Below are 144,179 nucleotides of genomic sequence, written 5' to 3'. Positions count from 1 at the left end.
CAGGGCAATTTACACACACACACACACACACACACACACACTCAAAAGCACACACACATACACACTAGGAGCAATGAGAGCTAAAATGAATACATAAATAACAGTTTAAGTCAAAGCTGCACCTATACTTCTAGAGAGAAAAATATCCATATATTTCAAATATATACAAAATAAATAGAAATGCTCCAAATAAGACACTATATCTCATAAGGGAATTGTGAGGAATAAATCTGATATTCTACTCAAGGGATTTTGGCATAGTACTCAACAGAGAAAGTTTTAAAAAATGTTAGTTATATAAATAATTTGTTGTAAGACATAGTTCTTGTGCTTGAGAGAAAGACGAAAAGAAGAAAAAATTTGATAGTAAAGAGGTGTTATTTTTGAAGGATTTTCAAGGTTCCCCAGTTTTATGTGACATCCTAAAGGACGCCAACAGGTTGAGTCAATCTTTTTTGATACAAGCATTTTGTTACTGTGTTTCCCGGAAAATAAGACCTAGCCAGACAATCAGCTCTAAGGCATCTTTTAGAGCAAAATTTAATATAAGACTTGGTCTTATATTATAGTAAAATAAGATCAGGTTATATTATAGTAAAATAAGACCGGGTCTTATATTAATTTTTGCTCCAAAAGACGCATTAGAGTTGATTGTCCCTATAGGTCTTATTTTTGGGGAAACATGGTATTAGTAAATCGAGTCTGCTCCTACCCTTAATCATTCTCATTTCTATAATGTGCTCCACAATTAAGGCAAGGCTCAGAGAGGAGAGAATCAGGACATAATTCTGAAACTGTTTTGCTCCTTCTTCTTTACTTTGTTCTCACATTTCCCTTAAGAACTGAAGAAGAAAATAATTTCCTCATTCATCCTTCTATCTGGATTTCTGTACATAATACCATTTTATCTGGACCACTTTAATTTTGAAAAATTAAAGGTGAAAAGAATTTAAACAATCCTTTCTTAAAGATATGAAACCAAACAAAACAAAAAGACTGGACTAGACCCATACCTTTTATTGCACTCAAATTAATCTCATATATTAGGTCTTAAACTTAATATAAGACCAAAAATAAAATTGCACCTAATATAAGAACTGAAACTATAAAACTCTTGAAAAAAACAAAAATAATTTCTTATGACCCTGATTTAGGCAAAGATTTTTTTTCAGATATGATATCAAAAGCACAAGTGATAAAAGAAAATATTGATAAGTTAGACTTCATCAACATTTAAAACTTTTCTGTTGCAGAAAACACCCTTAGGAAAAAAATTTAAAAAGCCGCAGCTGAGGGAAAATATTTGCAAACAATATCTGATAAAGGACTTTTATCCAAGATGCATAAAGAACTCATTCAACTCAATAATAAGGAGAAAAATAACCCAATTTAAATCTGGGCAAAAGACTTGAATAGATATTTCACTGAAGACGATATATAAATGTTCAATAAACACATGAAAAAAATGCTAACATCATCAGACATTATAGAAATGCAAAGTAAAACCACATTGTAAATCACTTTACACACAAAGAATAGCTACCATCAAAAAGGCAGACAATTATAAGTATTGATGAATTACAAGCTAATGAAACTGAAACTCTCATATATTTTTAGTGGGAATGTAAAATGGTGCAGCCATTTTGCAAAATAGTTTGGCAGTTTCTTAAAAAGTTAAGAAAAATTTACCATATACTGAGCAATTCTCCTAGGTAACTATCCACAGGAAAGAAAAATATAAAGCCACATAAAGACTTGTGCCAAATATTCGCAGCAGTGTTATTCAAAGTACATCCATAAAATAGAATACTACTCAGTAATAAAGAGGAACAAAGTACTGATATGTCTACAAGATGAATGAACATGCAACACATCATGATAAATGAAAAAAGCCAGACACAAAAGATCGCATATTGTATGATTCCATTTATATGAAATATTCAGAAAAGACAAAACCATAGGAAGAGAAAATAGGTTAGTGATTTCCTAGAGCAGTAGACAGTAATGGGGAATGACTGCAAGTAGGCAGGAATGATCATGCAGGGGTGAAAAAAATTTTCTAAAATTGGATTATTGTGATCAGCTAATGGTACATTTAAAATAATTGAATTTTATGGTACATAAATTATCTCAGTAAAACTGCTCAAAATAGCTTTACAGCTATAGTTCTATGGCAAAATGTTTTTTGATTACTAAAATAAAAAAATTACCTTTTATTTCTCTCTGCATACCTTTCACAAAAATTCCAGTCCTACCATAAGCAATCACCCCAACCAGGCATATCCATGCTTTATCAGGACAGGAGCAAGAACCCCTAAGAAAGGGTCTTTGCTAAGAAAAACAAATATGAAATACACCTAAGCTTTTAAAATATCATTACTACTATATACATAAGTAAAAAGAAGTAATTTTTAACATGCATTTTACTGTGCCAAGATAATTGCTTGTAGGAAGAAAATCACATCAGATAAGATTAAGCTCATTGAAACCAATTTAAGTTATGAAGAGATTCTGATTTGTTTTTTAAAGTTTCTATAGTAAATTTAAAGACCAACTGTGCATTAAAAGATAAGTGTATTGAATATAAAATTCTCATTCTTGTCTAGAGCTTATAAGACTTCATGTTTGAGTATTGTTGGTAGAATTGATTTAGGTGGTAAAAGGAGAATGTTGTTCTTGATATCTAGTCAGCTGACAAAATGATATGAAGAAAGATCCTTACCCTGGGGTCCACAGATCCCACTATGAATGTAGAAAACAATCCACATTAAGTATTAACAGTGCCAGGGACTTTGTCACAATTGAAATGACTCAAATTTTCAAATCATACTTTATTCATTGTAGATATCACAAAACATTGTTAATTCTCATCAATATTTTAAAAGTATAATAATTATACCCATTTTGGTAACTTATTAATAATTTATCATAAAACATATATTGCTATATCATAAAGGTATTCTTTAAAATTTTAACAAGTGGATTTTAATACAATTTGTTTCTTTTGTAATTCATGTCATCTATGTATTTAAAAACTTTTTTATGAGGACTTCATTTCTGGTTCCATATGTAAAGGCACTTGGGTGTCACCACTCTGTCTTAACAACAAGTAAAAGAGGAACAGACTGAAAAAAACTCTTCTTGAATCCATGAGAGAGAGGATGAAACAGGGTAAACTTCTGTATCCACAGTTGGGGAGACAACAGGTGACTACAGGAAGTCACTGTTTACCAGAGCAGAGATTCACAAGCAGAAATGCCATGAGAACCAGTGCCAGGCTAGGAAAATTGAACTGTGATTGACAAATTGGTGCAGGCTCAGTTGGGGACAATTCTTAACAATTAAAAACTCCAGGGGCCCCATAAGAGGCTTCCACATTATTGTGAGATTTACCTCCAGGAACTTGACCAGGTTCTTGACCAGAACATGGGAAAAGCCCCTTCTGCTTCCGTAGGAGGAGGTGAAAAGGAACCATTTGGAAATACACCAGAGCATTCTGTTTTTCTTAACAGGGTCTGCCCTCAGGGGAAACTAGTTAACCAGAGCCTAACCTCTTGGGGTATTATCAGAGCCGAACAGACCTGGGGAAGAGAAATAGCAACTTCAGCCCACTCTAGCCCTACTGCCCCACTTATGAGGGAGAAAAAAAGTGAGAAGCACTTGTGAAATTCACAGTCTTGGGGCATAGGCTCACTAAATGACTAAGACCTCACCATAGCAATATAGAAAGCTTCACCTCCCCAAAGGCTCACCATCACATTACTAAAGGCCTATTTACAGCAGTTTCTTTACCCAGTATATTATGGCAGGCTATCAAAAAAAAAAAATTACAAGGCATACCAAAAGGCAAAAAATACTGTTTAAAGGGAGAGCAAGCATAAGAACCAGACATTCTAGGAATGTTGAAAATATGAGGTCGATAATTTAAAACAACTATGACTAATGTGTTAAGGGCTCTAATAGACAAATAGAAAACAAGCAATAACAGATGGGCAACGTACGTAGAGAGATGAAAATCTGAAAAACTACAAAAAAAAATGCTAGAGATTAAAAAACACTGTAATAGAAATAAAGAATGCCTTTGATGGGTTTGTTAGTAGACTGGACACAACTGAGGATAGAATCTCTGATCTAAAGGATATATCAATCTAATCCTAAAAAGCTGAAAAGCAAATAGAACAAACACTGAAAGAAAGAAAAAAGAATACAATAACCAAGGACTACAATACAATAACCAAGGACTAGAATACAATAACCAAGGACTACTTTTGTAAAAACTACAAAAGATGTAATGGGAATAATAGAAGGAGAAGTAAAAGAGAAAGGAACAGAAGAATTATTTGAAACAATAATGATTGAAAAATTCCCCAAAATATTGTCAAACAACAAATCACAGATCCAGAAAGTTAAATATTGAATGAAAAAAACAAAACAAAACAAAACACCAACCTAAAATTCTGTATCCTGCAAAATTATCCTTTAAAAGTGAAGGACACACTTCTCAGACAAACAAAAATTGTCAGTAGACCTGCCTTGCAAGAAATATTAAAAGAAGTTCTTTAGAGAAGAAATAATATGGGTGAGAAACTGGGATCTACATAAAGAAAGGAAGAGCAATGAAAAAGAATTAAGTAAAGGTAAAATAAAAACTTTTGTATTTATTATTCTTAGTGATCTAAAAGATAACAGTTTTTTTCAAAATAATAACACCAACAATGTATTCAATTTGTATGCATATACTGGGGGTACCAAAAAAATGTATACAAGTGGACACTTTGGTCAACGTTGCTCAAGCAGTAGTTCATCATAATCAGAAGTGTCTGGAAGCTGATGGTAACCACTTTGAGCACCACTTGTAATTACAGAAGTCAAACATGACTTGTATTAATCTTTTATTATTGGTATATATCATTATAATTTTAATACAGTTTGCCTTTCTTAAAATGTATATACATTTTTGGCACCCTCTGTATATGTATTCTTATGTGTATTTACATATGTAAATTAAATGAATAACAGTAAGAATAAAAGGTGTGAGAATGAGGAATTAGGACCATATTGTTACTCAAACTACTTGCCAAATGGTATAGTGTTTTTTGAAAGTGAACATGAATTAGTTGTAAATGTATATTGGAAACTCAAAAGCAATCACAAAAAAAAGGTTAAAAAAATAAAATGGAACCAATATGCTAAGCAAGGAAATAAAAATGGGATCATATAACATACTTAATTAAAACCACAAAATGAAGATAAGAAGGGGAAGACAGAAACAGGACCAAAGAACAAGGGCAATATATAGAACACAAGGACAAATATGGTAGATATTCATTGAACTATATCAATAACCACTTTGAACATCAATGACAGAAGTTCAATTAAAATACAGAGTGTATCACAGTGAATAACAAATTAGACCCAACTATTTTTTGTCTACAAGAAAACCATTTTAAATATAAGGACAAATGTAGATCTCAAGTAGATGGATAGAGGAAAACATACCATGTTAACATTAATCAAAAGAAAGCAGGTAAAGCTATTTTCATTTCAGACAGAGCAGACTTTAAAGCAAGCAAAGATATTAGGGATAAAGAAGGGCATTACTAATGATAAAAGGGTCAATTCTGTAAGAAGACAGTGTCAAACTACGTGAGGCAAAATAATAAAAACACAAAGCGAAATAGATATATTCACTTTCATAGTTGGAGATTTTAACACTTCTCTCTCTGAAATGGACAGGTCCAACAGGCAGAAAATCAGTAAAGACATAGTTGAACTCAATAAAATCATCAATTGAATAGAATAGAAATCAATAGACACTTCATCCAACAACAGAATACATATAGACAATATCAAGAGAATTAGAAGACAAGCCACAGACTGTAAGAAAATATTTGCAAAAGTCACATCTGATAAAAGACAGTTATCTAAATGCACAAAGAAGATCAAAACTCAACATTAATAAACAACCCAATTAAAATATGGGCCAAAACATTAATAGACACCTCACCAAGGAAGACATACAAATGGCAAATAAGCATATGAAAAGATGCTACCTATGATATGTCATGAGAGAAATACAAATCAAAACGAGATACCACCACATAGGTATTAGAATGATGAAATCCAGAACATAAGACAACACAAAATGCTGGTGAAGATATGGAGCAATAAAAACTCTCATCCATTGCTAGTTGAATTGCAAAACAGTACATCCATCTTGGAAAACAGTTTGGCTATTGATTACAAAACTAAACATACTCCTATAATATGCTCCAGTAGAGTGTTCCTTGGAATTTACCAAAAGGAGTTGAAAACTTATGACCACACAGAAACCTGCATATGGATTTTTATAGCAGCTTTATTTACAATTGATAAAACTTGGAAACAACCAAGAAATCCTTTAGTAGGTGAATAGATAAACTGTGGTCCATCCAGACAATGGAGTATTGGTCAATGTTAAAAAGAAATGAGCTATCAAGTCATGAAAAGACATGGATGAAACTTAAATGTATATTGATAAGTGAAAGAAATCAATATGACAAGGTTACAAACCATATGATTCCAACTATATGATATTCTGAAAAAGGAAAAACAATGCAGACGTGAAAAAGTTCAGTGGTAAATGGGGGTGATGGGGAAGAATAAACAGGCAGAGCACAGAGGATTTTTAGGGCAGTGAAACTCCTCTGTATGATACCATAATGATGGATATATATTATTATACATGTGTCCAAACCCACCGAATGTACAACACCAAAGTGAATCCTAGTTATTTTGGGTAATTGTGATGTGTCACTGTAGGTTCATCGATTGTAACAAATGTACTACTCTGATAAGGGATGTTGATAATTAGGTTGGCTATAAAAGTGTGGGTGTAGGGAGTATATGGAAAATCTCTGTAACTTTCCCTCAATTTTGCTTAACCTAAAGAACCTAAAACTGTTCTTTAAAAAAATAGTCTTAAAATAAAAAAAAAAAGTATTCTCAGGAAGGATATAGGCTTCCCAGACTACCAAAGGGATCATAGCACAAGAAAAGATTTAAAATACCTGATATAGATTATGTAAGTGTGACAAAAAGATACTTTTCTTGGTAAGAAATAAACATTTTCTTTCATAAGCAATAATGTGAAGACTAATGAAAATATAAAGTAAAATATAAAGTATTACCAAGGAGGTAGAAACCTAAAGAGAAGAGGCAAATCTGATTTGCAAGAACCCCAAGGAGACAGTGCAGAGTATTTTGTAAGACAGTAACAAGGATAAGAGATCATTTTAATAGTGGCAGGTTAGATGGGACTGGGAGATGAAGTAATCTCAGGGTGGTTTGTAAAAAACAGGATTAGACACACATTGCAGGAAAAGAAAAGTCTATTTCGGTTTATTTTTCAGTTTGGACATCAACTATGTTCCTTCATAAAACTTTGTTTATGTGATGGTGTTATTTATTTTTGAAGAGTTATCATAAAACTTTTCCCTGCTGTCAAAGAAATTTGAAATTGAAATGTTATGATTCTCAAAAGCCCAATAACTTGTTCAAAAGATCTGAGATGAAGAAAAAAATTTTCTAACCATATGTTCCCTAGGCATTCAGTATTTCAGCCTCTCCGATTCATGCTTTTATTAGTCCAAATTCTTGCTGTGGAAATAACAATAAAACTAGTCTAATTATTGACAGAGCACATGCAGCCAAGTGGCTAACTACTTTACTAACGATGTTTGAATAGTACCTGTCTTATTGGTCACTGAAAGAGAGTTCTTATGGTGTCACTGATTAAATTTCTAAATTAAGTACATTTGTATTTGCTATATTTCTAGAGTAAAAGAAATCTCAAAGAAAGTTATTGTTTCGGAAATATAAGTTCAACGATGCATTTAATAAACAACAAGGAGTGGGGATGGAGTTCATTTTCTTTAAGCTATGATATCTTTGACCTCAGAATTTGAATGATTCAGTCAACTTCTATGGGTAAATGTCCTTCCAAAGTAATTGAGTCCCAAATGCCAAACCAAAATGTTTTTTGCCATAGCCTCAATGAAAATGTTCTGTTCTGAGGGATGTTCTGACTGATAGCAAATTTAATAAAGTTTAGAAATGTCAAGTTGAGTTTTAATTTCAAGTTTGTATTTACTAGAGTGTAATGTGTTACAAATTCAATATGTTGAGACTACCATTCTTCAGTTTTTTTAGATTTTAGCAATAAGAACTTCAGAGAGCAAAAATAATCAAGGCTCCATTCTGCTTATGTTCTTCAGAAATTCAGATAATTAACCTGAATTACAAATCTGTAGGAAACTATTTTAAAATAAAAATAACAATAGTTATGTTCATAGTCTCCAAATCAGGCTGTTTTTATGATATCTTATAATTAGACTTAATTTTTACCTTCTAAGCCAGACTAACCATAGGACAAAAATAATTTTCTTAAATGGTAACACTGCAATATATCAATTATATATCTATAAAAGATACTATTTTTCAGTAATATTTATCTTGCTTAAGAACAAAATAATTATGTATGTGGTAATTACAAGTGAATTAATAAATTGATATTTAAATATCTTAGCTACCTAAAACAATTATTATATCCACAAATACAATGAGTCATAGCTTCATATAGACAACTGGTCTGCTTAATTAATTTAAAAAAATTTTAAAAATTCATCAGCAGCAGACTCACACTGCCAGAAATGTTAAAAGGAGTCCTACAGGCAGAAATAAAATAATACCCTGTGGAAATCTGGATTTACACAATGGATAAAGAATATTGGGGATAGTAACAAAATGAGTACACAGAAAAATATTGACCATTTAAATCCAAATAGTAGCAAACTATTGTGATGTTTATAGTTTATAAGGATGTAAAATGTATGACAACAACACAAAGATCTTAAGTAAAGTGATAGAAATACAATGTTTTACTTTTCTTATAATAAATCTAAAGTAGTATAATATCACTTGACAATTAATATGATAAATTAAAGATATGTAGCATAAACTCTAAACCACTAAGCTATAAAAATTTTTACTGAATCTATAACCACTAAAATAACCACAAAAGAAGTATAGCTAATAATATAAAACATATGGGAAAAACAGAAAACAAATAGCAAGATGATAGATTTATAACTACATCAACAATCACTTTAAGAGCTAATTAATCTAAACACTACAAATAACAGATTGTCAGAGTGAATAAAAAACATAATCAAATGATACACTGCTTAAATATATTCTTTTATAGATAAAAGAGAAAACAAATGAAATAGGGAATAGAAAACAATAAAGAAAATCAATAAATCCAAAAGTTAGTTATATGAAAAGATTGACAAAATTGACAATCGTTTAGCCGGACTGACTAGGAAGAGAGAAGACTGAAATTACTAAAATGAAAAATGAAAGAGTGGATATCACTACTGCTTTACAGAAATAGAAAAGATTGTAAGGGAAGACTGTGAGCAACTATATACTAATAAAGTCAGATAACGTAGATAAAATGAGCAACTTACTAAAAAAAATAAACTACTGAAACTGACTAAAAAAGAACTAAAAAATCTGAATAGAACTACACAAATAAAGAAATTGAGTTACTAATTTAAAAATCATCACATAAACTTGAGTCCAAACCCAAATGATGGCGAATTCTACCAAATATCTAATTAAGAATTAATGTCAATTAGTGACAAACTCTTCCAGAAAATACAAGAATAAGATCCACTTAACCAACACATTTGATGTGTTGCCGAAACTAGACAAGAATATAACAAGAAAACTGCAGAACAATATCTCTTATGAATATGGACACAAAATGTTGAAAAAATACCAGCAGACAAAATCCAGCAACATATTAAAAGTATTATAAAACATAACCAGTGAGATTTTTCCCAGAAATAAGGTTGGTTTGACTTTTGACCTCCAGAACTATACCATGATTAAATGTGTATTGCTTTAAGCCACACTGAAGGGGTTTATTACAGCAACAACAGGAAACTAATACAGGTTCTCATTGTAACATAGTTTTTGATTAATTCTTGGCTTACACAAATACAATCATGATCGCTCTAGTGCCTGGGCAGTTGAATCACTAATTATTTTAATTTTAATAATAAATATGAACGTTTCCCTTGTTTTAAAGTATTTGTTAAGATAATTTTACTTAATGGTTTCATATTAATATTTTGTATGTTTAACAGTGTACTTCAGAGTGTTACTATTATACATACTGTTATAACAAACATTTTCACATGTTATTTTATGGAATTTCTGAGTCCCCTTAGGATAGACTAAAAACTGTCATTGTTAAATAAAAAAAATGCATCATTTAAAGTTTTTCATATGATGCCTACATTAACACTACCACAATCAGAACAAGAGTGCCAATATTCACACACTCTTTACGACAATAACTATTTTTCTTCCCCCCCCCCCCCGCAATTGTGTAAGTAGTAAATAATTGGTCATCACTGTTTTACTCTACATTTGTCAGATTATTAGTGATAGAATTTTAAAATACATGGAACATAGTGATTTGTTTATTAAAAATTTGCTTTCTCTTCGACACACCATATAGTCAATCTCACATATTTGTAGAGCTCTTGTTACATTCACAATATATTTGTGTTCAAGTTGAAAAAAACTAATAACAAGTTCCTATCTTCACAGGGTTTATAATTTCACTGTGAATCACAATCTAGCTATCATTTAATGACCAACCACTTATAGGTACTATAATGAAGTCTTTTATGTGTATGTTCTCATTCAAACCTTATACCAATTTTATCATTACCTGTTTTATAAAGGACAAAAATCAAGATCCAGAGATTTTACAAGACTTATACCATTTGCCTAATATGTGCAGTACTCTGTTAGGGACTAAAAACACTTTAGTAGGGTAAAATATAAATAATTAAATTTCAGTGTAATATAAACTTACATAGTACTGGGTGGTAGTCTGGGGAATGCAGCAGATTTGTAAGCTTAGATTCCAAACTCTAATATTTGATCCTTTCTGAACTCTATGTCATTAGTTCATCCTTTCCGAATTCTATGCCATTATCAAAGTCAATTTTTCTCCTAAGTCTCTTTTTTTTCCTTAAAAAAGGGGGAACAATACCTATATTAGTTTGGCCTTGATTATTAGGTTGGTGCAAAAGTAATGCGGTTTTCACAATTATTTTCAACCTTTTAAACCGCAATTACTTTTGCACCAACCTAATATATATTATGCATGTAACATTCTAAAACAGAGCTAATCCCCTATTCGTTCCACTGAACAATAAGCTATGAGAGCAAGGATCATATCTTACTGCTAAAGATTTTATCCACTCCGCCTAGGGTACTACCTCCCAAATAGTAGACACTCTGAATGTTTGTTCCAGTTTTTCTTGTTTTAGTTATTACCTAGAATTAGAATATTCTTATAACTATCCATTAAAATCTATTTATGCATGTGCTTTTTATTTCAGCCTTCATATAATTCAGTGTACTCTTGATAGATAGAAATATCTCCCAGTTTCAAAGATGAATCATAACTGAGAGAAGAATAAATTGTGGAAATTGTATATTAATCTGTGATTCATGATGGGATTCAACATGTAATCCATGTTGCTTCTTCATTATAAAAAGTTTGTATTTATCTGTGATCCTTTGAAAAATGTCATAAAGCTCTCTGTAAGTAGTCATTTGACCTATTAAGAATATGGGTACATTTAAAATAATGAAAATAAATGTCATTTGTGATAATAAATCATAAGTCAATGAACCGCTCATTTTTTTTTTTTAGATTAGGTCCCCTCAGATTTTTTTGGCTGGAAACGTACAGGGGTTGATCCAAAACACATTATGAAACCCCTCAAACCTCTTCATCTTTGCCTGTCTCTACCATAAAGCTAACAAAGCTAAAACTCATTTTTCAGTCTTCTTTCAAACTTACGATTGTCTACGTGATGTAGTTTTACACACGGGAAGATTCTAATAAGAAGGTAATAACTTTCTTGAGAAAAGTATGCAGATGCCACTGGAAGTCTCCTTGTTTTTTGGTGTTTTTTTTAATGGTGGCATTTTTTTGTTTGTTCGTTTGTTTTTGCCTTGAATGAGAACAAGAAGTCTATAGCTGTAGCAACCCCCATGGTACTGAATAGAAATCTTCATACAAGAATAGCAGAACATAAAGGTGGAGATAATCTGTGTATTCTTAAGGAGTATCAAGCAGAGAGATCAACATTAGCAAATTCCCACCTTTAAATTTTTTCATGTGGGAAAAATATAACAGGAAGTACTATTTGGGGATTTCTGTTAGTTGAAGCCATACTCCTAACTGATACAAGTTGACTTTCCTGACAAGCAAATAGTACAACACTTATTGTTTATTTTTAGGATTAAGATAGTATTTAGAATTTTTAGACTCCTAGGTATTATTTTTATTATGGGAAAGGAAGAGAAAAATAGTTAATATTCAGATAGAACCTGTCCAAATAGAGAAAAGTTTCAACAATCAAAATTAAAGTGATGTGTGTGTGTGTGTGTGTGTGTGTAATATATATGAAAAACATTTCAATAGGCATAAAGCCTAGTCCTTTTCTTCAAACTCTCCTAGTAATATCGCCTTATATTCTTCAGGTCCATAAAGTGCTTTCATACACCATTTCACTTAACCATTAAAAGTCCTGTTACAGTGAATATTTTTACTCCATTTTTTTTAACAGATGAAGAAATATAAAAGGCTTTCTAATTCAAGCTAGCCAACGAAAAGAGAAAGTTTTTTCTTTGCCTTTGTAAATCCAGAAATATAAAATTACAGAAATGCAAGTTCCTAAACTTCCTAAAAATGCTAAGATCAAATAACATTCCAAAAAACAAAACCATAAAGTTTTATTTAAAAACATTATAGAAGTCACAAATAAATGTAGGGCTTTCTCGTGTTTCTCTATGGACAAATTTGATATTTTAAAAATACAATTTCCTTTAAAACAGTCTACTATGAACTCAAAGCAATTCTAAACAAAACCTCAAAGGATACCTCATGGAACTTCAAAATTAATCTAAAGCTTGTTTAGGGAGAAAAAAATGTTCAAGAACAGGTAATTTAAAAAATTAGAAATAACAGGGCAGTGAAAGAACTACCAGGTTATCAAAAACATATATATGTGGTTTGGGTATATAAATACAAACAGGATCAATAACTCAAAATGATAAACAGAGACACTAATTTTTGTTCATGTGAGAATTTAATATAAGATAAACAGGGCATTTGTTTTTATGAGGGTAAGAAATGACACTATTTACAAATGGTTGTGGGACAAATGGTTGTCCACTTGGGAAAACAATATTAGATTTTTTATGTCAAGAAATTTATCACATTCTAGACAGACTACAAATGCACAATAAATGCAAACATACATACACACACACAAACACTCAAGAAAAATGCCTTAAGGCAGGAAATTTCTTCCTTGGACAAAATTCAACACCATCAAAGAAAAGATTGCCAATCTGACTACCAAAACCTTAAAACAATCTTTATAACAAAGATAGCACAAAGTTAATGGACAGATAAGCACTTTGGAAAATATTTGCAACATAAATTAATCCTCAAAATCTGTAAAAATCCCCATAAAAAATTAAAAGATCAATACCTTGATAAATAAATGCATTAACATCAATAGATAAGTTCTTAAAGGTTATGAGACAGGTAATTAATAGTAGAAGAAATTTAAGAGACTATTAAAAGATAAGACACAAAAAAATAGGAAGGTACTCTATGTTCATGGATTGGAAGAATCAACATAGTTAAAATGGCCATATTACCTAAAGCAATACACAAATTTAAGGCAATCTTCATCAAAATCCCAATGACATTTTTTTAAAAAAACTAGAACAACAACAACAAAAAATCAGATCTGTATGGAACCACAAAAAAAATCCAGAATAGCCAAAGCAATCCTGATAAAAAAGAACAAAGCCAGAGTTATCACACTGACTTTAAATTATACTACAAAGTAACAATAATCAAAACAGGATGGTATTGCCAGAAAAACAGACACACAAACCAGTGGAACAGAATTGAGAGCTCAGGAATAAACCCATATATATATGGACAAATAATTTTTGACAAAAGAGCCAAACACATACAACGGAGAAAAGAAAGACTCTTCAATAAATGGTGCTGGGAAAACTGGAACACCACATGCAAAAGAGTGAAACTAGACTACCATCTGTCACCACATACAGACATTAACTCAAAATGGAGCAAAGACCTAAGTATAACACCTGACACAATAAAATACATAGAAGAAAACATAAGTACTAAACTTGTGGACCTTGGTCTTAGAAGGGATTTTATGAATTTGACCTCAAAGACAAGGGAAGTAAAAGTAAAAATAAATGAATGGGACTATATCAAATGTCTCTGCACAGCCAAATGGAAGAAGATATTTGCAAACAACACCTCTGATAAAAGGTTAACATCCAAAATATATAAATAACTCATACAACTCAACAACATACAAACAAACAATCCAGTTAAAAAATGGACAGAGGACCTGAACAGACACTTCTCCCAATAAGACATACAAATGGACAACAGATATATGAAAAGATGCTCAGCTTCACTAGCTATTAGGGAAATGCAAATGAAAACCATAATGAGATACTACCTCACACCAATTAGAAAGGCTGTTATCAAGAAGACAAATAATAACAAGGGTTGGAGAGGCTGTGGAGAAAAAAAAAACTCTCATACACTGCTGGTAGAATGTAAATTGGTACAGCCACTATGGAAAACAGTATGGAGTTTCCTCAAAAAACTAAGAATAGAGCTACCATATGACCTAACAATCCGTCTTCTGGGTATTTACCCCAAACATTTGAAAACATTTTCATCAAGATGTATGGACTCCTATGTTCATTGTAGTATTATTCACAGTGGTCAAGACATGGAAACAACCAAAGTGATCTTCGGTAGTTGATTACACAAAGAAAATATGGTGCATATATAAAATGGAATATTATTCAGCCATAATAAAAGATGAAATACTGCCCTTTGGAACAACATGGCTGGATCTTGAGAATATCATGTTAAGTGAAATAAGTCAGATGGAAAAAGTAAGAAACCATATGAGTTCACTTACATGCAGGATATAAAACTGAAAGCAGTAAACAAACAGATAAGACAAACAAACAAAGAAAAACTCATAGATACAGACAACAGCATAAGTATGGTGGTTACCAGAGGGAAAAGGGGATGAGAGGGAGGTATAAAAGGTTAAAGGGTGCAAATATATGGTGATGGACAGAGATTTGACTTGGGTGGTGAATACACAATGCAATATACAGATGATGTATTATAGAATTTTACATTTGAAACCTATATATATAATTATTAACCAATGTTATCCCAATAAATTTAATAATTTTTTTTTAATTTCCATAAAAAAGAAGTTCAACTTTACTACTTATCAAAAAGATACAAATTAAAAACAAGGAAATAATATTCACACATCAGACAGGTGAAAAAAATAATAGTTTAATACTATCCAATGTTTGATCACAAATATTGCTACTCTAATGCACTATTGTTGAGAGTATAAAATAGCCTTTCTAGACAGAGATGTGACTTTACATACTCCTAAAAATCATGTATTCCATCTGACCCAGAAAATCATGGCAGATATATACATACATACATACATACATACATACATATATATATATACACATATATATATGCATGTATATATCTTCCCAAGAATATTATTAACACAGGTCTATCTAGTTCAACATACAATGATACTTATATTAGTATTATTCGTCATTGAGAAAAAGTAAAAACAATTTAAGCATTCAGCCAAAAAAAGCAGTTAAATTAATTGCACCTTCATCTTTGATAGAATCTGACTACACAAGTTGTATTCATTTGTAATAATTGTAAGATCAGAATATTTTAGAGTTTACATGAATCACAGAAATATTCTAAGGGGAGGAAATTAAGGCCTTTAAGAGACCTTTTTTCCTCAAATCTCGGAGCAAGTTTGTGTCTGAGCTGAGATGAAAACTGGCCACTTTGCTCAATCCAGGAAGCTAGCTTATTTTCCACTACAAAACTACAAAGCCACATTTAAACAAAACTACAATTACTGCTTATGCCATCACACTGTTTAGTGATATGTTAATTTGTCATTAAACATTTTCCACATTTTATTTATTTTTTCAATTTATTTATTAGACATCATTGCCAAGATTTTCACCTGGTGGTAGCGTAAAAATAATAAATTGACAGTTCTATTTCCTAAATATTAATTCTTAAATGAACTATTCTAAATACGAATGCCAGCTTAATACAGTATACATTAGAAGCATTGTAATTTTGATTTCCCCAATCACATTTACACTGATTCCAAATTTATTAGGTATGGGGGGAGTTAAGAGTGTTGATATGCAAATTACATGAATCTGCACTGCTTTCTACCATGTCCCTGACATATTGGCATAGAGCTGATAAAATATATTTGATAATTTATGTAACCTACTAACAGTCTCTTAGAGATACAACAGTGAGTTGCATTTAATGAATTCTACAGTTGAGAATGAAGTGAAACAAACATTTTCACATAGAGGCTGGTAGATACATAAATTCATGTAAATTTTCTGAAAGCAATTTAATAATATACATCAAGATTCTTAGAGGTGCTCAGAACTTTGACGAGAATTCTGTGAAAAATAATTAAAACTAAGGTAAAAACAAAAAAATTAAGATTTATGTATAAATATGTTCATCTTAATATTATCTGTAATAGGTGAAAATAAGTATTAATTAGTTACAAAACAATTATTCAATTTTAGCTACATAAATAATGAAGGAAAATAAAACAAGGCAAGGGGACAAAGCTAGGTCCTTACCTAGCACAAAAACATAAGTGTAAATGCGTGAAGATCTGTAAGAAAACATTACTGTAATTTGTAATGTTAACAAATTCTTAAAATAGAACTACCAAAGTAAATATTCAGTGGAGAACTGCTTCAGAACAAAGATTCTGGGGACTTTTCAAAAACAAAACTTGACATTATAATACATTATAAATGTATCATAGCTATACATTTTATATTAATGTATTATAATTTGTTTTGCGTCTAGTAAAACTACTGATGTCTTTGTTTCCCTGCCCTTGTTCATCATAGAGGCAATAAGGTTTTAAAATTTTCCTTTTGTGTCAACAACTTAGCTAGAGTAGTGATTTCATCATGATGATGAAAAAATTAGGAAGTTAGAATGACTAAGATTTCATGGTTCAGTGCTTGAAAATTGCTGGTGTTTAACTTATGTGATGATAAAAAAAGTTATGTAGCATAATTATTATTAAATATATTGATGTTTTTGTTTTAATGATTTTTAATATTATGAACTTTAAAATGTTTTTTTAATTAAAATTTATTTGGGTGACAATTGTTAATAAAGTTACATAGCTTTCAGGTGTATAATTCTGCAATACATTATATATATATATATATATATATATCACATTGTATATTCACCAAAAATGTTTTATTAAAGCTCTGTTATTTAATTTAACTTGAAATATGAAAAGTCTCTTAAATATTAAGCAAAATTTTCTATTTTCTAAACTGTCTGAAGGCAGGGTCGGAAGGGAGGTCCCAGATATTTCATGAAGTATACAAAAATGTTAAAGTAATAGTGGAAAGGAAATGCCAAAAGGGAATTATGCCAGAATAATACAGAGAGCTTTTACATCTATTTTGTCTTGCTGACATTATTTTTAAATATATATGAAATCTGACAACTTCTCAGCATCTCCACCTCCATCACCATAGTCCAAGCCACCAATTCTTGCTTAGACTGCGGTTAACAGTTAGGGTCTCCTTATTTTCACTGGGACTCCTGTAAACCTGATAAACTGCAAATCACATTAGGTTCTAATCATATCACTTCCTGAAAACTATCCAATAACTTAAAATTGCCTTAGAAGAAAAGAGAAAGATCTACACAGTCTTTGTTTTCTGGCATCTGACTATATCTCTAATATCAATTTCCACTTTTATCGTATGTTTCACTCCACTTCAGCCAGACTGACCACCTTGAGATGCTTTAAAAACGCCCATTTTCCTGCCTCTGGGCCTTTGCCAGTTCCTTTAACAAAAATGCCCTTCATCCAAATATTTTCATGATTCACTGACTCTTTTCCTTTGTTTTTTGCCAAATATCATCTTCTCAGAAAGATAATCCTCTATCACCTTACTCTGCATCCTTTTTCTTTACTGAGTATCTTATAACCTGACTTTAATTTAATATTTATTTAATTAAAGATGTTTTCCCACTTGGGCAGAGAGAGACTTGCCCATTTATGTTTGTTTTAAACCACTGTATCTAAAGTATATAGAACGATGCCTAAAACAATAACAGTTGTATTAGTTAAATCAATAATTGACTTTTACCCCTACTAGAGAATCATTATACTAACTTTATAGATAAGTGCACTGAGCCTAGAGAAGATTTTCCTTGGTGAAGTGGAAAAACCCTGTCTCAGAACCCAGAGCTATGTCACTTCAAAGGGTGTGCTCTTTAGCAAAACACCGGGTCGAAATCATTCCTCTTTATAGACCTGAATCATCTGTGGGTCTTAATAAGAATATTCATACCTGAGTTTGATTTAGTAGCTCTGGATTGGGGCTCCATAGATGAATCTGGTATTCAACCAAGGTTATAGTTATACTAAAATAATAGAACTATGGTACAGACAAATCATGTTTACTTTGTTTTTCTTATCAAAAAAATTTTACTATTACTGTAATGTACCTAATCTGTTGAGATAATCGGTGCATATATCAAAGCGACATGCTTTCAGAGAGAAAATTGCTCTGTGTCAATATAGCAACTACAAATATATATATATAACTATATATATATACACATGCATATTTATATATACATGTGTATACTATATATATAGTATATGTATATAACTATATATATACACATGCATATATACACATGCATATACACTATTACATATTTTGGTTTTTGTATCAATAATATATATAATATTACATGTATTTATATAAGTAATATATGTTATAAACACACTATTACATATATGTGTCAACATAGCAACTATAATTATATATATATATGATATTGTGTATATATACAAATACACATATGTAATAATATATATACAATATATACACATATAAGTGTGTATATATACACTATCATATATAATATATAATTAGATATATAATATGTCACTATGTTGACATTCATATTTAATAGTGTAAATATATGTTACATATATATATACATGTAGTAGTGTTACATATAAGTTAATACTAAATATTACATTAATTATATTATGTATACAATATCACATATGATATTATGTATATTAATTTACTTAATAGTCACAACAATTTCAATTATATATGTTTGTTGTATTCTATTTAAAAGTATGTTTTTACCTGGAAAGAAAGTGGGACATATAAATTTTCAAATAAAGAGAGCTCATCTTGAAAATGTTTTTAAAAACCAACAGCTGGATATAACAGAAAATGAACATGGAGTTTTAAAGGGAATTTCAGAAAAAGTTGTATATACTGAAGAACAAAGTTAATAGGATTAATACCTTGATTTCAAGACCAAGTGACAAATCATATTAGAAGTAAACATAAATCCACTACTGTAGGGAGGCCAGATGTATAGTGGTGGAGACCATGCTGACTACTGGTTCTGAGACTTGCTACTTCTGTGACCTTGGGTAAATTACTCCATGCCTCTGATATCTAAATTTTGCCTAACTCAGCATTGTTCTGAATATTAAATAATTAATACATGCAAAGTGTTGAGAAAATATTTGATGCACAGTGAGTGCTTCAATGTTTGCTATTTTAATTTTTACAAGCTGCATTGCTTGAGAAGTTATATCCCCAGAATAAGTAAAATAAATGAATGAATGAATATTCTTCCTCAGGGAGTATTAATTTGTGTACATCTGATTTTTTATATATATATCAACTAAGACCTGTTAAAAATACTAGAAGTGTTAGAAACTAAAATGATTATTAAAATTGAGGAAAATATAATAATGGTAATCATAAATACTTTTGTCTTTTCTAACTTTAATATGATGTGAATTTTTCACATTAAACATAATGGTGGCATTTTATGTACTAAAGGAATAATAAGAGAATTTATCAAAAAAATACATGGGCAATCAAATGCCTTTTGATATATGTAAACATGGTTCTGTAAGAGTGTATGATTTTTCTATATAGGTGTATTTATATTATGAATTATGGAACTTCCTTTCCACTTCTGGAATAAATCCCACTTGAATGAGTTATATTACACTGGATTACATTGCTAAAACATATTCTTAGAATTTTTGTATTATTATTCATATACAGTCGGATCTATTATTTTTTTAAACTTTCTTTGTCAGTCTTTTGTATGAACATTATGCTTCCCAATGAAAATAATGTGGAAGATTTTCTTCTTTTTCTATGCTTTATTATTTCATTCACATTGCAGTTATCATTTTTTTTAATGGGTCCGTTTTTTTTGTGTTTTTTTTAAATTAGTTTCAGGTGCACAAGACAAAATAATACTTAGACGTTCATCATTTATATCCCTCAAATTGTGGACTCCCCTCCCCCATCCACTATCCCTCCAACCTCATACTGAGCCATCACATTATACATATAAAATTATAGTTGGCATTCATTATTGTTTAGCTTCCGGTGTACAGTGCCATGATCAGGCATCTACAGCATCCCTGAGGTGGTCTCCCAAATGGGACACGTGTCCATCTGATACCCTACAAAATCTTTACAACATTATTGATTACGTTCCCCAAATTAATTTTCAAAAACCCTGAGGCCATCTTGTGGTTACCGACTGTTTTCTAATCCCCTCACCTTTCCCCTTATCCCCACCCCCCCACCCATCTAATAATCCTCAGCTTTTCCTCTTTGTCCCCAAAACTGTTTCTGATTAGTTCATTCATGTATTCTTTTCTTGATATTCCACATATAAGTGAGATCAGATGGTATTTGTCTTTGACTTATTTCACTTAACATAATGTTCTCTAGATCCATCCATGTTGTTGCAAAAGGTAAGATTTCTTTCTTCTTTATGGCTGCGTAATACTCCATTGTATAAATGTACCACAGCTTCTTAATCCAGTCATCTACCGATGGGCATTTCAGTTGTTTCCATGTCTTGGCTATTGTGTAAAGTGCTGCAATAAACATAGGAGTGCATACATATTTTTGAATTGGAGTTTTGGATTTCTCTGGATAGATGCCTAGGAGTGGAATTACTGGATCATAGGGTAGTTCCATTTTCAGATTTCTGAGATACCTCCATGCTGTTTTCCATAGTGGCTGCACCAATCTGCAATCCCACCAACAGTGCACTAGCGTTCCCTTTTCTCCACATCCGCGCCAGCATTTGTTGTTTGTTGATTTATTGATGATAGCCATTTTGACTGGGGTGAGGTGGTATCTCATTGTGGTTTTTATTTGCAGTTATCATTTTTTAACAGTTCAATCGAATTCCCCTGTAAAGGTTTCTGGGCATACTTATTTTGGGAGGAGAAGAGACATCTGGATATTTACTTGACAATTTACATTTTAAAATTTCTAAAGTCATTGGTAATTGATCCATTTGTTTAGTTTATTTTCTGGAATAAGATTTAGTCATTTAAAATCCTCTGATATTTCGTCTATTGAATTCAGTTCTTAACTGTATTTTGACAGAAATAATTTTATTCTCTACAGTCTCTTTTTGTCATACCATTCTCACACTGCTTAGCTCCCATAAGCTTTTTACACACCGCATTATACACATCATTCAGAAGCTTGAAATCTCCAGAGATGTGCAGCACGATCTCCATTACTAACTTTTTTTTCTTGGAAGAGCAAACCTGTGGAATCGTATTTTTTATCTAGTACAAATAAATATTAATATGAAATGCTAGAGTGTACAATATTTGACAGTTTCTCAAAAGATTTCAGGACCTCCAAAAAATTAGGAGCTAAGGGACTCAATCTAGTTCTTTAAGGCTTCCCAAATGAGTCGTTACACAAGTCTATTAAGCAAGGCCTTATGTCCAGCTCATTCTTCACTAATTATCCTCTATTCAGCCACTGGAGTTTCATCATTACACTCCATTTCTTAAAAGCCCTCAATGTTTCTCTATTACTCTGAACTCCTTAGTGTAACACACAGACAGATGGTGATCTGATTTATTCCTACATTTTTCTACCTCTGACGGTTCACATGCAACCTTTTCTCTAAGAGAAACCAGCCCATTTCATGGATCCACGATTTCATATACAGTATTGTCTCTCCTTAGATACTTTCCTGTTAGGTCTCTGAATGTTACAGACCTTAAGTTAAAGTTAGATCTCTTGAATGTTAGGTCTCAGAGACGTTGACTTACAGACAGAGCTTTATCTGCAAGAAAACAACAAAATGTTTGTTGGCCTATATCTGCAGACAGAGCCAAATTGTGGTAATAGAAAATGCAACAAAACAGCTACTGGTTTGCCGGCAGTCAACATTTTCTGATTAAACAATGCTACCCTGTCAACACAGTCCCTATAAAACTCTCCTCACCCCCTCCTTCAGAGCTGCAAGTCTCTTTTAGACATGCAGCCCGGGCTGTAGTCATCTTTTGCTCAGCTGGATAAACTTTTGTCTCTTACAATAAAAACTTTCTTAACTTTCCTGACCACGTGCGTTCCGTTATCAGCCGACCTATCACTTCCCCACTAATACATTCCCAAGTTAGTATTACTCATCACATTGTCAGATTCTTTGGGAATGATTTCCTCTTCCAAGCCTGAATAAAATTCCCTTCTTTAATGTTTTCAAAGAATCCTCTCCATATCGCAAACACAGCATCTGTCACACAACAAACTAATGTCAATTTGCTGTTCATTCTGTGCATTATACTCTGAGCTCTTCAAGGAATACCATTATATGTATATATATATAATCAGGAATACCATTAAATGTGTATGTATATATATATATATATATATATATATATATATATATATATATATATATATATATAATCAGGGAATACCATTATATGTATATATATAATCAGGGAATACCATATATATATATATATATATATATACATACATATATATATATATATATGTATATATATATATATATATATATATATATATATATGTCAAAATTTCTTTCAGGTACATAAAATGGCTTCAAAAGTTTGGTTAAATAAATGAGTAAATTTATTATAAATTATATATCTAATAGGAATTGTGAAGGTGAAGAGAACTCTGTTATCTGAGGTGACCTGTGAAGATTTCAAGAGATTAGAAAACACACTGTAGCAATTTTCAATCGTATTTAAGGGCCTGGCTGAATATATTCCCATTCAGAGGCAATCTGGACCAGTGCTTTAACAATGATAATACTGCTTTCTCCAGAGGCTAACACCTGGCTATAATGCAACAGATAGGAAATGCAGAAACCAGAAAAAACTGAGAATATGTCCCTTTTTTATATATTAAAGAATATTGATGACATATTCTTATCCTTAGTGCCAATATTCCAAGTAGGAGTTAATTCCAAAATTACCTTACCTGGTGGGACTATATTCATCAAAACAGATGTTATTTTCCTATTGCAAGAAACATTAGCATGACCCTATGTAAATCAGGTTGAATATTTTGTATAATTATTTTTCTCTGATACAATTTTTACCTATATCAATATTATACTTTGGCTATGAATTGATAATCTATTCATAGAGAAACATTATTATCTCATAATATATAGAAAACATAAGTCTATTATTTAATGTTTAATGCAAATTAATGCAGCTTATTTTTTTTTAATTTTCAACTAAAATTTGCAGATGTTAATGAGGCCCTTAAGACTATAGACAGAATTTATGATGCCTCATGGTTCATTTAATAACTACTCATATAAGTAAACTGTTGAAATAATGGCACAGAAGCAATACTAATGTTAACATACTTGAAGCCTTTTGCAATTTTGGGGGGAAAATCAAGGAAATAATCATAATTTGCCCACCATTTATCATATTATAGACTTAAAAGATACCACAAGCATATCATGAATTGTAGAGACATCATACACTGAAATTAGATATTTTAATACTTGCCTCTTCATTGCAAGGATACTTGAGGAAGGAAAACATACAAAATCTTCAGTTGATAAAACCAGAAATTCAGATGATAAGCCATCTGTCTTTATCAATTTTAAATAATTCAAGAGCTTTATTGTAAGTGTTCCGTAACATTTATATGGATTATAAAAATACTCTTTTTCTTACTTTTCTTTCTGTGATATCTATGTGTTGTCATTGTTTGTTCATTAGGATTTGTAGAATCCAAATTAGCTTATAATTTTATTTGTATGTGTTAACTAAATGATTTAAAGAAAATATCCTAACTAATCTTTCTCCCTTTAACTTCCTTGTAGCACTTCCTACAACCCAGTTTACCTCTACTGCAATTATCAGCTTTCTAAAACTATTAAAAAATACACATTTAATAGTATCATTCCAGCTCTTAAGCCCCTCCCCAATGGGAATTTAAAATTTAATGATATCTTTGCTTTGGCATTTTAGTTTCATCTATCAGAAATTTAATCAGGGCTCACTGCATTATTGCAGTGGATGACTATATACTTGATATAGTTATCACCTGCCTCTAAGTAACTTATTTCATTTCTCTTTCTGTGTCTCAATTCCCTCAACTTTATGCTTTGCATATATAATAAATATTCTCTTTAGGATGAGGTTAGGTTGACATTAAACATTTTTTGCTAGGTCAGTCAAAGGTACTAATACCAGTGAAGTGAAACATCAGCTCACACACCACAAGATATAATCAGCTAAAGGATCAAAAAACTGGACTTAACAAATTGGTTTTACGTTCAGTCTAGTCTAGATAAACTCCTTTATATGGTAAAACTCTATTTATGCTTTGTACTAAAAATTGTAAATCTGAGCTTTTAGTAATAAAAGTACTTCATATGCAAATTGGTAGTTACAAAAGAGTCACAGGGATGTAAAGTACAGTATGGGGAATGTAGTCGATAATATTGTAAGAACTATGTATGGTGTCAGATGGGTACTAGACTTACCAGGGGGTCACTTCATAAATTATATATATGTGTCTAATCGCTACACTGTGCACCTGAAACTACTGTGAAATAATATTGAATGTCAACTATAATTTTAAAAATAATCACAGGGTTATATAGTCCTGCATAGGGAATATAGTCAATAATACTCTAATATTTATGTTCAGTGTCTGATGGGTAATAGACTTATATTGATTATTACTTTGTGAGGTATATAAATGTCTAATCACTATGGCATTTTGTACACCTAAAACTAATAAAAAATAATAAGAAACCAAAAATACTTCATAAATGAAAATATGTTCTTACTCCCAGATTTAGTCTTCCAGTAAAATAAGATTTTAGTCTCCATGAATGTGCTTGGAGATGTAAAAAAAAGAAAAAAAGAAAAAAAATCAGATTTTCCAAAGCAATATACTTCCAGGTTAAACAAAATGCAGGTTGAGGAAATAATTTCTTCTGGTCAAATAGCCTGGGTTTATTCTGATGATGATGCTCACTAGCTATGTGACCTATAACAAACTATTGTTCCTTAATTTTCTCATGTCCAAAACAGAAATATGCCATCTAAAATATAATATCTGATAGCTATCATATCTGATAGCACTGTTAAAGGAAAGAACACATGCAAAGGGTTTAGAAAGAAGCTGGCACATAGAAAGTTCTCAATAAATGCTAGATATTTTTGTCATTTTTATTATTATTACCATTTTTTTTTTCAAATAATGTACTTGAAAGGTTAATGGATCGTCTCTGTCTACTCTTGGAAATTAGAATTAGTAAGTAGTTTTTGACTAATACTCCTTAGACTCTGGCATATATACTCCTTCCATCAAGAAAAGGAGCGCCTCAAAAGCGTCGAAAACACAGAATAATGAATAACAAAAGAAAACAAAGCACAATCTAGTCTTGTTGTATTTGAGCATTAAATCCTAATTTTAGGAATAATGTAGAAATGGGCTAGCGTATTGGACTAAACAAGGGATTTAAGAAACTTCTCTCCCTTTTAGGCCTTGACCTGAATATTTTTTTGAAACTTACCAGAGTCTTGTTAGTAACTTTGAAGAAGAGATAGAGGTAAGTAAAGTGGCTAGGTATTATCGTATGTGGAAGCAGCCTTGGCCCTTACCACAAAAGACAGCGTCCATAACTACCTTTGTGCATAACCGTCTAAGTCAGCAACTCCACCAATTTATAATCATGGCCCAATAAGGGATTTCATATCTGGACAATCTGTAATAACTCCTCTTTGGTTGGTGGAAGGGCTTGTGAGATGTGTGAAGCAAATTTCCTCCCTCATCATAGTGCTACAGAAGACATAGAAATAAAAGCATTGTGATACATTCACCCTTCCCACCAAAGCTGATTATGTAATTTAAACTTGCTCAAAATAGTATTGCTTCATAAGAAAATTCCTGAAAATTTAGATATTTAAAACAATTACTTTTTATTCTCATGGATTCTGTAGATGAGGAGTTTGAACAGGACACAGCAATTATGACTTGCTTCTGCTGGGAAGACTAGGTAACTGACAGCCTGGGACTGGAATCAACTGAAGGTTTATTTACTCTTGGTTTATTTACTCTTATGTCTAACAATTGATTACTTTATTTAGACCCATCAGAGAATTGATGTCATAGGATAAATGCCACTCCAAAATCTGGAGAGGTGCATTTGGAGAGATACAGCAATCAAGATTTGTTTACCTGAAGCAGAAACATATAGAACCATAAAGTTGAAGAAATATATGATAATTTAAATGAATTTTTGAAAATTGAGGATGGACAAGCATGAGAGTAGGGATATAGCCTTAGAGGAACTCACACTTTCATGGATTTCTCTCCAAGAATCCTACCTGGTATTCTTGTGAGGATCAAGGAAAGAACCCCTCCAGCCCTGTCAGGGTGAGAGAAAGTCTGAAACACTCCCAGACCCTTTTCCAGACAAAAGCTTACTCTCCAGGGGAAATAATTTTGCCTGAGCAAATTTCCTTTCAGGTGGGTGAAAGGAATTCCTGCCCACTCCAGCCCTTCTACTTTCCTGTCTCACTTGCAGGAGGAAACTGCAGGGGAAAGGACTTTAAGGCTATATATTTGGAACTTTGCAGACAAGGAAAGGAGTAGAGAACAAGGTAAAAAAGAAAGGAAGGAAGGGAGAGAGAGAGAGAGAGAGAGAGAGAGAGAGAGAGAGAGAGAGAGAGAGAGAGAGAGAAAGAAAGAAAGAAAGAAAGAAAGAAAGAAAGAAAGAAAGAAAGAAAGAAAGAAAGAAAGAAAGAAAGAAAGAAAAAGAAAGAAAGAAAGAAAGCTATAAAATGAAGGAAGATCATGAAGACTTGTGAAAGTCACAGCCTGAAGCAAAGTCCCACTGAAAGACTGAGATTTAATCAAAAGATTATAGAAGGTTTTCCCTTCCCAACCATGGCAAAAGGGCTCCAGTATAATAAAATGATTACGACCAAAAGAGCAGCAAAGCACAGGCTGTCTGTGAGGAACAATATGTAGAGAAGCCTCTAGGATAAGAAAGAAGACATAAACAAGGACAGTAAGGGAATTTGTATCCTCTAGTATCTATTACTACAAAAAAACAAATGATACAGTCCAAGTCGAAGATAGGTGAACATGACTCCTCACATTAAAGCCGATTTACCTTATTTCCAACACAACATGTACAGCTCTCAACAAATAACAGGTATGTAAAAAGTCAAAAACAAACAGTTGGGAAAGATAACACAATCATCTAAACCAGATTCAAATATGACATACATATTGGAGTTATCAGAAAAGAAATACCAAATAATCATGACTAATATGTTAAGAGCTTGTCATGGTGTCCCCATGACCACCCTCAGGCTCACTGATTCCCTAGAAGGACTCGTAGGCCTCAGAAAATGCTGTTATACTCATGATTAAGGTTTATTACACTGAAAGGATACAGATTAAAATCAGCAAATGAAAAGGTACATGGGGCAACGTCCAGGAGAAAATAGAAATATGTTTCCAGGGGTCCTCCCCCAGTAAGTCACAAAGCAATGCACTTAATTCTCCCAGAAATGATATGTGAGAACAAATGAGAAGGGTTGCCAACCAGGAAATCTAACCTTAGACTTCCTATCTGGGATTTTTATTGGAGATTAGTCACACAGGCGTGCAGTACGCACATGACTTAACTACTCAAATTCCAGACACCCCTCCCCAAAATGAACCACGACATATGTATTAGAATAGCTGCAATACAAAAAGCTAACAATACAAATTGCTAACAAGGATGCAGAGCAACAAAAACTTTCATTTATTGCTGGGAGGAATGTAAAATGGTGCAGTCATTTTGAAAGAGTTGGCAATTTTGTACAAAGCTAAACATAGCACTACCATAATCCATCAGTGGTACTCCTAGGTACTTACACAACTGATTGAAAACTCATGTCTACATCAAAACCAGCACAGAAAATATTTATAGCATCTCTATTCAGAATCACCAAATGCTGGAAGCAATCAAGCTGTCCTTTCATAGGAAAATGGATAAACAAATTGTAAGATATCCACACAATGAAATCATATTCAATGATAAAAAGGAATAAGCTATAGGAGAGATCCAAGATGGTGGAGGAGATAAACACTGTGCCTGCATCCTTCTGTGAGCTCATTAAAATTACAACCAAACTATAGAACAATCAACCTGGAGAACCATCTGAAGTCTAGCCAAACAGAAGTCCTATAACTAAAAATATAAAAAAAGCCATGTGAAGACTGGCAGTATGGGCAGAGACACTGAATAGTCCCCAAACCTCCTAGTGGTGGTTGAGAACCAGGAGGGATATCTCAACCATGGAGGTTCCCCCCAGAGGAGTGAGAAACTCCAGCTCCCAAGACCAGGCTCCCCAGTCCAGTGTACTGGTTCCAGGAAGAAGAGCCCCCATAACATCTGGCTGTGAAAAACAGTGCGGATTCCAACTGTTTGAGTGGAACAGAAGGCTGTAGAAAACCCAGACATCCTCTTAAAGGGCCTGTGCACAGACTCATTCACTCGCAGACATTCACCTTGGGTTCCAGAGGAGGGATGGTAACTCACCGGGGCCTCGGAGACATTCAGGGGGCAAACTGAGGAGTGTGGTTTCAGGGGAAGAATTGGAGGACAGTCGGCATTTTCCCAATGAGGGGGCCTTCTTCTGTGTAGCTGGCAGGCAGGCGCCATTTTATCTGTGTTGAGCCCGCCCCCACAGGCCAAATCTGAATCTGATTGGCCCGGTGAACAATGCTGCTCCACCTTGTTGACTCAGCTGTGACCCCACCCCATTCAACTTATGCAAGTCTGGAAGCACTTTCTCCTCAAGCAGCCAGCCCCTCTTGCATCGCACTCTCCCTTGGAAAACTATCAGAGTCCACAGGCCCAAGATGGGAGGCCACTGGCTTCGGTACGCTCTCAGACTTTTGCTGAGTCACTCCAAGCTCAGCACTGGCACCAGACCAGAGTCTACATTAACCTAGTGACCACAGCGTAGTGACCCCATCGACCTCTTCCCACTCTAATGACTCCCTGCCTCACCCAACTAGCATTTATCAATGGCAGAACCTTAAGGGAGCCAGCAGACAGCAACAGGCATCCAGGTGTCCTGACTTTTGGTGGAGCTCCCCCAGACCTGGTACTGATGGCAGCCATCCTTGGTTCACAGAGTGTCCTTTCCCACATGCCTCCAGGGTTTGCACAGGCAGCAAACAACTGCAGATTGTTTTATAGCTCCAACCCCATAGGAGCCAGTCACAGGCAGTGGCTGATTTGGGCCTGCACTGGAGCCCCTCCCAAGAGACCCCAGAACCAACATACTTGAAGGTTGGCTTCAGACCACAGCAGAGCACCACCCCATTAGCCCCACAAACAACACACACAATGAACAGTCTCAACAGGCACCAGAGCCAACTAGGGAGAATCCCATCAGTGTGGTAAACCTCCCACACAGCAGCCCATAAGCTGTAGATATGATCAAACCCCACAGCCAATCAACATGAGGGTCAATCCTACCAATTAACGTGTCAATAGCAGTCAAGGGTTAAATATAAAGGACAGCACAACAACCCACACAAGGGACACTCCTGGAGCACCTGGCTCAGGTGACCAGGGAAATTGTGCCAGGGCCCCACAGCCAAGACTGTGAGACACAGCAGATCTACCTAATACATAGAAACAAACACATAGATGGCAGCCAAAAGGAGGAAACAAAGAAACATGCCTCAAATGAAACAGGAGAAAAGTCCAGAAAAATATCCATGAGTCTATACTGATATAAATAATTTTTCTGACTAATGTCATTCCTTATATTATGTGTTGTATTTTTTTGTAAAGTCTTCTGTCCCCCACCATTTTTGTTAGTATTAAAGTGGACTCATGATTTCTTTGTATTAAATACATCATGCATTAGTGTCATTATTATTTTTGCTGCTGACTTGGCCCAATTTGATCCCTTCAAGCTGGCTGACTCTCTGACATTTTGTTATGATTCTATCAATGTTTGAAAAATTTCTTTCTTTCACCATAATAAGAAAACAATTTCACCTGTACTTTCCTTGTCCCAGTTCTGAAAGCTGTTAATTCTTTAAAAACATCTGGTTTCTTTTAATGGAGAATGGTATTTAGAAACCAAGATTTGACCTCTAGTTGTACGTATTAACAGTAGGATATCATTTTTTCTAGGCTCCTTCAATGAGCAGAGTTAGGAAATTAAGTCATGAGTTCATACTGATACCACCAATTCTAATCCAACATTCTGAGTCCTCCCTAACTCTATCATTTAATATTTGCACTTCCCATCTCCCAGTATGAGAACCCTACTTCAAAGTATATTTAACATTTATGTTTTCTCCATTTTACTGTTCTCTTAAAATATAGTTTTATAATTACACAACAATTACCACTACTAAGAGAAAATCTATGATGTAAAATTCAAAATTCTTTGCAGTTCTTTCAGTCTTTATAGTTTATCCCACTAAGGGTTTATAGTCAGAATCCAATATTTTGAATCTTGATATTGATTCAAAGTTATTAGAATAATGCAAAGGAAAAATTGATGGAGTTTGTTTATTATTGCAGCAATATCTGGAACATCTAGAGCAGCTCTGATGTTCATTTGAGTTTCTTTCTCAAGCTTTTTTATAAATGTTGCGAACAACCTGATAGCCTTCCAAAACAAACAAACATACAAAGCAAAACAAAACAAAAACACCTTGCTTAAGTTAGCAAGAGTTCGTTTTGTTGCAACCGAAGAATCAAAGTCGAGTTGATGCAAACCAAGTACACGTGGCAGGACCAGTCAACACTCTCTAGTTACTCACGTGCTTTTTTGTTGTTGTTGTCCAACTCACACTTGCTGTCCTCTCCATCGTAGTTTTCTTTCTCTCAATATCCAGAATTAAACATAAGATTCGTAGAGCCAGATCCTTCTTTATCAACTTATATAGCCATGAGTTACGTCACTTAACCTCTTTTGTCCTGAATTTATTTCTCATCTACAAAACAATAATAAAAGTACCTAACTCATAAGGTTGTTATAATGATAATAAGTTAATAAATGTAAAGCCTTAGAATAGCACCTGACAAATACTAAATACTTCTTGAGTGCCACACATTGTACAGTAAGCAACGAAAATGCATGTGACTTTCCATTTCCCTGATTCCTATTGATACCTCCCTTGGCATATAATACATTTGGCCTTTTAATATTACATTTCCTAACATAGTGACTGACTGCCACATAGTGTAGATGCTCCAAAAGTATATATTGTAAAAGTGAATTAATTGTGCATTTGTTGATATAGTATTTAATTTTATTTTCTTTTAGGACAGATTCTGTGCAATATGCACAATCACTTTCCATAGTATTTGTTTAACTTAATCTAATTTATAAATAGAGACACAAAAATGCTGTATATTGCTCTGTTGTTAGCCATTAAAATTTTTATCATTTGTAAACAAAAAAGTGTCTCATTTTTACCAAAATCTGGGAGTAAGTTACTCACATCATTCTAGGCCTGAAATTTTTGACTCTAATAACCACATAAGTTTCATCCAATTCAACATCTGAAAGACTCCTTTAATGGAGAATATTAAAAATAACAAAATTTGTTGAAAATTACTGAACCAAATTATAGTATTTGAGTTCTATATAGTTTCTTATGTGTGCATATAAAATTAATTATGAGTGGGGTTTCTTTTATCCTTTTTGTAGTATCAGATAATAACCATTACTTACATGTTTCTATGTGTAATCAATATAAAATTATCAATGAGATATTTTACCTACTTTTTCTTAGCAAGTGTTGAGGTCTAGTGTGTATTGTACATTTAACGCACATCTCAGTTTTGACTGACTATATTTCCAGAGCTCACTAGCCATGTGCAACTAGTGGCTACTCGGTTGGACAGTGCAGACTTGGGGTCTTAATATTTGCTGAGGTTCTTGCTCAAAATAAAGGCATTAAATAACTGTATGTTGTTTGTTTGCTTGCTCTGCCTATTGATATCTACTGAAGTTTTGCTTTAAACTAAGAAACTCTCCACTTCAAGATGTTAATTGCTTAGCAGTTAATGAAATCATTTTTTGTTTTCCTGAAGCTCTCTGCCTTTCTATATATGAGAATTCCATCTTATATCTGTACTCTCCAGTGGATTTGTAGTGCCTGTAATTTGTTTTTTACCTACATGTTTTGCAAAGAAATGACAAATAATTTTTAGTGGAAAAAATAATGTCCCAATCCTATAATGACCCTATGAGGCACTTGTAAATAATGCTATTAAATATCTTCCTAGAAGAAAGAGTTCACTGGCATCATCTTGTAATAACTTCCCAGGAAGAATAAATTTGATCCAATTTGAGTTCATCTAGCTCTCCAAAATGCAAATTAATAAGTTAGCTTTCTAGTATATTCAGAGCAATTAATGTGTATTTTGTTCCATGGGTCTTGTTACTTACTCAATCAGGACATTCTCTTACTGAAACCGGTCATCATAACCTCTTTCATTTGAGACTACCATGCCCTCCAGAGTAGTTGTTTTTAAACTTTCTAATGATGGATTTTTTTTTTCTTTAAATCAAGTCTCTAAATATAAAATCTGATTTTACTGAAGAGAGAAAACAAAACCTCAATTCACTTTTTCCTACTTTTTGCCTCTTAGGCTTCAGAGAAATTCTCTATGGCATCCCTATGGTCATTGGAACACACAGTGAGAAAATAAATAGTTTAGAGCAATTAAGAATATAATTAAGCAATTAAGAATGTAATATAACTCAATTGTGAGTTAGGTTTCTCTCTCACTTCATTAGAAATTCATGTACCCAAAGAGAGAATGTCTATCTTACCCCCAAGCCCCCAATAGCAGTCGTAACTACATATGGAGGCCAATATTAGATCCTAGCCAATTAAATATAAATATAATCTGCAGACCTATACTTATTTACCATGGAATGTATCCACAAAAATTCACACGGAAAATCCTGAGTTTGCAGAAATAGAGGAAGTTCACACGGCATTACCACAAGTTCCTTTCCTTTTGCTATCTTACTTATGTGGTATAGTTCTTTTTATATTGCTTTTCTATGGTGTACTTCTGAAAACTAATAAGAAAAACTTCTCCACTAAAGTGAGCTATATTCAGAGTCTTTGGAGGGTACTGACTACACTAAAAGCCGTCACATACAAATAGTTTTTAAAATACTATACAAAGTGGGGAGATATAGTTGGCTATAACGAACGCCAAAGGTAGCCTGCCTTCTGAGATCATAAACTCTAGCTTCAAAAACATTTATTACTATTTCTTTTCTTCACAATTTGACAGATGACTCCCTTTAGTAGAGCTATTGCAGTAAGTTAGTGGAAATATGATTTTGTTCAAAATGTTGTTTAGTTCCAATTCCACGGAGCAAAAATATCTGTACAGAAATATCAGATTTTTAAAAAATCAAATTAGTAAAAAATTCAGCTCATTTTCCTAAGAAAATGTTGAAGACTATTTCTTTTTATTCACATTATGGTATGAATTTAAACACAAAATACACTTAAAATACATTTGTTCGTGTAGTTTTCTGTTGTGCTTTGAAGCAAAAAAATCAGAATACAAATACTCAATGTATAGTTGTTTATATATACACATTTCTTTGAAATTGTTAACCTCTACTGTGAAAGTAGACTTGAAGATGGAGGAAGCTTAAGAGAAAATAGTGGTGAGAAATAAATTTAGAAATGTATCTCAAGATTCAAAATATTGGATTCTAGGAAGTTATAGAAGCGCTGGCTGGCTGTCAGCTTGCTCCAATTGTTTGACAAGATAGTTTAGAAATTTTATTTTAATATCCCATGAGGTATAGCTCTCTGTTTCAAGAAAAGCAAAAATAAAGGAATATGAAAAATAATTTACATGAGGTAGCAGAGGCCTAATAAACCATTTTTTAAATGATAAAATAGAATGATGTTTATGTGTGCTGTTTTCAAATACTGGCCTTTTCAATCAATTGAATATTTATTTAGCTCTTACACTGTGAACTGTGTATCTCCTACATTCCTTGCTAAAGAGATTTAAAAATAGTATAAAGGAGCTAGCCCGTTGGAGGGCTCAGGCGGTTGGAGCTTCATGCTCCATGCTAACTATGAGCTCCGTGCTCCTAACTCCGAAGGCTGCTGGTTCAAATTCCACATGGGCCAGTGGGCTCTCAACCACAAGGTTGCCAGTTCAATTCCTCGAGTCCCTCAAAGGATGGTGGGCAGCGCCCCCTGCAACTAAGATTGAACACGGCACCTTGAGCTGAGCTGCCACTGAGCTCCTGGATGGCTCAGTTGGATGGAGCACGTCCTCTCAACCACAAGGTTACCAGTTCGACTCCCACCGGGGATGGTGGGCTGTGCCCCCTGCAACTAGCAACAGCAACTGGACCCGGAGCTGAGCTGTGCCCTGCACAACTAAGGCTGAAAGGACAACAACTTGAAGCTGAACGGCACCCTCCACAACTAAGATTGAAAGGACAACAACTTGACTTGGAAAAAAGTCCTGGAAGTACACACTGTTCCCTAATAAAGTCCTGTTCCCTTTCCCCAATAAATAAATAAAATAAAATAAAAATAGTATAAAATTCATTCTCCACCCTCAGAAACATAGCATATTCTGTGTAGCATGACTGTGGAATTTTCTGTATCTACTAAATAGAGTAACTGATTATGTTTGTGTATGAAGCTAGAAGAAATGGTCCCATACATGTTAAGTGAAAAAAACAGCAAATTGCAGTGAAGTATATACCGTATTTTGCCATGTATGATGTGCATTTTTTGCCCAAATTTGGAGGCAAAAATGAGGATGCACATTATTCATGGGTAGTACTAATTCTGTATCTATATAAATGTTTATTCTTTTATTTATGCTTATGAGTTAAAAGTGTAACTCTAGAAATCGATAACAATATCCGGATGCAAAACAATACCCTGGAATTCAATAATCGGTTTTGTTGAACTTATGACAAACTTGGAACAACGAAGAGTTCTTGGCCTTCTATGATGTGTAAATATCATAAATTTGTTACCGGTACATAAAATTTCTTGTACCTTGTATCTGTTCTTATGTTTTGTAATTATTTATTACATAAAATTTCTTGAACCATAATATGTTTAAAAATGAATGCAAAATTACTTTATAATAGAAAAAATGAGTACCAAAAGGTAAACAAATAAAAAATTGAATTAATAAATTAAAACGACTTTTTCGCTGAAAGTTTGGGCCCAAAATGTGGGTGCACTTTATACATGGCAAAAATACGGTAAATGACATTTTTTTATAAAACTTAAAATGTGTGGGGAAGCCACACATTTTAAAAGTGGGTATATTCCTGTGATTGGTTGCAGAAAGCTGCAGTATTATCTCACTAATGTGAGACTGGAAAAATGGGGACAAGAATTTATGGATATAATTTCCTTTGATAAATTTGATAGAGTAAAATGACAAACAAAATACATAAAATAATAATATAAGTTAACTGGCACCAAGTTTACTAAAATGTTTATTTTCTGGTTATTTTTTTTTTCTGGAGGGTAAGAATAGTTCAATGAAGTAATTATATGTGTATGTCTAAATATATGTCTAGTTGAACCAATAGGACATAAAATTATAGTAATTGTCTAATTATCTGGCAAATCAGAAAGTCAAAGAAATATAGTAATATAGTCACTAAAATACAAATAAAGAATTCGTTTTAGCAATAATAAAGACAAACACCAGATTATCTTACATATCACTTTAAAAACTATCCTATCATAGCTGAAAAAAAAATTGCTCTATCTGACTATTTTTTCAGTTAGCTATTTACTGATCTATTTTAAACAACTATTAGTTAAGTGAGGAAAGGATGGTTTTATATTTAATCAGACCAGAGGCAGTAAATGCATAAATATTCTGCTCTACAATATGAACACTTGTATTAAAATAGTTTCTCCTTTTATGTGCTTTTGCTTTCCATGGTTTCGGTTTCCTGTGGTTACACACAGTCCAAAAATATTAAACAAAAAATTTCAGAAATAAACAATTTATAAGTATACACTAATTTCTCATTCCCTTAAATGATAACAAATAAATATGTAACACACAAATTAAATACCAATCATGAAATCCTATAATTGTACTGATTATCTTGATTTAATTAACAGATAGGAGCTCTCCAAGGAGCTCTTATTTTGAGGACTAAAAAGAAACTGAACCATCCAACTATTGCCCCCACCTCCAATTCAGCAGTTCTTAAATTTAGAATAATGTATGATAATTGCATAGATTATTATGTCAGCTTGTGTCTCTTAATTATGTCAGCTGCATCTTTTAAATCAACAAGGGAAATCCCAGTGTTTGCAGCTAATCAACAGATGTCTGACCTACCACCCCATACTTACTTGAATAAAACACTTTCTCCTCTTATACAAAAAATAAGTAATCAAACTCCAATGTTACTAAAATTATTTTTAATGAATTTGTATAAATGTTTTTTTTTGTTTCTTTAGAAAATTGTCTCCATATTACTTGAGGGTAAAAACACAGGTGACAAAATGATCATTACTATATAATTCTATGAAATTACATCATACATGAATTTAATTTTCTAAAATATCAATAAATATACTTGCTAAATAAAGAAGGAAAGAAATAGAATGAGAGGTAGGGAGAAAAGGGAGAAAGGAAGGAAATAAATAATTTATGTTGTTCGGATAATACACTTCCCATTTTTTTTTTTAATTTTTTATTGGGGAATATTGGGGAAGAGTGTGATTCTCCAGAGCCATCAGCTCCAAGTCATTGTCCTTCAATCTAGCTGTGGAAGGTGCTGCTCAGCTCCAAGTCATTCACTTTTTTCAGTCTTTAGTTGCAGGGGGCGCAACCCACCATTCCATGCAGGAATTGAACCGGCAACCTTGTTGTTGAGAGCTCGTGCTCTAACCAACTGAGCCATCTGGCTGCCCCACTTCCCATTTTCTTGTTTTAACATAGCCCCAGGAATCAGGGGAGATGAGAGACATGAATCTTCAATTCAGTCATTCTCAGCTCTCACCATGAAAAAAAATTGCACAAATAAGTATAATTCTAGTGTTTAAAATGCACATTTTATGCCATCTGGACTCTGAATACAGTTTAATACTTTATCTTGTGCTAAACTGAAGAAGCAGCAATGCATTCCAGTTTAAAGACTAGCTATTTAGTGCTTAGAAAATACAGTGTGTGTGCATTTTATACTTTATAGGTGATATAGACAGTTCTCAAAGGCAACTTTGATAATATAGTCTCTTGCATATAGACTGCAGAATCTGATCTCTATGTAATCTGTGACGGTATTGGCATGCTATGTTTAGAAACACTGGTAGTGAGGCTATCAATCACCTCTGTGTCATCAGTGTGGCTCACATCCACTTGTAGTCCCAGTCTTTAAACTATAGCTACTCCAGTCTGCCTTTGTTGGCTGGGTTTTAATTACAAAGAGATTATCTGTTTGTTCGTTTGCTTGATTGCTTGCTTGCTTGCTTGCTTCTTGGTTGGTTTGTTAAAGAATTGTTTGTCTTCTACAAAACATTCATCAGTGCTACATACCTGAGTCCCTGCATGTTTGAAAGTATCTTTCTGTTACCTTTATATTTGAAAATAAATTTAATCAATGAAATAAATTTATTGAAACACACTTTTCTTCATTCCCTAAGAATTTTTAATAATTTCTCAACTCTCTTCCAGCAGGTAATGTTGTCGTATAAAATTTAGAGACCAAACTGATTTATTAATCTTAAGGTGATTTGATGTTTTTTGCCTGGTACATGTAATATTATTTCTGTATCCAGAAGTCCAGTGGTCTAGTAACTTCACTTGAATGTTTCTTGAATTGATTCTTTTATGTAAACTTTGGTTGTGACATGATGAATCTTTCTGAACTCCTTTCTTTTAGGAATGGTTTCCTGTTTGACATAAAATTTTATGTCAAAATTTTTGGTAAAATTCATATAGAAAAATTCTATAGACTGGTGCACGAAATCCTTTATAATTAATCCCTAAACATAGAACAGCACCTAGCATATAATAGGTGCTCAATAAATATTTTCTGACTGAGAAAATGTGAGTAGCTTTTCCTCATACCACTGGAAGTCTCCAGTCTTTCAAAAACCCAGAAAAAAAAAAAAAAAGAAAAACCCAATAACCTTATTTTTTAACTAAAGCCTATAAAAAAAAAGATTGTTCATAAATGTCCAAACTTTTGAGAATTTTTTATGTCTTTCTTTTTTACAAAATAAAAAAAAGAAAGAAAAATTACACCAAAGGAATAGGAGTTGTGTATTCAAAATACTTCCCCATTTTTCAAAGATCTCACTGTTCTTTTTACCTAACCTGTATGGTCACTGTTTCCCATACAGAAGTAGTGGGGAAAGCATTAACTATATAATGACAGCTCATTCCATATGACATGAACCGAATTACAAGACAAAATAAGAACTGAATTACAAGAAAAAATGAACAAAACAAGAAAGATTAATTTCTGGTTATTGTTTTAGGAAATTAGTACATTTTAAGGAAAGATAATTGTAATATAAAGTTAACATATTTCTCTGTAGTATGTATAAGAAACTTCTGAAGAACTTATTATAGTCTCCCTTCCACAAGTGATTCATTTGGAGATTCTGGGGAACCAACTATAATTCCAAATGATTTAATTTTTTACATTCCCAGTCAGTACAGTGGGATTTATATCTTTTCTTTAATGAGATTTTGCAAAACCTTCCCAGTTAACTGAATACTGAAAGCTTTTTCAAAGTTACTGGTTGAAATGTAAACTATAAATATTGGAATTGCATTTATTTGCCTGAAATTTGTTAGAGAAAATATACACAAGAATAGGTAATGTTACTAGTAAAACTGGTAAATAAACCAATAATTTCGGGCACATTATTTTTTCCATTGATAAGAGTGTGTGAGAGAAATAGTTCTAGTGAAGTTACCCAGTAATGGAAAGAAATTGCCATTCCCAATTACATATTTTATATAAAAGAGGAACTAAAATTAAAGTTCTGTCGGTATTTATTATGGCATTTTGTTACAGGAATGAATGTGGTATTCAAATACTCTGTCTGTATGTGTGTGTAAATCTAATGAATATACAAAAGTCTATCATTCTATTAAGTACCTAAGAATATGTAAGGATCTTGAAGTAATTATAAACCTACTATCAAAATAAAATCTAATATGACCTTCTGTGAATCTAGTGATAACAGTAGATAGTATTAACCTCAAGGTCTCTTGGGTAAAGGAAAAACAACTAGTGTATTATTTCTTACATAAAAACATACCAGTATATTTTCTTACATAAACCATAAAAACTCTTTCTGACATGATTTAAAACACAAATTAACTTCTAAAATCACCATTTGCAATACAACATAAATTTCACCTACAAATAACAAACCCAATAAAGTAAACTTTATTTCTGAAAGGTCACACTTTATAAATCACAAAAATGTGTTCTTAAATGATGCAGTGTCCAATTTAAAGTTGTTTATACTATTATAAATAGAAAGAAGATCTGGTCTGACATGCATTTAGTAATTCCACAAACATGTATTTGTTATAGGCTGTATGCTAACCAGCTGAATAAAGCTCATATGAGGCTCTTAAATGTCTTCCAGTTTAGTGGAGGAGACATAGAGGTAAATCAATAATTACAGAATGGTATGAAATGAACCAAGCTAATGATATAAACAGAGTACTATGATGGCTTGCTCCATCATAGAAAGCTTCTACAAAAAAAAGAAGAAGAAGAAAAGAAAAGGAAGGAAGGAAGGAAGGAAGGAAGGAAGGAAGGAAGGAAGGAAGGAAGGAAGGAAGGAAGGAAGGAAGGAAGGAAGGAAGGAAAGAAAGAAAGAAAGAAAGAAAGAAAGAAAGAAAGAAAGAAAGAAAGAAAGAAAGAAAGAAAGAAAGAAAGAAAGAAAGAAAGAAAGAAAGAAAAAGAAAAACGGAATAAGTAAGATGAAATAAAGAACAGATGAGAAATACAAAGAACTCGGTAGGGAAAGGGTATTCCAGGAAGAGGAAATAGAACTGTGAAGACATGGCATATGAAAGAGTAGAATATATTGGAAGAATTGCCAGTTGTTTCAGATAGTTAAAGAAAAGCGCAGTGCTAAGGAGATATGAAAGATAAAGAGGCAAGCAGGGAGCAGTACTGAAGGATCTTTTTGCTTTCCACTGAAAGATTTTTGGAGGGGAATGATTGATCTAATTTATATTTAGAAAGATCTCTCTGAACCATTGTAAAGCATAGTTGGCTACAGTGATGACTAAAATCAGCAGTGATCTATTTATCATGTGGTCCATTAGAGCCTGTCACAGAATCCAAGGGGGAAGTCATAGGGATTTGCACTAGGGAAGTATCAGTGGGAATAGAAACAAGAAAATTGACATAAGAGCTCCTAAGAATACTGAATCTATTCTAGTGGAGTTGTTAAGTGATTGGATTGGTAGAGTAAGGAGAGAGGGGAATGCAAAGAAATCTAGAATAATTCCCAAGTTTCTTGTTTGGGTAATTAAGCCAGCTTTATTTTCTTACCAGCATGGGAAAAAGAGAAAGAACGAGTTTAAGACCTTGAAGAAGAGTTCAAATTGGATCTTGTAAAGTCTGAAGTGACTGTAGGGTATCTGAAGGGAAATTGTTTAGTAGGTAGTTGAGAATATGAACATGGAGATTTGTTTGACATCATGACTTAAATTTGCATGAAGTAGATATCTCTGGGAGTGTATATAGAGTAATAAAAGCAAAGGTCAAGACAGGAATCTCTGGAAACACCAAATAGAAATGGTAGTCAGAAGAAGAGAAGCCTCAAAATACATTGTTTGGATGTAGGGAGAAATTAGGAAGCAGAGTAGTTCTACAGCCTCACAGAGGGAAAGAAAGTTAGGGATGAAGAAATAAATAATAATGTTGTAGGTTAAACTGTGGGGAAATAGGGTGCTGCTATAACAAATAATTAAAAATGTGGAATTGGCTTTGGATTTGGGTAATTGATAGAGGCTGGAAGAATTTTGAGGCACGTGATAAGACAAAAACCTAGATTGCCTTGCAGAGACTTAGAAATATGGTTGTTAGAGGAGATTCAGGTGAGATATCAGAACAAAGTAAGGAATAGGTTATGGGAAGCTGGAAAAAAGATGATCCTTGTTAGAAACTTGTCTGGATTTTATTTTGATTTTGGGTGGAAAGTAAAACTTGTAACTAATGAACTTGAATATTAGGCTGAGGAAGTTTCTAGCAAAGTTTGGAGAGGCCGGGTTTCTCCTTGCTGCTTGTAGTAAAATGCAAGAGGAAAGAGATAACTTGAGGAAGGAATCATTAAGCAAAAAGAAGCAGAAAATTCGGAAAGGTTTGTAAAATTGTCAGCCTGCCTATATTTCAAGGATGAGAATGCTGTGTTCTGGAGAGAATGCCAAGAGTGTGGCTGAACAAACTATTCTTTGAGAGATTTAGGCATGTGATACATTGATCCAATCAACCATTTCAGCAGAAACACTGCCATCTGGGCTGAAGGGAACAGAGGTCGGATGAAATGAAGAAACACTGTTGGACTTCTGGATTTCTGTAGGCAGGAAAAAGAAAATGGCTACTAGAGATACTAGGACGTAAGTCTGTTTTGTTTTTTTTTCCTTTGTTTGTTTGTGTTTTTCAAGAAAAGGGAAGAACAACCCCAAGGATGGCTAAGAGGTCAGCAGGATGCCATGTGCTTGGTTCTAGAGGATGGGACTACCACTTCCTTGGGCCGGAAGGGTGGGACCAACTTGGGCTAAGATGGAGGGACCACCACAAAGGGCCAGAGGCATGGATAAGTGGGCTCTCCACAGAACCAGAGGACAGAACATCAAGTCACAGAGGATAATTCTCAGGCAATTAAAGCTAATGAATTTTATTCTGCTGGGTTGTGAACTTGCTTTAAACCAGTGACTCCTTTACTCCTTCCATCATCTCCCTGTTTGAATGAGAATGTCTATCTTATGCCTGTCCTACCATTATATTTTGGAAATGGATACTTTCTTTACTACTTTCAAAGTTACATGGATAGAGAGGAATTCTGAGGCAGGATGGACTATACCTAGAGACTCACACATACCTGATTTACATGAGTTAGACTATGAGATATGGGGCTTTTTGAGTTGATATTTAAATTGATTTTGAACTTAGAGTTAATGCTGGAACGGGTTAAGACTTTGCGGCATGTTGTGATGAAGTGAATATATTTTGCATGTAGGAAGGACATGAATTTTGGGGTACCAGAGGGCATACTGTTGTTATTTGAATTGTGTCCCCCCATCCAAAAAAATATGCTCAAGTCTTAATCCCCAGTATCTGTGAATATGACCTTATTTGGAAACAGTCTTTGCAAATGTAGCAAGTAAAGGAGAGATATACTGGTTAGGGGCTGGCCCTAATCCAAAGATTTATGTCTTCATAAGAGGGTAATTTGCACACAGAGAAACACACAGAGGAGGTGATGTGAAGACACACAGGGAAAACATCATGTGATGACAGAAGCAGAGATCGGAGTGATGCATCTACTAGTCAATGAATACCAAAGATTGCCAGCAACCAACAGAAACTGTAAGACAAGCATGAAACAGATTCTCCTTTACAGCATCCAGAAGGATTAAACCTTGCCCACACCCTGATTTCAGATTTTTAGCCTCCCAAACTATGAGAGAGTTAGTTTCTGTTGTTTTAAGCCACTCAGTTTATGGTAATGTGTTATGACAGCCTTAGGAAACTAATACAAATGTCAAATGCTAATGCTACAGAGAGGTCATGGAAGTTAAAAATGGAAAGTAACTATGTGGTTTAACATGCAGGTAATTGATAGGACAGAAGTATTAAGTGTTTAATACTAAGTGATAATATTATGAAGGAGGAAATGAAAATATTGAATTTAGATATTTTATTAAAGAAGCTCATCTAGGAATAGGAAAAGAGAGATAAGAGTGGTAACTAAAAGGGAATGTGGTCAGGAAAGGGCTATGTTAATGTGGATTCTTAGATACATTTCAGTCCTAAAGATGAAAGAATGAGCTATTGAAGAGAGAAAAAGAGAGAAAAGAAAGTAATGGATGAAAGAATCAGTAGCCTAGATGAAAGAATGACTTTTAGGAAAAGACAAATCACTTTCACAGAGACAATAACAAACGACTAAAAGATGGATCAAATGCAGAGAAATGTGAAATTCTTGGTTGATGGTCTCAATTTTGTCAGATAAATTGGAGACAAAACAATTTGCTAAGCATGAGAAGGAAGATGGAGAAGGAATAAAGCTGAGGAACAGTTGAAATTTTGGGAAATGGTAACTGATCACAGACCCACATGGATAGGGTAAATGGTAGAGAGCAAGAATTTTTAAGGAGCCCCTGTCTACATAATTAAGTATTGGTTGTTGATTGACTGCCAGTTATACTCAGCAGCCTGATTGTAGAAGCCCAAAACTCTGATGGTAGAACAGATGCAATGTAATTGCAAAGCAAGTGTGATGAAATAACAAATAACAACGCATGTATAATGAAATAACAAGTAGAATGAAATAATTTAAAAAGTAGGAAGTAAGAGTAACAGCGCAGACTATCAAGGTCTGAAATTAATAAGAAAGAAACAAACTCAGCATAGTGGGAAACAATGAACATACTAAAACTAAAAGTTTCAGTGGGGAAACTGTCAAATAGAAGGTTGTTGTCAGAGACAGAAATCTGGAATTTTGACAAGCTCTTCTTTCCAAAAATAACTCCTCCACTAGCCAATAACACTACCTAAAATTCTGCCCTGTGCTGCATACGTTGGGGAGGCCTGTGAAAATAAAAATACAAGTATAAAATATGCCATACTGTTTCCCTGAGTTGTCAAAGAGGAAAAACATAACTAAGACAGGACCAGTATCTATTTTATTACTCTAAGTTGTGAGTAAATTACTGGGGCACATTACTAACATGTATTCTAAGCAAAAATACAGACAGCGAATAAAATTTGGAAGAAAGGTAATCTATTAGGTAAAATAAAATAAGTAAAAATTTCTTGGTCATTAGGAATAAATAGCCAGCATTCACATAAATGATTATAATTTGTACTACACTTGTACAGTCAAATCAAGATTTAGTCACTAAAATCTAAATCCTATTAACATCTCCTTGGGTACCCTGCTTGGTTTTCATCTCAGCATCCTTAGACAATTGCGTAGCTACAAGCATACACACACTCCCAGGTTTTTTCCCCTCTCTTTGCCCTCCTACTACAAATATGTTTTGTTGTTGATAATGGTGTTTTCTTTATTGTTGCCATTACAACAACATCAATAAGCTTATATTCTTGGCAATAAACCTACATTATCTGTTAAATATTATCACCAGACGTTTGTGGACAACCCTCTTCCCTCTCTTTGTGTCCATCATATTACCTATACCTCAATATGTAGTTTCTTGTACTGATAATCTTAGGTTAAATTACTACAGCTTAAATAAAAGTTAATCATGAAAAGGCAAAAATTCTCTCTGAATGACCTTATAATGAAAGAATGGTCCTTGGTTTAAATAGTAAAAATGTGCCAAAAGGACAATCAGAGTATTAGTCTGCAATCAAAAAAATAAAATAATAGCTTCAGTTTTTAATCGTAAGATGATAGGATCCTTCTTTAAGAGTCACCTGGCCTGTTACTATTTTCTCTGCCCCTTCGCAGACCACAGCTAAGGCTTCTGGATTCTTATGGTAAGAGAAAGAGAATGAGGAAGAATGAGGAATCCAGGAGAGTAGGCTCAGATAAGAATAGAATTCAGATTCTGGATCTACAATGTCCAGATTATTCCCCAAATTCTCTTAGTCAAGAATCCTCCTTCTTAGCCTTCCCATATCTCCAAAACCTTCCCATTTTTTAAAGCATAAGCTTCTGGTAATCCTATCTGTGTTTTTTTTTTTTTTTCTGGAACTACATTTCATTCTCACAAAGAAATTTCTGAGAGAAGTGGACAGAATCCAGTGAGCACAACATCCTTCTGTACTCAAACTCTCCTTTTTTTTCCCTGTAACTTCCTGTTCTACTACTCATAATACTCACTTTAATGTCAAAAATACTGTTAGACTGCAGGCCCCAGGAGGACAGGGTGTATATCTGGCTGTTTCGTTGCCACATCCCTCGTACTTGGCACAGCTCCTAGAAAGTAGTATACTCAATCCGTATCTAAGGAATGACTGGAGCAATGAATGAACAATGGCTACTCAACACTACTATTCTGGGATACAGGGATATTCTCTCTAAGTAAGGCAGATTTGAAAAGAAAGCCATGACTTGAATTCTTCTCTTCCTCTGGGGGGAAAAAAAAAAAAGACCTCTTGTAGCCCTTGCACTGTAACGGCTAATTTTATCATTATCATTTATTTTTTGCCATATCACCTTCATTCATGTATAAGTCCATTGAAAACAGAACCACAGACTTATGATACTCTGTATGGGTAAGTAATGCAACAGTGTAAACTGGATAGATTTCTACACAACTAAGTAATTTTACAACTTAAAATATATGATCAAAATATGCATAATTACCAAACCACCACAATGACCCACTTCATAATCTTGATAAATGGTGTTATCATACAAAGGACTTTTTAAAAAAATTCTTCCTTGATTTTGTTAGGGAAGAAAGAGGCTTTCATTTATAACTACCATAATTTCTAGATGGTAAATGGACATAAAGAAGAAATTTTCTTTCAAAAGAAAATGGTACAATTTAGAATTAGTAAGCAGGAAATGGAATCCATATAAACTTTACTTATCATTTGTCATATATTTTCACAGGCCTCTTTGGGAAGAAATAGGAAATAATAACCTTTGATATATCACTTTCAGCATGCATTTATTCTGAAGCACAGTTGTGTTGAGGTAATTATCAGGATGCCCCAAACTTATTTTTATATATTACTGCTTTCATCATAAACACTATATACAAAGAAAAACACTATTCATTACCAGTCACCCTATGTCCATGTGTGCATTAATCATTGCAGGGTATTTGAAAAATACGTTCTAAACTGGGAAACTGAAGAATACAGTATATTCATAAATTATAAGCTACCATCTCTTGAAGCAGATGAAACTTTCTGTGATTTATTTTACCTGAAAACATAGATGAAATACAGACCAATAACAAGGGGGAAGTAGTGAATGTTTATTGAGGTCTCCCTCTTGCCTGGTGTTGTTGAAGGAATTCTGTTGAAACTATTAGATTCAAAAGTTTTTTTGTTTTGTTTTGTTTTTCATTTTCAAATGAGGAAACTGAGAGTCAAAGACCTCAAATGTGTTCAGGAGATTGCTAAATTATGGTTAACACTAAAACCCTGCACACCTGCCCCCAAGAGACTAGTAAAAGAGGACATCATGATAAACTTTGGTTTGATCTACCGCAGCACAGACTTTCTCCAGCTTGTACTCCACAAAGCACGCCAGGTCACCTGCTCCAGAAAAAGCTCAGAAGTCAGCGCTGCACGTGCCTGGGAAACTAAGGATATTGCTGCTCATCCTCATTAGTTTGTCCTCATGGTCAAACCCCCAAAATCGAAGTGCCAAATGTCTAAAACTGTATAACCAAGTTAGTATTTAAATTGCTTGCAGGGTATGTTTATCCCAGAGAAATAAAGAAATCCAAGCAAGTCTCACCGTATTTTAAGAAAACCTACATCTCGCGGTTTCTCATTTACCCTCTGTGCTGTTTGGCATTCCAACCTGAGCCATCTCCTCTAGGGAAAACCATAGTCTCTCAAGGTGATAGAGAGTAGAGGAAGAGGGGAAACAACGGGCTTTGGAAGTGAGAGTGAGAGACAAGGGGATCTGAGAAGTGATAACATAAACACACAAGCAGAAAGTTGAGTGAAAATCCAAAAGCCAGTGACATCTGACAGTGTGTGTGGCTCGCTGTACGCACAGCCCGCAGCAGGCTACACCCACACACACTCAGGAAAATCTGCCTTCAATTTATGGGTGAATGGTTTAATTGGTTTAGAAAAGAGCAGCGCACAGTAAATGTCTGAGAGCAAGGACCTCCGCAAAATACCTTGAAGTTAAAAGGGGGGAAACAATCTTGGAAAGATTTTAATTACATCTGGGAAGTGCAACCCTTCCCTTGGGCATGTCCACCCGCCAAGCTCCAGCAGCTTGGCGACCAATCGAGAATGAATGAAATCTGAAGGGTGGGTGGAGGAAAGGAGCGCAATAACAGCCTGCGAAGGGGTTGGTCAGCTCCACGGCCCTCACCACGTCACCAACGCTGGGGACGATAAGGGACTATAAAGCGTGCCGCAGCACCCGAGCCTCACCCAGTGCTCCAGCCGGTGTTCCCACCGGGGCGAACCCCGACATCCCTGTTGGTGGTGACAGCCCCTAACTTCTCTTCCGGACCACCTCATCCCGCTGGCCTGCCAGAGGCGCAAACACCTCGGAGAAAGTGGCGCATTCGCTCCCCATCACCTGCTGGTTCAAAGCATTTCTTTACCAGCAAGGGGAGCGGGACCTTCTCCACCACGCTTCCAGGTCAAGGGACGGGCGGGGTCGCTGAGGACTGCCCCGCAGCAAAGGGACAGAAGGCAAAGAAGAACTTCAGGGGACTCGGCTCGGGCTGAGGCGGGGAGTGGGCAGCTCCAGGGCTGCAGAGCGGGGCGATGGTCTCTCTGCCCTCAGCCACCAACTGGACGGCCGGAGAGGGAGGAGCGGGCGTGGACGCCGGCAACCTGAGCGCGGCGCTCGCGTCTGGGGCAACCGTGGGGGCGGCTGGGGCTGAATGGCTGCAACAGCTAGTCCACGCCGGCGACCTCTCCGCCTCGCCCTCCACGCTGGGAGTACCCGCGACTTCCCCGGAGCCTTTGCAGCCCCGGGCCAACCTCACCAACCAGTTCGTGCAGCCGTCCTGGCGTATCGCGCTCTGGTCCCTAGCGTATGGCGTGGTGGTGGCCGTGGCGGTCTTAGGGAACCTCATCGTCATCTGGATCATCCTAGCCCACAAGCGCATGAGGACCGTCACCAACTACTTCCTCGTGAACCTGGCTTTCTCCGACGCCTCCATGGCCGCCTTCAACACCTTGGTCAACTTCATCTATGCGCTTCACAGCGAGTGGTACTTCGGCGCCAACTACTGTCGCTTCCAGAATTTCTTTCCTATCACAGCGGTGTTCGCCAGCATCTACTCTATGACGGCCATTGCTGTGGACAGGTGAGAATACTGGGAGGCAGCAGAGATAAAGGAGACAGAATAGCTGAACAAGGGCATAAGGTTGCAAAGGAAATGGTGACCAGACGACAAGACGGGTTTGATAAAAGGACAGGGACTAGGAAAGAGTTATGGGACAAAGGAGGTCACTAACCCTGCAGTGGCTGAACCCGCTTCTGCTTCTGTGGCCTCCCCCACTCCCACCGTAACTCCTGATCCCTATTAAGGGCATCTACAGGGACTTAAGAAGGGGAAGGAGGGAAATGGGAAACTGTCATTCCAAGTAGGATAAAGTCAGTTAAAAACAATACTAGCAAACATTCTGAAATGGCTTCAAACAACTGCTGCAAAACTTATGTTCTCTGTAAAATGTACTTTTTGGCTTTCTGTCTCTCTGTCTGTCACTATTCTCTGAGACATGGATGATGAGTCACCCTTCACCTTTCCCTCCTCTCTCTGATTTGCTGGTGCTCCTCTCCACCCATCATATTTCTTACCCTTACCCCCAAGGCCAACCCTGGTTTGGCATCCCAATGAGGGAGCATTCTGTTCATCAGAGGCAACAGGTTCCCTCCCAAAGACTGCCTTCAGCTAGCAGTTTCCACAGTGTCTCAGGTTAGATGTCACTTCTGATAATTTGTGGAGGATAAGAGCTAGGTAGACCCTGTGCCTCCAAGATTGTATCCAAATCTCTCAGATAATGGGCAACAAAAAGCCCAAGGAATAAATGGTTAAGAAATGAAACACACTACTTTACAGCTGTTTAAGAACTTTTTAGATTCTTCCTTCATCTGTAGTAGGGATTCTGAGATAGTCAAGCAATGAAAAGAAGCTGGATTGACCTTCAACATTTGTTCTCATATTTAAGTTTTAAAATTTTCTTTATGTATTTGCTTTCTCATATTGAACATTACAAAATATGCATGTTTGTGTTAAGACAATAGTAAATCCCCACCTGTTATTGAAAGCTGATTATAGTTTAATTCAACCTTATGCTAAAAATGACCACATCTGTTGATTCAGTTTTGTGGTTGGCAGCTGCGTGGGGAACACATGGAGACTTTAATTTCAAGTCTCAATATTCTCACCTGTGGAAAATAAAGAGTACTTTTACTACACTAAGAAGCCTGTTTCAAAATAAAATGAAGCTTAACATTAATTCTTACTACATTAAGCCACCACTATTTAAAAAAATAAGAAAAAAAATTTCTTTCTATAAGTCTATCTGTGTTTACTATTTTGAAATAGTGAGTACAGAGGTATTTATCAATATACCACAGCCACAAATTAGGGAACAGGTGAAATTGCTTCTAATCTTGATGTACCAAGATAAAAATGAATGTTCTTTTGGTTTGAACGTCTTCCTTTTTGTTTTGTCTTGTTTTTTGTGTGTTTTTTTTTAGTTTTAGGTTTTACCTTTTTTATTTCTTGTAAGCATGTGGTTTTTAATGTGATCAAGAGAAGTATTAGCATATCATGTAAAATTCTCACAAACTGTTAATGATGCATTATGAAATTTGATGAAAATTTAATATATGTGACATTGGTATTTCAAGTAAGAGGAAAATGGTTATATTTCCACTTACTTTCTGCCAACATTTATACAAAACCTGAAATGGTCTCAGAGTTATTTGAATGCCTAATGTACTGTTATTTCATTACACTCGCTGGTTTGAAATTAATGAATACTTTACTACTTCTTTACTGGAAAACATTCAGTCACTAAAACTATACAATATTTATGGAGCATACAATTTGCAACAAAATTTGAAGCATACTCAGTTCAGTTTTTTTAAAAACTGTTATTTAAAGGAATACTCTTATTTGAGCAACTGATTAAAAAAATACAGAAATAGAGAAAAGCCTGTTTAAGATCATTTTTAGAAATGAAATACTATACAAATATAACAGTTATTAGAACTCAATAGTCTACAAGTCCACGGAATCTTTCTTCAGTGGTGTCTTATCAAACATGAACTGGAAAAAATTATTTCTGCAGTTATTTTATAGATTTAAGTTTGCAAGGTAGACCCTTCTGAGGAAGTTCACGAGAGTCATGTGTGCCTTTGGTTATGATTGCATGAACTCCCTGCACCATATAGAACATAGTTACTAGTATCTGCTCATAGAAATTATATTTTCCTATATAACTAATACTTTATTGAAATAACCATATGGGTTATATAATCCCTAATTAGTTCTTTTTGATAAAGGAATGCATCATTTAGACAGCATTGTGAACACTTGGCTCATTGAATTATGAGTGTTTTCTATTCCTTTTTAATACAAACTAAATTGTATCTTCCCAGTCCAAATGAAAAACATACAACTCACTCTGTTCTTCTGCCTAGAATCAGAAGATCCTCTGAGCTTGAAAAGTACTTCTGCTTTGACTCAGGCACATCTGGCTTCCCTTTAGCTGCAGCAAAATGCTTGCAACTGCCTATGACCTTAGGAATTTTAGACCTGAGAAGGATTTTAGATGTTTCCTTCTGAACACCTATATTTTACGAATGGAGAACCTCAGGCAAATAGTCCCATATTCTGTTGAGTAAGAGGCATTGAGTTTTCCTTGAAGTGTTTGGCACTCCATTCTGCACTGGGAAAACAGCTTGCTTTCTATTTCCACTTTTATAGACATATGATATTGGTAATTCTACTAAAGATTTGAATGTGAGATCACAGGTTCTGGTCTTATTCTGAAACATGTTACCTTCTGCTTTATTGGACACTCCTGCAAAACTGTGTTTTTATTGGCCAAAAGGCCATCTTTCAGTTCTATATAGTCCTTTTTTGCATGGAAGACTACTTCACACACACACACACACACACACACACACACACAGGAATTATTTGCCAACAAATAGTCACTTTTTCTCTCCACCCACCTCCCCAAATTTGCCATTTTGAAATGTAACATTTAAATGTAATTTATCTAAAAATGCTAAGTTTTCCCAAGATCATGCAGCAGAGCCAATATTCAAACAACTGCAGTCCACTCTCAGGCCCATGCTCTTCTGAACCTGTACATTATCATGGCTGCAAAGAAGTTGTGATGACTCCAGGGTTTAATTAGATAGTTATTTCTTCAATTAAATTAGAATTTAGCATGTGTTCATGCTATATGTCTTACATGTATATTAGCACATTACACATATATTACCTGTATTTTAATTGAGAATGTACATGTTAGAAAATTATTAATAGAACAGTTAATATAAGACAAATATTGTCATTTTTATTAATTTGTACCATGTACCATTTGATATATGAAGATATTAGACATGTACCATTTGATATATGAAGATATTAGACATGTACCATTTGATATATGAAGATATTAGAAAACGGAAAATATTTTTTTTCCATTTTCTAAGCACATTTTTTAGATTAAATTAGAAACCCTAGGAAAGTTTATTAACATAGAGTAAAGGACAATTTCAGTACACATAGTCCAATATTTAATTAAAGAATTTTTAAAGTGATATTCACTGTTTCTTACCTGAAAATCTTAAGGAAATAATTAAATATGTTTTATGTAATAGTTCAAAAGTATTAACAATGATTAACAAAGATAGTGAAAAATACTTTACATTATTCAAATCCAGAGATAAAACTAACATGTATAATTATTAAAAGAAATATTTAATCTAACTGAACTAAATTAAATTTTTTAGCCAAATAAAAATTGATCTTATAATCTACTCTTTATTTTTTAATTTCTTTAGGAAGATTCTTTTACATAAAACTAACTGTTACACTAAGTACTCATAGAACCTCTATTTCTTTTGAAAATTATTATGGGCAAATAAAAATACACAGTCATAAAAATTATGAGGCCTCAATCCGGTAACAAATTATCTAAATTTGTTCTGGTAAATTTTATATCACTGCTACAAATATTATGGATATAAACACTTTGGTCAAATTTTTAAACCAGTCTTTAATTCTACTTACTGCCTTAAGCCAATCTCTTTATTTCTCTCTACTTTAGGGAAAGCTACTACCCATACAGTTAGTATTCTTTATTTGTCTTGCAGTAAGACTTAATATTTAACCCAGCTGATGAACAGAATGAGTGTAGCCTAAGATCAACTGCTTTATCTTTACATTCTTTGCAAAATAGTAGCTAAAACTTATGTTTTGGAAAAGATTACTATTAGGAAATTCATTATCTTTGTCTCTTTACACAACTTGTAGGTCTGATTCAAGGGTTTTAAAATACATCATTTGCATCCACTAAAATTAATACTGTAGTAAGCTGTGAAAGTTCTGTTAAAATAATAGCAAATTCTTATAAAATTAAATATATATATATATATATATATGTAACTGAATGGATGAAATGTAAGATTATCACAGAGTAAGGTAATCCAAAGTGGCTCATACATAACTAGCAGAACTAGAGTTGATATCAAGGTTACATTAATCACAATAGGAAAGAATATTTAAGAATATTTGGATATATTTGAGAATATTTGATGAATAATTTCCTCTAATAGACTTGTAAATACCATGAAGATAGGCTCATTTTGTTCTTAGTTATCTTTGTGTCCTATGCCTATCATAATCATACTGGCTCACACATAGTAAGCACACAATCCATGAATAAATGAGCCATAAGAGTAATCAAATAAAAGAAAATTAAAGTGATGAGACATAACTTTTAATTTATTAAAATTGGCAGAGATTCGTAAGTATGTAGTGAGCAGGGCATTTTTACATATACTTTTAGATTGAACCTTATGAAACCGCCATTTTTATAGTTTATAATGTCAATTAATATTTTGTATGGCATAACCTAACAGTTGGATATATATTGTCAAAATTCTTTCAGTAGTGCAATTTACTGACATGTTCAAGGGTATTTTTTGAAACAAAATTTAAAGAACTGAAAACAACTAAAAGTTACAACAAAAGAAAATTATCAAATGAATAATGGGGCATCTAAAAGTGAAATTCTATGTAGAAATTAAAAAGTCACATGCTTGAATATACCATCAATTCTCCCAAGTCTCCAGGTACATGTATATAAATGTGGTAACATTAATATGAATATCTATATATTTTTTAGTCTGTAACCTTTACTTATAAACCATTTCCTCCTAGACTCCCAATTATTTCAGAGTCCCTAGAGAGGTCTGATGAGAGTTCATTGGTAGTCCTCTTTAGCACTTCCATTCTCCCCACCTCACCTGGCCAAAAAGAAAAAAAAAGAAAAGAAAAAAACAATGTCAACTCTTTGGTACAGAGCATGACAGTCTGTATTCCAAATAGATTTGGAAGAATGATCTTGTCCCTGATCTTTGCTCCATTAACAATTTCTTTTTTTTTTTTTTTTTTTAATTAATTTTATTGGGGTGACAATTGTTAGTAAATTTACATAGATTTCAGGTGTACAATTCTGTATTACATCGTCTATAAATCCCATTGTGTGTTCACCACCCAGAGTCAGTTCTCCTTCCATCACCATATATTTGATCCCCTTTACCCTCATCACCCACCCCCCACCCCCTTACCCTCTGGTAACCACTAAATTATTGTCTGTGTCTATGTGTTTGTTTCTCATTTGTTTGTCTTGTTCTTTCTGGTTTATATACCACATATCAGTGAAATCATAGGGTTCTCTGCTTTTTCTGTCTGACTTGTTTCACTTAGCATTATTCTCTCGAGATCCATCCATGTTGTCACAAATGTTCCTATATCATCTTTCCTTAACGCCGAATAGTATTCCATTGTGTATATGTACCACAACTTCTTTATCCATTCATCTATCGAAGGACATTTTGGTTGTTTCCATGTCTTGGCCACCGTAAACAAAGCTGCAATGAACATTGGCGTACACGTGTCACTATAAAGAAATGCTTTTATATTTTTGGGGTAGATACCCAGGAGAGCGATTGCTGGGTCATATGGTAATTCTATTCGTAATTTCTTGAGGAACCTCCACACTGCCTTCCATAGCGGCTGCACCAGTCTGCATTCCCACCAACAGTGTATGAGAGTTCCTTTTTCTCCACAGCCTCTCCAACACTTGTTACTATTTGTTTTGTTGATGAAAGCCATTCTGACTGGGGTGAGGTGATATCTCATTGTGGTTTTCATTTGCATTTCTCTGATGATTAGCGATGTTGAGCATTTTTTCATATGTCTATTTGCCATTTGTATATCCTCTTTGGAGAAATGTCTCTTCAGGTCCTCTGTCCATTTTTCAATTGGGTTGTTTGTTTTTTTGTTGTTGAGTTTCATGAGTTCCTTGTATATTTTGGATATTAGCCCCTTATCAGAGGAACTGTTTGCGAAAATCTTCTCCCATTCAGTTGGTTGCCTCATTATTTTGTCAATAGTTTCTTTTGCTGTGCAGAAGCTTTTCAGTTTCATATAATCCCATTTGTTTATTTTAGTTTTTACTTCCATTGCCTTTGGAGTCAAATTCATAAAATGCTCTTTGAACCCAAGGTCCATAAGTTTAGTACCTATGTTTTCTTCAATGCAGTTTATTGTGTCAGGTCTTATGCTTAAGTCTTTGATCCATTTTGAATTAATTTTGGTACATGGTGACAGATAGCAGTCCAGTTTCATTCTTTTGCACGTAGCTATCCAATTCTGCCAGCACCATTTATTGAAGAGGCTGTCTTTCGTCCATTGTATGTTTTTAGCTTCTTTGTCAAAAATTATCTGTCCATATTTATGTGGTTTTATTTCTGGGTTCTCAATTCTATTCCATTGGTCTATGTGTCTGTTTTTCCGCCAATACCAAGCTGTTTTGATTATTGTAGCCCTGTAGAACAAGGAAAAATCAGGGAGTGTGATACCTCCAGTATTGTTCTTTTTTTTTAATATTGCTTTGGCTATTCGGGGTCTTTTGTGGTTCCAAACAAATCTGATGATTTTTTGTTCTATTTCTTTAAAAAATGCCATTGGGATTTTAATGGGGATTGCATTAAATCTGTATATGGCTTTGGGTAATATGGCCATTTTAACTATGTTGATTCTTCCAATCCAGGAGCACGGAATGTCTTTCCATTTCTTTGTGTCTTCTTCAATTTCTTTCAAAAATGTCTTATAGTTTTCAGCATATAGGTCCTTCACATCCTTGGTTAAGTTTATTCCTAGGTATTTTATTCTTTTTGCTGCAATTGCAAAAGGAATTGTTTTTTCTATCTCTTTTTCTGAGATTTCATTGTTGGTATATAGGAAAGCAATGGACTTTTGTACGTTGATTTTGTAGCCAGCAACTTTACTATATTCATTGATTGTTTCTAATAGCTTTTTGGTGGAGTCTTTAGGGTTTTCTATGTATAGCATCATGTCATCTGCAAAGAGTGACAATTTAACTTCTTCATTCCCAATTTGGATGCCTTTTATTTCTTTCTCTTGCCTGATAGCTCTGGCGAGGACTTCCAACACTATGTTGAAAAGCAGAGGTGATAGGGGACAACCTTGTCGTGTTCCTGAACGTAGAGCAAAGGGCTTCAGCTTTTCACCATTAATTATGAGATTAGCTGAGGGCTTGTCGTATATGGCCTTTATTATGTTGAGGTATTTTCCTTCTATACCAATTTTAGTAAGTGTTTTAATCATAAATGGATGTTGTATCTTATCAAATGCTTTTTCTGCATCAATTGATAGAATCATATGATTTTTGTCCTTTATTTTGTTTATGTGATGTATCACATTGATGGATTTGCGAATGTTGAACCATCCTTGTGCCCCGGGGATGAACCCCACTTGGTCGTGATGGATAATCTTTTTAATGCATTGTTGTATTCGATTTGCTAGAATTTTGTTTAGGATTTTAGCATCTGTATTCATCAGAGATATAGGTCTGTAGTTTTCTTTTTTGTGTTGTCCTTACCAGGTTTTGGTATCAGGGTAATGTTGGCCTCATAAAATGAGTTAGGGAGTACTGACTCTTCTTCAATTTTTTGGAAGAGTTTGAGCAGGATTGGTATTAGATCCTCTTTGAAGGTTTGGTAGAATTCACTGGTGAAGCCATCTGGTCCAGGACTTTTGATTTTGGGAAGGTTTTTGATGACTGATTCAATTTCGTTACTGGTGATCGGCCTGTTAAGATTTTCCAGTTCTTCATGATTCAGCCTTGGAAGGCTATATGTTTCTAAGAACTTGTCCATTTCTTCTAAGTTATTAAATTTGGTGGCATATAGTCCTTCATAGTATTCTTGGATAATCCTTTGTATTTCTGTGGTGTTCGTGATAACTTCCCTTTTTTCATTTCTGATTTTGTTAATTAGTGTCTTCTCTCTTTTTATCTTAGTGAGTCTAGCCAAGGGTTTGTCAATTTTGTTAATCTTTTCAAATAACCAGCTGTTTGTCACATTAATTTTTTCTATTGTCTTTTTGTTCTCTATTTCATTTAGTTCTGCTCTGATTTTTGTTATTTCCTTTCTTCTGCTGACCTTGGGTTTCGCTTGTTCTTCTTTTTCTAGTTTTTTAAGGTGTAACATGAGGTTATTTATTTGGGATTTTTCTTGTTTCTTGAGTTGGGCCTGTAATGATATAAATTTTCCTCTTAAAACTGCTTTCGCGGCATCCCAAAAATTTTGGTAGGATGTATTTTCATTGTCATTTGTTTCTATGTATCTTTTGAGCTCTCCTCTAATTTCTTCTTTGACCCAGTCATTCTTTAAAAGTATGTTGTTTAATCTCCATGTATTTGTGTTTTTTCCTGCTTTCTTTTTGCAGTTGATATCCAATTTCAAAGCTTTGTGATCAGAGAATATGCTTGGTATGATTTCAATCTTCTTAAATTTGCTGAGGCTGATTTTGTGTCCCAATATATGGTCTATCCTTGAGAATGTTCCATGTACACTAGAAAAGAATGTATAGTCTGATGTTTTAGGATGAAGTGCTCTATATATGTCAATTATGTCCAATTCCTCTAATGTGTCATTTAGGGCTGCGATTTCGTTATTTATCTTCTGTTTGGATGATCTATCCATAGCTGTCAATGATGTATTTAAGTCCCCTAGTATAATTGTGTTTTGGTCAATTTCTCCCTTTAGTTCTGTTAGTAGTTGCTTGGTATATTTCGGTGCTCCCTGATTGGGGGCATAAATATTGATGACTGTTATGTCTTCTTGTTGTATAGTCCCCTTTACCATTATGAAATGTCCATCTTTGTCTCTTGTTATCTTTTTCACCCTGAAGTCTGTTTCATCGGAAATCATTATGGCTACACCTGATTTTTTTCTGGGTACCATTTGCTTGAAGTGTCAATTTCCACCCTTTCACTTTGAGTCTATGCTTGTCCTTGTAGCTGAGATGTGTCTCTTGTAGGCAGCATATGGTTGGGTTTAGTTTTTTGATCCAATCTGCTACTCTGTGTCTCTTTATTGGTGAGTTCAGTCCATTTACATTCAGGGTGATTATTGATATGTGAGGATTTCCTGTCATTCTGTCTTTAGTTTTCTGGTAAGGCTGTGTCTCCATTGTTTCTTTGCCTTTTTGTTGTTGTCTGTTATTTCTGTGTGGTAGTATTCTATGATGTTTCCCTCTGTTTCTTCTTTTATTACAGTATATATTTCAGATTTGGATGTTTTTTGAGTGGTTACCCTTGAGTTTATATAAAAGAAAGTTTGATATTTAGAGTATTCCAGTTTCTTCAGTACGCTTACTTTCTCTATTCCCATATTCCAGTTCAGGCCATTACGCTCCCCCTTTTTATGTTTCGGTTGCCACAAGTTGTCCCTGTTGATGGTGGTCTAATAGCCTCCTTTAGTATTTCTTGTAGTGCAGGTCGTGTATTAGAAAATTCCCTCAGCTTCTGGATGTCTGGAAAGGTCTTTATTCCTCCTTCATATCTAAAGGAGATCTTTGCTGGATATATTATTCTTGGCTCATGAGTTCTCTCTTTCAATAGTTTGAATATTTGGTTCCATTCCCTCCTAGCTTGTAGAGTTTCTGCTGAAAAATCTGATGATAATCTAATGGGCTTTCCTTTGTAAGTTACCGTCTTCTTTTCCCTGGCTGCCTTGAGGATTCTTTCTTTATCATTGATTTTAGACAGCTTCAATACAATGTGCCTTGGTGAAGGCCTGTTGGGATTGAGGTAATTAGGTGTTCTATTTGCTTCTTGGATTCGAGGATCCAGTTCTGTCCACAAGTTTGGGAAGTTCTCATCGACGATTTGTTTGAATATATTCTCTGTTCCCTTCCCTCTTTCTTCTCCTTCTGGTATGCCCATTATTCTTATATTGCTCTTTCTGATGGAGTCAGAAAGTTCTTGTAGAGTTCTTTCATTTCTTTTAAGTCTCAAGTCTCTTTCTTCTTCCCTCTGTGTAAATTCCAGGTTCCTATCTTCGATGTCACTGATTCTTTCCTCCATCTGGTCAACTCTACTACCTAAGCTGGATATTTTATTGTTAATTTCTTCTATTGAGTTCTTAATCTCCAGAAATTCTATTTGGTTCTTTTTCAAGATTTCAATCTCTTTTGTAAAATGCTCATGGTGTTCTTTGATTGTGTTTCTGAGTTCATTAAACTGCCTTTCTGTGTTTTCTTGCATCTCGTTCAGTTTTTTCAGAATTGCGATCTTGAATTCTCTGTCATTTAAATCACAAAGGTCCATATCTCTAAGTTCCTTTTCTGGAGACTTTTCACTTTCTTTCTGAGCTATCTTGTTGCCTTGGTTATTCATGGCAATCACTGATTTACTATTTCTCTTCCTAGACATCTACAGGAGTGTCTTCTGCAACAGGTTGATAGGTATGCGAAGAGCTTTTGGAGTTCCAAAGCTCTTTCTGCACCAGATTCAGAGCCCGTTTGTTTCAGCAGTTCTGTTTACTCCTGCAGGGATCCGCCCAGATAGGTGGGGCCAGGGGCGGGGTGAGTTGTGAGAGGTGGCCCAGAGCAATGGCGGCGACCACCACCACAGCCAGTCCTGCTTCCACAGCTACCTCCCCTTTGCCGGAACTAGTTGAGCTGCGAATCTGTGTCTGCGGTCCACAGTTCTCAGAGCAGCAAATATTCTGTCCTTTGATCCGACACTGCTACTTTATCGCTTCTAGCACCGAGCAGGTGGGGGCGGGGCGAGCTCTGGGAGGGTAGGGAGGGGGCGGCTAGTCTCCGTGCCTAGGCTTCCATTCTCCGCTCGGCAGTGAGGGCTTAAACCACCGATTTCAGCCCTCTTCCCTCAGTCTTTGCTCCGAGGTCTGCCGTGAGCGAGCGCTGGGTTCAGCGGTTTTGTATGCTGCCCCCTCAGCCCTGTGGGCCGTAAGCGGAGCCCTAGCAGTCCGAGTCCTTCCCTCTCCCGCAGTTGCGGAAGATCCGGGCGCAGCGGGCTCCGAGCACTGAGCTAGGTCTGTGTCCTGCGCCCGCGCAGCTCCGTCTCCGCACTTCTCCTCTCCCTCCTCCCCCGCTCGCGCGATTCACCCACCTGGAGGTGAATTCAGTAGTCGGCCTCTTCGTCTTGCCTGTCTGCTGTGCAAGGAGTCCTTTGTGGAGTTATTGTTGTCCGATTCGTTGTAAATTCCAGGGGAGTGTTACAGAGCCTCACCTCACGCCGCCATTTTTTTTTCGTTTCAACAATTTCTTAATGATCAGTGTCCTTTCATCTTCTACTTGAAACTCTCTCTCCCTGGGGCTCAGCTCTAAATCATGTGTCCAGGATGATGAATTGTCCATTCCTCTTCTTCCTTATGCCTCATGGCTCTGAGTATAAACTGTTTTTCTTGAAGCTTGCTCACTGGTACATTAAATACTAAATGCTGCAAAATAGACAACTGGGGTGTGCAGCCCCACTACTTCATTAGACACAGTCAGGGTCTGAATCTCGTTTTAGACTCAGCAAGATCTCTGACACATGAGGAATTTTCAGACCATGGATTTAACTGTCTGATAGGATTCTATATGTGCAATAGGTAGATATGGATTTGATATGCTCTGAACAATGAGACATTGGATTATTTTATTTTATTTTATATTTTTGTTTTTCATAATTATCTACAACAAAATGCACTCCTTCAACATGAAACAAAAGAAATTATTAATCAATTATAGTTCTGAAGGTGGATGGTGGTGATGGTTGTACCACAATGTGAATTTACTTAATACCATTGAACTTTATACTTAAAATATATAAAATGGTAAATCTTATATATATTTTACCATAATAAAAAGTTTTAAAATTATTCATTGATTAAATAAATAAATACTTTTTAAAGACCCAATAATGACTCTGAGATACCTGCCCAACAGTTTGGACTCCAGAAGATAAAAACTTGATTAAAATTTATGTAATTTTGTAGTAGATGTTTTATGACAACGTTTTAAATACATTTTGTAGGCTGAATTAGAAACCATGAAGACATCTCTGACAAGAGAGTACTATTAACATCATAATAGATTGTTTTGTAGGCTGTGACATCTTTTTCCCAGAAATTGTATAAAGATATTCCCCCTTGTGAAGTAATTTAGAAGCCTGCCTAAAAGTACAGGGGGATAAATAGCTCAATGTTTCTATTATTTAGATTGGTATGTGCCACAAGTCTTTAAGTATTCACTGACGTCGCCTATTCTGAGCTTGTGTTATCATCTATGAGATGTTTTTTTTTTTTTTTTTTTTACTTCACACTGTCCAATTATCAAATTTATTTAAAACTCTTTTTTATGCACTCCTGTAAATAGGAAAAATATGTATATGATTATATAACTAAGCAATAGTGCGCTCAGTTGTGTTCTGGAGCTGGTTTAGACTGACTAGAGGGAATCAGTTGTGCACATTTTTTCCCAACTTTGTATCCAGTGATGTTACTTTGGTAGCTTGAAATTGTGGTAGGAGTATTTACATCACAGAAATCTGCAAACACTAAAAATCAGGAGTTTTCTCTTTATTTTTTTTCTCAGAACGCTTATTTACCAACAAACAATGGTAGTCACTCACTCAACAGATATTTGATCAAAAGATATTACCTTTCAAGTAGTAAACATTGTAGATATGGAGTGCACTGGAATAAACAAAGTAGATATGGCTCATATCTTAGTGAGACTGTAATTAATATCTCTAGCTTGAACGCCTGGAGCTAGAGTCCTGAATCCAAAAAACCTACACAACTTCACCCTTCTGAAATCTATTAGGCATCTCAGACTTTACAGGCCTCAAACTGAGTTCCTGACATTCCTCTGAAACTTACTCCTCCTGCGGCCTTCTGACCCTCAGGGCAAAACTCTTGGAAGTACTCTTGACTCATCTCTTCTTTTGTATTCCATACCCAATCCATCAGCAAATTAATGACTCCTACTTTCAACCTACAAATATATGCAGAATCTAACTTCTTAAGATGTCTACTGCTACGTCCCTGGTCCAAGTCAACATCATCTCTCACCTAAATGATTCCCATACTCCTACTCTTCTTCCTTTTTAGTTTATTCTCAATGCCACAACCAGAACGATCCTGTTAATAATGATCATATCATATATTCCCTCTACAAATCTTCCAATGGCTCCACAGTTCTCTCGGGGTAGAAATCAAAGTCCTCACAATAGTTTAGAAGAACTTCTAATAAGCAGTCATTTGTTACTCTGACCTCATCTTCTTCTTATCAGTCTGAGACCACTCTGCTCCATATTGCTGATCTCTTATTTCCTCAACACAGAGGCGTGTTTCCACCTCAGGATCTTCTGCTTTGTGTGAAACACTCCCCCTCCGGATGCCACAGCATCCACTCCCTGCTACTTCTAGACCCTGACTACTTTAAATTGCCTTCTTTTTATTATATGTATCACATTCTAGAATACTATATAATTTGCTCATCTGTAAAGTTTATTGTTTGTTTGTTGTTGTTTTTTGGTCTGCCTGCCCTACTAGATTGTAAGTTCCATGAGAACAAGGCTAGACCTGTGCTTCAGTTAAATGAATGAATGAATAACAGACAGTGTCCATAGTAAATATGAGGACACATAGATGGGGGAAGCCCGTTTACAGTGTTAGAGGAGAAAAACACAAAAATTGTAGAAGCATTTTAAAGTTCTTTATTTTACAAAATAATACAAAATATCTCCTAATAAATCAGCTATGAGTAGTTAATATCTAAATAAAAATGAAACATTTAAAATTCTCTATACAACTTAATACATGATTAGCATATTAAGCTATATCATCTATAAAGAAAAAGATTTGGACATTTTCAAATTAGCATAAGGAACAATTTTGAAGAAATCAAAGTACTCACAAAATTGAGTGTTTATATTGAATAAGTACTATTAAGAACAATTCAGAATTCCCAGATAAACTTACTGAATTTAAAAGATGTCACAGTACCACGTGTATTGATTTTTATACCTTCAAATTGAAAGGATATATGGAGGTCATTTTTTTTTTCCAAAAAGCAAACTACATGGTGTAAAATAAATTCAAAATTCTTAAACATCATGTTTTCATTAGTTTAAAATATTTTACTCCTTATATCAAATTTTTTTCAGTATTTCTTCAACAAAGATGTACATAATCTAAATTTCAAGTTGAAGGTTATATTATTTCAGAATCAAAGAAAACTAGTGTAATCCAATATTACTTTTCAAAAGTAATAGATTAAAAAGTCTTTCCTATGTAAGAAATTACTGGCAATCCCCATTCACCAATTATAGAACCATTGCTGATGAATATCTTTAATGAACAGGAGTGAAACAAGTCTCCTTAGAAACATAAAAAGATACCAGTTTTAAAATTTTAGCAGCTTATAAATAGAACACATATGCTGAAGATTTTATTTATAATATATAACATATATCAGGGGTGCCAAAAAAATGTATATAAGTGGGCACTTTGGTCAACGTTGCTCAAGCAGTAGTTCACTGTAATCAGAAGTGTCTAGACGCTAATGGTAACCATTTTGAGCACCTCCTGTAATTGCAGAAGTCAAACGTGACTTGCATTCATCTTTTGGTATTGGTATATATTGAGTATTACAATCTGAATACAGTTTTTTCCTTTCTTAAAATGTGTATACGTTTTTGGCACCCTTTGTATGTATATAATACACACAGTTGACTCTTGAACAACATGGGTTTGAACTGTGCAGTTCCACTTATACATAGATTTTTAAAATCTGCATTTATGCTAAGTGAAATAAGTCAGACAAAGACAAATACCAAATGATTGCACTTATATGTGGAATCTAAAAAAACACAACAAACAAACAAATGAACAAACAAAACAGAACTAGACTCATAGATACAGAGAACAAACTGATGTTGCCAAAGGAGAAGGATGTGAGGGGATGGCTGAAAAAGGTGAAGGGGAATCAGAGGGATAAACTTCTAGTTGTAAAATAATTAAGCCATCTCTTAATGGGGTGTAGTGTACAACATGGAATACAGTCAATAATATAATAACTTTGCACAGTCATAGATGGTTAATAGATTCATTGTGAAAATGACATCATAAGGTATATAAATGTTGAATCACTATGTTGTATGTACACTGTAAACTAATACAATATTGTATGTCAATTATAATAATTTTTTTTAAAAAATCTTTTAAGTGGGTCTGCACAGTTCAAACCCATGTCTTTTAAGGGTCAACTGTATTTTTGATCCATGGTTGAGAATCCACCTACGGGGAGGGCCGCCTTAAGTTATACAAGGATTTGCCAATTTTCAGTTGCATGGGTAGTCAGCACCCTAACCCCTGCATTGTTGAAGGGTTAACTGCATATCATATATTTGCATAAACAGATTAACAATTCTATATGCACAGTTCTCACTTTGCACAATTTATAGTTACTAAGATTTAGTTATATAACACCAGTCCCATCAACAGCATGGCTAAAATTTTCATTACCATATCATATTAGCTCTGTGTACTTGCATAAAGTACAAAATTAGCTGCTAGCTCTTGAGTCCATGAATTGCTTCACAAATAACAGACATACTTCATAATCAGTAACCAATCATATTGTCTTTTTCAAAATCTGTTACTGGTTGGTCACTGATCAGACAGCACAGCAAAGCACGTAGTTTACTCATTGACTTAGCGTAATAAACTCAAATGACAGAATGGCTAATTAACAGAGGGACTGGTCAGCAAAAATGAGTGTAATGAAGTGACAACAATGAAAGTAATTTTCCAATCACACTGTTAGCTACCTCAAGGTTGTGAAGATTCAGTTCTATGTTTGTTTTTTAGAAAACTTTTTTTAATAGTTTTTTTAATAGTTTTATAAAACTATTTTACTGATAGTTTTATATCTCACATTTATATATGATCTTTTTGGAGATAGTTTTTGTTTATGGTATAAGATAACAGTATAATTCATCTGTTTGCATGTGGATATTCAATTGTCCAGTGCTGTTTGTTAAAAGATTGCAGTTTCCCTCTATTGAATTGCCTTGACATATTTGTCAAAAATCAATTGAACATAAATATAAGTGTTCATTTCTGGACCCTTGATGTTTCTGTTTCATTGATCTATATACCTATTTTTAATGCCAGTACTACACATCTTTTTATTTTTATTTTTAAAATTACAGTTGACATACAATATTGTATTAGCTTCAGGTGTACAACATAGTGATTAGACATTTACATAACTTAAGAAGTGATCACCCTTATAAGTCTGGTACCCACTTGATACCATACATAGTTATTACAATATTATTAACTGTATTCCCTATGCTCAGTACTACACTATCTTGATCACTGTAGCCTGGTAATATGTTTTGAAATATGGAAGTGTAAGTCCTTCAACTTTATTCTTATTTTTATAAATTGTTTTGACTATTCTAGGATATTTGTATTTCCAAATTATTTTTAGAATCCACTTCTTTAATTCTGGAATTAGAATAGGGATTTTTATAGGGATTGTGTTGAATCTTTTAATAATTTTGGGAAGTATTGTCAGCTTAACAATATTGAGTTTTCCAATCCATGGACATGGACTGTGTGTGTCTCCATTTATTGAGGTCTTTCTTTCAGTAGTTTTCAATGTACAATTCTCAATTATTATATTAAATTTATTCCTAAGTATTTTATTCTTTTTGGTGCTATTGAATGGAACTTTAAAGTTTATTTTCAGATTGTTGATATCTAGTATATAGAAATTGATTGAAATTGTATCCCGTGATCTTGATGACCTTATTTATTAATTCTAATGGGTTTTGGTTTTTGTGGGTTTGTTAAGATATTCAATATGGAAGATCATCTAATCTGCTAACAAAAATTATGCCTTTTTCAATCTGATGCCTTTTATGTTTTTCCTTTTTTTTTCTTTTTTGCCTAAATGATTACCCTGTCTAGATACTCCAGTATAATTTTGAATGGAAGTGATAAAATTGGGCATCCTTGTCTATATTACAGGGGGAAAGAATTAGATCTTCAACAATTAATTATGATATTAATTGTAGTGTTTACAAATGCACTTCATCAAGTTGAGAAAGTTTCTTTCTATTCCTAGTACATGGAGAGTATTTTTTATGAATGGGCATTACATTTTGTCAAATGCTTTTGCCTCTGTTGATATGATCATGTGGTCTTTGTTCTTTATTCTATTACTATGGTATATTCATTCATTGATTTTCAGATCAACCTTGAATTTCTGAAATAAATCCTACTTTTTTCCAAGATGGATAATACTTTTTGTATGTTCCTGAAATTGTTGTTTGCTAACATTTTGTTTAGGATTTTTGCATCTGTATTTATGAGTGACATTTGTCAGTGATTTTTTTTCCTTGTGATGTCTTTGGCCTTTTTTAAATTGACATATACCATTGACAGGTATAATTGACATATACCATTATATTAGTTTCAGGTGTACAACATGATTTTATATTTGTTTACATTGCAAAATGATCACAATATGTCTAGTGAATATCTGTCACCATGCATAGTTACAATCTTTTTTCTTGTGATTAGAACTCTTAAGATCTACTCTCTTAGCAACTTTCAAGAATGCAATACAGTATTATTAATCATAGTCACTAAACTGTACATTACATCACCAAAACTTATTTATTTGATAATTGGAAATTTGTACCTTTTGACTTCCTTTGGCTTTGATATCATAGTTCATAATACTAACCAATATAATGAATAAGACAGGTTCCCTCTTCTATTTACTGGAAGACTTTGTGAATAGTTGGTAATACTTCTTCAAATGTTTAGACAAATTTGCCAGTGAAACAATATTTCCTTTGTGGAAACATTTTTACTTACTAATCTTATATCTTTACTTGATATATATATATATATATATATATATATATATATATGTATATATATATATATATACATATATATTATATATACATATATATATACATATATATATGTATGTATGTATACATCTATATTCAAATCTGAATATATATATTCAGATTTTCTTTCTCTTGATTCAGTTTCAGTCATGTTTCTTTTTTACGAATTCTTCAATTTTACTTCAGCTTTCTCATTTGTTGGAAGAGTTATGGCTCACAAAGAAGAAAAACTATTAAAATAAAATTATCTTACATTGTAGATGTGTTGCAAGAGGACAGAGTAGCAACTCTTACAAAAAAATGAGTAGCTATTTTCTCATTTCTCAGTGTATCTCATGTATGAATCGATCACTGTCTAAAACATTTGTCTCATGCCATTTGCTATCTACTTATTCTGTTTTATTTTTCTTCATAATATTTACTAGCATCTCTTTTGTTTATATGCATAGCATCTAGGATAATGACTTTATATATTTGGCACTCAATACATATTTATCATATGACTAAATGAATGAATGAGTAAAGGCAATTTTTAAAACTTTGCCTATCATTTGTAATCATTGAACAATTTGTGCTCAAATTAAAAATACCTTAGCACAATAATCTCAAGATCCATCCATGTTGTCGCAATAAACTTTAATTAAAAAAGAATAAAGAAAAAAAACCTTAATAAAATATGATAAAAATATAATTAAATAGAAAAATATGATGAAAAACAAGCCTTTCTTCCCCATCTTTGTTTTCTATTTGCACTGTTAAATAAGCATTTATATCATCACAACTTAAATACCGAAATATTTGGAAATCCTCTTGCTTGATGGGTGCCATCATCTCCATGAGTTTAAAGATAATATAGTGGAACTGCCACCTGCCACTATTTACTTCAGAAAGGAGTTTGATTTGGTATAGATCCATATTAGACAAAACTGAAGGAAATTAATTCCTAGTGCACCCAAAGAACTTACAAAATCTCCAAGTGTAACATTGAATATTTCCATTTAATCACTGAATCACTGAGAACTATTTACCCTTATTGAAGTTGCATAGAAAATCTCATTATTTTCTACACAGGAAATTATTTTAAAAGGAGAGATTTAGAGAAATAACCTATACCATACTACCCAGGTGGAATAGGGTTCTGTTGAAAAGCCAGGGACTATATTAAAAGAATTTTTTTAAATCTGTAGATCACAATTTTGGAATGAATTTATTTTTCTTTCCTTGCCAATCCGAAGTACCTAAGAACCATTTTAAATAAGTCATTTTTCTTTGTTTGTTTTTATCTCAAGCTTACCACTATAGCTGTTTCTTTTTTTGTCTCAAGTGTTAATTTCTTTCTATTGAACATAGTTTAGCATAATTTGATTGAGTGTCTCCTGTGCCTGACATTATCAGTCTCTTTGTATAGATTGTGTCATTTAATGTTATTTAACCTCATAATCATACTCTATGTTATGTTTATTATTTTCATTTAACAAAGTTAAGAAAACTATTCCTTTTAAAATGTGTATATGTGCTGAAGTTCTCTTTTGTAAACAATTATTCACTCATCCATCTGTCTAAATATTCAACAACTATTTGTAGTCACTATCCAACAATCATGGTGACTGTTATACTTTGTTAGGTGTTACAAAACTCAGAGAAGAATAAATTAGTATCTCTAATGAGCTAAAATCAAAGTGAGAACATAGTGCTATTGGAATATGTAGGAGGTAAAAACTAACTCTGGACAAAGAGAAGGGCAAGAATCCACAGAACATTCTGTAATCTGAGAGGAAATTAAAGGACAGGTAGAAGTTTTCCAATTGTAGATCTTTAGAATAAGGTAATCTATTATGTTCTGATTTCTAAATTGTTTATCATTAGAGATATTTTAAGTAGCAGACACTAATTTTTAACATTGAGTTTTATATTGTCCGTATAGAAAACCACTTTTAAATCTGTGTCTGAAATTTTGAGGAGAAATTGTTTCATGTAATTAATGTTCACTGCATTTTTATATAAATCATTTTATAGTTACTATAAATAATTAAAATTTAAAGATTAAATGATGTATGTATAAAACTCTGAGAATAGTGCCAGGTAGACAGTAAACATTTAACAGGTGTTAGCAATTATTGCTTTTATTGTAAAAAAAAAAAAATCTAAATTTATATTTAGATTTTTCCCCCCTCTCTGTGCTGTAGAAAAGCTGGCCTTCTCTAGTGCTTCAAAAATCTCGCGTTCTCCAACGTCAGGACTTGTGTTCCACTTTCTCTTCTAATCCCAACTTCATTCTAATTAATTCCCACATATCCTTCTAATCTGACGCTGTTTCCTTAGGGGAGGCCATACCTAATTCTCTTCCATCATTTCAATCCAGGTTAGGTCAAATTCTCTCTTTTATGCTTTATAATTACTAGTACATGTCCTCATAACATCATAGTGTATACAATGTGGACAGTTTTATTCAGTAGAATTCCCAAATGATTGGGCTAGACAGGTTAGCCTAACAAGGCTAATGAGAGATGGGGCACTGGGCTAAACTTCTCAAGGGATTGTTAAGTGACAGGGTCACCCATGGTTTCATGTAGGATTTTAGAAAATGCCAGAATATAATGTGACTATAACAAAATGAATAAACTCATTTGGAAACATCAGGATGAAGAATAATGGTGTATTCTCCCTTCCCCTAAACTTGCAAATCCAATAAAATTTTGAAATCTGAAATGCTTTCTATAATTGAATTTGTTGTGGAAATGACAGTACAACTTTGCATCCAGGTTCACACTAGATGAGATGAATATATTTTAAACAAATTCAAGAATAGAAACAAAGGGAACCCAATAGGTCAGGTAGGAATTTTTAGAAATCATGGGGGAGAGTACTGAACTCACACAGGCCATTATACTAAAGCTCCAAAGGAACTTGAACGTAATATCCAAGAGGCAACGTTGTCCCAAGAGACATTTAGGTAACAATTTCTGACATATTTTCTGACTATTTTAACAATGTATTTCTGCATTGGACTCAGAACTCCATGAGAATAGGAACCACATCTATTTTGTCATCAGTATAGCCAAAGAATGTAACACAATCCTGGAAAATAGTCAACATTCAAAAAATAGTTGAAAATAAATAGTTGCTATTTAATTAATAAATAAGTGAATAGATAAGCCTAATTGATAAATTTATCTTTTAAAATAATTTCTTGGTTTTAAATTACATTTGACATACAATATTATATTAGCTTCAAGTGTACGACATAGTGATTAGACATTTATATAATTTACAAAGTGATTACCCCGATAAGTCATTACCCATCTGATACCATACATAGTCAGTACAATACTAATGATTATATTTCATACGTTCGGTATTTTATATCCCCATGACTGTTTTTATAACTGGCAATTTGCGCACCTTAATCTCTTCCCTTTTTTCTCCCATATCTCCAACCCCTTTCCCATCTGGCAACGATCAAAATGTTCTCTGTATCTATGAGTTCGTTTCTGTTTTGTTCTGTTTATTTTGCTCTTTAGAGTCCACATATAAGTGAAATCATACGGTGTGTCTTTCTCTGACTTATTTCATTTAGCATAATGCCATCTAGGTCCATTTATGTTGTCGCAAATGGCAAGATTTAATTCTTTTTTATGGCTGAGTAATATCCCATTGTATATATGTACCACCTCTTCTATATCCATTCATCTATTGATGGACACTTAGCTTGCTTCAATATCTTGGCTATTGTAAATAATGCTGCAATGAACATAAGGATGCATGTGTCTCTTTCAATTGGTGTTTTGAGTTACTTCAGATAAATACCCCAAAGTGGAATTTCTGGGTCCTTGTTTGTTGTTATAGCCTTTATTTTAAAGTCTATTTTGCCTGATAAGAATTGCTACCTCAGCTTTTTTTTTTTTTGGTTTCCATTTCATAATTGCTAAATTTAAATTGATAGCATATACAATGAAAGTCAAATACTTTCACTGTTTGTATATTTTATTTTTTAAACATAATTTTCCTTAAATGCCAATGTATACATTTTATTTATATAAATCAAAAACTTTGAGTAAGTGATTTATTTTTTGTTGGATAATATTTTGAAGTTCCTACAGTATGTGTACATGCATATAAATGCAGTCTTATTTTCATGAATGCTCATTCACTTTAAAATTCACTGAGATAATATTTATAATTAATTAATTGACTCAGTCTTAAGTTCATTTAAAATATTTATGAAAAACCAAACGATAAAATTTGTCTAAAAAGTGCAATTTCAAAAATAGTTTTATTTCTATTGTTTTGTCAAAATAGAAAATGCCCTAGCACCAAAGTCCAGAAGCTGAAATTTTATGGGTCATGAGCAGCTATTGCAACTAATCTGTATTTTTCACAGACAATAACCAGACAGTAAAAATACTGTCTGGTTGGGATTTACAGACTAACGCATTGTCTGCTGTGGTCAGAAGCAAATTGGAAAACAGCTATCCATACCATTTCAGGCAAATATTCTTTGCATGGTTAATATAATCAAGAAAACATTTTAAGACTGTACTCTGTCATCATGCCAACATGTTAAAATGTGTAGACGCACACAAAGATCCAGAAACAGAGCTTAATAAAAAATGTTATCAAGAGGGAGAAATATACCACACATCAAAACAATTACAAAATATAAAAGTTTTACTTATTGTGAGTAATGTCAAAAATCTATTGTGCAAAAGACATCAAAGCAAAGAGAAAACACTCCTTCAATTATATCAGAAAAAAAGTAAATGGTAAAGGAAAGTGATCTAATATTAAAGTGGAAAGAAAAACTGATAAACATGTCATTAAAAATATGAGCTTCTGATGGATGTTTCTGAGAATTTCAGCATCTATAAAAGAAAATAAAGCGGCTTTAGAACTTGTTTAGGTGATGTGCTAATTGGTACAGCAAAGAATTCAATCTTTGTTTTAAAAAAAGCTATTATGAAATGATCATACTCAGGAGACTAACATATTTGAGAATCTAGGGAGGAAAGAGTGGTAGTGACAAGCTCAGACAAAAACTGGGAAAAGCTAATGTGATCATATCAAAGACATGTATTTCTTTAAAGGGAGAATAAAGTACTGACAATCATTTGAGTGAGTTTATATCTTGTATTCCATAATTTCTTCTCAAGGTCCAGGGGATGTTTATCTGGATGAGCCTAAGAATCCATTTTCTTTATGCCTACTGTTGAGCAAATTATTATTGCTGGACTGAGTCACAAAATAGGAAATTCTGATGCCACAAGGAATTCCTAATTACCCATTTCAAAGGGGTCTTCAACAGTGCCTGGCAAATCTGCCTACTTCTTTGTCCAACAGGCTGTCCCTTTCTGCAATGTTTCAGCATTTTCTAATTTTCCTCAAACCATACTGTAATTCAATCTTAGGTTATAACACTCTGTTTCAAGCATCACAATCATCTCTCACCCACACCAAAATAACAGCCAGGTAACTTGTTTCCCTGCTTCCATTCTTTCCCCCTACCAGTTCATTCTCCAGACTAAAACTGATTATTCTCCTTCTCTGATTCAATTACCTCAGTTACTTTCCATTAAACAAAAATCTGTAACCTGTACTACATTGTCCCAAATCACTTTCCCCCTTCACTTTCTGTATTTCAATTACAGTAGCCTTTAATTATTCAAGTGTACAGTGCTTCCCCCACCTTTATCCATCATATAGGTTTCCTAGGGCTGCTGAAATAAAGTACTGCAAACTGAATGACTTAAAACAACAGAAATCTATTGTCTCACAGTTCTGGAAGCTAGAGATCTGAAATCAAGATATTGGTAAGGGCCATGCTGCCTCTGAAACCACTAGGAAAATACTCACTGTCCTCTTCCTACTTTCTGGTGCTTTGCTGGCAGTCTTTGGAATTCCTTGGTTTGTAGATGTATCATTCAATCCTCCATCTCTACATGGCATTCTCTAAGTGTTTCTCTCTGTTTCCAAACTTCTCCTTTGTACCACTCATTGGATTAGGGCTCACCCTAATGACTTCATTTTAACTTGATTATGTATAACTACATAAAGACTATTTCCAAATAAAGTCACATTCTGTGATATTGGGGGTTAGGACTTCAATATGTTTTTGAAGGGTCACAATTGAACCCATTAAAACCCATCATTAACACAAGAGTTTTTCACATGCTGTTTGTTCTCCCAGAAATCTTTGCAACCCTCACCTCTCTGTCACCCTTCCAACTTTCAACACAGAATGACATTTTTTTTAGGGAAGATGGATTCACAATCCAAATATGTTTTCCAGTAAACGTATTCACTTGGCTATATATGTTGCCTTTGTAACATTTATCATATTGTAATTTTACATTTTTTGTGAGATTTCTTTCATTAGTATCTATCTACTTCACTAGACTGTGAGCTCTGTGAAGGCCAACTTTTCTCACTGTTGTATCACTACAGTGTCTAGAATACCACACTCGGCATTTGATAAGTGGCTGAATAAATAAATAATAGATCAAGCCAGAAATGACAAAATGTCAGCTTGAAATTTCAAAATTTCTACTTTTACTGAAGTGTTATTGAGAACTTGTTTCCTTATAATAGTCTACCAGTAAGGATACAATTTCCCTATCATTAGACTAATTGGCTTAAAAAATCAATGTGAAATTTGCAGTTTATTTTGAATTATCCATGCTACAGCAGCTGTGTAGGACTCTAACCCTGCTCATGTCACTCGACTCCTCTTTTTAGTCTCAAAAAATCAACTGTATAATTATCCAAATTGCAATCATAAATTCCAGAGCAAGAAAAAAAAGCAAAAGATTGCGATACAATTTGAGATATGTCAGTCCAGTAAAAAAAAATTATATTGATAAGTGCTGTGGTTGACTCTGGAAACACCCCCAAACAATAATTCAATATAACGAGAAATATTATGGTAAGTTATAATTAGCAGCATTGGAAACAAAAATGCCCGACTACAATTACTGCCTTTATACTCGTATGTTTCACTTTTATTTTTTATATTGCTTGTAAATGCTTTTAGATTCATAAGGCAAAATGCAACTTCTCATTCTTTGGAATACATATATATACATATATATCTACCATATATATTTTTCTTCTCTACCATGATTCCTTAAGTGAATGGTTATATTCAAAGCCACAATCTGTATCTATATGGCAGAACTGGTTTAGAATTTCAGCTCTTACCATCTGGGTCATTTTGAACAATTTACTTAATTTCTCTGAGCCTCAGTTTTCTTTTCTGCAAAGTAGAGATAATATTACTTGATTGATTGGATTATTCTGGATATTAAACATATAATGTATATAATAAATTGCCTGGTCATGGTTAGCAATCAATACATTTTCTATTATCATTTTATCAACATAAGTATGAGAAGTGAATTTTAAACAGTTTTCAGTTTCAAACACATGCATTTTATATTTTTCTATGGCTTACTTTATTTTCTTAAACCAAGGTATTATTTTTATAATTATTTCTTATATACAACATTCACTATTACCTATTAACTGTCGTAGGTAATAAATTAATACTATTTTCTTAAAGTAAATATTAACTTAACAATTAAGTTAATATTATGAATAGTATATAGGTAAGTTCAATACATCTACTGAAGATCTAATTCTGCCTAATTATTACAAAAGCACAAAGTAATAAGAAATAAATTATCCTCATTTTGAAATATGTATTATTGTGTTAAAATGTTTTTGGCTTGAGTAATACTCATTCTTTGATGAAATTGTTGCCTTTGAAAATTTTGCATAAATCAAAATATATTTGAGAAGCATAAAATAGCCAACAGTAAAAATAAAACAATTTAAATAATGTGTTTTATTGATAGAAATGCAAAAAATATGGTTAATTTGTTGTACTTTATTTTCTGCTCTATTAGCCATAATTTGGCAATTAGCCATATTATCCAATTTAAAACTGGAATTATCCAATATAAAACTCTCAGACATATTGTTACTATTTTACCAGGTGAATAAAGCTTGACTTTTCTTACCATATTCAGAGACTGCAAAATTTGCCCAAAAGTTGCACAAAGTTAAAAATCATATGTAAGTGTGTTTTTTAGAGCCTGAACTATATTTTTATAACAATTATGTTATATATAGCTACATAGATACTGTGAAGATTTTCATGATGCAGTCTGAATTCAATTTTGGAGGTAACAGGAAGGCATATAACCTCAATCACCCTTTCTTCACTCTTATCTGAATCCTGAACTTGTGTCTTGATGCTTTAGCTGGAAATGTTGATAGTATCCTTCATATTTGTTTCTCATCTTTGTCAATCATATACTAGATATTATCCATATTATCTCTAGAATTTTTTTAAAAAAATTAATCATACAAAAGAAAAAAATGGAAGTCTTGAGGTACGGAGTTCATATTTTTAAGCACTTATCATTCACCTTTCCAATTCCATTCAGCAGACATTTATGAATTCTGATAATGTGTGAGGAACAGCACCAAATAATCAATATCTTTCACTTACATTATTTCTATTGATCTTGACTTCACCCCTAAGAGGTGGGTATTCTTATTTCTATTTTTAAAATAATGAAGCTGAGGTTCAAAAAGGTTAAATAAATGATAGAATAGGATCTGAACCTCAATTTGCCTGATTCCTAAGACTATGCTATAACTATCATTCTATGCGGCTTCTACACAAGCAAAATCCTTATCAACTTCTTTACTAGAAGAAAGGTAACCCTGGCCATTGAAACACCTTTGAAATTCCTTTTTAGACTTTGCTAACAAGAGACCAACAAAATGGTTTTGTTTGTTTTTATATAGGTATATGGCCATTATTGATCCCTTGAAACCAAGACTGTCTGCCACAGCAACCAAGATTGTCATCGGAAGTATTTGGATTCTAGCATTTCTACTTGCCTTCCCTCAGTGTCTTTACTCCAAAACGAAAGTCATGCCAGGCCGTACTCTTTGCTACGTGCAATGGCCAGAAGGTCCCAAGCAACATTTCACGTAAGTTAATTCTCTATTATGACTTTCAATTCAATTTATCAAACACTTAAAGACTACAGGTTGGGAGCAACAATTAAGCAAATAAGACATAGACATTTCTCTCAAGGGCTCATTCTTCACTTGGGAAGAGACTATGTAAAAATGATATCATGTAGCATGATATGGTCAATAAGTTATAAAGGTTTCTAATTGGAAAAATGTGATAACTTCTATATGAGATAGCTCTGTCAAGTTTCCTGGAGATGATAAGCTCACTGGAGATGAAAGCAATGCACAAAGGAGAAGAGAGTTGTGATTGATTGAGAAATGAATGAGAAGGATGGAACTGAAGCCCAAAAATGTCAATTGCTCTTTTAAGAAGACCAGCTGAAGGGAAGGGGAGTCCTGGTAGATTGTTGGTTGTGTTCTTTTTTTTTTTTTTTTAATGTTAAAGAAACTTAAACACTAGGTTAGAAAGGAAATAGGAATATTATATGATAGAATTTGGAATTCGTATTTTGGACCGACCTTAGGAAAAGCAAATGGAAAACAAATTGTGCAATTGTTCACATATTGTGTTTTATTCTGATCATTTAAATTTTATTTCAATACATTTCCTATTTAGTGATGAATTTTTCCCTTTAAAAATAACAAGTAATACAAATATAATGGTCATCTATTAAAGCATCCATTTTATCACACTCTGCTCAATCCAGAGTACAGATTTTTTTAAAATTAGTTTCAGGTATACAAAACAACATAGTGATTAGACATTTTTGTACCTCACAAAGTGATAACCCCAATAAGTCTATTACTCATCTGACACTGTACATAGTTATTACTATATTATTGACTATATTCCCTATGCTGTACTTTACATCACTGTGAGTATTTTTTTAATTATAGTTGACATTCAATATTATTTTATATTTCAGGTGTACAGTGTAGTGGTTAGACTTTTATATAATTTATGAAGTGATCCCCCAATGAGTCTAGTACCCATAGTCCAGAATTTTAAAAACATTAGGAAGTATTTATTGTAGGAAACACAGGCAGCAGTTATTAAACTGAGTACTGCATTCTAGTCATTATTGCTAGTAAATCTTAGTGGAATAACAAAATAAAATTGATTCTAATAAAAATGAAATTATTTTTTGATTGAATCATTTCCTCCAATGATTTTAAGTCAATATTTAATAAGCTATCAGGAAATGGGAAAGCAAGGAGGTTTAAGACACAAAAAGACACTGATATTGAGAAGACAAGTATACCAAACTCTTTAATTACTTTAAAGCCTTCCTAAGACAGTGGAAGCCATCCAAAATTTATACACATTCTAATTGGGCTCTTATATCATTGGTTGCCATTTTATTCCTCTCTAATTGTATCCTTATAATTTAGACTGAAAGCTATGAAATCCTAAAATTTAGTTTGATAATTTATAGTATCATGACTTTGGTGTGACTAACAAGTCTGTATGTTATTTACCAAGTTAATAATGGAATCAAATGTGCCATGGCTTTGGAAAAAATGCATGTAAATATCTTTATCTGATTTTTAAAACCATAGTCAAATAGATTATGAATCCAATGTGGTTCATAGTATCTGGTAACAATTTTTTTGTTTTCGTTCAGATGAAAAACCATTTATTTCAAATATGACTGATGTTACAGGGATATATGCAGTAGTTTTACATAGGAGAAACTATGTCAGTTGATTAGTTTTTCTGTCCCATCTCTTTTCCTCTGATGAGACATTTAATTAGGTTAGCTCAACAATTACCACGCCAAGGAAAGTCGTTCAACCTGAACCTCTAGGCAAGGAGGGGGCCATGTGTAGTTTTAAAGAGCACTGCAGCTCAACCATGGTTTTCATGTATAAAGTAAAGATTGACAAAGATCAACTGGTAACATTTGGACAACTGTAGGTGACAATAACATGATATTTTGATAGATTTGTTAAATGAGGACTTAAAGAAAATGTAGAAACTGTCTTTGGAGTTTTCAATTATGATTTAAAATGGAATGAATTCAAAGTCTCACTATTTCCTCCCAATATGCTCCTCAGCATGTGTTTTTCTTATTTCTTGCAGTTACCACATTATTGTCATTATACTGGTGTACTGTTTCCCATTGCTCATCATGGGCATCACATATACCATTGTTGGAATCAATCTTTGGGGAGGAGAAATCCCAGGAGACACCTGTGACAAGTATCATGAGCAGCTAAAGGCTAAAAGAAAGGTACTGTTCCATATAATTTACCAGCATTTGTGTAAATTGTGGCACATCAGAGGGAAAACAATCCTACTTATGTCATTTTAAAATAACATGATTCAATGCTTTCCATCAATTTTATCTTGTACTTCTTTTTTGTCTTCTGTAAGACACTGACCATTTGCAGTATCAGTCTGTGATAGATTAGTTACTTCCTTACAGAAGACTTCTCATTATCTTTTGCTAAGTATTCTCAATTACTTCACCAGAAACTTCTGAAATTCACATTATAAATAGAGTCCCAGTTCACTGTATTTCTATAGTTCTATCTTTGCTGTTTATTGAGCAGAATACTTCTGATGTACTCTATAAGCTTCCAAAAGCTTCTTTTATCCCAAAGAATAGCATATGTCTCAGTATATGCCACTTCCTTCCCCACATACCTCACCCTTCTTCCACTCTCCCCCCATCTAGTTTCTGTACAGCTATCGTATGTCTGATTAAAAGATGAGAGTTGCATTAATACTCTTCTACTACTTATTGGGTGACATTATAAAGCTTATTTCTGAACATTCACATTAAACAAGAAAACCTCTAAAATTATTGTATTGACATTTAATACAATTTTTAAATTAAGATTTTTTTCTGACGCATTGTGTAACTGAGTGAGATTTTTGATAAATTTGTGGAGTTAAAAGGAATCTTAGAGTCATTTATTCCACCTTCCTCTCTCCAGTTGATGTGTACCTAAAACAAATCGAAGAGGATTTTCCAAGGATAAGAGAGTCATACTAATTATGCCAATTATTACTTATTCCATTTATGGTTCATTTATTTGTGTAGAACTATTACCAACTACATGGACACTTCCCTTAAAAACTATTCAACAATTTTAAAACCACTTACCTACAAATACTCACGTAACAATTATCAATCAGGTTTTAAAAATCTAATATAGAAAACGGATTCCATTTTAATAGTAATATTAAATATTGTCCTCTGTTATTGACAAATAATAGTAGAGAAGACTTACGTTCTATTAACAATTTAGCATGATCTCTAGTATTTGAAAACAAAAAGTAAGCATGATCTTTTTCACATCAATTTACTCATTCCAGCCGATAAGATATATAATTTCATTTTATTTCTCTTTCAAAAAAACAAAAAAACTTACCATAAAAATGAACTGCACAAACAACCAAACCATGCCTTTAGCACCTAAAAAAGAATCCTAAAACTAAGAGAACTTCAATAACATGCTCATCTTAAATAAAGTTTCTCTGTCTCTTTTGTAATTTTAACACTCACTTTGTAACATCTTGCTCAGATTGCAAAGGTACTCTTTTGGGAGAATGTTGTGGCTTTTTATAACTATATTTTAGGTATCATCACATTAAGTAACTGATGTGTTGTTCTATGTACTTCAGAATAATTTCTGTCTTTGGTATTACCCACTCAGTTTCCTGTCTTTTGTTTCTTTCTTATTAGTTTAGGCATTTTTCCTTTTCGTTTTTCTTTTTTTTTTAACACTTTTTCCCTTTTCACTGGTAGACAAATTAAAATAAATTCAGTAATTGTAGGTTATAGTTATCTTTTCTCCATATACGTGTAATATTTTTCTAGCAAGAAATGAAAATTCAATCTGAGTGTTCCTTTTTATTTTTTAGTTGACTCCCAGTGGGAACAAAAGCGAGAAAATATTTCTGCCTTTGCCTCTATATAGCTGATAAGAATAAGGCATAAATATTTTTTTATTTATTTCATTACTCTACAATTTCAAAGTATAAATATTAATTCTAACTGAGAGTGTGACCCTGAAAGAATATTACAAAAAAGTAAGACATTTAAAATTTCCAGTCCACATTTCTTTCTCTCAGATTGTATTCTGGGTTGAAATAATTGAAAATGACATTCATACCATGGACTTCTTATAATAAATTGCCATGTCCTTGTATATCTTTCATAGTCATTTATTGGTATGACTATCAGTGTCTTTGAAGAACATTTATTTGGTCCAAAAATTGTTAATTTTAAAATGTAGCTAGCTGTTCCTTAATTTCTTTTTTTTTATCTAAAATTAAAATGTTGTCTGATGTGGTTTGGAATACAGTTATTTTTTAGTAACCATGCTATGTTTATATTTTAATTTGACTACTTAGGTCAAAGACATAAAATCCTACCCTGGATGAGCCATTTAATTAAATGCTATTGCCTTGATAATGCATTTTTGATATTATAGATTGAACTTCAGAAATAAAATAATAGTGTATTGGTTAAAATAGTTCAAATTCATCAACTGTGGGGGAAAAACAACCCCATAAACACCCTGAGTCAACCTCCTAGTTATAAAAGAATTGTGAAGTTGATCGAGTCCCCAAATACACATGAACAAGAATAAAAATTTAAGAAGCTTTAGACAAATCACTGAAAAGATCATTGCAATTATTCAGAAGCACGGCTTCCATTTCTCTTTCTCTCACAATCTTTCAGAATTGTGCTTTATTTCAAACATTGCAGATTAAATTCTTTGAAGAACAGCCAATAGAAATAAATTACATGTCTAAGTTATATATAACCTAGCATGTCTAAAAATTAAATACCTAACTGTCGGGTCACTTAGGATTAACCACCCCCACTTGATCGTTACATATCTCCTGCCTAAGTTTACATAGAGTTTGAAAATAATACCAGTGGTTCTAGCCGGCACCAGGTAAAAAAACTAAATATTATTCATGAGAAATAAGTTAATACCTCTAAAAATATTTGCTTATCATTAAAATTGGAGTGTTGAACCTGAAAATAAGTATTAAAATTCAATGGCTCCAAACAGTTGACTAATCTCTAGGAGTCAATCTGTAGGGTTGACCAACATTTGAGTCACATGTATAGAACTAGTTTTTCAAAAAAATGTTAGTAAGCACATTAACAAACTCTTTCTTATATAATGTATTTTCTAATTTCAAAGCACTTTGTATACCTCATAACACAACCAACGATATCCTCAGTTTATACTAAATGTTCTAGGTTTTAAAATCCCGCATGCAGTATATCCATTGGTTTTAAACATGTCTATTTAAATGTGAATATTGAAATAATAATGTCTCTTTAATATAACAAAGTAGTTAAGAATCCCTACATTTTAAATAATAGTATCCTCAGATAGTAGCAAAATATGAAATACCAATATCACACAATCGCCAAAGTTTTGGCTAAGGTTAGTTCTATTTTTGAGTGGTAACTGGTTAGTATTCTTGCCAAAGATCTCCTTAAGGAAATGTGTACAGAATACTGTAGGATTGATTTAAAATATATTTGCAGTTTGAAAAATCTATACTAGAATAACAGATATGACCAGAACCTAAAATTTCATGAATCGCATACTTTACTGTTATTCTGGATTAAAATCAAATGCAGTGTAAGGAGAAAATGAATAGAGGGTACTAATAGAGCTCATATTTAGAATTTTTTCTTGTAAAATAAATGTGCACTTTAATTTTTTGCAGTCTTTCCAATATCATCCTGTTTCCTTAAGGATCTGAAAGAAAGAAAACCACAGATAATTGGCTCACAAAACGTTGTAATGCTTACCCGAGTTAGAGCCTTATCTATCTATAACTATATCCATAGAGCTACAATTTGAGCTCATTCTCTTTGGAAACCAAGAAGATTTGCTATCCATCTCTCCTAATAGTCTCATAAATCAAGAGTATTTTCTTGGCAATTTGGGTAAAAAAAAAAATGGTGCCATTCTCCTATAAATATTAAAATTCTTGTTAACAACAAAAAGATATCCCAAAATATATGTGTTAGTCCATTGATGTCTTGGAATTATTGTCTAGACCATAAATGCTAGAAGTTCAGTGATTAGCAAGACAGAAAGAAAATAAATTATACTAATTAATGGATGTATAAGTTGGACATAAAACATAGCTAGTATTTTAAATGGCTATAATTATTAAATTCATCTATAAGAAAAGTAAATTAGGGCTATATAGAGAATGAAAACAATGAGAATAATTATATCAATTCATTCATCAAAAGTTATTTATTAAAAGTTTGTATTGTGGAAATACCATAGACAAAGTTGGTCTGATATCAGGAAAAACATTTGCAGTTTTGTGATATCCTTATAAATCAGGTAAAGAAAACTGGAATAGTTGTAAATTATATTAATGTTGATTAAACACGCACACTCTACGTGTACTGACAAAGAGAATGATGATCCAGATGGAGGGTTCGGGGATATGCCACAAACTCTTATGTCCGTATGAGCTTGTTCAAAGTGACAAATAAGTAAGTAAGTCTATAGATACAGATAGAATATTAGATGACTGAATTAGAAACCGGAAACACCAAAGAAAATAAATTATATTAATTAATAGATATGTAGGAATTGGACATAAAACATAGCTAATATTTTAAATGATTATAATTATTAAACTCATCTGTAAGAAAAGTAAATTGGGGCTAGAGAATGAAAACAGTGTCACATGCATGCTAGGCTGTATGTGCTATAGGGGCTTGATCAAATGGCTGACTAGAAAGAATGGGGTCTTGGATATCAGTAATCTGTATTCTAGTTCTTGCCTTCTCTAAGTGACATATCTCTTTAACTTTCTTAGGTCCTGTTTACTGGAAATTGTGGAGGTTTAAAGAGAAACCTTTGAAATTAAAATTCTGTAGTTCCAATGCCTAGCACCATGTCTTTTATATAGCTAACACTTAATTCAAGTTATTTCCTCTTTCTCCTGCCATTTTTTTTTACCTTTGTCGATATAGAGAACCTAAAATTGAATGCTGAACTTATGTACAGACATTTATATTTGACTTTCATTTTATTCTTTTTAATTAATCAAGAATTTGTATTTAAGACAGCTGTAGATTTTATCAATATTTATAGTTAAGAAAAATTACATAAAAGGTAAAATTAATTTCCAAGTGGCCTAAAGTTGCTTGTGGGTTTTTTTTATGCATTAGTTTAGCAAGAAATATAAAAGGCAATTTCCTGTGACAATATTTAACCAAAATAACTATAACAACTCAACCACAAGGAGGGAAGAAAGTTATTTTCAATTTTTCAGATTTAGCCTATTAACCTCATACTCTTGAGGAATATTCATTAAAAGAGGTGAATCAAGAATTTGATAGCACATTTCCTTCCTTCTCTGTGTTTTAATTTACGTGATATTTTAAGATATTAATCTGAATTTTTGCTTAATTTTATATTTGCTTAACAGTTGTCTTTGTTAGCCACTCAGCTGTAGCTAATAAAGGAACACGATACATACACATTTTTCTCTATGAGAGCTCATTGTCCCATATCAGCAGTGGTTAAGTGTTCAGAGTAATTGGGAATCTGCTGAAATGCTGGCTTTGTGAATGAAGTAGAATTTTTCTGTCTGACACTTTCCCAGAACCAATTTCTTTATCTCTATTTACTTCACTTACTCTGTTGCATTTAACAAAACCTTGATATTATCCATATGACTTAGATGTTTAATATTAATACATTATGTAGATCTAAAAGCTTGTATATACTGCAGTGTGATTTACCCACCTCTGTGTCTCTCCCTTATTTCCATGTCTCCATGACACATTTCCGCTTATTTCCATGCATCTTCCTCAATAATTTGTCATCTTATTTATATTATTAATCATGAAACTATATATCCTTTCAAAATTGTCTTCATATTTTAACATGCATATATATCTCATTTATTTACTTTCTTTTAAAAATGTATATTATCATCCAGGTATAAAACCAACATTTTAGTAGTAAATTTTCTAGGGAAATGAAAGTCAAGAACTATAAAATATCTCCCTAAGTTTCTGTCATGTATCACAATCTATTTCCTCAATAAAGAAAATAAATATTATAAGCAATTTTATATAAAAGTTCATGATTATTTACCAACTATTTTTCATTCAGGTATTTTGAGAAAAGTATGTATTTTGGCAGATGAATCAATGAACACCATTAGAACATATCTGTTTTTTATATTTCTGAAATTACATAAATACAGAGGGTGCAAGAAACGTATACACATTTTAAGAAATGAAAACTGTATTAAAATTGAAATACTCAATATATACCAATAACAAAAGATGAATCCAAGTTATGTTTGACTTCTGCAATTACAAAAGATGCTCAAAGTGGTTACCATCAGCAGCCAGACACTTCTAATTATAGCAAGCTACTGCTTGAGCAACGTTGACCAACATTTTTTGGATCCCCGGTACTTTAACCCATCAGGATATAATGAAAACTTATCCAGTTGGGTCTTTAAAAGCTTCATTGTCTTAAAGAAAAAGAACTAAATCAAAACAAAGTCAAAAACACCTGAGATTTATGATAAATATGAGTAACACTTCTAATTAAAACACTGAAGCTTAAAGAAAACTAACTGATCTTTGTTCCCTCTCACTACTACCCCACTCCCTGAAATAAACTCAGGAGTACCTCCTACATCTGAACTTTTCATTGACTGCAAATCCCACTTGCTTTAAACTCTTGATTAAATCTTCTCCCTGCTCTGTGTGTGTGTGTGTGTGTGTGTGTGTGTGTGTGTGTGTGTGTGTGTGTGACAGTGGGTGGGAAACATTTTGAAACAGCTAGAAAAGTTTCTATATGTTTCTTAATGTCTTTCCAGTAGTATTAGAAAAGTGGAAGTGTTTATTCCTTTTTTTAAAAGATAAGAAAAGATAGCACTTCAGAAGAAAATATCTGCAGTTCTTGAGTGACTTCAGTGCTTGACAATCACCTGAAATGGTTTCTGTATGGATTACCCTTTAATATTTTTCATTCCACAATCACAGGTGCAGGAAATATTGAAACCAGGTTCCAGCATCATGAATTTCTGACAGGAAAATGAAGCATAGCATATGAAATCTATAACGAGTACTACAATTCTCAGTATTTCAGGAAACACACAATAGTATCAATTATTGTAGATTGTATAAAATTACTATATGGGTATGTTAAATTGCATCAAACTCTTCTAGTGGTTTTATAATATGTTTGTGTGTTACTAAATCTTAGATCCATCTGAAGTTCATTTATTTAAGTTGTGGGAAGAGACTCCAGTTTTATTTTCTATATGCTTCTTGTTTTACCTATCACCATTCACTGAGTAACCTATCTTTTCCAACACTAACTTAAAATCTCACAATTGTCACATTCTAAATTCTCAAATGTTTTTGAGACTCAGTCAATACTTTCTATTCTGTGTATAAAATCTATCTGGCTGCTCACTCATTATCACCACACTGATTAAATTAATGAAGTTTATAATGTATTTTAATATCTGTCAGGGCAACTGTCCACCCTTATTTACTCTTAATTTTTCCAGAATTTTCTTAGATATTCTTACTTGTTATCTTGCACAGCTATCTGAGCCTCAGAGAGGTTACATTCCCTATAAAATAAAATGAAAAAATAATGCATTCTCATGTGCTGGTATAGAGATTAAATGAAGCAATACATGTCAAGTACTTCAAAAGTACATAGCACATAGAACTGATCTCAGTAAATGGTACCTATTACTTCAGGCAATTTATTGTGAATATATATACCAGTATTGTGAAGATCAGAAAGCATCATGTAGTAAAAAGTAAAGACTTATCAAACTGGCCATTTTTCCTTTTAAACATAATATTGACCTACATTTTATAGTGAGTCATAGTTTGCAAATAACTTCCACATATATATTACTTAATTCTCACAATATCTATGTGAATTTTTCTTATTTTACAGAAAAAAGAAACTGAGTCCCAAACTTACAAAGTTAATAAGTGGCAGAACTTGGATGTGAATCCTGGACAAAAGATCTTAGGGTTCTTTTCCGTTAGAGAACTAGTTCAATGGACCTGGTTTTAGAATGATATTTTATGTCTGAGTATTTGTATTATACAGGTGCTTTCTCATATATTGTCTGTGCTGGTCTTCACAATATCACTGGGAAGTAAGCCTGGGGGAAATTTTTTTTTTCCATTTAACAAATTAGGAAAGTGAAGCTCTGGGAAGATGCAAGTTGCCCAAACTCATACAGCTGGTAATTGTGCAAGAGAAGTCCATTTAGTCCCATGGATTGCAAGACAACCATTCTTTCTATACATTGAACTGCAGAGAACTAGCAGCTACCCTTAGCCAATCTCTTACCCATTAAATTTTCCTGCCCATTATTCCATTGTATATCCTGACTTACTCTAGAGTAGTGCTGTCCAATAGAAATTTCTGCAATAATGTACATGGTCCATACCCAAATGTCCAATGTGGTAGCCATTAGCTACATGGAGCTGAATACTGAAATACAATTTCTTTTCTTGAAAATGTTTGACGAGGGTTAATCAAGATAATGTATGTGTTGAAGTTTGTGGTACCTAATGCTTGTAAGTATAAATTCCAGTCTGCACTTACTTTTGTTTTTTTGTGAGACAAAAATAACCCTAACTATAATCAGTAATGAAAAGAATAATGCTAGTGATAGCTCTATAAAAGCAACTGGCATTTATTGTGCTTGTTAATATGCTAGATACTTGATCTGTGTTCTTTAAAAAAATTAGCCAGTTGAATTCTGACAAGCACATGAGGAAAGCACTATTGTTATTGTCATTTTACAGATGAAGAGTCACTAAATGGGTTAAGTCACTGCCTCGTCTATTGAATGATAGTTTTAGGATTTGAACCGAGAAAGTCTGATTCTAGAGAACGTGTTCTTAATCTCTATAATATACTGGTCATTTCTATACTTTGCTCAAGAATGGGGGTCAAGAAGAAAATAAGATAAAGTAATTTCTTATTTATGTTTTTATTTGTTTAATTACCAGTAGTACAATTGAATTATATTATTGTATTATTTTTTAATCTATTCTGAGTTTAAAGGCTTTTGTATATTAAATTAACCAAAATAGACAACATTTTTTTAAAGAAGATTATTTTTTTTAACTTTTATTTATTTAAGGGTGTTTATCCAAGACCCATCAGCTCCAAGTCAAGTAGTTGTTTCAATCTAGTTGTGGAGGGCACAGCTCATAGTGGCCCATATGGAGATCAAACTGGCAACCTTGTTGTTAAGAGCACCTCACTCTAACCAACTGAACACTCCAGCCACCCAACAGACAACATTTTTATTTTTAAGGAAAAATTATTTTCCAATACCAGTGGTCAATTTAAAATGCATTTTTAGTACCAGCAATCAACTTAAAAATTAATTTTCAAAAAATGATTTATCAGTAAACTGGGACTGCATGTGATTACCAAAGTGTGGAGAGACCTATTTTAGATATGTAAAAATGTGCACTCGTATACAACCTGTTTTTGATTATTAAAAAAATTTTACAGAAAAAGGAAATCAGCTTACTATATAGCTTTGTTTTGTTTTAGTTCAAATGAGTTTTTTTAACATTCTAAAGCTCCTTTTAATACATACTGAATGAATGTATTAAATACAGAAATCCCCTTAACAATTTTCCATAGTTAATACAACACCCTAAAGTATACTGACCCTAATTTTTTTTACCACAACTAAAACAATTCCACAAAAATTATATTGCCATTACTAAATAGCAGTAGACAGATATAAATATAATTGTTTCTTGTATTTAGAGAAAAATCTAGATTTGTAAAGCCAAATGAGCACAACATTTTTCATGTGTCTGACAGAGGAACAGAGACAGCATTATCTTGTTTGAATCATCATTTTTCTCTGGGCTCAATCTTATTTGTAAAATTAGAAGACTGAACTAGATTACTTCTAAGTTGTCTTCCAACTGTAAATTTTCATGATAGAGATTCACCAAATGTTTATTCAACATCTAATGTGTACCAGGCATTGTGCACAAGTGGTTTTATTTCAACCTTTTAAAATCCTATAAAATAGAATATATTTCAGGTCAGGAGTATTAGTGGGTCGAGCTCATAGGATATTTTCTAATGGGTTCTGTACAGCTGATTTTGGTTAGAGCCAAAGTTTTCCCTCATACCTTTAACCCCATAACAAGTAACCAGTTGTCCATTTTATATTGTTGTCTACAAATGATGGATTGTGCAGGTGTAGGACTGAAAAAACCCAAATTTAAGGTCAGTTCAGCCCCTTCCACTCAACAATAAAATTTATTCTCCCTGTAATTTGTAAGACTTCAGTTCTTTTACTTCCTTCTCCCAAGTCTCAGACACCCTTCCACCTCTTTCTCCTACCCCTAGTCCTATCTAGTTAGGGGTGTTGGGAGGGCAACATTTCCCCTTTAAGCCTCTTGCATTCTTATGGCTGAACTAATAATACAATCAACAGGACAGATTAACAGGAGAAAAACCAGTTAATCAAATGAGTATAGGTGATTATAAAATTGATACTCAGAGAGTGACCAAACAGCAGGCAGATTTTATATCTTTTTACACAAAGAAATCATAAGTTGACAGGACAAAGAAATTTAGGTTTGGGTGACCATTAATGAGAAATCTAAGCAAAGTTTGGACTTAGATAGTAAATTAGTAAAAAAGTAACAAGGTTTGTTTATACAGGCTTCTTGGCCCTGAATTCTCTAACTCTGGTGATAAGGTCTCTCTTAGTCTTTAGGTGCAGGAAGGGTGACACCTTTCCCAGGTGACACTTATTTTCTGTATTCAGGGAGACAAAAGAGGGTTAAGGTGTCTGTACAGGCTGCTATTCAAGCAACTATGGTTTAAAATAATCAACATGCCAAAGTGGCATATTTGGGGGTGGTCTACCCTGGACCCCAACAGAGGAAAGAAAAAATATGTGTTCTTACATATGTTTAGGCAAGTGTTTCATAGGACTACTCATGGAACAGAAAACAGGAAAGAAAATCACAGGAAACATTAATATTTAGAGTATCTACGTATAATGCAGTGTTATGTTGTTTATGTAAGTAGTTCTGTGTCCATTTCCTATATAAATATGTATATACAGATAATAGATATGCATATAAAATATACATAAGACATTTATACCTCACAGCAGCAATACACTAGATGGTGAGGAAATGGAGCCATAATGGAGTTTGAAAGTAGCTCAGAATTTATGGTGAAAAGCTTCCCACTTCTATAACATTTTATAGCACACAGTCTATATATTATTTTATTTTAAACTCACAATAATGGTCTGAGATAAATAAGAAAGGTATTTTCTTACTTTAGAGATACATTAGCAAGAAAGTTGAAGCTAGAGAAGGTAAAGGAGTCAATATGAAAAACTTAAAATAATTATCAGAATATGACAACTGATTAGATAGATATGAACACTGAGGGAGAGGAAATGAAAACTTCTACTTAATGACACACTTGCTGAAAAAATATGGACACTACTGACAGGAAATAGAGAGTCTGTGAGAAAGTAAAGCAATTTTGATGAAGATGAATTCATTTTAGGAGAATACATCAAGGTAGAAATGGTCTGGTTGTAGGTGGAGGTATGTTCCAGCAAAGGGAACACTTACTTATGCTGATGAAGATGACAGCTAATGTTAGTACTGCAGAAAACATTTCACACTTCTGTTATCTATGACCACAGGTTTATATGAACCTATTCTGTACTCTGATTAGAAGTTTACTTAAGAAAATTCTATCATACCCTCTGAATGATAATAGTGAATATAGGCACACTACTTATTGGGTATCATTAACACAAATTCCTCTGCTCACTTCTCAATGTTCTTTCCTCCCACTCTTCACACTGCCAACCTCCTGAAACCCAAATCAGAGGGGCAGAGAAAAATTATTTTGCCAGAACTTCCAGTTTCTATTTATATTTATTTCATTACTTCTGCTTTTTATTATTTCTAATTTCATAATAAGATTTTCAAGCAATGCAGAAAAATCATTGATAGCATTGTTCCTCTCTACTGGAGGTTGCCAGTTAATAACAGGTTAATAAAAATAATAAAATATCCTATGAAAAAGATGAGTTCCTAACTGACAATTCATGCAGCTATTTTTGTGTGCTCAAAAGAGAGTGCATAACCACATGTCTTCTTCTATTCCTATTTTATTTTGCATCCTATTTATATGGCCTGTGTTAATAATTATGGGTAATCTTTTAGCTTCTGACCATTTGTCAACAGGAGATGCATTTTAGCTGTTCATTCAGCACCGTGATTGATTGATGCTGACTCATATTTACATACTTTCTCCACTTTCTATTTTGAAAGACCCCATTTGTTCAAAAAAAGCCAACTTAGAGATCTGTGCCAAAAAAAATAGAGCAAAACAATTAACTCTAGGACAAAGAGCTTAAAAAAAATACCTGGCTATTTTTTAAATAATTCAACTAAAGATAGAAATCATCTCATTTAAATTCATAGTAAACAAGCTACCATGGACCTCTGTTACTTTCTTCACGTAGAAACAAGGGGTCATTAGGATGATAAAATACGAAGACATTTTCCTCCAGATGCTCCATGTTTCATTATTTAATTATTTTTAATTATAATAAGGCCATACACCTAACCATTGTTATTCACATGTTATCTCACTTAGTAACCTCATTAACACTCTATGGTATTATTGTACTTATTTAACTAATGATGTAACCAAGGCTTAGAGAGTTTAACTTGATTTTAAAATTATGTGTCAAGTAAGTGGAGGAATCTGGTTTGGATGCCAAGCTGCCTGCTTGCAACCTGTTCTTGGTCCACTTCTCTGCTCCAGAAAGACCACATACCCACAATTTTTCAAGACAAATTTAGCACTCTTCCTACAATTCAAACTGTAGCACTGTTCTTATAATTCAAATAATTTTAAACTTGTATTAGGTTAGTGCAAAAGTAATTGCAGTTTAAAAGGTTAAAAGAATTGCAAAAACCGCAATTACTTTTGCACCTAGCTGATAAATCCCCACCTATTTCTATTACCTTTCTCATTGAAGAAAATATCTTTCATCTACCCAATTTCTCTCTCCTTCAAGTCAGTAGAGCTTATAAATAGAAAAATAATGTTGTTTTCTTTCACATCGTGTTGCACAAACCTTTTATGTATGTGATTCTAATTACTGGCTCTAAGTCTTTTCAGATATCTTTTCATTTTTATTTCGTTTCTGAAAAGATTTCAGAGATATTTTCCTCTACTATTTTGCTTAGGTAGTCGATCACAAAAGGACTGTGAGTGTCTGTACTTTTATATGCCTTACTCTGTATATTTCCAAATTTATGGATTTTTCAAATTATTTGTATTCCTCCCAGAACTGACTTTAATCTTTTTTTTTCAATATTTAGAACTGGTGAAACAATACATTGTGAATACTTCTTACCTTTTGATTCTCAGGTATTATCCTCATATAACATCTACTTCATTATTTCATCATTCTCTAACATGATCTGGCAGTATTTTACAAATCTTTGAAATAGAAATTTGTAAATCTTTTGCCACAGCCATCTAAGCCTAGATGAGAACGATTGTCACTGACACCTTAAAGGAACACAGACATGCTTCACATACTTGTATTACATCTGTAAAGGAAAAGAGTATCCTAAGAGAATTGAAAACAATGAACAGAATAATTTCATACCAAAAGAAATAGGATCTCCAATATTAATTAGAAAAAACAACAGGTTCTTCATATGCAACCTATGCTGATTAAAGAGCAGATCAAGTAAGAGGTAATTTCCTACAAATACAGTGCTTCATGGAAAATTTCCTACAAATACAGTTCTTCATGGAAAATTGAAAAATGATTATTGGTGGCCAAAAGCTTATATGCCACAGTTAATCCAGCTTGAACAAAATGGAGTGTTTTATTTCAAAATAAGGTTTCATGGAGATCTAAAAGATACTGTTTCATTCATTTGTCTGAGAGTACAAACCAGGTCTCTATCATCACAACACCAGTCTACCTTCTAGCCATAATATTTCACAAGGTATCTCCTGGAACATTTCATTGCCAGACTACAGATTTCTACTAGGAAAGACTCTGTACAGTGAGCTCCAACTCTAGTACCTAGTAGACGTCTAAGGGTAATTGAAACAGATTTATCTGGGCACCTCCAAATTTCACTATTTTGTACAAATTGCATTAATTAAATTGTAAAAATTATATGTAAATTAAATTGTACAAATTGCATTAAAGTGACATAATGCATACAATGTACGTAGCACAGACCTTGCATAGAACAGGTCCTCAACAAATTTTAGTTTCCCCTCTGCCTTAGGAGGCAACTTACTTTTGCCCTGCACTTTTACTTTTTGAGGTGTTATTTATTCACTAATCATTATCTTTTTTAAACAGTCTTATAAAATTAAATGTACCTAAATATTACTGACCCTGTCTGAGTTATTCCTTACAATAAAAAGCAATTTCTTACTTTTTACCATTGAAGCTATTAAGGGAAGAAAGCACATGCTTTTAGAATATTTATTTTGACTTATATTTGCCTTAGGGTACTAATAAATTTACACTGACACAGGATCACACTCTACAAAAATAAATTTATGTTATGGAAATAGTTTCTGTAGCCACCATTGAAATTATTCTGGCATTATTCATTACAGACATATATCAATTTTTCTCTATTAGTAGCATATCAAAAACCAACTCAATAGCATAATGAAGGGTATGCTATTGTAATGGTTAATTTTATGTGTCCACTTGACTGGACCATGGGATGCCCAGATAGCTGGTTAAACATTATTTCTGGATGTGTCTGCGAGAACGTTTCCAGATATTAGCATTTCAACCGGTGAACTGAGTAAAGCAGATGGCCTTCCCCAACGCAGGTGGGCATCATCCAATCAGTTGAGAACTTAAATAGAACAAAAAAGCACAAAGTTGAATTTGTTTTCTAACTGACTACTTGAGTAAGGACATCAGTTTTCTTTACCAGCTTTCCTGAATCTCCAGCCTACAAATGGCAGATCATGGGACATCTCAGCCGCCATTAATTGCGTGAGCCAATACCATGTTATACATATATGAATAGATAGGTATATATTTCAATAGATAGGTAGATAGATAGATAGATGACAGATAGATAGATTATATGTATTGTTTTCTTATCATTCAACCCATTTCTCATCAATTTAGCTTATGACATTGCTTCATAAATAATATTCATTGAACATTTACTCTATGCTAACTACATGTCTAGGCATACTAAGCACTGGTCATTAGAAAATAGGAGCCACCAGATGAAATTATTCTATATCTCCTACATTGCAATCCACAAAATCACCTGTATATACCATCTACATTCTTTCCTCCTATTATAATAAGGAAATGTCCCATTTCTCAAATGTTTGTGAATTCCATCTGCTCATTCTCTCTCAGACAACTTGAGCATTCTGTTGTGTTTGATGACCAATAGGCCTATTCCAATGGCATTCATGCCTTTTCTAGTATGTCTAGTTTTAAAAAATTATCTTTTAATCTCCCATCCCCACACCCCCAGCTTTCAACCTATTTCCCTGCACCATAGCCAACAAAAATAAGCAAAAGAGTTGTTTATACAAACTTTGTCCACATCCCAGTCATCCTTTAACCTTTTTAATTTGTATTTTGCCTCCACAACTCCACTGGAACTGCTCCTGTCCAGTTCATCACTATCTCCAATGGAAACTGTAATTTCTTATCTTGCTAAAACTTTAAGCAGCATTCTACAGTATTGGCAATCCTCCCTCTTAAAGGAAGGGTAAAAAAACAAAAACAACAACAACAAAAAAACACTTCTCTTGACTTTCCTGACCATCTTCTAGTCATTTTCTTGCCAAATCTTTGATTGTTCTTTTCCTTATAGCCTTTCCAACTCTTTGCCTCTATCTGATTTCAAAATGTTTGAGTTACTTGGGCTTGTTCTGAGCCACTTTACTCTTCATTCTCAGTGATTTCATTCATCCCATGACTTTAAATAGCTTCTATAGATCACTGATTCTGAAATATATATTCCAAATCAATACTTCCACCATGAGCTTTAAATTTATATAATCAGCTGCCTACTTTGGTATTCCTCGGGTATTTAAAGTTATAATATACAAAACTGGTCTCTGAGTTTAGGTCTTTATATCCATAAATGTATATCCAAATCTCAGTAAATGGTCCTTCCATTCACCTGGATTCAAATTCTGAAAAGAGTCATTATTGAAACCTCCTTTTCCCTCTCATCCTCATTTGAGCCAGCACTGAATCAAAATGATTCTTCTCCCTAAATATATCTCTGCTTCTCTCTATGTCCATTAACATAATTCTCCAAGACACAATCGCTGATCAAAAGGCCACTACAGAAGCCTGACTGATTTTCCTAGATCTATACTGTTCTCCTCAAATTCATTCTCCATTTGGTATCCAAAATGTTATTTTTAAAATGTGAATCAACTCCTGCAATCTGCTTATAATTTCATAATGGTGGTTTCTTAATATGTTTAAGAAAATAAGTAAAAGAAAATGCAAACCCTGAAAATGAACTAGAAGGTCCTACAGAATTATGCTACCACTTACTCTGCCAATCTAACTCTGTGCAACTTTGCAAAGCATCCTCTGTTTTCCAGTCACATTTGCACTCAGTTGCTTGGACACATTGAACTTTATCCCAAAACATTAGTAAGACAACGATAAATGATGGTTCTTCCATCTAAAGTGTTTGCAAAATGGATGGGAAAACCAGATACCCTCAGTCAACCAGTATTTATTAAATAGTCAAGAACTATGCTAAGTTCTAGAGACACGTGATGAGTAATGCCTGTACCCATATCTGGACCGAAGGAAACAGAACATGCTTGATTATAACGCATACCTGTGTTATAAGATATAATGATATGCTAAGTCTAATTAAGACGTATCTAAAACTACCTGCATGAAGAAATAAAGAAAGCTGCTCAGAGAGGTGAACTTGAGGTGACCTTCCAAAGGATGGATAGAGAATTTTACAGGGAAAGAAATTGGATCAGGGCATTTCAGGCAGAGGGATAACTATGTGCCAATCACATACATTTATTTCAATGTAACTACAAATCACAACAAGATTATTTCTAAACCATGCTTTCTTAGTTTGTCATGTATTATAGAGAAATATATTAATTTTCAGTGGCTGATCTTATTTTCTACTAGATTCAGTATAGAAAAGAGTAATCTTAAACATTCTAGATTTAAGCCTTTAAAATATGTACTCCTAAAAAAAATAAAGAAAGAATATGTACTCCTTCAAGATAAAAGGCCAACAGCAAAAGTGTCTTAAGACACTGTCAGGCTCAGTATTTCAGACCACAATATATTAATAACACTGTGTTTTTATAATGACAGGTTGTATCAACAAATAGCAAGAGATGAAATCTGTTGCTCTGACAAATGATCACAGCCTAGCACTTTTCACCTCCCCAGACACACTCTGAAGGTACCAGATCTCTCCTTGCAACTCCTGGAAGAGAGAAAGACAAGATGACCCTATGCCAAGTTGCCTATAGGCTGGCAGTTGAGTGCAGCTGTTTCCTCTTTTACACTTTCTTCCCAAAAAGGTAATTGAGGCAGAAATCCTCTTGTCTCTCTCTCCTTCTGTGAATGTCAAAGGATCTTAAACCCTAACAGTGACTATTTATTTGGGACTAAAATAGTCCTTAAAGCAGACCTGTTTTATAGCTTCTAGGTATAATGAACATAAAAGATTGTCAAGGATTTATACTTTCTTTTTTCATTTGTCTTTATATGTGCTCCACATACATTGAGAACGTGGAAGTAAGTGGTACCATATAAGCACATAAAATATTTGAAGTACTGAGTCCCTATCTTATAGTTTGAGTGCAGATAAATCTGTCCATATTCACATAGTGTAAAATAAGCCAGATACCAACCTCTAGTTCCCAACCTCTACTCCACCATTCCAAATTATTTTCTCACTCTTTCACCTTCCTGCTTTAGGAAAATATCTCATCTCACATAAAGGTGAAGTGGGCTGTTACTTGGAGGAATAAGATTCGACTACCCCTTCTTAAGCCTCCCTTGAGCATGCTAAATGAGGAAAGAAGCAAGGGCTAGTTCTAAGCACCTTGAGAAGCAGAATGTACACAACATGAACCCTGGCTAATGAAGAATTAGAGATTTGATAATTCTAGCTCTGAACTTGCCTTTGGGATTTTGAGAAATCACTATACCACCTTGGTTTTACATCTCTCGTCCATAGAATGGAGAGATTATGTAGTCAAAGTTTTGTCATGAAGATTAAGTAAATGAATATATATTTGTAAGTTTTTTTAATGAGTATAAAAAGCACTAAGCCTTTTACTAAAACCAAAAATGGATGCTAGTCCATTAAGTCATCCATCAGTGTCGCCTCAAATGTGTCCACTCGCCTTGCCTCTTTCAAAGGACAGTGTAATGTTTTTTGGTGATTCTCAAAATGAGTGTTGGAACTACCTGGCTGGGGCATAGAGTACAGCACTTGGTTGTGCTGTGCACTGTGGGCTGTAGCACAGAGCCTGTATGAACAGAAACTGGCCACAGGAAGGTAGGTGGGAAAAGATAAGGACATGGAAGTTTCGAAAGATAGGGTGAGAAAGTCCTTAAGTAGAGCACAGAATGAGGAATTTGAAAACATTGCTGTACTATTCAGAATATATAAGAGAGAAATTTGAAAAGCAGAGTCATGAATGGGCTTTCTATTGCTGCTTAGTTATTGTACAATGTAACAACGCAGCCCATCTCCATCGTAAGAGCAGACAGTGAGCAAACCATTTCAGACCCCCTTCCTATTACCAGACAACCTCCCTATAGTCCATTTGAATGGTTCTTTTATCTATTTTGTCTATACAGTGTGTGTGAATAATATATACTTTATTACCTTTTTGTGTTAATTTTCTAGATGTATACCTTCAAAGTAAACCACATTTTTTAAAACCATATTTTGATATTCCTTCCTAGTCTAGTATAACAGATGACCCAAAAACATGAGTTGGTCCCAATAGTCATAATACATGACAGTTACTTTTAAAAAATTCTTTTTGTTGAAATAGGTCTTGAATACCTGAAATACTGGTAAATAAATCTATTGTTCGTGTAAACCATAGAAGTTCTTTTCTGGCTATTTTCTATTTTAATTCTCTTCCTCTAAAAACTGATAAGCCAGTTCGGCTCCTTCAGAGGTGAATAAGTGTCATAACAAAGAAGACTTTTGCCTTAATCAAAGAGACCACTCTTTAAGCTCAAGTGACAGAGACAACTGGATTTTTGAGTTTTATAACAACCAAGAAGAATCTATGACTTCAATTAGCAAGAAAGCTTTCTGAGTGTTTCTCATTATTTCTGCTGCAAAGGAAGTATAATGTAAAGCAGGGCTTGTAAGGAAAACCATAATAAAACCTAAGAGAGGCTCAACTGATGGAAATGGAGATTCTGGTTTAACCTTTATGTCACTGAGAACAATTCTACAGGCAATCGATACCTCCCCAGAAATTTCCATTTTTACTGGAACCCTGTAATAGTATTTTGCCTCCTACTTTGCTGGAATAAAGTTATATAATATACTGTTCTCAGCATTTCAAACATTGTATTAGTCTGCTCAGGCTGCCATAACAAAATACCATACACTGGTGGTTTAAACAACAGATATTTTCTCACCATTCTTGAGGTTAGAAATCTTAGTCCAAGGTTTTGTCAATGTTGGTGTCTTTAGGTTTGCAGATGGAGGCAACGCTCTGTCTTCACGTGATCTTCCCTGGGTATCTCTCTATCCTAATCTCCTCTTTTAAGAACACCAGTCATATTGGATTAGAGTCCACAATAATGACCTCCTTTCAACTTAATTACCTCTCTGAAAATCGTATCTCCAAATACAGTCACAAGCTCAGGAATGGGAGTTAGGACTTCAAATTATAAATTTTGGAGCATAACATCAGCAACATGGTTGAATGAGATAAGATGGTCCACATCTCTCTGCTCAACAACACTTTGGCATCCATCCATGGACAATAGTGCCTTTGTGGCAGCGGAGGGCTCCAGGTAAAAGATTGTGTAACCATGGTTCAGGCCAAGAATGAGCAGATAGGCTGACCCCAGGAGGCTGACTCCCTGACCATCAATGGTCCCAGATGGAGACCCAGAAACAGCTCCATACCCCTGATGACTTGGCTACAATGCCCTTCGGCTTTGATTCTGTTGCCAGCACCATACACCAAGGGATCCAGGAGAAGTATCCCCTACTAGGAGTCAGGTAATAAATATACAGACCTCAGTCCAGCTGCCTGTAAAGCAGCTCCAGCCCTTCTCACCATGGTCACAAGTGTTACCACTCAATTCTTACTTTCTCACTTGGGTCTAAAATTTTTAAGCAAATCTTTTAAACTGAAGCAGCAAAAGCCCATGAAGTAGTGCTTGGATTTTGATGCTTCATTAATTTTTTTATATCTTACTCTTGAAAATATTTTTTTGATTTGCTAATATGTGGTTAGAATAAGCAGGCCTGAAATTTCGACTTAAATAAACATAATGGTCAATTTAAGAACATTTGGGCCATCAAAACTTAGAGAGAGGAGGTAGGATGTTGTCCACGGGATGTTTCCTCCAAACACAGGCTCTGAGGAGTTTCTAATCAAAACAAGAAATTTCTTGTCACATAGAGTTGACCATTTCCAGTTCAGACATTTAAAAAGAATAAATTCTGCCCTGAAAAGTATGCTACTAGATTTTTTTTTTATGGTTGGCAGTATTTTATTTAATTTTCTAGACTGATTTTTTTTTATTTTATGACCTAAACCTCAATGTCACCCACTCTGACTAATTTACTATGATAGATAAGAACAGCTGCAGGCATTCCAGTCTAACCTGTACAGGATACAAAAATCAAAGATTTTTTTTTCCCTTTGATACATGTAAAAAATGTGCCCACATTTTCTTCTCACTAATATATGACACACATTTCAATCCTGCCGATAAGATTAAAGTGGATTCTTAACTACTAAAAACAGGCAATATTACTCTAAAAACTACCTCACTTGTCCCACCTCCCTTCTGCCTCCTGTCAGTGAGTCCCTATTTCAAGGACAATGGGTGGCCACTACAGCCTACGTTGCCATGGAAAATAAATCCTATTGCCTCAGAAGCTGGATAAGTCTTTCAGCTTAGTGAAATACCTAATGTCAATCAATCTTTATTTCAAGTTACAATAAAATTTGCTAAGACATGGTAAAACATTTGACTCTCTATCCCAGTCTCTTATCTTGCCTAAAAAATCTCAGTTGCTTCAAGAAGTCTACCAACTTTTCTGCTTAGCATTCATAGCCAGTCTGTGCTAGTGTCACTGTCCAGCCAGGAACCACACAGAATTTGCACATTTATCATTGCTCAAGGTTTGTGCTTCAAATTGCTCTTTTTCTTAACATTTTATGAGGAAGAGGATTATAATTTCATGGTTTCAGCATTTCTCAAAGCCAGGCAATTTTGTTCCAAGAGCTCACTTTTGCATTTACTTCAAACCCGGGGTCCTGAGAGTTTGGTCTCTGAAATTACTCTACAAGATTTTGTGAGCAGAAACCTAAGGTAATGGTTAAAATTAATTTTGTAGAAACAAACAAATAAATAAATAGTATAGCAATTGTTTCATTGTAAAATATCCTTCCTTGTGGGTCTTTCAGATTTTTTTCTAAAAATCTTCAAACAAGTTACTAAATATTTTGCAATAAGGTTCTTCAGGCTGTATATATGTGAATAATAAGTTATCTAATAGCTCTGTTCCAGGTGCATTTTAATTTAATGAAATTCTGCACATTCATTTAATTTCCCCATATACTGAACCTCTTCCACATTGATTGTTAGAAGTTACTTGAAAAGACTCTAAGAGCCTTTGTAGCTCATCAACTATTGTTGGAAAACAAGTTCATGTGCAAAAACATCCAAATAAGCTTTTATGCACATTTGCTGATACTTTATTTAACATATTAGCCTGCACCGTGTTTACAATTGTCATAGATACTTTTTTCTTGCCCCTAACAAGGGCAATTTCAGAATGACATTTAATACTTATGCTTTCATGCACCCAAAATAGCCTATATTGTTTGTGCACTCATTCTCTTTAGTTGTATTTGTTTGTCTAGAAAAGGGAAATAGCAGTAAGTATCAGGCTCATTTTAAATCCAAGTGCCCATGTTAAACTTGGAGGACAAATGAGACCAGTAATTAATGACGGTAAACTCATGGACATTACTTAACCAACCATATGTCTTTTCGTTTCTTTTTATATTTCATCTATTTATTTATTTATTTATTTATTTATTTATTTATTTATTTATTTATAAAAATTTCTAGTTCAGTCTATATGCCTGAAACAAAGTAAACAAAACAAAGCAGAAAACCCTTGCTCTTTCATATTCAAACATAAGGAGACACAAAGTAAAGAATAAACAACAAACTGAAACTAAAGAGCAACTAAGAGGTTTGGGGAGTGCTGGGAGGACAGGTTGCAATTTAAATAGGTTGGTCAGTACAGGATTTATAGAACAAGTAAGAATTCTGCAAAAGTTTGAAGTAGATGAGGGTGTTAATAATTAGGGGAGAGTGTTCTAGAAGGGAAAGCCAGGGAGAATAATGGCGGCAGGAGCTTACTCTACTGTGTTCAAGGAATGGAATGATGGTCACATGTTCAAGGAGGCAAAAGTCAATGGCACGCATTTCATTTAGTTTAATATCTGCTGGGCCTACAATTAGCATGCATTGAGTTATTCATGTTTATAATAAACAACTAGTTTAACTAAAGTTGTCATAAATATTATTTTCAATTATATTTATACATTTATATTCACATTTTTATGCATTTTTTGTAAAACATTTACATTTTTTATCATGTTGTAAACTTATTCAGGACAAGGAATTGGTCTTATATTCATTATTGTTCTCTATACTGTTTTCTAGACCCCATAAACAGGCAATAAATGTTATTAACTGTAAGCAGAAAAACAGACTTAATAGTCTGAGGTGTAAAGACTCTTTGTTCCATGAATCATAGTGGTCAAATTTTTTGGGTTTTTTTTCCTCAGTTTCCTAAAGTGCACTTTAAAACTAATTAATAAGTTGTAAATATGTGGAACATTGTATAAATACAAATTATAATAAAATAATGTCTCTTAGTTGTATTCCACAAATACATGAATAAGAAATAAGAGAGATAAAAAGGCAGAAATCTAAATGCAATTCTTTAGAAAACAATGCAACTTAAAGAGTCCTGAGAAAAATCAAAAGACTTTACATGATGTGGCCAATGATGACATTCTGTGAGCTACTGACCTGTATTTTCAGCTCTGGTGGCCAATTTCTACCAGCTCAGGACTAGTCACCCAGATGGTACAATGATTAAGCCTGTGGGAAAGCGTCTCTGTCCACATTGATTCATTTTATGCTTTGTCTATTTCTAGAATCATGTCTCTTATGACTCTTAACCTTGCCAACTTTCATCTGAATCTCCATCTTGCAGTCAAATGACAAGTCTTGTACATAAATAAGGTACTTTCATAGTTCTAAGGTGCCGCATAAGCCATCTATGTCAACACTCTGATTTGTGTTCTGATCTGACTATGGTAAGGCTCAAAAGTATTTATTTAAAATACAGAGGGTGCCAAAAAAAAGTATACAATTTTAAGAAAGGAAAAAGTAATCTGTATTGAAATTGTAATACTCAACATATACCAATAACAATAGATGAATACAAGTTATGTGTATACATGTTTTTGAAACTGCAGTACATTCTTCTAAACATTTTACTACTTCTGAACTCCCAAAAGAAGTATGAAAAAATTTAGTAGACAGATTGATAATGAGAGATATTAAATGAGATAATCATAAAATATTATTTCCTTTCATACACAAAGCCAAGCTGCTCCATGTTCCATAATTTTGAGTCTACCTTTCTCATAGACACAAACAATGGAACCTATTTCATTTAGAGACACATAGAACATCCTCTCATTTAATCTCCTGTTACAAACTGTGCACTGTCATTCATATTCATTTATTCCATATCCAATTATTTATCTCCAGCTATATCTTAGGAACTGTGCTAAATGCTGGGAATATTAAGATAGTTAAGACATTCTTTCTGCCTTTTAGGAATTTAAGGCCTAGTGCAGGAGAAGCAGAGGTCGACATTCTACTTTGGTAGGGCTTTCCAGGATATTTTTTTTCAAAATTATGGAAACAGAAGAAATGAGCCCTGCTTACCAAATTCATAGAACTAACGTACAAACTAGCTGTGTAAAACTAGTACTATTTCTCAGACTAATGTGAATATCACAATCACCATCCAGAAAAACTTTTCCCAATATCAGATTACAAGAGAAATTGAGTTAATATTCAGAAGGTTGCCTAGTTAGCATAGTATTAGAGTAAAGAAATCTGAATAGTATTATACTGTAGTCAAGCTATAATAAATACTGAGGAACCAGCCCAGCCCTTACAGCCTAATATACCCCCACAGTTACTCAACAGTTTCTCTAGATATGACTCTGCTATTTAACAGTGAGGCGAGCACAGCCAAATCCTGGCTCCTGTTTCTTTGTCTTCCCAAGGCTCTTTGGACTTTTGTAAGCGCTTATGTTCTTCAGGCCAATTAAAACATATTTGTTTCTGTTTGAGTTTGTACCACCCATCCAGTCGGGTTAGTTAAAGATGGAATGGTGACACAAATATGCTTCCTGGAGATTTACATTAGGCCACTGTCACTTTATTACCTCACTATTTTAAAAAATACATTGACTATTCCTTAGGCATGCCATGTGTTTAATTGTATTGGCAGGGAAATATAATATGCAATCAGCTATTGCAACTAATATATTTAATGACTTTTAAATTTTCCAAAAATGACCTTTTCCTTCTTTTCTTCTAGGTAGTAAAAATGATGATTATTGTCGTGGTGACATTTGCCATCTGCTGGCTGCCCTATCATATTTACTTCATCCTCACTGCAATCTATCAACAACTAAATAGGTGGAAATACATCCAGCAGGTCTACCTGGCTAGTTTCTGGCTGGCAATGAGCTCGACCATGTACAACCCCATCATCTACTGCTGTCTGAATAAGAGGTAAAAACAAAATTGCCAAATGTAAATTTCTTCTCACTCCTGGCTTCCCTGGAAGCATATAATGTTGTTCCAATTTCTTGGTGCAAATTTAAAATTCAAAAGAAAGGGAAAGTTGAAAAATTCACTGAGAGGGGCACAAAGCTGGATATTTTTGAAATATCCCACATTAACAATTACATCCTCAAAACAATGTTCCTGGAATTTCTCACTGGTCAGTTTTTTTGTGAGTCAAATTCTCCCTCCAAACTCTTCCCAATTTTATCTGCCAAAGAAAAAGCAATGCCCTCCTGATTGAAGCAGGTGAGTTGAAAATGTGCTCAAGTTCTCAAAGAAATAAAGACACTTCGTAGAAATTCATAGATGATGGCATATGAGAGTGTGCTCTATGAAAAAGGATGTTTTGAAAATAAACTTCAAAATTAAAGATGTTGCTGTGAGAGTGATAGAGGCCAAAGGGGAATTACAATCCACCTTCCTACCTAGTGAGGTCAGTGAGTAACAGAGGGTGCAGTCTCCATGGAAATGGGGTGTAAAGAAATTGAGGTGATCAAGGAAAAGTTATTTTTAAAGTGAAGTTTTAAAAAAAATGTAGGCATATTGACAGTTAAATTTAAGACTATAAAATAAATATGTAAAATGTGGTTTTCAGATAAAAAAAAACACCAGGATATAGAAGGGTAAGGTTAAATTTCATAAAGTTGCTAATGTTCATAACAAACCAATGTGTTTTGAGCTATTTCAAGTAAAGTAGAAAGGGAACTTCATGTAAGTAACTGCACAGCTAAATCCTAAGCTCTCTTTCCAGTTGGACGTCCACCACATTGTGCCTTAAGTTTGTTAAATACTTAATTCTTACTTTTTTCATTAATTGTGTAAGCCATGTATCGGTTCAAGCCACCCCACAAGCAGTACACCTGTTTTTAACCAACTTCATTCAATGGTTTACAAAGCGATTGTGTACTTTCATATATGATTACCTAAAAACCCTTAATATTAGCAATTAATTCTAACATTAAGATTTTAATTTATAAGCTTCTGAAAGAAGCTGTTTTGAAATATGTAATTTTTAAGTGCGCTAACCAGCAAGCCTAATTAAATTACACTTACACAAATGTATAAAATTACTGAAGAAACGTACACTGTTTCTTTGGCATACTGATTATCTGATGCTGTGCTTTTACTATTTGGTGACTTGCTTCTCATTGATAGAAAATTAAGCTTCAGTGAAAACAAGAACTTAAAAGACTAACAACAATACAATGACATAAATTTTAAGAGTTTGACTAGAAAATCAAATTAAAAAACCTGCGCTCTCTGCTTTTTCTGTCTGACTTGTTTCACTTAGCATTATTCTCTCGAGATCCATCCATGTTGTCACAAAGGGGATCAAATATATGGTGATGGAAGGAGAACTGACTCTGGGTGGTGAACACACAATGGGATTTATAGACGATGTAATACAGAATTGTACACCTGAAATCTATGTAAATTTACTAACAATTGTCACCCCAATAAAATTAATTAAAAAAAAAAAAAAAAAAAACCTGCGCTGGCTTACATGCCATACAGAGAATTTTCTGTGGCAGTTGAAAGAAATTTCCTCTTGAAAACATGATTTTTCTTCCTGTATCCTGCTTCTCCTTAGATTTAGAGCTGGTTTCAAGAGAGCATTTCGCTGGTGTCCTTTCATCCAAGTGTCTAGCTATGATGAGCTGGAGCTCAAGACCACCAGATTTCACCCGACCCGGCAAAGCAGCCTGTACACTGTGACCAGAATGGAGTCCTTGACAGTGGTGTTTGATCCCAGCGACTCCGAGAATGCCAAATCCAGTCGGAAGAAGAGAGCAACTCCAAGAGACCCAAGCTTCACTGACTGCTCCCGCAGGAATTCCAAATCTGCCTCCACCACTTCAAGTTTCATAAGCTCACCCTATACCTCTGTGGATGAGTGTTCCTAAATCCATTTCCTGAGGTGAAAGAGTAGTGTGAGGCCACCACGATGCCAGCGGGGTGCCCATTCTCCTAACAGTATACCAGTCCTGGCCTTCCTACTCTCCAGAAACAGAAGGGCAACTTTTAGGCAGCTATACTCCAATTGAGAAAAGGCAGCATATAAATATAACACAGATGCTGTTAGGATATTTGCCTCCCTCAAAAATAACATGAGTTTTAAATTTATTCTTTGAAACCTCTAAATTATTATATGTAACAGACAAAAACATATCTGAAAAATACTTGTAATATGTTTCATTTTTCTCATTTAAAAATTGCAGTAAAGATTTGTGACACTAAAATGACATATGATTTTTCCAAAAGATTAAAGAAGCTTTAAAATACAAAATGGTGAGTCATGAAAAACAAAACTTATATCAAATGAAACAACTTCATCTACAGCTATAAAACAGAATTATTAAAAAGCTAAATGACTAATTTTCCCACTAGAATGATGGAAAAATAACCTCAAAGCATAGGAATTAATGAAAAAATTTTCTCAAGAGAACTCATTTTGTAGAATGATTTAAATTTTTAATTTAAAAATTTAATATTTAAAAATTTTCTCCTTGAAATATAACTGAAAAGGAAATCTAGTCAGATTACTAAACAGCCGTATGTCATCCTCTTTAACGTTTTTTTCTGAGAAAGCAGCTTCAAAAGAAAAAAAAATAATCATTTACTTTTTGACCATTACATATTTTAAAGTGACAAGCTAAGAAAAATGACAAAGCAAATTCCTATTATCTTCTTTATATGTTTCTTAAGTATTTTAAATTGTTTTTAAATAGGTAGATTAGAAAACACTTCTACTGATGGAAAGAATCCCATTTGTCTCTGAAACTGGTTAGGGAAGAATTCGAGATAGTAATTCATAGTTATGATGGCAGACAGGAGCATCTACCAGCTCTAAAGGAAGATGTGTTTCTCCTCCATAACCCAAGGAAAAAGTTCGAGGTGGACATCAACTTTATCAGTTGTATAGAGACTTTTTTCTCTCCTCTCCCCCCACTGAAGAAAAGAGAAAGGACTAGGGGAAAGTATCAGAAAACATATTTTAAGGCAAATCCTTAGGAAAAAAGTCCATGTACTACCTGTATGTACTAATATTCATATAGGTAAATCAGGCAAGATGTAGAAAGATAAACCAACTATTACAATAGAAATCTGGATAATATTTTGGATACATATGAACTAATACCAGACAAACGAGTGTAATAATACACACTTTTCCACAGAAAGAGCTTGCCTTTTGCCTGCTTAGATATTTCAGAAAGAAATGAACTAATGGTCCTAGGAAGCATCTGTTTTACTACCAGAAAAAGTATACCGACATATTTCTGAAAGCCATAACAAAACAAGGTACACCATTAAGTTACAATTTATCTTCTAGATGTCAGAGCTTATAAATCATCTTTGCTTGAGTTAGAGATACTGTCAATCCTGCTCAAGAAGCAGAAACCTTCTGAGAATGTGGATGTATAGTACAAATTTCTCCTTTAAAATATTCAGTTGGATTTTTAAAGCTATCCAGCTAAAATAGTTACCTGTAACACTTTACCAGATTGTTACATCGCCCGCAACTATATTGAGGGTCTATAAATCGACTATTGTTTTTTGAACAAGATCTAAAAGCAATTATTCAAGAGCAAATCATGGTCTATTGCTCCTAAGACACTAAATTTTCCAACCCTCCTCTTTATTTTGGACACCAAGCCATAAATATGTAATTGTTACAAAGTTAAAAGTCTAAACAACCTCACCATGTATATTTAAGCTGAATGTCTTCTGATTACACCAATAGACACACATACATACACACACATTCAAGTGTGCAGGCATATACAATTATTTTAATGTATATAACAAATTCAAAGAATTAAATTTAAAATTCAAAACTGAAATAGTAAGTAGTCATTAACAGAGTTGCCAGAAATAGCTCACTAAAGTCTATGAAGTTTGTGTGCATGCTTTAGGTAAGCAAATGTATTATTATTTAGTATTTAATCATTGAATATAATGTTTTTAAATGTTCATTCCAAAAAAAATGTAAATGCTTATTATACAATGTGAAAGTGTCAAGGAAAAGCCTAATATTTTAAAGCAAATATTATCTTCTCAAATTTTTGAATGATTATGAGACTAGCATTAATAAGTGTTTTAAGTATATGGGACCATATTCAGCTGAAGTGCAAATGTGAAGTTTGGCCCTCAGATTCGATGTAGTCAGTTACCACCAAATACATCTGAAAAACAACTCCTGGCCTTCACACATGTTAGGGAAATTCAGTATAATTTGCTAAGACATCGAAGGAAAAAGTATAGCTCCAATCAGCTGTTTTGTTCTCTTTTCTTCCTATTTTTTTTTTTGTTTTAGATTTGTTGTTGTTTTGCTTACAGAGTCTCATCAATCTAGCATGACAGAAATACCTGAGGTCCAGACCGTATCTTTTTAATACTCTTTAGGGAAAACTGACATCAGTCACCCAATACTCATGACTCAAACAAAGAATTAAAAAAACAGAATTTTTTAAGTTTAAAATTTGAAAAAGAATAATAATAATAAAATAAATGATTACAATATGAAAGAGATAGAATATTTTTCCTTCTGTATGAATTTTGTCACTGAGAATTATAGAATAATACATATGGAAATAAGCTTCAGTAGGAATCACTTTAAATAAAGCTATGCCAGTGTTTTCGTATTTGTTAGGGTTTGGAAGAATTTGTGTCCAAAATTCACCCTACCCTAGGATGTTAAGATTCACTGTAAATCTTTGTCATTGTTTGCAGGCAAACACTGGCTACAAAGACAAGGCAGATGGTTAAAATGCACTAGGTGTTTGGATTTAGATTAGCGGAAGAAAAAATTTTGAGAGAAATCTGAAAGAATCAAAAAGGCTTGAATCATTTTAAATATTCTCTTTTTGAAAGATAAAAATAAATAGTAAATATTGTATTTTTATTATGCATCTGAACAAAGTAATTTTGAAATTATTTATATGGGAAGAAACTAGAACAAACATAATTATTATAGACTCCAATCCAATCTTCTACTTTATTAGCTACCTCGGCATGATGCTGCCTTATTCCATCTCCCAACTTGGTGGCGGTGACATTTCTGACACAGCAGCCAATTCATATTCTCTTCCAGATCTTGCCAATCTCTTATAAACAGAGATCTTACCACCTCCAAAGTGAACTCCACCCTTACAAAGCACACAGAAGACTGCTAAGAACCTTCATATCAAACCTCAGAAGCACAAAATAAATGTGAAAAAGCAGTGCTGGCCAGCTCCGAATTTGCATTTGATTTTTGTGAATGCAGAATTTCATTAGAAAACTTCCAATTAGTGTCTAGTATAATTCCATCAAATACAGAGGCAGGAGAATTACAATTTCTTACTCATTTTACAGGCACAGTTTTAGTTCCCACTCATTGTTGATAGTGTAGCAAAAATTAAGGAACTCAAGAATGACACTGGCCATATGGAATAAATAAGGTTGTAATAATTTCCCCAAGGGCAAAGCAGAAATGGAGAATAAAGTCTAATAGTTCTATCCAAGGTCAGTAATTGTGTTGTGAAATAGCTTGGTGAAAATTCTGTGTACATCAGAAATAAATATATATAAAGTTTGTAGCTAGTGAATAAAGTATTTTCAAGTTGTGGTAATTATACTGAACAGATTTAATATATTCATATTCTTTGTATATGTGGTAATATGTGACAGATTTGATTTCGCTTTTTTCTTTAAAAACATTAAAAATAATGTTAAAAATAAAAGCATACCTACTATTTTCCTACTGGCTAGCATAACATATGTTATGAAGGGTTCTATGTTACCTAAACACATTCACCCAACCATACCTCAAAACAATTGTGCTTCCGCTCTTATTTTTCCTCACCGAAAAAAAAAGTTAATTTTTCCAAAGTTACCTGGATTCCAAAAACAGCACGTATGGGGAGCAAAATCATCAGAGTGTAGGAAAATATTCTGTATAGAGAACAGAAGCGGGTGGGTTGACATGTAGAGCTGAAACCACATGTAGTTAAGTGTATAGCATAGCATTTTAGAGCTTAGGGTGTCAGGGTTTCATCCGGGGACAGACAAGAGTTTCATCCAGGCCCTACCAACTGCCAACTGGGGGACCAGGGGCCAGTGATTCTCTGCTCTGAGCCTCATTCAACTCATCAATAAAAAAATAATAGTTACTTCAAAGTGCTAATATGAGGACTGAATGCTCTAATGCCTGAATAGGACAGAGCCAAGCATTAAATAAATGCTCAAAAACGTCATTCGTGTCATCGTGTGCATATGGGGAGAATGTCAGACAAATCCTTTTTTGCCTGCATCATTCTGCCCCCATCCAAAGCTCTTGGAGGGCCATAAGTAGCCTTATGGCTTCATCACTTAGCCCTAGTTTGTTTTCAGTCCCCATGCTGTCTTCTGGATTGTGTATGAATGTTCTGAGAATTTGCTATCTGGGCCTGGACCCTGAGTAGGAAAAACTGTACAGGTGAAGGGTTAGAAACAGCCAATTAATAGGAAGAGTGACTTTAGACATGTGAAACTAAACTTACTTCTTAGGAAAGATACAGTTATTTTACATTGAAGAATAAGAACACTAAATTTCAGAAGATAATAGTTGAGAGAGGGAAAACAGAAAAAATTTTCAGGTTTTCCCAGCAGCATCACTGACTGCTCTCTCAGTGCCTCCTCCCCCATGCGCTGAGGAAGAATGGCCAGGGACAATTCCATGTCAGGTAGCAGCAATGACCCACACTGCCTATCTATTTCCACCAGATTCAAGGACATCCTCTCTAATCCAATCCCTCCACCTCACTCAGATACAAGCCAAGCATCCCCACCCTGTTCCACCAACTCACCGGGGGGAAAGACACAAAGAAGCAGGGTATCCTCACCAGCCCATCACACATATCCAAAACACTAGGAAATCCTCTAGGCTCTTGAAAGATATTCAGTGTTCTACTGATGCACAACATATCTACTGCTACAAACGTGGTCCAACCTACCATCATCTCCTTCCTGGATTATTGCAATAGCCTCCACATCATGCCCTCCCTAAAGTCAATTCTCAGAAAAGCAACCAGAGTGATGATTTAAAAGAGCATCACATCATCTCACTCCTCTGTCCCAAACCCTCTCAAGACTTTATGACATGATCCTTCTTACTTTTTCTGCTGTTCTCTCCCATGCTTCCTGGGATCCATGGATCCATCGATGTTGCCTTCTTTCCTGACATGTACAAGCATGGTGCAACCTCAAGATTCTGGTACTGCCGATCCCTTTTGTTCTAGAATGTTGTCCACCAAGATAGTTGCATGAAAACTACTTCATTTTCTTCAACTCTTTGCCCAATAAGGCCAATCCTGATTACCTTATTTAATATCACGAATCCTCACCCCCACCTCAAACTATACTTCCCAAGCCTCCAGTCTGCTCTTTATTTTTTTATAACAATTCTCATTTTCCAGAATACCATATATTTACTCATTCATTATATTTATTATCTACCCCCCTGAATTGATATATAAGCTCCACTAGGGGTTGGGGTCATTAAATAATTATTAAATAAATGAATGAATAATTGAGCTTTGCTGTACGGTATAGTGGACATTGAAGTTTTTCATACAGCCATTATTTTTCAACGTCAGAGTATGTCAGATATTTTCCAATTGTCTCTCACTACCAAGCCCCTTGGTATACTACTCTTCTCCACGACACCAGGGCTGGGACTTTATTAAATATGCTCTCTAGACTTCCTTGTTGCCTAACTTTCAGTTAGGTTCTGTAATAGGAATCACTAGAAGGAAAACAGAATGTAAAAGAGAAATTCTGGTAAGTGACATTCCAGCAGCAGCAAACAATTGACACCTTCCACTAGCTTCTTTCAAAACACACAGCATTAGCTGTGCATGCACCCTCCAAGATAATGAGAGCAACTGTGCTGTGCCCCTTTAACAATCAGATTATCAACCCCACCAAATTCCTTCACCTGAACCTGACACCTTCAAAGAGACCCAAGCACCAGAGAGCCGGGGTCCTTCCTCTGACTTCTCAGAGTCTAGCAATATCTCCTCTTCCTTTTTGATATCCCAGAACTCCATACAATAACTGCTTCCTGCAAGTATGAATCTCTGGGTTACCTCAGAATTGTTTTTGTTGTTGTTGTTGTTCTTTCAGACTTCTAACATTTATGGAACCAAAATCTCTACTTAACATGATTTACTTTTCACTAACTAGACCTCCTGACTGATATAGTACTTAATACCAGAAGTAGTCACAAAAGATTCTGGTTTAGTTTAATTATGTCTTTGGTCTTGAAGACTATTTGAACTCTTAATCAATGCAAATTGGTCATTAATAATCAATGGCATGCAGTATCATGATTAAATAATCACCTGAGGAAGTTAAATGGCAGCTGCACTTATCTACTGTGGCATTATTAATTACTACAATTACTAGAGAAGTACATGTAGTGGTATTCCTACTAATACCTACACTGAAAAAAATTACAGAATGAAAATTTATACTAAATTTAAATCTAAAGAACATGGAGACAAACAAAAAAGCAGAATTAATGGTCTCAGAGAAAAGTGAGATATCATGAAGCACACCAACATACCAGAAATGGGAGTACCAGAAAGAGAGAAGAGAGAAAAATAGGCCCAAAACATGTTTGAATCAATGATGACTAAAAATTTCTCAAATTTACTGAAAACTAAATAAACTATAGATTAGTGAACTCCAAGTAGTATAACCAAAAGGAAATCCACATCCAGATAACTCAAAGTCAAAATATTGAAAGCCAAAGATAAAGAGAAAAATCCTAAATACAAGGGGAAATGATCCAATATGGAAAAATATGTTTTATACATATGGCAACCAAAATAGACTTTAAATCTAAGCTGTTACAAGAGAAAAGAAGGACTTTATATATTGATAAAGTTTCAACTTGTCAAGAAGATATAACAAATATAAACATATAAGCATCTAACAAAAGAGCCCCAAAATATGTGAATTAAAAATTGACAGAAATGAAGAGAGAAATAAAAAGTTCTACAAAAATAATTGGAGACTTCAATATCCTATTTTCAATAATGGACAGAACACCAGGACAGATAAATAATGAAATTGAAAAACATTATAAACTAACTGGACCTAACATATGTATATAAGACCTTTCATTCAACAACAACAGTGTGCATATTCTTCTCAAATGTACGTAGAACATTCTACAGGATAGGCTACATGTTATACCACAAAATAAGTCTCCAAATTTTGAGATCGAATAATACAAAATATCTTTTCCAACAACGGAATGAAGCTAGAAACTAATAACAGAAAGAAAACTGGGAAATCCACAAATGTGTGAAAATTAAACAACCAAAATATCAAAAAAGAAATTACAAGGGAAATTAGAAAATAATACAGATGAGTGAAAGAAAAGTGTCTTCTTAAACTTATGGGATGCAGGGAAGGCTGTGCTCAAAGGGAAATTTATAGCTAGAAATGCCTATATTAAAAAAGAAATATTTTAAATTAATTAGCCAACTTTACAAACTGAGGAACTAGAAAAATAAGAGCAAACTAAACCCAAAGCTACCAAGAGGAAGGAAATAATAAAGATTAGAGTAGATAAATGAAATAAAGAATAATACAAAAACAACAGAGAGAATCAACAAAACCCAAAATTGTTTCTTTGAAATGATCAACAAATTTGATAACTTTTAGCAAGACTGCCTAAGAAAAAAAGAGAAAATATAAAAATAGCTAAAATCACAAGTGAAAATAGGGATATTAACACTGATCTTACAGAAATACAAAGGATGATAAGAGAATACAATGAATAATTGCACATTAACAAATTAGATAATCTAGTGCTTGCTTCAGCAGCACATATACAAATTAGATAATCTAGTTAAAATGACAAATTCCTAAAAGTACAGAAATTACCTAAACTTATTCAAAAATAAATAGAAAAATCTCAACATACTTATTGCAAGTTAAATGATAGGATCGAGAGAGAGAGAGAAAGAGAGAGAGAGAGAGAAAGAGAGAGAGAGAGAGAGAGAGAGAGAGAGAGAGAGAAGAGAAGAGGAGAGAAGAGGAGAGAAGAGGAGAGAAGAGGAGAGAAGAGGAGAGAAGAGGAGAGAAGAGGAGAGAAGAGGAGAGAAGAGGAGAGAAGAGGAGAGAAGAGGAGAGAAGAGAAGAGAAGGACCAGATAGCTTCACTGACAAATTCTACCAAATATTTAAAGAATAACAGATTTCTGGTCAAGATGGCAGAGTAGGTAACTGCTGTGCTCACCTCCTCTCACAAACACATCAAAATTACAACTAAACTACAGAACAATCATCATTGAGAATCACCTGAATTCTTGCTGAACCTACAATTACTGACATACAGAAAAAGCCACCTCAAGACTGGTAGGAGGAGCAGAGATGTGGAACAGGCTGGTCCCACACCCACAGGTGACCATTAAAAATAGTGAGGGATATTTCAACCGCAGAGGCCCCCCCACCTCCAGAGGAAAGAGGAGTCCCGATCCCACACAAGGCTCCTCAGCCCAAAGTTCCAGTGCTGAGGAGAGAAGTCCCAATAACTTCTGGCTGTGAAAACCAGCAGAGATTGTGGCTAAGTGAGATGAGGGCGGCTGGTCCCAGGTGCTCCACTTAAGAGCCCATGCACATACTTACTTGCTGACGGAGTCACTTGCTCCGAGCTCCAGCACTGGGCAACATCTGGAAAGGCACAAGGGACATACGGGGAGGAAGTGAATTGTCTGGTTTCAGGACAAGGGCTGAAGAGGCAGCTTTCTCCCAGAAGAAGGAGATGACATGAGCCATTCATTCTTTGTTGACCTCCGGGAATGCAGATATAGGTGGCCACCATATCTGAGTCTCTATCAAAATGGCTAACACCTTTGATTCACCATGGCCTGGTGATTCTGAGACCCTGCCTACCCAACATTCAGAACCCCCCAGGCCACTTCCAGTGCCTTTCATGTGCAAATGACCTGCCTTGGCTCATGCTGCAGACTTTGCTACAATCTCTCAGAGGTTCACAAAACCCAAGCAATCAGCATCTGGCTTTGGCATGTCCAGTTCCTCTTAGTAAGCAGCCCTAAGCCCAACATTAGCAACACCCAGCCTTTGTTTTCAGCTTGGCCTCTTGAAACACCTACAAGCCCAGATATCCATCTGCAGATTGCTTTGTGGTACATGCCAGGCACCTCCAGTCAGGGCACAGTCTGTGGCTGAATTTGGTCAACAGTAGGTCCCCTTTCAGTAGGCTCCAGGGCGGAAAGCCTGATGGTGAGCTTTGAATAGAGCCAGAGCATGATCCAGTCACTTCCAAGGACACCCATAGAACAGGCTGGGCAGGCACCAGCACCCTGCTAAAGCGAATCCTGCTCTGTAGGATCAGCCCCTGCACCACAGCTCCTCCCTCTAGTCACAGACAGTCCCCACAACCAATCAGCCAGAAAGTCAATCTTTCACAATGATATGCAAACAGCAACAAAAGCTCAGCTACAACAGGAGGATACATACAACCCACACAAGGAAAGCACCTGGAACACGCAACTTTGTGACCAAGGAAACTGCATCACTGGGTCCCACAGGACACCTACTATATAAGGGCACTCCACTAAGATCAGGAGACATCGCAGCCCTGATACATAGAAACAAACACAAAGAGGCAGCCAAAATAGGGAGAGAAAGAAACATGTCCCAAATAAAAGAATGGAACAGAACTCCAGGAAAAGAACTAAACAAAATGAAGACAACTAATCTGCCAGATGCAGAGTCCAAAACACTGATTATAAAAATGCTCAGTGATCTCAGGGAGAACTACATAAAGAGATAGGAAACATAATAATGGAGATAGAAAACATAAAAAAGAAGCAGTAAGAAATAAAGAATACAAAAACTAAAATAAAGAATATATCGAAGGGAATCAATGGTCGATTAGATGAAGAGGAGGATCAAATGAGTGATTTAGAAGATAAGGTAGCAGAAAACACCTGAACAGAACAGCAAAAAGAAAAACGAATCCAAAAAAATGAGAATAGTTTAAGCGGCCTATAGGACAACATTAGGCATACCAACATTTGCCTCATACGGGTACTAGAAAGAGAAAAGAGAGAGCAAGGAATTGAAAACCTATTTGAAGAAAACCTCTCTAACTTTATGAAGGAAATGGATATTCAAGCCCAGGAAGTGCAGACAGTCCCAAACAAGATGAACCCAAAGAATCCCACACCAAGACACATCATAATTAAAATGCTAAAAGTTAAAGACAATAAAAGAATCTTAAAAGCAGCAAGAGAAAGGCAGTCAGTTACCTACAAGAGCACGCCCATAAGACTGTCAGCTGACTTCTCAACAGAAAACTTTACAGGCCAGAAGGGACTGGCACAAAATATTCAACATGGTGAGAAGCAAGGACCTACAACCAAGATTACTTTACTGAGCAAAGCTATCGTTTAGAATTGAAGGACAGAAAAGGAGTTTCCCAGACAAGAAAAAGCTAAGGGAGTGCATCAACACCAAACCAGTATTACAAAAAATTGTAGAGAGACTTCTTTAAGATAAAAAATAATAATAATAAATAAAAAATATGAACAATAAAATGACAATAAGTACATATCTATCAATAATTACTTTCTATGTAAATGGATTAAAGGCTCCAATCAAAAGATAGAGTGGCTGAATGGATAAGAAAATAAGACTCTTACATATAAGTATGATGCCTATAAGAGACTCACTTCAGATTGAAAGACACACACACAGACTGAAAGTAAAGGGATGGGAAGAAGATATTATATGAAAATGAAAACAAGGAAAAAAGCTGGGATAGCAATACTTATAAAAGACAAAACAGACTTTAAAACAAAGGCCATGACAACAGACAAAGAAGGACCCAATGATCCCACTTCTGGATATTTTTCTGAAGAAACCCAAAATATTATTTCAAGGGAAGATGTGCATCCATATGTTCATTGTAGTATTGTTTACAACGGCCAAGACGTGGAGGCAGCCTTGGTGTCCATCAATGGAAGAATGAATAAAGAGGAGATGGTACTTATCTACAATGGAATATTGCTTGCCTTGGGAGGGAATAAGTTCGTGCCATCTGTGTCAGCATGGATGGACCTGGAAGATACTGCGCTGAGTGGAATGTCAGACAGAGAAAGACAGATGCCATGTGATTTCACTTATGTGGAATCTAAAGAACAAAATAAACAAACAAGACAGAAACAAACTCAGATACAGAGAATATTTTTATCATCGCCAGATGGGAGGAGGATTTGAGAGAGTAGGTGAAAAGGGGAAGGGGTTAAGAAGTACAAATTAGTTGTTAACATAGTAGTCATGGGGATGTAGGGTATAGCCTAAGGAATATAGTCAATTATATTGTAATAACTACTTACAGGTATCCGATTTATCAGGATTATAGATGGAAGGGAATTGGGGAGCAAGGTGAAAAGGTGAAGGTATTAAGAAGTACAAATTAGTTGTTATAAAATAGTCATGGGGATGTAAAGTAAAGCATAGGATATAATCAATAATATGGTAATAAGTATGTATAGTACCAGGTGGGTACTAGACTAGTCAGAGGGATCACTTCTTAAATTACAAAGTTCTGACAATTAAGTTCACAAACTTGTTGCAATGATGTTGCTAACCTTTTATGATATTAGAGGGATTATTCATTCTGAATTTGTACCAACTGGACAAATAGTTAACCAAGTTTACTATTTGGAAGTGCTGAAAAGGCTGTGTGAAACAGTTAGATTAAAATGACCTGAACTTTTCGCCAACAATTCATGGCTCTTGCATCACAACAATGCACCAGCTCACACAGCACTATCTGTGAGGGAGTTTTTAGCAAGTAAACAAATAACTGTATTGAAACACCACCTCCCCACCCCCCACTCACCTGATCTGGCCCCCAGTGACTTCTTTCTTTACCTGAAGATAAAGGAAATATTGAAAGGAAGACATTTTGATGGCATTCAGGACATCAAGGGTGGTAATATGATGACAGCTCTGATGACCATTCTAGAAAAAGAGTTCCAAAATTTCTTTGAAGGGTAGACTAGTCACTGGCATAAGTGCATAGCTTCCCAAGGCGAATATCACTACAGTCACATCAAATGTGACTGTAGTGATATTCAGCAATGAAGTATAATATATAGCACTTTTTCTAGGATGAGTTCACGAACTTAATTGTCAGACCTTTGTAGCATATAAATGTCTAACCACTATGCTGTACACTTGGAATTAATATAATTAATATTGAATGTCAACTGTTATTGAAAAAGTTTAAAAGGGGGGAAATGGTGAAGGGGAATAAGGGGCTCTAATTTCCAGGTATGAAACAAATAAGTCATGAGGATAAAATGTACTGCATAGGGAATATAATGAATAATATTGTGATAGAATTGTATAGTGTCAAATGGTTGCTGGACTTATGGTAATCATTTTTTTAGGTATATAAATGTTGAATAACTATGGTGTATACCTGAAACTAATGTAAATTGTGTTAGTTATATTTTAATAAAAATCTTTTTGAAAAAGAGAGAATAAAAATCCCTCTCAAATTCTTCCAAAAAATAAAAGAGGAATGAATACTTCTTAGCATATTCTATAAGGCCAGCATTAACCTGATACCAAAGCCAAGTAAATACATCTCAAGAAAAGGAAACCACAGACCAATGTTCCTTATGAATGGTGATAGAAAAATCCTCAACACATTTCTAGTAAACTGAATCCAACAACACATTAATGAAGGAAATGAATACTTTGTTCACTGAAAACTACAATACAATGCTGAAAGAAATTAAAAGAAAGAAAATCAATGCAAATACATCCTATGTTCATGAGTTAAATCCTTTTATAATAAACCAATGATCCAGTAAATTAAATGTTTCTCTGAGCTATGAGCAACTCTAGCAAAATAACTGAACCCAAGAAAGAGGTCATGGGCACCTCTGATTTACAACCAGTCAGTCAGAAGTATAGGTAATAACCTCGACTTGCCATTGTCATTCTGAGTTGGAAGGGATTGTTGGACCCTCCAATCTGGAGCTGGTAGGTCAGAAGCACAGGTTACAAACTGGACTTTCAACTGGTGTCTAAAGTGGGGAGTGGGGATGGAGTGGCAGTCTTGTAGGACTGAGCCCTTTACCTGTGGAATCTGATGTTATCTCTGGGTAAGTAATGTCAGAATTGAGTTGAAAGGAGTTGAATTCTCAGATACCCTGTTGGTGTCTGAGAATTGCTTGGTGTGTGGGAAGCCTCCCACACACATACATATATTGGAATTGGGTCCAGGAACCCAAAAGACACTGAAATTGAGAATGAGAATTTCCTTCAGAAAATCCTAGCCCATGAGTAGAATTTATCCCAGACTTACAAGTATATTGAAACATAATTCCAATCACATAATAAAAAATTATCTACTGATTTCATGTTTTTAGTTGCAAGCAATGGAAACTAACTCAGGTAATATTAGTAAAAAGAAATTTTATAAAATATGTTAGGTAACTCATGAACTCTCTTTGAGAGCTGGAAGAACAGGTCTGGCACCATGCAGTCACTGCCAATATACAAAATAACATTCCAGAACCATTAAAGTAGCCACACTGAACTGATGGACACAATCATTGTTACTTGCAAAATTTTCATCACCAAAACTAGGCACCCAGTGCTGCTGCTGGTACTGCTGCTATTTCAGCCGCTGAAAATTGGATGTTGGGCCAGCACTGCACCACCCTCATTGGAAGGGTTTCTCCTGCATCTCTACAGCTTGGCTTCACTGGCTTCCAAGTCAAAGCCCAGGGTGGTTGCATCAGATTGGTGCAATCTAGGCTGTGTGCTTGCCCTTAGATCCAAAGATAGCTAAAAATCAGTATTGAATTTTGTGCTTCTAAAATGGTAGGCAGAATCTGCCTTATAAGGTGGAAATTCCCCAAGGATAGGTGCTGGGTGTTCAGTAAGAATGGCAGATGTCTGTTTCAGGTGTCTTGAGTAAAGAAAATACATCTAAATGTTATGAAGAGTCCTTGGTTAGTAGAAGCACAATTTACAGTTTTTCTTTTTTCTGGGTGTTAACCACATTTTCCTTAATAAGCATGTAATGTACTGAATGAGCAATAAAAACTTTAAATAGCATTATTCTGAAGAAAAGAGTGAAGCTTTCTGTTTTAACTGAATTCACAGGAAATGTCTCCATTTTTCCAAGGTTTTTGTTACCATGCCTTGCAAACATGAAAAACAATAGCCACAGGTTTATAAAGGTTTGAGTAGTTGGCTATTGATAGGCAGGTGATATCACAATTAGGAGAAATTAACATAATTGCTGTCTAGATATAATGTCACATTCACAAAGGTACTGTATGAATTAAAAAGGAAGTCCTATGACAGACAGCCAAACTAGCAACCATAAATGGCCCAATCTCCTCCTAAAGAACTTGCACCTCTGACTGGTCTGAGATTTCAGGAGGAAAGGTGAAAACCTCTTTTAATGAACTTTATATTTTATTACCAATGAAATTTTTTTTCAGTATATAACAAGATGCCCACAGTTCATTATACAATGTATTGGGAAGGCTATATAAAAGGTTCCTAGTGTATGAATGAAACAGCGTTAGAATATTGTTCTATGTTCTAAATCAGGATTTCATCTGTACCAGAGGTCTTACTTGTTCGGTTTCCTCTTCCTCCCATCTCCAAATACCCTAAGCAAGAATGTGGGCAGGCCTAGGTGGCCTGAGATGACAAGTGCATTTTAATAAATTTAACCCCTGAACATCTGTTGATGTACCAGGCTAAGGAAAGCATTAAAACACAGAAAGCTTCAACTTTGTGTTCCTAAAAGACAGAACCTAAAGGTATAGGACCCTTTATTTAGCAGAGCACCATTAAGATTTAGCTATGCAAGTGTAGTGAGTGGGGACAGTTTGCAGCATACATGGTTAAATGAATTGATTTCAAAATATGCAATCATGATAGCAACAAATTCTGAGCATCCAAAAAGCTACCGAGAACCTGAACTAGACAAGGAGAAACCAAGTGCAACACACCTAGTGAGGGTCCAGTGGTGACCTAGGCTCAGTGAAGAATATTACAAGGATTTTAAGTAAGATAAACTGACTCAAAAATGTTATCTTACTTTTAAGTAAGATAAACTGACTCTTTTTTTTTTTCAAAAAAGAAAAAGAACCCAGGCATCTCAAAGACAATTCTGCATACTTAAAATATGCTTCTATATTCAAAGAATTCATGCTAAAATGCATTTTGACAAATACGGCTAGTTACTAAAGAATAAAGTGATTTTGTGGAAATTAAACTTCCTTTGCTTACGCAGTAGAGGCATGAGAAGAAGAGCATAAGTCCCATAACAACACTCTTTACCTTTTTATTTCAAGGCCTTGCAAGTACAGGTCAGAGTAACGTTGTTACTTTATTTAAGCATAATCATTCAGGCTAATGTGATCCAAAAACATGAAATGTACCTCCCTACTCACCGAAGTAGATGCGACAATGATCCAGGAGCTCCATCTCATCCCACCTCATCCCTTCATGTTGCATCTTGTCCATCCCATCCTTCCCACACCACCCCTGGCCAAGTCAGTGTCTGCTTTTATCCTACCTTTACATTATCCCAGGGTGGATCTGAATCCGAACAGTACGAATGGCAAAGAGATAAATGTCTGCAAATTCAAAAGCTTTTAGAAGATGAGGGACAAGTGATTCCTTAGTCCTACAATTTAAAAGATGAGGTGATAGTATGGCAAACAGGTCCATGATGAATTTACTAACATTGACAGCGTAACTACCTCAATAAAAAATTAAGCAGTTTTAAAAGTCAGATGTGCCACTCATTTAGACAAAAATTGGAAATAGTCCTCACAAACATATAGTCAATTCAAAGTGCCCAAGAAAATAAAAGTTAAGTAATTTCTTTTGAGAATTTGACTTTTAAATACCAAACACATATTTGCATTAAAGTAATGATCAGTTAAATGTATGATGACAAAAATGTGTAATGTTTGAAACACTTTATTTTTCACACACAAAGTCCAAAGATAGAATCCCTGCTCTTAAGTGGATGTGGTTTTCCAACTCGGAGTCAATGAGCTGAGCTCTTTTCCTCTGTACGTTCAGTATCTTCATAACCCAGCTTCCAATGTAAGCGTGTTTTCTTAAATCAAAGCATGAGGGGAAACGTTTGGGTACCTGATTCCTAAGTGTATTCCACTGATAAGAACTAGACACACAGTAGAACCTAAATGCAAGGGAGCCAGAGAAACAGAGACTTTGGCTAGGCAGGAACTTCTCAGCAAAAACTTTGCACTATGAGAGGGCAACATGTACCCTCACAAACCATAGACAACATGAAATGGCACCCAGTTACTGCATCCAGCTCAAAGATCATGATATCCAGGTCGTGTGCAGCCATCTCCATCTGGCCTAAATGGGGTTGCTCATGGTTCTGCAATCTACAATCTAAAATGACAAGTCATCTGTTCTACCCCACTACCAATGTATAATGCCAGAGAAGAAACAGAATAAATATAATTACAAACTCAAGTTTAGAGAAGGGAAGAATGGGTAGCACACAGCAGGTACTGGTCCTTAGCAATTATGAAATTCTAGAGGAAAAGTATTGTCTGTACCTTCCATCCCGACAGTGGAGTATTTCAATATCTGATTTTAATGACTGTCATATCTGAAAACACATGTGTCACAAACATATGTATAGACTCAAATGGAAAAATGAGATAACATTAGCTCCCTTTATTATTGGCTATGGATATTAAAACAAAATATGTAAAATACTCATTTTAAATATAAGCACACAGTTCGGGTGGCTCAGTCGGTTAGAGTGAGAGCTCTGGGCAACGGAGCTGCGGGTTTGATTCCCACATGGGCCAGCGAGCTGCACCCTCCGCAACTACAATGAAGTCAATGAGCTGCCACTCAGGTGGCCAGATGGCTCAGTTGGTTGGAGCACGAGCTCTCAACAACAAGCTTGCCGTGTTTGACTCCCTCAAGGGATGGTGGGTTGCGCCCCCTGCAACTAACAATGGCAACTGGACCTGGAGCTGAGCTGCGCCCTCCTTAACTAAGATTGAAAGGACAACAACTTGACTTGGAAAAGTCCTGGAAGTACACACTGTTCCCCAATAAAGTCCCGTTCCCCTTCCCCAATTAAAAAAATCTTTAAAAGAAATTACATATATAAACAAACAAAATAATCATTACATTTAGTTTTTACTAAGTATGCAGAAGTTTTTAATATTGTGGTCTATAAATCAATCACTGACTCTTACATGCTGAAAGGTGCTATATCTTTTTAGATGATTAACAAATATTTTAATGTCTTATATAAATGTTGAAGCATGAAACTTTTAATATAGATTTATTACATTTTTTAAAAAATTAATTTCCAGATTTTGTAAATACGCATACAAGAAAGACTTTATAGGAAGTATCCCTCTTTGTCTTTGAATCATGGAAAACCTTCTTTCAGATTTGTAACTCCAAATTTGTAGTGAACCAAAATCAAGCAAGACCTTTGAAAGTTCTTTTGACCCTGAATATAACAAAGCACACAAACTAGCTTCTGGGATTGAAAAACCTATCACCCCATCTTAAGTTCAAAGAGATGGCTGCTTCCTCTCTCTGACTTAACCTCTCTGAGATTTCACCTCCTGATTTTTCTCAGGAATCAAAGGAACTTCTATAAATATTAATCAGCCATTTCACTTTTATGCCTGTCAGAGTCCATGGAGATCATGGTCAAGTATAAAATGTAGCTCACCTTCCTCATATGATAACAGAAGAACAGACTATCAAGGACAGTGCTTTTTAGATAAAGATGTAAGCAATGAAAAATATCTAAACATTATATAATTACATTGCTAATACTCTTTAGTGATAATGTGAAATTTAATTGTTCAGAATGGGGTTGAGACAATTATAATGTTTCAATTTATCATTATGATTATCCTTAGAGAATGTGAGTGTGCATATAGACTATTATGGCATAGAACATTCACAATAGCCCATAATATTATAACAAAAACATAAGGATTTCATAATAGACTCATGAATTGCTGATGAGAGCCAGTACCTTGACTGGTTTATTCACTAGTGTTATCTCAGTATCCTGGGCCAGACACATAATGAGAATTTAATATGTGTACAATGGTTAAAAGAACAAATGAATGAAACAAAAAACTGAAATTGCTAAAGCATAAAGTTTGGATTCATACAGGCAATTGTTCAAATCCCACTAGCTGTGTGATCTCTGAATCTTAGTTTTCCTCTGTGGAATGAGAATAACTACTTCATATGGGTTTGGGGGGAATTAAATTAGATATCAGGAGTTTTAAAACCTAAACAATTTCTAGAATGTACTACCTACATCATAATAAAAGCTATTATTAAACCGGCATGACCTAGCTTCCTCAGTTTCTTCTAATATATCTTGAGACAACACACAGAAGTAAGTAAAATCAGAATCACAAACTCCAATTCACTCCGATTACTCAATTCCTTGATAGTTTTATAAAGAAGATTCAACAGAAATTGTAGAACTTCCTTGTCAGCTTCTAGTCAAAATTCATTCTTCAGTTATAGCAAAATAAATAAACTATAAATAAGAAGCATAGAAGAGAAAAAGTCTTCCTTTTACAATTTATTTGACTGAGTTGTAATTTTATTGTTTATTTTAAATCATATCTCAAACTATGCTTAAGGCTCAGTACAACTGTGTAGAATTATACAAAAGTCTTAGTGCCATAGTACCTTATTAAAAATATGTGTTGATGCTTGCTATCACAACTGTGAAACAAATATATGTGCAGTTTTAAAAAGCTGAAGCAATTTAACTTGCCTCACATTTTTGAGCTACAAATGCCACACATTTTACATTATTAAGAAATGATCATAATACGTATCCAACAAACTTTTGTTATTAAGAGGAAAACAAATGTTATCATGAAACATAATTTTCTCCATAGATTTGTGTACAACATTTAAACCAAACATTCATCAGAAACATATGTTAGCCTTTTCCCAAAATATTTTCCTTCACACCATCTCCAACATGTAATATGTGATATATGATACTATGAAGCACTCTATTTTAGGTTATAAGACTATACCAAGTCTAATAGCTCTCCACCAAGAAGACAACTAGATATTGGACTCAAGACTTTAAATAACATTTGAAAACAACTACTAGGAACTTTTTTTGCTGTGTGAGATTTGAAAATTATGTTAGGCTAATGCTGTATAGTTCTCCGTTGTATGCATTTACCATACCTTATTCTATGATTGAACATTGGGCTTTCTCTAGTGTTGGGCCATTACAAAGAATGATGCTATGAAATACTCTTATATTTGTCTTTAGGTGCATTGGTCATAGAGTTATAGGGTATATATGTGTTCAGCTTTAGTAGGTACAGCCAAACAGTTATCAAAAGTGGCTGCAGTAATTTACATCCCCACTGGCAGTATATGAAAGTTCCAGTTGCTCCATGTCATCACTTTTGGATTGTCTGTCTTTTCCACGTTACCATCCTGTCAGGGGTGTAATAAGCTACCGTATTGTTTTAATTTGTATTGTACTGATGACCAGTAAAGTTCAGCACCTTTTAAAACAAAAATTGGTCATATGGATTTATACTTGTATAAAGAGCTTGCTTGAGTCTTTTGTTCAAATTTTTATTGGATTACTTGTTTCTTCTAATTGATTTGTAGCATATCTTGTGATGTATTTTAAATATGAGTACCTTTCAGTTATATGCATATTCCTCCACTATGTAGTTTGACTTTTCTAACATTTGATTGATATATTTTGATGAATAATAGTTCTTAATTTTATCATACTACCATTTACTAGTCTTTTCCTTTATGATTAGTGCTTTCTTTGTCTTTTAATAAAATGGTTGTCTACCCCAAATTCATCAAAATAATCTCCGTGGATTTCTTTTAGAATCTTTAATGTTTCACTTTTGACATTTGTATCTGCAATCTGTATGAAATTATTTCTGTGTATGGTGTGAGGTAGGTATCAAGATTGATGTTTTCCTTACATATATCTAGTTGCATCAGCACCATTTATTGAAATCGTCCCCCCACACACACACACTCACACACACACTAAATTGAAACGGAACTTTCATTTTAAATCAAGTAGTAGTATGAATATGTGCTGATGTTTTTCTGGATTCTATTATATTCCATTGGTCTATTTGTTTATGTTGTCCAATACCACACTGTCTTAATTACTATACCTTTTCAGTAAGTCAATACGTATAAGTGAAATCCTTCCTATTTTTTCCCTCCTTCGTGACTGTCTTGGCTATTCCAGTATTCCAGGTTTTCACAGTTTTAAATTAGCGTGTCATTTTCAACAAGAAAATTTATTCAACTTTAAATGATATTGCACTGAATATAAGAATAAATTTGAGGAATATTGATATCTAAATAATAGAGTTTTTAATCCATAAACATGATTATATACTTCCTTTATGTTTTGTTTTCTTTTATTCAATAATAGCTCATAAGTTCTCTGTATAGAAGTCATTAGAATTATTTGCAAGTAACTTGATGTTTTTGATATACTGATGGTATCAATTTTTAATTTTATCTTATAATTATCTGCTTCTGGTATAGAGGTACAATTGATATATGTATGTTGTTGCATCTGCATGATTTTGCTAATTCACCCTATGTTCTAAAAATATGTCTACAAATTTTTGGATATTCTACAAATAGAATCATATCATTTGCAAAAAATAACAGTTTTATTTCTTCTAATTCTTTAACATTTAATTCTTTATCTTACCTTTTTTTTTTACTTTCTAAGAACTCCAGTAAAATATTGAATAAAAGTAATGGTAGTGGTCATACTTGTTTTGCTTCCATTCCAGGGGGAATGCTCTAGACACCTTCAAATACACTATTTTTTCTATGACTCTTGTGATTACACTAGGCCAATGAGCTAATTAATGAGTGGATGAATAGATGGATGGTGGATGCATTGGCTACCATCCAAAGAAACAGAATTTTATAAATTCCAGGAACAACTCAAAAAGGTTTTTAACTACAGGGAAATGTTGACAGAGTCAACAATTTCATCCAGCAAGAACTCTTTTTACTTATTTTTGTTTTTTAAAAGATATGGCCAAATTGGAGAAGGCAAATGATCCATTTTACAATTGTGATTAGCACCAGAAAACACGAATATAAAAAAAAATCCTTGCCTTGCTGTAGGAGTTGGGACAATTGGAAGAAAGAAAAGGAAATAATCAGCTGTTGAAATTTCTATCGCTACTTTATTCAAACATATACTACAATAGCTTTGAAAGATGTTAATTTGTTATTAAAATGTAAAATTCCAAGAATTATTTTTTAAATAATATATACATATTATATATATTATATATACTAGAAAGATGTCTATAGTCTAATATCATTGGATATACTTCTGTCCTAGAAGAAAATGCAATTCAGGAGGCATATCTTTGATTTATTTTTTGATGGAAGAGCTTACACTAACTTTCAAAAAAATGTTTGACCGAACTTCTGCAAAGACCTAAATTTTTGATGATCTCTCAGGGTGTGCATGTTAATGTATTTATTTTAAAAGCAGACCCTCTACAACAAGTCGTCTGACTTAACCTTGTGGAAAATCACTGCTTAATACTAAGGTCATTGTCTCAATCATTCAGGCTGCTATAACAAAGTACAGAGGACCAAGTGTCTTACATATAACAGAATTTACTTCTATAGCTCTAGAGGCTGAAAGTATGAAATTAGATGCCAGCATGGCTAAGTATTGATGAGAGCTTCTTCTGCTGTGCAGACAGCTGACATCTTGTTATAGCAGAAAACAGCTCTCTGGTGACTCTTTGAAGGGTGTTAATCTCATCCACGGTGGCTGCACCCTTATGACCTCATTTAATCCTATCCACCTCCCAAAGGACCTACCTCCTAATTCTATCATCTTGAGAGAAGAGGAGGGTTTCAACATATGAAATTGGGGGGACACAAACATTCAGTCCCTAAAAGGCATTTGCTCTATTTATAGTGCTTTGATTATGTAGCTTTGGGCATGTAGCTTTATAAAAATTTAGAGGGTGATCATTTTTCCGAAGAGTTTTGAATGATATTGGGACAGACTGTATAGATGGCCACCAATTCTTCTCCTCCTATCAAAAAGGAGAATCCATTTCTCCAACCCTTAAATCTGGGTTAGCCATGTGATTCGCCCCATGCAACATTAGCAATCATTATGTAAGCTTTCCAAGAACTTGGTCTGTTTCTAAGGCTTAGAACAAGAATAAGGCTTGCCATATATTGTTGTATTTAGAACCATGCTGAGAGATAAGTGGCTGCCCAGTTGCTCCTCTGTCATTATAGGCAATAGCCAAACTACAAATGAGGCCGTGAAAGCCAGTCAGCCATACCACCACACTAGGTGATCCCAAGAAAGCCAACCCAGAATAGAACTACTCAACAGAAATGGAAGCTAAATTATTATTTTAGGCTACTTTTAAAGCTATAAGAGAGTGTATTTTTGTGCAAAGTGTGTAGTGGTGGTTGTTTATCTTTTTCTTATTGATTTTTTAAAGAAACGAATCACTGCTATTAAAGGGAAATATCTGGCCTCTGTCATAGAGAATTTTTGTGTTCCTTGAACACTGCATGAGTGAAAGGATATCCAAAATCCTTTTCAAAGTCTTTTTTCTAAAGGAACTCATAACTTGTCCAGATAAATATTTTGAGTCAGTTTGTGAATAAATATGTGATGAAATAGTCTAAAAGGGAGTCAATAGAGTATTTTATTCAAAGTTGGTTCTTGATGCTTATATATTTTCTATTAGAATGAACACAGTTAATAATGTTGTATATGGCTGTACCTACATTAGGAAAAAAAGAAAAAATTTTGGAAATGAGATGAAAAGATATTGGTTTCACTAATATCATTTTTGAATCAAACAAAACTCAATTATCAGTTATAATTACTGCTTATTAGAAATAGTTACTCAGAAAGTCTTTCGAGGTGCTTGCAGCAGTGAAATTATTTGCTTATGTTCAGCAGTAAGGGACCTAAATACAATCTTAACTGCTTCATCAAAAAAAAAAAAAAAAAAAAAAAAAGGAGAAACGAATAAAGATTTTAAAAGAACCGCACAAATATGTTTAAGATAACACTCAGGTCATAAAAATGTCCTTAAAATCTCACACCACAAAAGAGCTAATTGATATATCAGAAACACAGGAAAAAAATTCAGACAAATTCAAATCAACTATTTCAATAATTCAAGATAAGAAGATGTCTAAATTGATCAGAAAACAAATGTAAAATATTTTAAAGACTTGAAGCAGCCATATAATTTCCTTAGCTTTTTACTGAGCTAAATAGGATAGCACTTAACCCACCATCACACCATTTAGAAAAAAATCATATTGCACCTTAATACTTTCATTAATATGGTTTTCCAAATAAGCATACAGAGAAAAATGAAACTATAACAGAGATGGAAATTAAATTATCTTTTAGGTTACCAAATATTTATTAGGTTTACCATAGGTTAATACATGTGCCTTTGTGTTTGTTTCCAGTGCTAATTATGTGATCTTAGAAATAGGTGCTTCACTTAAAAAAAATCCCTAACATTTGCTCACAGAATAAATTTTAGTGTGTAATGATCACATAGTGCTTTACAGTTTTTAAAGCTTTTAACAAAAGCTATTTTTTGTCTCTTCACAACAACTATATTTAATAGGTATTAGTGTTTATATTTTACTTTTATGCAAGCTGGAAGTCATTAAGGTTTTCTTTCAAGTGTTCAAATAGAGAGTAATGTATATTGAAAACACACTTTGAGAGGACTCGGCAATAAGAAGTATATGTGCAATGATGTCTATTTTGTAAGCACAGTAGGAGTGGATAGCTGCCTAAGATTAGAAGCAGACAGTTATCAGGAGTATAATTTCTTAAAAAGTCACGTGGAAAAAAGATAACATAACCCACTATACTGGTCAGGTTTCCACTGCAAAAATATAAACAATTCTACAAAGCAATTTAATTCTTTGAGCTTTCCAAATCATTGGACTACTTTGAGAACTAAAACCACATAGCACAAAAAAGTTAAAGGAGTACCACACAATGGAACTCCAGTATAGATGAAGTATATTTATATAATTATGAATTTTGAGTACTTTGAATTAATAAATCCCAAGATAAACCCTTATATGGCTAAATGTGTATTGCAGGATCGTCAACCAGGCCTTGAGAAATTAAGTTAAAAAATAATATAGTCTTTCACAACAACAAAAAAATCCAATATACAAAACTTGGTGATAATTTTTGTGCTACTTGTTATTGTAAAAGGAAATTTAATAACGCTCTTTTAGATGCCAAACCCAACGGCTATCTCCAGTCTGGACTAACCTTGAGATCAGGGGTATATGTTTTGCATAGCTAGACTGCTTATAGCTCAAGGAATCCACTTCTGGAAAGCTGTTTCCTTCTAATCCTATCCCAACTGCCAGGACCATCCTCATTAATATAATTTCTTATTCTTGTGAGGTTCTCATTATTGGCATATAATTGATATAGAGAAAAAAAGTCCAAGTAAAGGAGAGTAGCCACTCTAGAAACAGTTGGCAGTTTCTTCTAAAGTTAAAACACACTTACTATATGACTTGAGAATCCTGCACCTGGCTATTTATGCAGGAGAAAAAACATTACACACACACACACACACACACACACACACACACACACCTCTCATTTTAAATGGATGCAGACATCAATTTCATGAAGCCCTAATTGGAGCCCATTGACCAGTGCAGTCATACTCACAGGACTGTGGGAAGACCAGAATAGAAATATTATAAGCTTATTGGCAGTTATAGAAAACCCAAATGTGGCTTTTCTAGTTCATTTTGAGTCTTAAGAGAATCAGAAAGCAACTAATGCTTTCAAATAGGTTGTAAATTATCTTTACTTTAGAAATTGACCCTAATGAGGCTTTCCCCTGCAAAACAAACTCTCAGTAAGAGCAGAACAGACCAGTATTTTGCTCCAAATGGTTTCCAAGGGAGATCACACTCAAAGACTGATTTTTCAGACACTCTGAATACCTTAATCTCTCTGGTTTGTAGGAGAATTTTGTGAAACTCAATTTTGTGAGAATTTTGTGGAAGAGATAAAAAGGATTTAAAGATAATTAAAATAATATCTGAATGCCTTTAGAGATTATGTAACCTAATCCTTGATCCTTAGATGTTTATCCAGTTCTGTGACATTTTATTCATGCAGAGTGACACGCTTAGTTTTAAATTTGGCTTGTTTCGTCTTAATTAGAATTTACCTTCTAATCTCTCTATCTTTTCTAATTTTTCCCTGGGTGAACATTAATAATTATCAATTATCCAAAGTTGGTTCCCTTTGAGAAACCAAAAGTATATACTTCTAAAATGGAAACACAATTACTTATCTACCCCTATCTGTTCATAATATTTCAAATATAAACTTCAGGGAGGTGGGATTATGTAGTGAATTAAATCCCAAACTTTTCATTAAACATACCTGTATTTTCATCCTTCTTTTACTAGTTATATAAACTTAAGTGGGTTAGATGGCCTCTATAAGCTTCAGTCTACTCATTTGCAAAATACGAATATATCATATAATATATAATTTAAATATCAGGTTGTTGTACAAATTAAATAAAATATAAAGTACTTAGCACACATAATGCATAGTTCTTCTTCCGTAGGTATTATTATTGTTGTTGTTATTGCTATTTTTTTTAAGGACAGGGTTCATATCAGTAATACAGTTATCTATTCACATGTTCACAAATATTTAATGATTAAACTATTTGTTAACTAATGTCTAGTACAAATACACATTATCTCAATGAAAAACATCTAGGAAGGAAGTTAATATCTATTGATGAAGACCATCTTAGTAGCAGTTATGATACACAAAATGTCTAAACCATGCTTTCAAGCCTGTGTTCCAAGACAAGGATTCCAAGCAAAAGCTTCCTAATGATCATCTCCAGTCTCACTGACCACACTTTGCATAAGTTTTCTAACATATATTAGTCCAACATTTGCTTTTATAAACAGAGTAAAAGACTTTCACAGTCCAGCATTGGTTAAATGCCTGATTTGTCGGCAAAGCATAAAGGTGAGGGTCACTTGCTAAGGACATAATAATGCGTCATCAATGGTGCCCTCTGGAAAACACAACAGAAGTCCTCAGAGACCCTCTTGGAGAAAATTAAATCATCCTATTGGATGATTCACTGAAAGGTGGTAGGTCAATACTGGTAATCTGAAGGCAAACTTCTATTCCTTTTGACTGTAAATAATTCTGTGGCATTCTAATATGCCTGGGGTGATGGGGGGGGGTGAGGGGGAGGGAGAGAATACTTGACTACATACTTGTCCTGTTTTACTGGGAGAATAGCTTCCAGAAATTTTAACAGGTTTGGAAACTATTCTCTGAATGATCAAATCTCCTAAGCTACTTCAAGTAATTTTTCCCCTGCCCTCAGTTAGAAAACAGTCTACTTTTGAAAAGTCAGTCTTTAGGGAAATGACAGAAAAGATTTATAAGCCACTGGGAAAGCAAAAGTTGCAGCAGACAACATTAAACACATAAGACTTTATTCAAGTCCATTGCAATAGGGAAGAGACTGGAAGTCAGTCTGTGCTAAACTCCCTGAAATAAAGGGTAGGATCATTTTCAGCAGTGGGTTGAGAGGGAGAACACTGGCCCCTGAGTCTCTTAATTGGCTTTAACCAAGAAAAAGCAAACTTTCTCTCATCTTCATGACAGAAGATAGTTTTACAAGTTGGAATCAAGTACCCACTGAAAATAGGCTCCTACCCTCCCACAGAGGCTGGGAAATAGGGGCGCTATTTTTTGTAATGATTATATTTACTGAGATGGCTTCTAAGTCCTTGAAAAAGATTGTTCTGGAAACTGTCAAAACTGGCCAGAGACATTTAAAAATATGTACATCTCAAAAGAGCAGAGAAAGAATTTGCAACTACAAGTGTTCTAAATTCAATGCTTTAAGAAAAGTGAAGGGAAGGATCTCTGGGGTTAGGCCATGTGGATTCTGTAAGGGCCAGAGGTAAGAAGGAGGGACCAAAGACAAAAAGAAGCCTATCCAAAGTTTAGTCAACCTGAGGAAAATATTAAGGCCGTCTTAATCTCTACAATGTCAGTGAGTAACACAAAAGATAAATTTATAAAATAAAGAACTTGTGTTAGTTTTTTTTCATTTCTCCCTCAAAATTATCATGACCTTTTAAAATTTATTCTACTTAGATAAACTTTAATTTGTATTTTTATCCAAGTTTCTTCTCACTCCAGTAGTCCTATGTATTATTTTGCAATTCACCTCTTGTTTTTCAGCTCCCCTAGAATGCTTGGATCTGAATTAGCAGCAGCCATGAAACAACTTCCTGTCAAAGACTCAGCTGGAACCCTGAGCCTAGTTAGTTACTTTCAAGTACATCCCATCTTCCTCTGTATTGCTTGCCTTTCTAGTGCCCTTGATCTATAATCCACATTGCAAAATGTCCATCTAATTTCTATCTTCTCCCTCCCCAAGCTATCAGTCTCTTACTGATTCTACTTCTACCTCGTTTTACTGGAACTGCATAGAATCCCATCCTATTTCAAAGAAACGTCTCTTTGATACACATCTTGACTATTCCCTCCACCTCTTGGCCCTGACTATAACCTGGCTCTCCTCTAATCATATAATTTTGCTCAATAAGTCCTCAAAATAAGCTGTTAATTCTCCCTGCATTTTATAGTGAGGAAATATGTTTATATTTCTCCTCACCATTCGTTCTTGTAACATTTCATTCTCATTACATTTGGTTCTCATCCAAAAATCACTTCTCACTTGAGTCCCTAAAATTCTACTGTACCCTGTGCTCCTCTTCATCATTCTCATCAACTGACCTCCGCTTCCTTATGTCACATTTCTTGAGGACAGTTGTATCTGGATTATAGTCTTTCTTTTCACCAATTCTTGTCATTACTTCGAAACACAATGTCCATGTGGGCAGTCATTCAGTGTGGACAAAATACTCTTAAGGTCTATATCCTGGACCTCATCATCTTCCTATATTTTGGACCTCATCATCTTCCCAAATTTATTTTCTGATCTGAGATTTGAAAATATAATTTGCACACGTATTTTTACACCTCCACCACTATCTCTTCCCACTAAACATCCACGGGACCTTATAACTTCTTTACTCAAATCAACCCTAGGAACCAGTACTTTAAGGACACTCTCACAGCACCTTTAATTTCTTGTCACATTCACACCTCTGCCAGCCTACTTTGTAAATCTCCATCCTGGAAGTCTAAGGCATGGGTACAAATAAAATCTCCTCTGATTGACAATTATATGTCCTTAGGCCATTTACTTAAACTGTCTGATCTTCAGTTTCCTCATCTATACAATAAGAAAAGAGTTGAAAACTTTGCACAAAAAAATTGCATGTAAAGTGCTAAACACATACCTGAATCAATATATTGTAGCCATTATTAACCATTATTGTCTCCAAATGCATTTTCTCTGTAACTAATGCTGGATAAAACAATAATGGTTAATCACCACTACAGAGCTGTTATTTTCAACTACATTAAATATTCAACATTGTCAGACAATTATTTTTCCTTTTCTCATTAATCTCCCTTAATCATTTCTCTTTATAGCTACCCCAAATTGTACAAGTCTTCTCAACTTTTCTTTCTGCACCCCTTTACCCTGTTTTTGTAGATATTGTTCATAGAAAAAACCAACGGCATCACACCAAGGTTATATCAGCTTATTTCCCATCTCTGAATTTACCTATATTTGCACTGCCCTTATCTATCCATTCATAGATCCATATATGCATTCACAAAATATTTAATAAGCATCTGCCAAATGCCAGATAGTGGGGATTTAGTGGATAACAAAACAAGGATTGGTGTACAACCCACAAGGAAGTTCCTTTTCTCCTAAATCCTACACTCTAGCATGACAGTCATTGAACAGTTATTTGTTACAAATGTCTCCTAGTGTTATTTATTACAAGTTCTCCTAGTGTTACAAAGGAGACAACAACTTTCCCAGGGACATAAAGATTCTTAGTTTTGAATAATAATTTTTGGCTAGTGAAGAAGAGGATGAAAGACCTAGGAAACAGACAGAATGTCATGTGCAAAACCCACAGGGAAGGAAAAATACAGTCAAGGAACTAAAACTCAATGTCTCTGAACCACAGAGAATGAAGAAGAAAAGAACAAATGGAGCTAAGACGCTAGTGGTTTACCAAAAGTCAAGCCATTTCTTCCATAATTATTCAATATATGAGTGCCAAACTATATTACATTTCCCAGCCTCCCTTGCAATAAAGTGTAGTAAGGGGATATGTTACAAGACCCCCAGTGGATGCCTGAAACTGCATATACTACCAAATCCTACAGATAACATGTTTTTTCCTATACCTACGAGGTCAGAAAATTAAGTTCGCGAACTCATCCTAGAAAAAGTGACACAAATCTCATTGCTGAATATTACTACGGTCACCTTCAAATACTCCCCTTGGGAAGCTATGCACCAACACCAGCACCTAGTCCACCCCTCAAAGCAATTTTGGAACTCTTTTTCTGGAATATATCAGAGCTGTCATTGTATTACCCTTGATGTCCTGAATGTCATCAAAATGTCTCCTTCCAATATTTCCTTTGTCTTTGGGTAAAGAAAGAAGTCATTGGGAGCCAGATCAGATGAGTAGGGAAGGTTTTCCTATACAGTTATGTCTTTAGTGGCTAAAAACTTCCTCATAGACTGTGCAATGAGAGTTGGTGCAGTGTCGTGATGCAAGAGCCACGAATTGTTGGCCAAATGTTCAGGTCATCTAACTTTTTCATGCAGCCTTTTCAGCACTTCCAAATAGTAAACTTGGTTAACTGTTTGTCCAATTGGTACAAATTCTTGATGAATAATCCCTCTGATATCAAAAAATGTTCGCAATATCGTTGCAACAAGTTTGCGAATTTATTTGTCAGACCTCAAATGATAAACTTCAATTTATAAATTAGGCACAATAACTAATAAAATGGAACAATTTTAATAATATACTGTGACAGTTTTATGAATGTGGTCTCTCTCTCTCTCTCGCACAAAATATCTTATTTTACTGTACTCACTCTTCTTCTTGTGATGATGTGAGATGATATAATGCCTATGTGATGAGATGACGTGAGATGCGGTAAATGATATAGGCATTGTAATGTAGCATTAGGCTATACTATAAGGGTTACTTGAACAAAAGCACTGAATTATACAACAGTCAATCTGATTCTACATGGCAACTAAGTGACCAATGGGAGAAGAGTATACAGCATATATATGCTGGACAAAGGGATGATTTATGTCCAGTGTGGGAGGGAGTGGGATGGCATGAGATTCCATCCCACTGTTCTGTTCCACATTGGGACCCAAGCTGATGAGCTCAGCAATTTCTCATATTTGACTTCAAGGTTGTTCTGGATATTGCCTGACAGTCATCCTGAAAGAGAAATAGCATAAAGAAGGGTGCATGGGGGTGTTTTATGGGTAAGGCATGGAAGAGGAACATATTTTTACTCTTACACCAATGGGAAAAACGTAGCCACCTACAGTGGTCCTCTCTTATCCAAGGTTTTGCTTTCTGTAGTTTCAGTTACCTGCAGTGAATGGCAGTCTGAAAATATTAAATGGAGAATCCCAGAAATTAACAATTCATGAGTTTTAAATTACACGCATTGTCAGTGGAAATTGTTTTCTTACTCTGCCTTTCATATCCTCTGCTCTGCAGTTTAGTATATATTGGAACTTAGTTTTAATAAAAAAGCAAACTTTCACATCTGTTCCTAAATTGCCTTTTCTTCTCCAGTGCATGTAAAAGAAGAATATTGTCCCTTGACATCACCCTCGTTTGAAGTTATTTGTTTTCTGTACTGAATGCTTTTAGTGGGCTAATTTCATATTTCACAAACTGAGAGGAAATGTTCCTAGACTCATGTAAAAGGAAAAAATGTTAAACATAATAGATATATAATTTTAATATATTGCAAATTTCAAGGCCCCAGGTCTAATAACATCACCTCCAACAAGTATTCCTTTATATAAATGGATAAAATGAAATGAAATGTTCAGAGATAATGAAATTGACACATCCCAGAAAGGTGTTCACTGGACTATAAATTGATAACCTATGTAACAGAATCTTCAACTACACATTTCCCATAATCTAGAATTTCCTCTGTGGTAGGCAGAATAATGGCTCCCCAAAGATGTCCACACTCTAATCCCCAAAACCTGTGAATATGTTACTTTACATGAGAAAAGAGACTGCAGATATAATTAAGGTTAATGATTTTGAGATGGAGAAATTATTCTGGATTATCTGGGTGGGTCCAACCCAATCACATAAATCCTTAAAAACATAAGACTTTTTTTTGCTATAGTCACAGAAAGAGATATGACTACATGTTATGGACTGACTTGTGCTTCCCCAAAATTCATATGTTGAAGCCGTAGTTCTCAATGTGACTATATTTGAAGATAGGGGTTTAAGAGAGGTAATTAAGGTTAATGAGGTTTAACCTCATCTGATAGGACTGGTATCCTTTTAAGATAGAAGAAAAAGAGACACCAGAGATTATCTATCTATCTATCTATCTATCTATCTATCTATCTATCTTCTATCTACCTATCATCTCTCTCTTCTTTCCTCTCCTCTCCTCTCTTCTCTTCTCCTCTCTTCTCCTCTTCTTTCCTCTTGTCTCCTCTCTCTCTCTTTCTCTCTCTCTATTCTGTGCATGGATAGGGAAGAAACAATGTGAGGATACAGAAAGAATGTGGTTGTCTACAAGCCTGAATAAGAGGCCCTAAACCTGAGGACACCTTGATCTTGAACTCCTAGCCTCTAAGACTGTGGGAAAATTAATTTCTACGTTTAAACTACCCAATCTGTGATATTCAGTTATGGCAGCCTAAACAGATTAATACACTACTGAAAAGGGGTAAGAGAAATGCGACATTGCTGGCTTTGAAAATAGAGAAAGGGTTATGGGCCAACGAATGTGGACCATTACTTAATACCTGAAGAACAACTAGCAAGCAATGTGCGCTACCCTAAAGCCTAATCTCAACATGTATGTCCAAGCAATGTTACTGAGACCTGCTTATAGTTTTTCACTTTTGAAAACGAGTCAATAAACACACTACCTTTGAATTCTACTTATGTTCTTTTCTTCATTTTATTTTTCCTTCTGTATTTGTAAATTCTGTGTGGGTTCCTTCCTGTTTATTTTTCAACATTTTGTCTTTGAATAGGGTCTGCTCCACCTGGACATCTGTTTGGCTATTTCCACAAAGCTGGGACTGGCACAGGAAGAGTGAGCTGCCTTGAAAGGTTCACAACCACAATGCCAGTTCTGTAGTTGGTAATGTCTTATTACCAAACCTCTGCTGTCCTCTGCCTAGGGGTATAGTCCACCTTGCTTTTCAGAATTTAGGAGATCAGACTCAGGGAAGACACTTAAATCTCACTTTCCTCATGTTGAATCTAGTGATGCTGTTTATCCTCTCTCCTCACCATCACCTCGCTCCCATCCCCACAGTCTCCTTCAGTAGATGACAGCAATGGTGTGACAGTGACATGGTCCCTTCACACCCCCAGCTATGTTGTGGTTTCTGTGGGATAGAGCTGAGTCTCTTTAGAGATATTATTGTTTCCAGGGCCCTTTTATGCCTCAGATCTTGTTGCTCTAAGCTAAAAACTGAAGCGAAACACATTTAGAGACATCACCATCCGCAGGTTCTAAGAAAATATGAATCATCTCTTAGCATCTTCTCTCATATAGGGCCACATTTCACGAACACTGAAAATAATAATTCATAGTTTTAGATGAATGTTGGCATATTCTATCTGTGACATTTTAATTCTTTTTAGTGTTCAGCTGATGGTCAATGGTTTGGAGTGGAGACCATCTTTAACATTATTGTTAATTCTCTAAATGCTAAGGATTCATACTATTTCATTAAATAGTAAGAATTGTTTTGGTTGTTGTTGTCAGTTTTATTGGGAAGACCAAAAGAATACACAGCCTCACCTTCAGACACTACGAGCCACATGAACATTTTGCTCTTGTCATACTTAGCATTTCCTAATTACTTGAACACAACCCAGGCCTTTAACCATGCTTCTCCTTCCACCTCCTGTACCTCTATTCCTTCATGACATTTGAAGAATTACCTCTTTGTGACAGTTGCTCTGATTTCCCCAGAAAGAGTTAGTCAGCCAGCACTTCCTCTATGCTCCCACAGCACTGTCTTCATGCCCTGCTCTCACATCTTAACTTTAAATGGGAAGTCTCTATTTTCTACCCCTAGAGACTCCAAGCTTTGGAATCTTTAGCACCTAACTAGTACCTTACACAAAACAGGCCCTCAATATATTACACTGAATAAAATTCATAATAATAAAGATCAAGTAATCAAGAAAAGATCTGACACAATCTATTCAATACATTGTATTTTACACATCATGGATAAAATAAAATAGATAAAATTATGCATGTTCCTCACAATAAATTCTACATATAAAACAATTAGTATTTAAAGAGAATAAATTAATTTATACGAAGAAACTCAATTAAGTAGAATATGGATATTGAAAAACTTAAACATTGCAACATACTCGTAATTCATTCATTGATTTCATTTCATTTTCAAAGTTCTAAATACTTCCAAAGTGTTTTCAAAATACAGTTCTACTAAAACTTTGAAATATTGTACATCATTTTCCAGTGCAATGACGATTATCAACACATTTACAAAACAACGCTTGTTATAGTATATTTGCTAATATATATTTTTTTCTTGACCATAAAGGTCCTGTAAGACAAGTGGAAAAATATATGGGCTAATAAATGAAAAGTGAAAATTGTGAGTTTGCTAAGTGTTTCATAATTACCTAAAGCATAAACACTGCTAAAATATTTTTTTCTAAGAGTTCAGATTTAACAGTATCCCAATTCCTTAAATGGAGTAAGCCTATTTCTATAAATACGGCTGCCCAAAAAAAGTAACTGTAGTAGTTACTAAAAATATTTGTGCTTACTTACTGAATTCTAGCTCTATTTATCTATGACATTTTAATTAATTCTGTCAGTTTGCCAATAAACAATTTCAATGAACATCTATTATTTGAAAGGTATTGTGTTATGTGTGGAAATATAAAGAAGAATGAGGCATGCTCATTGGTTTCAAGAAGCCCACTGTCTATTGAAGAGACTGTTATTTCAGCAGAGAAGTTACTTTAAGTGCCATAATGAGATCTGAATATTGTGCCTAAAATACCTGAAGGACATGAGCCTCTTTTTAATACTACTGAGATACTAAGAAAATGCTAACTTGAATGGGTGATATTTGAACAATTCTTAAAAGGTAAGAAGCAGTTTGATACATAATGAAGATAGAAATTTCCTCCTTGTCCCTCATTTTCCATATTTGATCCATCAACAAGTCTTCTTGATTTTGAATTCCTAAATATCTTTAGATATTCCATTTCTCACCATCTCCGGTCTCACCTCTCTTATTCTTGTTATCATTATCTCTCACCAGACCAATGCAATGGCATACCACTGTTTCTCTTTGCATTCATTCATCCCTCGCTCGCTCTTTCATCATCACCTTTTCACACTATCTACTGATGTATTACTATCATCATACAAACATGCTGCAACATCTCCCATTAGAAAAAACCCTCCCTAGATTCCATATGTTATTTAAACTACCACTCTGTTTTTGATCCCCTTGATAACAACACTTCCAAAAAGGTTTTCCAAACTTGCAAACTCCACCTCTTCCTTTCCCTCTCCTCTTGAACCTGTCCCAACTAAACTTGCCCTCCAAAGCCAGCCACATTGCCAAATCTAATGACCAATCTCTTCTTACTCAACTCTCACCAGAAATGGACATAGTTAATCACTCCCTCTTACTTCAGACACTGTCTTCACTTGACTTCTGGATGCCACAAATCCCCTATGTTCTTCCTACCTTACTCATCACTCTGTTAGCTTCCTTTGATGCATCCTTTTCTGTCTACACTCTATGTATTTTTTGTGTTACACTTCAGTGTCCCTGAGGACTCAATCTTTGGATGGCTTTATAGCCAGGTTTATTCCCTCAAATGCCATTTGCACAGTAATGAAGGCCAAGTTTTTAGCATCAGCCTACATCTCCCACCCACACTTCTTACTTTTTATCCAATTCTACATCTCCACTTGGATTTGTAATAAGTGTCTCATACTTAACAAGTCCACGTCAGAATTCTTGATCCCACTCACCTGAGGCTGGTGATCATGGATTTCAAGTGAGATCAGTCAGAATGCTTCGGGTCTTGGGGAAGTTTCAGCTGAAGCAATTTAGGCTTGGAGTAGACAGATAGTTTAATTTAACTAAAATGTGATTTTTCCAAACAATTACAAAAAAAACAAAAGAGAGGCTGTCGTGCGGGGCGGCCTGTAGGGTCTCTGGTCCCGCTCCCCACATAAGAACGCAGGACATGGTGAGGCCAAAAAGGAACACCCAAGGAGCTATAAGTAGGGGAGTCATATTACTATATTCTCGCTGGCGGCATCCGCCTCTCTGCAATCCGCTCTTGCTAGCCTCCATATTCCTGCTAGCGTAGCCACGGCAGTTATATTAGTGGCCAATGGCTCACTGGTTACAGCTGACAGCCAACTAGCCACAGCTGATGGCCAGCCAATCATAGTTGATGGCCATTTACTACCTGAGCCAGCACCTTTCTATGTGAGGCCGAGAGCCTGGAAACTGCTTTCTGGGGTTCTGTCCCCACAGAAGCAAAGCAGTTAAAGTTGCCTGTGTTTGTGTGATCCTGAGCTACAAGGCTTTTGATCAGCTGATACCTGGCTATGTCTCTGACATCATTTCCTACCACTTTCTCCATGCCTATTCCTCTCTAGCCATCCTGGTCTCCTTGCACATTACAATCTCTGAGTCTTTGGACTTGCTATGCCTTCTTTTCTTAACACTCTTATCCTAAATGTTCACATGACTTGCTCCTTTACTTCACCTACACCTCTACTCAAAATGGAATATCTCAGAAAGAACTTCTCTCACTAACTTATCTGAAATAGCATGCTTTATCACTCACTATACCCTCACTTATTTTATTTCCTTTTATAATTTTTTTTACTACTTATCATATTATGTATCTATTTCCTGTCTTGTCTTCTAGAATATATGGTACATGAGGACAGAGATTTAGTCTTTTCTATTCACCTAGTACTGAAATAGTATGTGGTATATAGCTAACACTCAATAAATATTTGTTGAATAAATAAATTATTACTCAACTGTAATAATTGTGGGCAACTCAGATATTATCTGTTTGATCATAACATTAACATTCTCACAGGAATATCTATGGAAGTTTATGCTAATAACAACAGATATTTTAAATGAGAAAATCTACATAGAGTGTTGAAAACAGTGTCTCACAAATAATGATCATTCAATACATTCAAGTTATCATCACTAATTATTAATGGAAATAACACGGAAACTCAGAAGTGCTCAGGTATGTTTTTCGTTTCATATGCCCTAATATTTTGACTAATAACAAAGAAAAAGGGATTTAAAATGGCCATTTACTCTTTCTATTTTTGATCATCTAGTTTATTTCTGCAGTTCTGTTTTAAATATATGAAGGGCTTTAAAACAAGGGAGTTAGACTTAATGATCTCTACGATACCTCTTATACTCTAAAGTATAGTAAGTACATCATGCCACCAACTCCATCCAGAATATTTTTCTCAAATTGATGCCTTGCATTTTCCCTTTATCTCTAATGGAGTTGTGAATGCTAAAGACTTATATGCTTTCAAATACATATAGAGCAATCAAAACCCCTATGAAAGTCAAAAATGTAATTATTTTTTGAGATACACATCCAAAAAAAGAATTGTACACCTGAAATCTATGCAATTTCACTAACAATTGTCAACCCGATAAATTAAAAAAAAAAATTTTAATTAAAAAAATAAAATAAAACAAGAAAACAAAAAAAAACTTTAAAAAATCACTTTTCTCTGAAATTATTAATAGAATCAATGCAATTTCTATAAAATGCCGAAATTTTTGTAGAGCTTGACAAGCAGATTGTAAAATTTATATGGAAGAGCAAGGGGATGAAAATAACAAGAATTTTCTTTCTAGATATCAAGACTTATGATAAAGCAATAGTAATTAAGACAGCCTTGTGTTAGTGAAGGAAAAGAAAATAGAGAATCTAAAGACATACTCAAAACTTTGTGAAAATCCAATGTTTCACAAGGCACATAGTCCATTAAATATCCAATATTGGAACAAAAGGTATTCTAATGGAAAAAAGTATATGTGTACCTAGTGGCTACCTCTAACTATATACAGAAATCCATTTCAGGTATATTAAAGAATTAAATATCAAGTTAAATTTTTAAAAGTTTAAAAGAAAATGCAGGACTATTACTTTATTTTCGGGGGATCAAGAAAGAGTTCTTATATAAGATGGAAGTAGATTGATTCAATTTCACTGAAACTTAAAACTTCTGTATTTCAAAAAAATGCATAATGAAAGTGGAAAAAAAGAAACCACAAACTTGGAGGGGACTATATAAAACAAACAAAACAGTAGTTTTTAAAATACATAAATAATTATTTACATTAAGAATAAAAAGACAAAGACTGCAATAGAAAAAATGATTATGGCAACAACTCTACTAAAACAGGTTTGTAAGGATAGTGCTTTAAAATAAGATATGCACATGCATACAAAATCATGCTCAACATCTTCAGTCATTAGGAAAATGCTTATTAAAACTACAATTATATGCAACTACATAGCCATAGGATGTCTAAAATTAAGACAATTGCAATAGTTGGTGTTGTCAAGAGTAGCAACAAAATCTTATATGCACTGATGAGAGTGTAAATTGGTACAACGACTTTGAAATGTGAGGCAGTTTTTTTATTATTATTATTGTGGTAAGAACACTTCACATGAGCTCTACTCTTCTAACAAATGTTTTTAGGGTACAATATAGTATTGTTAACTACAGGCACAACGTCATACAGCAGATCTCATCTGCTGTATTCAGATGAGAATATATATTCATCTTACATATATTCATCTTACATAACTGAAACTTTATGCTTGTTGATTAGCAACTCTCCATTTTCTGTTGCCCCCAATCCCTGGCCACTACCATTCCATTCTTTGATTCTATGAGTTTCACTATTTTACATACCACATATAAGTGCAATCATGCAGTATTTGTCTTTTTTTGTGTCTGGCTTGTTTCACTTAGCATAATGTCTCCAGGTTAATTGATGCAGTTGCATATTACAGAATGTTTTATTCATTTACGGCTGAATAATATTCTGTTTTATGTAGAGATCGCATTTTCTTTATCCATTCATCCATCAGTGGACATTTAGGTTATTTCCACATTTGGCTATTGTGAATAGTGCTGAAATGAACATGGAAGTGCTAATATCTTTTTGAAATCCTGATTTCAATTCTTTTGTATAAATATGAGAAATTGATTGCTGGATCATATGGTAGTTCAATTTTTAATTTTTTGAGGAATCTCTATAGTATTTTCCACAGAAGCTGCATCACTTTGCTTTCCCACTAATAGTGTACAAG

At 34.2% G+C, this 144,179-nt stretch overlaps 1 protein-coding gene across 1 annotated transcript; it reads left to right on the top strand.

Moving 5' to 3' along the window:
• Window positions 1-48,049: 48,049 nt before the first annotated feature.
• Window positions 48,050-109,118, top strand: TACR3 (tachykinin receptor 3). Its single transcript, XM_081024569.1, has 5 exons — window positions 48,050-48,922; window positions 75,945-76,133; window positions 78,205-78,355; window positions 103,127-103,323; window positions 104,969-109,118. The coding sequence occupies exons 1-5, from the start codon at window positions 48,375-48,377 to the stop codon at window positions 105,279-105,281; spliced, it is 1,398 nt and encodes a 465-aa protein (XP_080880695.1). The 5' UTR covers window positions 48,050-48,374; the 3' UTR covers window positions 105,282-109,118.
• The last annotated feature ends 35,061 nt before the right edge of the window (window positions 109,119-144,179 follow it).

This window comes from Rhinolophus hipposideros (assembly GCF_964194185.1).
Source record: "Rhinolophus hipposideros genome assembly, chromosome: 1".
NCBI lineage: Eukaryota > Metazoa > Chordata > Mammalia > Chiroptera > Rhinolophidae > Rhinolophus > Rhinolophus hipposideros.
This window is presented reverse-complemented; position numbering and strand designations above follow the sequence as displayed.

Excerpts from the sequence above, each read along its gene's own strand:
- TACR3 (XM_081024569.1), top strand. The coding sequence starts at position 48,375 with ATGGTCTCTCTGCCCTCAGCCACCAACTGGACGGCCGGAGAGGGAGGA. Across the intron at positions 78,356-103,126 it reads AGCTAAAGGCTAAAAGAAAG|GTAGTAAAAATGATGATTAT; the intron begins GTACTGTTCCAT and ends CTTTTCTTCTAG. Across the intron at positions 103,324-104,968 it reads TACTGCTGTCTGAATAAGAG|ATTTAGAGCTGGTTTCAAGA; the intron begins GTAAAAACAAAA and ends GCTTCTCCTTAG.